General features: G+C 53.0%; 34 protein-coding genes across 34 annotated transcripts in view; 20 read left to right on the forward strand and 14 right to left on the reverse strand.

Moving 5' to 3' along the window:
• Nucleotides 1-2,266: 2,266 nt before the first annotated feature.
• E0L32_011057 (uncharacterized protein) lies at nt 2,267-3,646 on the forward strand (the record flags this gene model as incomplete). Its single annotated transcript, XM_031133744.1, has 1 exon — nt 2,267-3,646. The coding sequence occupies one exon, from the start codon at nt 2,267-2,269 to the stop codon at nt 3,644-3,646; it is 1,380 nt and encodes a 459-aa protein (XP_030988700.1).
• A 1,135-nt stretch (nt 3,647-4,781) lies between these two features.
• E0L32_011058 (uncharacterized protein) lies at nt 4,782-6,135 on the forward strand (the record flags this gene model as incomplete). Its single annotated transcript, XM_031133745.1, has 3 exons — nt 4,782-4,841; nt 5,107-5,766; nt 5,863-6,135. The coding sequence occupies 3 exons, from the start codon at nt 4,782-4,784 to the stop codon at nt 6,133-6,135; spliced, it is 993 nt and encodes a 330-aa protein (XP_030988701.1).
• Nucleotides 6,136-6,434: 299 nt separating this feature from the next.
• E0L32_011059 (uncharacterized protein) lies at nt 6,435-8,755 on the reverse strand (the record flags this gene model as incomplete). Its single annotated transcript, XM_031133746.1, has 4 exons — nt 6,435-7,949; nt 8,007-8,164; nt 8,238-8,570; nt 8,653-8,755. The coding sequence occupies 4 exons, from the start codon at nt 8,753-8,755 to the stop codon at nt 6,435-6,437; spliced, it is 2,109 nt and encodes a 702-aa protein (XP_030988702.1).
• A 637-nt stretch (nt 8,756-9,392) lies between these two features.
• E0L32_011060 (uncharacterized protein) lies at nt 9,393-10,770 on the reverse strand (the record flags this gene model as incomplete). Its single annotated transcript, XM_031133747.1, has 2 exons — nt 9,393-9,995; nt 10,063-10,770. The coding sequence occupies 2 exons, from the start codon at nt 10,768-10,770 to the stop codon at nt 9,393-9,395; spliced, it is 1,311 nt and encodes a 436-aa protein (XP_030988703.1).
• Nucleotides 10,771-12,316: 1,546 nt separating this feature from the next.
• On the forward strand, nt 12,317-13,712 carry E0L32_011061 (uncharacterized protein; the record flags this gene model as incomplete). The annotated part of the gene is made up of 3 exons (XM_031133748.1): nt 12,317-12,319; nt 12,379-12,474; nt 12,543-13,712. 3 exons carry the CDS (start codon nt 12,317-12,319, stop codon nt 13,710-13,712), a joined length of 1,269 nt encoding a protein of 422 aa, XP_030988704.1.
• A 911-nt stretch (nt 13,713-14,623) lies between these two features.
• E0L32_011062 (uncharacterized protein) lies at nt 14,624-15,793 on the forward strand (the record flags this gene model as incomplete). Its single annotated transcript, XM_031133749.1, has 1 exon — nt 14,624-15,793. One exon carries the CDS (start codon nt 14,624-14,626, stop codon nt 15,791-15,793), a length of 1,170 nt encoding a protein of 389 aa, XP_030988705.1.
• Nucleotides 15,794-15,919: 126 nt separating this feature from the next.
• E0L32_011063 (uncharacterized protein) lies at nt 15,920-18,165 on the reverse strand (the record flags this gene model as incomplete). The annotated part of the gene is made up of 2 exons (XM_031133751.1): nt 15,920-17,725; nt 17,791-18,165. The coding sequence occupies 2 exons, from the start codon at nt 18,163-18,165 to the stop codon at nt 15,920-15,922; spliced, it is 2,181 nt and encodes a 726-aa protein (XP_030988706.1).
• A 4,579-nt stretch (nt 18,166-22,744) lies between these two features.
• On the forward strand, nt 22,745-24,243 carry E0L32_011064 (uncharacterized protein; the record flags this gene model as incomplete). Its single annotated transcript, XM_031133752.1, has 4 exons — nt 22,745-23,197; nt 23,289-23,724; nt 23,809-23,972; nt 24,043-24,243. 4 exons carry the CDS (start codon nt 22,745-22,747, stop codon nt 24,241-24,243), a joined length of 1,254 nt encoding a protein of 417 aa, XP_030988707.1.
• A 2,667-nt stretch (nt 24,244-26,910) lies between these two features.
• E0L32_011065 (uncharacterized protein) lies at nt 26,911-30,318 on the forward strand (the record flags this gene model as incomplete). The annotated part of the gene is made up of 2 exons (XM_031133753.1): nt 26,911-27,371; nt 27,486-30,318. The coding sequence occupies 2 exons, from the start codon at nt 26,911-26,913 to the stop codon at nt 30,316-30,318; spliced, it is 3,294 nt and encodes a 1,097-aa protein (XP_030988708.1).
• Nucleotides 30,319-32,282: 1,964 nt separating this feature from the next.
• E0L32_011066 (uncharacterized protein) lies at nt 32,283-34,064 on the forward strand (the record flags this gene model as incomplete). Its single annotated transcript, XM_031133754.1, has 4 exons — nt 32,283-32,399; nt 32,466-32,530; nt 32,627-33,387; nt 33,481-34,064. The coding sequence occupies 4 exons, from the start codon at nt 32,283-32,285 to the stop codon at nt 34,062-34,064; spliced, it is 1,527 nt and encodes a 508-aa protein (XP_030988709.1).
• A 702-nt stretch (nt 34,065-34,766) lies between these two features.
• On the forward strand, nt 34,767-37,202 carry E0L32_011067 (uncharacterized protein; the record flags this gene model as incomplete). Its single annotated transcript, XM_031133755.1, has 1 exon — nt 34,767-37,202. One exon carries the CDS (start codon nt 34,767-34,769, stop codon nt 37,200-37,202), a length of 2,436 nt encoding a protein of 811 aa, XP_030988710.1.
• A 743-nt stretch (nt 37,203-37,945) lies between these two features.
• Nucleotides 37,946-39,362, forward strand: E0L32_011068 (uncharacterized protein; the record flags this gene model as incomplete). The annotated part of the gene is made up of 6 exons (XM_031133756.1): nt 37,946-38,028; nt 38,136-38,149; nt 38,220-38,239; nt 38,309-38,418; nt 38,494-38,825; nt 38,884-39,362. The coding sequence occupies 6 exons, from the start codon at nt 37,946-37,948 to the stop codon at nt 39,360-39,362; spliced, it is 1,038 nt and encodes a 345-aa protein (XP_030988711.1).
• A 1,044-nt stretch (nt 39,363-40,406) lies between these two features.
• E0L32_011069 (uncharacterized protein) lies at nt 40,407-42,130 on the reverse strand (the record flags this gene model as incomplete). The annotated part of the gene is made up of 2 exons (XM_031133757.1): nt 40,407-41,270; nt 41,354-42,130. 2 exons carry the CDS (start codon nt 42,128-42,130, stop codon nt 40,407-40,409), a joined length of 1,641 nt encoding a protein of 546 aa, XP_030988712.1.
• Nucleotides 42,131-43,094: 964 nt separating this feature from the next.
• E0L32_011070 (uncharacterized protein) lies at nt 43,095-44,849 on the forward strand (the record flags this gene model as incomplete). The annotated part of the gene is made up of 1 exon (XM_031133758.1): nt 43,095-44,849. One exon carries the CDS (start codon nt 43,095-43,097, stop codon nt 44,847-44,849), a length of 1,755 nt encoding a protein of 584 aa, XP_030988713.1.
• A 206-nt stretch (nt 44,850-45,055) lies between these two features.
• Nucleotides 45,056-45,984, reverse strand: E0L32_011071 (uncharacterized protein; the record flags this gene model as incomplete). The annotated part of the gene is made up of 2 exons (XM_031133759.1): nt 45,056-45,774; nt 45,954-45,984. 2 exons carry the CDS (start codon nt 45,982-45,984, stop codon nt 45,056-45,058), a joined length of 750 nt encoding a protein of 249 aa, XP_030988714.1.
• Nucleotides 45,985-46,810: 826 nt separating this feature from the next.
• On the reverse strand, nt 46,811-50,194 carry E0L32_011072 (uncharacterized protein; the record flags this gene model as incomplete). The annotated part of the gene is made up of 8 exons (XM_031133760.1): nt 46,811-47,781; nt 47,862-48,143; nt 48,197-48,305; nt 48,373-48,771; nt 48,824-49,254; nt 49,314-49,569; nt 49,630-49,987; nt 50,052-50,194. The coding sequence occupies 8 exons, from the start codon at nt 50,192-50,194 to the stop codon at nt 46,811-46,813; spliced, it is 2,949 nt and encodes a 982-aa protein (XP_030988715.1).
• Nucleotides 50,195-51,729: 1,535 nt separating this feature from the next.
• E0L32_011073 (uncharacterized protein) lies at nt 51,730-53,696 on the forward strand (the record flags this gene model as incomplete). Its single annotated transcript, XM_031133763.1, has 2 exons — nt 51,730-52,102; nt 52,177-53,696. The coding sequence occupies 2 exons, from the start codon at nt 51,730-51,732 to the stop codon at nt 53,694-53,696; spliced, it is 1,893 nt and encodes a 630-aa protein (XP_030988716.1).
• Nucleotides 53,697-54,901: 1,205 nt separating this feature from the next.
• On the reverse strand, nt 54,902-60,203 carry E0L32_011074 (uncharacterized protein; the record flags this gene model as incomplete). Its single annotated transcript, XM_031133764.1, has 5 exons — nt 54,902-55,301; nt 55,361-59,474; nt 59,542-59,626; nt 59,681-59,707; nt 59,772-60,203. The coding sequence occupies 5 exons, from the start codon at nt 60,201-60,203 to the stop codon at nt 54,902-54,904; spliced, it is 5,058 nt and encodes a 1,685-aa protein (XP_030988717.1).
• A 4,536-nt stretch (nt 60,204-64,739) lies between these two features.
• On the forward strand, nt 64,740-67,329 carry E0L32_011075 (uncharacterized protein; the record flags this gene model as incomplete). The annotated part of the gene is made up of 2 exons (XM_031133765.1): nt 64,740-66,022; nt 66,918-67,329. The coding sequence occupies 2 exons, from the start codon at nt 64,740-64,742 to the stop codon at nt 67,327-67,329; spliced, it is 1,695 nt and encodes a 564-aa protein (XP_030988718.1).
• Nucleotides 67,330-71,210: 3,881 nt separating this feature from the next.
• E0L32_011076 (uncharacterized protein) lies at nt 71,211-71,961 on the reverse strand (the record flags this gene model as incomplete). The annotated part of the gene is made up of 4 exons (XM_031133766.1): nt 71,211-71,387; nt 71,444-71,560; nt 71,666-71,753; nt 71,813-71,961. 4 exons carry the CDS (start codon nt 71,959-71,961, stop codon nt 71,211-71,213), a joined length of 531 nt encoding a protein of 176 aa, XP_030988719.1.
• A 3,309-nt stretch (nt 71,962-75,270) lies between these two features.
• E0L32_011077 (uncharacterized protein) lies at nt 75,271-77,548 on the forward strand (the record flags this gene model as incomplete). Its single annotated transcript, XM_031133767.1, has 6 exons — nt 75,271-75,290; nt 75,530-75,541; nt 75,655-76,013; nt 76,066-76,324; nt 76,383-77,454; nt 77,513-77,548. The coding sequence occupies 6 exons, from the start codon at nt 75,271-75,273 to the stop codon at nt 77,546-77,548; spliced, it is 1,758 nt and encodes a 585-aa protein (XP_030988720.1).
• Nucleotides 77,549-78,497: 949 nt separating this feature from the next.
• E0L32_011078 (uncharacterized protein) lies at nt 78,498-81,327 on the reverse strand (the record flags this gene model as incomplete). The annotated part of the gene is made up of 5 exons (XM_031133768.1): nt 78,498-79,649; nt 79,711-79,827; nt 79,891-80,923; nt 80,974-81,122; nt 81,181-81,327. The coding sequence occupies 5 exons, from the start codon at nt 81,325-81,327 to the stop codon at nt 78,498-78,500; spliced, it is 2,598 nt and encodes an 865-aa protein (XP_030988721.1).
• Nucleotides 81,328-90,931: 9,604 nt separating this feature from the next.
• E0L32_011079 (uncharacterized protein) lies at nt 90,932-92,848 on the forward strand (the record flags this gene model as incomplete). Its single annotated transcript, XM_031133769.1, has 1 exon — nt 90,932-92,848. The coding sequence occupies one exon, from the start codon at nt 90,932-90,934 to the stop codon at nt 92,846-92,848; it is 1,917 nt and encodes a 638-aa protein (XP_030988722.1).
• Nucleotides 92,849-93,096: 248 nt separating this feature from the next.
• E0L32_011080 (uncharacterized protein) lies at nt 93,097-96,081 on the reverse strand (the record flags this gene model as incomplete). Its single annotated transcript, XM_031133770.1, has 4 exons — nt 93,097-94,264; nt 94,326-95,041; nt 95,095-95,802; nt 95,854-96,081. The coding sequence occupies 4 exons, from the start codon at nt 96,079-96,081 to the stop codon at nt 93,097-93,099; spliced, it is 2,820 nt and encodes a 939-aa protein (XP_030988723.1).
• Nucleotides 96,082-97,456: 1,375 nt separating this feature from the next.
• On the forward strand, nt 97,457-101,575 carry E0L32_011081 (uncharacterized protein; the record flags this gene model as incomplete). The annotated part of the gene is made up of 2 exons (XM_031133771.1): nt 97,457-100,970; nt 101,028-101,575. 2 exons carry the CDS (start codon nt 97,457-97,459, stop codon nt 101,573-101,575), a joined length of 4,062 nt encoding a protein of 1,353 aa, XP_030988724.1.
• A 919-nt stretch (nt 101,576-102,494) lies between these two features.
• E0L32_011082 (uncharacterized protein) lies at nt 102,495-102,938 on the reverse strand (the record flags this gene model as incomplete). Its single annotated transcript, XM_031133772.1, has 2 exons — nt 102,495-102,554; nt 102,660-102,938. 2 exons carry the CDS (start codon nt 102,936-102,938, stop codon nt 102,495-102,497), a joined length of 339 nt encoding a protein of 112 aa, XP_030988725.1.
• Nucleotides 102,939-104,980: 2,042 nt separating this feature from the next.
• Nucleotides 104,981-105,791, forward strand: E0L32_011083 (uncharacterized protein; the record flags this gene model as incomplete). The annotated part of the gene is made up of 2 exons (XM_031133774.1): nt 104,981-105,008; nt 105,085-105,791. 2 exons carry the CDS (start codon nt 104,981-104,983, stop codon nt 105,789-105,791), a joined length of 735 nt encoding a protein of 244 aa, XP_030988726.1.
• A 2,204-nt stretch (nt 105,792-107,995) lies between these two features.
• On the forward strand, nt 107,996-110,605 carry E0L32_011084 (uncharacterized protein; the record flags this gene model as incomplete). The annotated part of the gene is made up of 5 exons (XM_031133775.1): nt 107,996-108,647; nt 108,715-108,954; nt 109,058-109,223; nt 109,665-109,731; nt 110,210-110,605. The coding sequence occupies 5 exons, from the start codon at nt 107,996-107,998 to the stop codon at nt 110,603-110,605; spliced, it is 1,521 nt and encodes a 506-aa protein (XP_030988727.1).
• Nucleotides 110,606-111,782: 1,177 nt separating this feature from the next.
• Nucleotides 111,783-112,262, reverse strand: E0L32_011085 (uncharacterized protein; the record flags this gene model as incomplete). The annotated part of the gene is made up of 1 exon (XM_031133776.1): nt 111,783-112,262. The coding sequence occupies one exon, from the start codon at nt 112,260-112,262 to the stop codon at nt 111,783-111,785; it is 480 nt and encodes a 159-aa protein (XP_030988728.1).
• A 1,281-nt stretch (nt 112,263-113,543) lies between these two features.
• E0L32_011086 (uncharacterized protein) lies at nt 113,544-114,230 on the forward strand (the record flags this gene model as incomplete). Its single annotated transcript, XM_031133777.1, has 4 exons — nt 113,544-113,792; nt 113,846-113,926; nt 113,990-114,159; nt 114,215-114,230. 4 exons carry the CDS (start codon nt 113,544-113,546, stop codon nt 114,228-114,230), a joined length of 516 nt encoding a protein of 171 aa, XP_030988729.1.
• Nucleotides 114,231-117,562: 3,332 nt separating this feature from the next.
• On the reverse strand, nt 117,563-119,318 carry E0L32_011087 (uncharacterized protein; the record flags this gene model as incomplete). The annotated part of the gene is made up of 6 exons (XM_031133778.1): nt 117,563-117,740; nt 117,796-117,843; nt 117,930-118,133; nt 118,188-118,650; nt 118,716-119,176; nt 119,257-119,318. The coding sequence occupies 6 exons, from the start codon at nt 119,316-119,318 to the stop codon at nt 117,563-117,565; spliced, it is 1,416 nt and encodes a 471-aa protein (XP_030988730.1).
• A 1,295-nt stretch (nt 119,319-120,613) lies between these two features.
• On the forward strand, nt 120,614-122,295 carry E0L32_011088 (uncharacterized protein; the record flags this gene model as incomplete). Its single annotated transcript, XM_031133779.1, has 5 exons — nt 120,614-120,847; nt 120,915-121,078; nt 121,131-121,318; nt 121,373-121,923; nt 121,987-122,295. 5 exons carry the CDS (start codon nt 120,614-120,616, stop codon nt 122,293-122,295), a joined length of 1,446 nt encoding a protein of 481 aa, XP_030988731.1.
• A 5,190-nt stretch (nt 122,296-127,485) lies between these two features.
• E0L32_011089 (uncharacterized protein) lies at nt 127,486-131,713 on the forward strand (the record flags this gene model as incomplete). Its single annotated transcript, XM_031133780.1, has 2 exons — nt 127,486-128,508; nt 130,250-131,713. The coding sequence occupies 2 exons, from the start codon at nt 127,486-127,488 to the stop codon at nt 131,711-131,713; spliced, it is 2,487 nt and encodes an 828-aa protein (XP_030988732.1).
• Nucleotides 131,714-134,139: 2,426 nt separating this feature from the next.
• E0L32_011090 (uncharacterized protein) overlaps nt 134,140-135,514 on the reverse strand; it is a gene marked incomplete at both ends in the record, with an annotated part of 4,611 nt that continues 3,236 nt past the window's right edge. Inside the window, 2 exons of the mRNA XM_031133781.1 lie at nt 134,140-134,848; nt 134,906-135,514. The exon at nt 134,906-135,514 is cut by the window's right edge and continues 3,236 nt beyond it. Of these exons, the coding sequence (XP_030988733.1) occupies nt 134,140-134,848; nt 134,906-135,514 (1,318 nt within the window). The remainder of the gene's footprint in view (nt 134,849-134,905) is intronic.

The following is a 135,514-nucleotide window of genomic DNA, read 5'->3' on the forward strand; positions in this document are numbered from 1 at the left end:
GATGTGTATAAGAGACAGGGGGGGGGGTGTGGATGGAGGTGATGTGATAGCTAGATGGCACCTAGCGCAGCAGTGTACAGGAGACGGACATGCCTTTCCAACGTCACTTGACGGATAGATCGGCCAGAGAATTGTTCGGGAAGCCTAGGTAGGTGCTGTAGGGGCAGGGACCCGCCGCGCCCCGGCCGAAGCGCCCGCGTCTTCTCCGGCAGTGGTAGGCAGTTACGTCGCGAGGGATTTCTTTTCGGGTGTGTGATTGGAAAGAAGCTTTTTTCCTTGGTTGCCAATGGAAGGGCAGCGATGTGTTATTACCCTCCTGTACCAGCAAACCTGCCTGCATTTCGCGGGGTGTAGCATCGAGCTCGGGCACAGGCCCTGATTGAAGCGGCCAGGTAGGACCCCGTGTAATACTTGTAGATTAATGCCCTCTTGCTATTGCTATTTGCGTTCTTTTTTTGTTGCTTCGACAAAACGCTACCAATGGAAGTGACCATTTGTTGACGGGGACTAGCCAGCGGGTTGGGTCGAATTAATTTGTACGGAGGGACCAACCCAGCGCGCGGGATGGCTCGGGATCCTGGCTCAGGGTGCCATCTGGACCCTTCGCTTCCGTGTAGGTATTTGTGGCCACTCTGACGGGCACCCCTTCGACATTGATGCCAGTGTGTGTGACGAGTGCATGTCGAGGCAACGGCTTTTCCTGTCTGACCGCCTCAAATCACGCGGGGGATGGAGAAATGTTTCCGGATGTGTTTGATGGGCTTCGGGGATGGACAGCTGAGCCACAATTGCGGCGAGAGATGCGGTGTGCTTGTACAATCTGTACGGAGCGAGCGGAGTACTCATATGCAGGATGCGTATACACTGGGGCTCGTTTTTTAATAGTGACGATTGACGACGAGTTGAGGCCCTCTTGCATCCCGTCAGGGCCAGGGAGAGCCAATTGTCAGTACAGAATTCCCCATCATCTTCCGTCAGTAGGCTTTAAGAGATGGATCCCTTGAGAGCCGGTCCCAGGGGTCCCAGGGGTCCCAAAGGTCCTCGAACCTAGCCTCACCAAAGCCACGATTCCCACGACTTTCTCCTCGTCCTCCTCCTCCACACCACCACACCTGCTGCCCACTTGGTACGCTCTTGGTACACTCTTGGTACACTGTTGGGGAAATCAATTGATACGTGCAAATCCACTTTGGGGGACCGCATTTCAGGAGAGGAGAGCCAGTGGTTGGGCCTCGAGCCTGTTGCGCGCGACGGTAGCTGACGATTATTGACGCAGTCCCAGACTGTCCAGTCTTCCCACGGCCACACTGGCCACACTGTAATGTAAATCAATGTACACACCATAGGTAACACCACCAGGCTCCGTAGACTGGCCGCCAACCAGAGACACTGCCTGCAGCCACTGTCTCGCCTGTCTCGCCTCTCTCCTGTCCCTCCTCCCGGGGGGCTCCTTTGTTACATATCTCTCGCTCTTGTCCTCGATCATTCCCCTCACCTCTTATTTTTATTTGCCTCTCCTGTTTCCCTTCTTGTGTGCCGATTTGCGCAAAGTCAAGTCTCAGTCAGCCGACCAGAGGACATTGAATACGGGACTTCAATTGCACACACACACACGCACAGGGGTCCGGAGGATCATCCGCGATTGGCGCACCTTTCATTCCACACCCCTCGACCCCGGTCCCAGGATACCTACATACCCCCCCGTTTTGAAACACCATCTGCTCCCTTGTCAACACGAACAACCCTCCCAAACTCGTCTTGCCAGGAGGAGAGGGCATATTTTTGGACCAAAGAGGACCTTTACGACTGACCTCAGTCAGTTCTCCCGAGAGGACCGAGAGGATTTGCCATTCCTGCTCCAAGTCAAATAAGGTTCGACTTTCGCACGACCGAAACCCCCCCCCAATGTTACCCCCACGGCCGTCGCTCTGAGAAACTCAACCGTCTTCCAATGTCTTGCTCGTCCGCTCAGGATCAATTACGTCGCATTCCTTTCCATTGAGCGCCCAATTGGCCATTCTACATATACCTACCGACCGACCGATCTCACGCACCCTACCGGCTCAGGGGACCTCATCAACAAATACCAACGCAAGTGCCCGTATACGCGCCCATGAATACGTAACATATCTTACCAGCATCCTAGTTCGAACCGATCGGACCAACAAGGGGGGTAACTGTCGCATGAGGGCCAGTTAACGAAAGAATGTCGTTCGGGGTGGCCGTGCAATCGGCCATCTTCTATTTTATGGCCTGTACGCCATGCATGGAAGCACGCAGTCACCACCGAGCCCGGCAACGGATCAAGAGGGAGCGAGAGGAGAAGGCGCGGCGCGAGGCAGAACAACCAGACTTGTATAGGCATCCAAGCCCTTACAATGTCAACCCATACTGGGAGGAGGAGATGAGGATGGGGCCCAGCCTACCCAAGAAGGGCAAGCCCAAGCCGGCCAGCCAGAGGAAGCTTACCAGTGCCGGGGAGAACAGCAGCTCTGCGACGAGGAGCAGCCTAGCTATCAACAACCATAGCCCGCCCGCTGCCAGCAGTACCAACCCACCAAATGCCGCAGCCAAGGAGAACACTCCACATACGCCGCCGGAGACGCACGGGAACAGCAGCCCGGTCATGATCCCCGAGGACGCTCGGAGTCTGAGCGTGATGGAGTCGGTGGGAGCGTCCAGTATCGACGGGTGGAACCACAAGAGATACCAGCGCGAAGACGAAGAGCTCTGGGGCCACGAGTTCTCTAGGACGGGCCACAAGTTGATGGATGCCATTGTCAAGGCGGGATCATCTGCCGGGAAGCTTCTCGAGTCGACCTTGGGCAAGGACAGGCCCATCACCGACGAGGAGCGGGCCAACTTCTACAGCGCGCCGATCCACCCGCCCGTCAACGAATACCACCCTCCGGTCGTGAGCAGCAAGCCGGCACACAAGGACGCCCTCCGGTGGATGCTCCAACCCCCGCCGCCCGCCAAGGTGATGGAAGGAAAGGTGCCCGTGACGAGGAGTGCCAGTCTTGCCAGCACGGTGAGCAGGAGGACGGCGCCCAACTCTGATCTGTCGCTGGGCAGGGTCATGAGCGAGCGCCTGGTCGAGGCTAAGCGCCGCAAGGGCGAGGTGCCTCCTGTGCCCGTCGACGGCGACAAGCTTTCGGTAGCGCTCGCGCCCGGACGCCCTACCTCGAGGAAGACCACGCAGTCGACCCGGTCGAGATCTACTAGGTCCCGGGGCCAGCGCAGCAACCGGAGCGCCACCCAGTCGACGACTGATTCCGAGGAAGAGTCTTCCGAAGGTGCACTGCAGCTCCGGCGGCGGCGGTCGGCGCGGCCGCCTGTCACCCCCGAGGTGGAATCCGACGAGGGCGACATCGACGAGGACGAGATGCCCGTCCCCAAGCCGCCGCCCGTTCCCGAGATCCGCTCGGCGCAGCGGCCCAAGCTCGAGACGATCTTGAGCTCTGACGGGACCGGCCGGAGTCTGACGACGAGACGCTCTCGGGCAGACGGCAAGGAGAACGTGCCGGTCCCGAGGACGCCGGATCAGAGCAGCAGCCGGAACGGACAGGTGCGATCCGATTCGACACCGGTCAAGGAGCGACCGTCAGGGGCATCTATCGACAGCGGGCTCGCGTTGTCTACATGATGATGGCTGCGTTTCTCTGCAACACCAAAAGAATCAAAATCCAATCTCCATAGGGCCTTTCGGGGGCCATGGGAGACATTCTACGCTTCTGTTATAACTATTTGCATTTGTGCATATGCATCACACAGGCAGCAGGGACATGCTGAAGTTTTTCTTATTCTCAAAGGGCGTTTTCATCACGATGGGGACGGATGGGAGGTCATTTCTTCAGGGGGGGAGGGTTTTCGAGCATTGGAGGGTATGACATGCAGGTTCAAAGTTGTTCCCCGTCCACCAAAAGCACCAGTCAATACAGCACAGCACAGCACAGCACAGCACTAGCCGGCGTTTTTTTTTGGGATGCACCTTTCATATTCATCATTCGGTTCCTTTGCATAGGACACACGAGTCGACAGCGCTCTGCTAATTCTTTTTCTTGTACCTATCATACCACACACAACGGCCCGATTAGCACACCAAATGGATGCGGCCCTCGCTTTTACATTGAATATTGGCGGTGAAGATGCGAAGATGCGAAGATGCTTGTGCTCAACGAGTAGGGGACGTGACCTCTCACTTACAGTACCTAATCGCCGTTGGCCATGCTGGCGTTGCGACCTACCTATACCTTTTGGAAGTCCCAGGACTGTGTACATCTCATAGTACTAGGTAAGGTAGGTTAGGTAGGTATGGATGTCTGCAAGGAAAGTGTCGGCTGCTAATAGCTATCAAATACCGACCCAAGTCGGCTTATTCTAGCGAGGGAGATAGCTAACAAAGGTACTGAGGCAATAACAGCTCAGCTGCCCCTCCCCCAGATTTTTACCGATCCCAACGCTTAGCTCATTGGGCTGGAGCGGGCCCTGGCGCATGATGTGACGACTTCCCAAGCACGACTCATTCTCCTGCTTCGATTCACTCTCCCTCCTCCTCCCCTTCCTCGGCGATTCTTTTCTCGTTGTAACCAATCTTTCTCCCACCTCGCTGTCTGCGACTTGTTTTGCTCCTGTGTTTACCAACCCTAGACCACACGATCTTTACTACTAATTGCTAATACGTACATATCCTCCCCGCTTTGTTCAAGCCGGTTTAGAGGGCACGAGGGGAGGACACCGGCAGAGATCCGAGATCGCATGTGATATTTGCTCTGGGCATCATGGGCTCTAGTGCGGCTTTCGACCAGGATGAGCTGACGGTGTTGATCACTGGGTTCGGGGTATGAAATCCCTTCTTTTCTCTCCAGCTCCAGTCACTCCCAGTCCGTTGATCGCAACGCTCTTACACACGAGAGCTGTACCCGTCCTTGGGGCACACGGTGATGAGCCATCACCCCCTCCCCCCTGCACTCTTTATACACGGCATCCAGCTTGCGATCAAAGCACCTCTCACTACACCTATCTCTTCTTCTTCAACTACCTTAGGTACCTTGAATCTTCGAAGGCTCACATCCCTCTCTCTCTCGTCTACCCCCCCTCCCGTAGCCCTTTAAGGAAAACTACCCACGCAACCCCTCGTGGGAGATCGTCTCGCGCCTGCCCGACTACATCCCGCCCCTGCGCGCCAAGCTCGCCTCCAACCCGACGACGCCGCACGCCACCATCGCCCGCGCCGCCGGCGAGCACATCCCGCCCGTCCGGCTGCTCGTCCACCCGGAGCCCGTGCGCGTCAGCTACGCCGTCGTCCGCCCGCTCGTGCCCCGCCTCTGGGCCGGCCAAGGCACGGCGCCCGAGCTGCTCTCCTCCCCGTCGTCCTCCCGGCTGCCCGACGCCGATGGCGGCGAGCACGATGGCGAAGAGGACCCCAACAGCAACAGCAACAACAACAACACCAATAAAAACGACGCCCACAACGACGGAGGCCGGGATCGCCGGCCTCCGCAGCAGCCGGCGAGGCGCATCGACCTCTGCGTGCACGTCGGCATGGCCGGCGCGCGCATGCAGTACAGCCTCGAGCGCCGGGGCCACCGCGACGGCTACAGGATGAAGGACGTCGACGGCGCGCTGCTCGACGACGAGCGCTTCCGGCACCCCAAGGAGGACGGCGGCGACGACCCGCGCTGGGAGTGGTTCGGCGTGCCCGAGGAGCTCGAGACGGACGTCGACGCCGACGACGTGCTCAAGCGGTGGAGGGCGCATGCGCCGGTAGGTTTTCTCGGACGGACGGACGGGACCAGGTTCATGGTATCTTGGTGTGGTAGTATGCGGTTTTCGCTAACATAACATTGGGGAAACCCGAAGCCGACGGCCGACGTGCGCATATCCGAGGACGCTGGGCACTACCTCTGCGACTTCATCTACTTCTCCAGCCTCGCCCATCTCTGGAAGGCGGGCGAGCACCGCCGCGTGGTCTTTCTGCACGTCCCCTCGGCGTGCTCGGACGATCTCATCGCCAGCGGCCGGGAGATTCTGCTGTCGCTCATCCGGTCCATCGTCGAGAGCGAGATCAGCAAGGACAGGGCGGTGGCCGAGACCGTGGGCCAGACCGTCGGGGCGCAGAGCGAGACACGATGACCAATCAATCACTGTTGGAGACAAAAGCCTTTTGGGGGGGCGGCCGCCAGGGAGGATGAGAAGACGATTTTGGGTTGCACCCTAGAGAGATTGTCTTTTGGGGAGAGAAAAGACTGGTTAATTCCATTAGAAAGTCCCATTGGGGGACAAGTATCAGTAAACTTTGCATAGACTAGCAAGCACCAGAGATCATTTGACAATAAGCACTGAGCCCTCATGAGGGGGAATAAATAGTGATACTTTGAACGATAAAGGTCTCTGGTAAATGTGCCCAGATATCATGTGCATTCTACCCCTTTTCACAAAGTGTTCCTCGAGCCGTTCGTCGTCGAAAGCCCCTGAGCCACAGGCAGTGCCTCTTCCCACGGGGGGTACACCACTCCGCTGAGCACCCGCTTCTGCTCCACAGACATTCGCCTGCTCAGAAAGTACCACGGGATCGGATCCGACTCCCTCATGTCCAGGAGGAGGTCGGGGGCATTGTTGTTCCGCAGCTTGGTCCGAATCGCCTTCTCGCGCTCCTCCGCCATGCAACAGTGCACTCTCCACGCCATGAATGTCGTACAGCTCATGTTCTGGACGTCTTCGCCCACACCCGCCGCGGCTGCGCCGTGCTTCTCATACTGTGTGTGATAGTCACTACAGGGCCGCCACTTGGGCGCGCCGAGGTGATACATGCGGTCCAGCGCGTTCCTCACAGCCTCGACGTCGGTTGCTCGAAGGAGGAAGAGGAGTCGTTCTTCGGGGAAAGCGGCTTCTTCCTGCTCGATAGATGCCTGGAGTGATTTGTCGAGAGCTTTCATGTCTTTGTCCGCACCAACACCCGCTCTCATGAGCATCTCGAAGTGGTAGTCTCCGAGCATGGCGTCTGCCTCAGACTCGTCTTTGTCACTTCGCAGCATCTCGATCGCATTGTAAATGTCTACACCAATATCCACGACATCGACAGCTCTCCCGAGGGGTCGGATATGCTGTTTAACTCGGTGAGAAACCGAAAGCTGGAGTGCGTACCGTAGCAGCTCGATTCGGCCATCCCAGATTGGGTGTGGTAGAAGCGTCAGGAGCTCTTCCGCCAAGTCTTTGGGCATCCCTCTCTTAACCTTCAGCCAGAAGTCTGGGTCCTGTACCGTGTGAGTTGCGTTGTCGACTCTGAGCCCGTACCGGAAGAGAACATGCGGGAGGCAACCGAAGAGCTTGACCATCGCTTTCCAAAGCTTCATCTCGGCTTCGAATTGTACTTCAATGTAGTCTCGAGACAAGATTGCTGGGGTTTTTCGCCGCTCGAGCTCGAACATCTGCTCGTCCGCATCCGTCCACACTTTCCCATACAGCCATTGGAAATGCGGGAACCTTGGCGAAGGTAACAAATGATGGATGTGTGCTGGACTGGGCAACAGATGCAGAGCGATGTGGCCAGTGTCGCCATTCCCAGGCGAGATCTTTATCGTGACTGGAGAGTGGTCCTGATTTGACGGTGCTGTTTTTGGCGCCTTCTTTGCATTGCTGAGGTCTGAATCATGATCTTCCTTGGAGGTGGGTGATTTCACGGTCTGGTCTCTTTCTCCAAAGGGCGAGCGAGTGTCGTCAGAGCGCTTGACAGCATCCTCTCTCTTTCCGGAAGACCTCTTAGAAGATCTCAGCGAATGAGGAGACTGATGAACTCCCTCTTGTGCACTTTGACTCTTGGCTCGCTTCGATGGATTCTTCCTCGAAACTGCAAGATCGGGAGTTGCCGTCCGCTTCCTCGTACGAGGCGGAACATAATCACTGTCATTGTTGTCCTCGAATACAACGATTGTGGGCTCCGTCATACCCTGATAGGATACAATGTCAATAACGTTGGCAAGCGTTTAGCGTTTCTGCTCTCTTACCTCCTGCTGAGACTCCTGCAGAGGCTCCTGCTTTGACATGTTGACTACTTGGATTTCGGCCTGAGAATCGTCTATTGTTGATTTCATGGATCCTACACTCTGTTTCCTCGGCTGCCCGCGGCTCATAGATGCGCGAGTCTCCCGTGATTCCCTGCTCACTGTGATGTATAGTGGTTCTGTCAATTTCGACTTCGTCGTGAAACTTTACACAACAAGCTGGGCGTCACTTACCAGAGGCAAAAGCGGCGGCCTGAAGGGGGTCAGTATCGCCAGAAGCTTCGGAGTAGCCGCCATAATCCGAATCCGACTGATCTGGGACATAGCAGGGAGGCGACGTGCTCTTGCTCAGTCGTTTAGCGCTTTTGCGCGGGATGTCGTGAGCAATGACCTTGGCTTCGACCTCGAACTCGTAGCCCTTCTGCACCGTCTTACGCTCCCGGGTCGGTCGTGCCCGAGCCACTTTTCTCAGGGTACGCATGTTGCCGCATTGTCTCTCGTCGGCTTGCTCATACGGGTTGTGCGTATGTTCAAGAATGTGAGACGCGGGCTGGAAGGGACGCTTCCCTAGCCTGTTGCTCTCAAACCTTGTCTGGTACCGAAGGAGGTGGAGGTGCGTCCCAGTGAAATAGCATCGACGGCACCTAACCTGCCTGCATAACAAATGAGAAGGTTTCCCACACAATGGATGGCTCGGTTCGGAAATCGAGAGCAAAGGAGAAAAGAAGGGCCAGTCTCGTATGGGGGATCATGTTGGAGCACTCTCGCTCGACTTTTAAAAAACTGAGCGCTGGTGTAAGTGCATGGCTCTTTCCTCATGGTCATTGAAACTCAATTCAAGAAGGAAATCGCCGGGAAGGAATGAAGAGATCACAGGCAACAGTCTGAAAGGAGCAACATCTTAATTTGTTGATGTCGCTCGATCCTGCCTCCATTGTAAGTCAGGGGTGACACTCAAAATCGAGCACCAATCGTGTGTCAAAGAGCACCATATCTGTAAGGCCGATTGAATGATATACCTAAGTAGGCAGCTTAGATGATTGAATGAAACCCAACCAACTAAACTGATAGCGAGCTTGATCTTTGTGCGTTCATCTCGCACCAAGCTTGGAACTCCAACACCTGCAAAAGAAGCCGGGATGGAAAAAGAACTTCGTGCAGACCCATTCATTTGCATCTAGATAGTGGGATGATCCATGTCTTACATGAGATCAATTGATGTCTATCAATGTACCTACCACTGAGAAGCCACAATAATATTGAATCTTGTCTAAAAAGGGATCCTAGGCTGCATAATGCAGCTGTCAGATGACCAAACATCCCCCATCCCCGTTCGGTGCTGACAGAAATCCCCGTCCTCCGCAGAGAAAACAGTTCTATAAAGCTGATTTAGATCTTGAAACTGCGCGGCCATTCCCCACGCTCATACTGCTTGGGCCAAGACACCTTGACGTTGAGCTGGCGTGCAGTCTTGAGAACGAATTCAGGCTCTCGCAACAGGTGCCTCGCAACCAGGACCAGGTCGGCCTGTGTCTTTTGTCCATGCTCCTCCTCAATCTCAACGGTGCCATTCTTTGCCGCCTCCTCGTTGAGCTTGTGACCTTCTTGCACAATCGATCGCGCCATCTCGGCGTTGGAAATCATGCCCACGGCGCCAATCAACAGTTTCTTGCCCTCGGCCTCGACAGCTTCTCGAACTTTTCCGGCGAGGCTGACCTGGTAGTAAGGATGGATGTCGAGCTTCTGTTGGGCATTGTTCCCGCCCGAACTGACGTCCAACAGGTCGACGCCGTGCTCGGGCAGCAGCTTGGCTAGACGAATGCTGTCCTCGAGGGTCCAGCTTTCCTGACCTGACCACTCCATCCACTCCGTGGCTGAGATGCGCAAGAAAAGCGGCATTGACTCAGGGATGGCGGCGCGGATGGCATCGACAACCTGGAACAAAAGCCGAGTTCGGTTTTCGAAGCTACCGCCATACTTGTCCGTTCGCCTCTGCGGACAATGTCAGCAATCTCAGACTTTATCACTCCTCTTACCCGTTCTTTGAAAGGCAACTTACGTTGGAAATTGGCGAGAGGAACTCAGAAATCAGATAGCCGTGCGCACCGTGAATCTCGATCACATCGATGCCCGCAACCACTGCCCTCTTCGCAGCATCCGCAAATCCCTGCACCACTTCCTCGATTTGCGCAATGGTCATCTCCTTGGGCATCGGCCAGCCTTCCTTGTCCCAGGGGATAGCGCTCGGGGCTACGCAGTTGTCGGGCCAGCCGCCGACGTCCTCCGTGGCCAGTTGCTTAGCCTCGACCTTGGCCTGCCAGAGGGGAACAGTGCTCGCCTTGCGGCCGGCGTGTGCGATCTGGATGCCGGCCTTCTGCCCCTGGGAGTGGATGAAGTCCACCACACGCCGAAGCGGCGCGATCTGGCTGTCTTGCCAGAGTCCCGAGTCCGCTGGGCTGATGCGCCCATTCGGCGCGACCGCGGTGGCCTCGATGATGGTCAAGGCAACGCCTCGCAACGCAAAGGCACCCAGGTGCACGAGGTGGAAGTCCGTGAGGTGTCCATCGTCGGCCGAGTACATGCACATCGGCGACACGGCAAAGCGGTTCTGAATCGTTACTCCACGAATCGTGAGCGGTTTGAAAAGGGTTGGAACCTCGGTTTCTTGGGAGGCGATTGCTGTGCCGACCGGCGGCTCTTGGATTGGAGTGTAAAATGGCACGCCTGGTGCGCCGGGCGTGACTCTCTTCTTGTTGTCCACCGTCATGATTGCGACCCGAAAATCGTTGAGGAGTCGAATGACAGAAGGAATGTCTAATTCGACCTGCGGCCTTTATAAGGGGAGTAGCTTGGAAGCAATGAATGCACTTGTGGGCTGTCGCAAATGGTGACGACCTCTATCCAGGCGCCTTCCTTCTTTTCTCCCTTTATAGCTATGGAAGCCACGATATCTACAGAGTCAAAGATGGGGAGAGTGGCACGGACAGCCCAAGAATTGACGGCCAAGACTTTTGATTTCCAATTGCTTGATTTCCAATCACCGCATGCACTACACACCACGAAAAAAGACACCATACTGGGTTACCAACGGTGCTGTGGTCGGCAATTAGAGGACCCGTGTGGGGGCCAGGTTATTCCCGATAAGTTGACGCAATTGGCATGATTCAAGAGAATGAACTCGGTCGCTTCCAAAAAATGTTGAACCTCTCGCCGATGGTTTAGCTCGTGCGGCCATATGAACGGTCCGGCTCGCGGTATGGGCCCGGGACAATTGGTCCGCATGACTTACGGGTTTGTTCATCTCACGTCTGACAGCCCGAAGGATTCATTCGTCCGGTCGGTGTGCCAAGGGCCGGCCGCCGATGATCTGAAGGGAGAGTGCGGTGCAGAGTCCCTCCGTGTGATTGTTGATCCACTAGATGACAAATGGAGAGACTCGTTGAATATGGACTGCATGGACAGTCTCAACATGTCATCGAATCTCTTTGGACAGTAGGGCAAGCCCATGAATAGAGTAAATCCCTGCACAAACGGCTAGGTGCTTTCCCCTTTTTCTTTCCGAGATAGAGGCTATAGATCTTGGTCATCGTAGTCTTGGAAACTTGGCAGCTCCGGTCCAACTCGCATCAACCGATGCTCAATCTGTCACCCGTAACAGTCCAGCCAAGACCCCACACCAGTTTACCCAGTCTCGGTCGGATACGGCCGTGACAAGAGGTTCTTGTTCCAAGCGAGCTGTCACAGTACCCGGGAGGGTTGCATTTGCAGACCTGAATCTCGAGTTGTGAGATGGAAGCGACTGTTACACTACCAATCACTAGTTCCCTGGGAATTCCTTCGATGGAACGCGAACTCGAACAGCGTCGCGACGTGTATCGAGCTAGGAATAGAAGCCCAGAGATCTCTTAACCGAACTCTGACTAGAACAGCTTACAGCATGCCCGTTGCGTCCTAGGGAGATCGGTCCGCCGTTTGCAAGAACCGTCGCCGGGGGTTTGGTGTGGATGCTGACAGGTCTGAAAAGGGGCAAGTTTGACAGACCTGAAGCAGCCGGGGTGTGCTCGCAGGGCCTGCACGGGCCCCAGGGTTAGGGTCTTGTATGGCCGGTACCCCTGAACTCTCCTCTGGCTTGAAACATGCGTACCCACGTACCTCCGAAACGAAACGTGATAATCCAGGGTGAAGCTGCCATACCCACCGCATTGTAACGTCTAGGGCTATCCTTCGGTAGCTTGCCGAAGGCCGTTCGGGTCACGATCGTGTACATATGCCCCTTTGCACCCCCGCCGCAATCGCGCGGCGTTCGTCCCATCATGGTACGATGATCAAGAGACTAGAAGCTGGGACCAAGACAGATCATAATCGATTTTTACAGCTTTCTCTGCGTTTCGAAGCCGAGTCGTGCCATATCAGACAGGATCTGATCCAAGATGAGGAAGTGGGCGGACCGGAGGAGGGCCGTGATGGGCTCGTAAGTACTGGCCTCGCACCAACCTTGATATCTCATCTCGGAACTAACTATCTTCTGCTAGACCCAAGCCTTTTGACGACGAGGCAGTCCTTGTTCTCGTTGGTCCGGAGAAGGCAGAGTTCACAGTACACAAGAAGCTTCTGTGCACCACGAGTAACTATTTCAGAGATGCCATAGACGCGATCCCCACGGCAGTGCTTCCCTCACCGCCGCCATCAAACCGGTGCAGTCCAGAACCTGACGGGCGCTCTGGCAACGACCCTGGATCTGCCACTACCACACACGAGAGTCTAGTCATGTGGCTATCAACAGAAAACTCCGACATGTTCGACCTGTTCATCCTGTGGCTGTATCACCACCAGGGCTACCAACAATCCCCCTCGCAGGCGGGTATCCCGCGCTCCGCCTTTATCGACGATGCCGCCATCGCAAGCGCGGGACAGGAGGCGGGGTCTCCCTCACCGACCAACTGCCATAAGTTCCGCGCGCTGCACTGGAGCCTGGTGCGGTTACATCTGTTCGCCGCACAGATCGACCTGCCCGCGCTGCAAGACACGGCCATGGACGCGCTGCAAGACCTTCACCTGCGGTGCGACTGGGACGTCGCGCCGAGGCTTCTCTCCCTGCTGTTCTCGGACACCAACCGCTTCAGCGACGGCGGCGACGAAGACGAGGACGCCTCCGTGACGCCGGCGACGACCTGCCGCCTGCGCAAGTGGGCGGTGGCGATGCTGGCCTTTGCGCTGAGCGGCTGCCTCGGCGGGTGCGGCAGCAAGAGCGCCGACGGCGTCGTGGCCGAAGGCCAGTTCCAGGGCCTGCTCGACAGCCTGCCGGACCTCCGGGACCAGTACGCGGGCCACCTGGCCAAGATGGCGGCGAGCAAGGCCGACGTGCGCATCAAGAACCCGCAGCTGCGGCTGCCCGAGAACCATCTGCGCAACGAGGAGCGGCACTTTGGCTTCCGGCAGTGCTCCTTCCACAGCCACCGCAAGGTCGTGGGCCAGGGGAGGTGCACGCACGCCAAGGCCTCGTTCCTGCAGCAGAGCGGGCGGCTGTCGCCGACGTGGGAGCTCACGACGTCGCACTGCGAGCCGCACTCCTCCTCGGACGGCCTGGAGACGGTCGGGAGGGGCCTGGCTGTGCTGACCGAGTGCGACTCGCCGTCGGGGGAGGAGGTGCCGCCGCTGGTGTCTCCGCTGCCTGCCAAGGGCTCGGTGTCGTTCTTGGACCTGGACTGAGGGTCCTGGACGGCGGGCTTTAATGATGTTCATGACTTTTCACGATGCACGAATTCCGCATTGCCGTTACCGTTACTGTTGCTTGTACTACACATTTCAGGAGGGTTATATCCCTGGGGGATGAGGTTTGGGGGGGTGCTTCTCAGCGTTTCTGTCTGGCTGAAGAAAGGTCGAGGGTTGTCCGCTGGTGTTTCTCCATCTGCGCGATGCATATTGGCGGTTCCTATGGGCCTTAATATCGATGTATTATTACAAAAGATCTTATGTAGAAGAGCCAAGTGCAAGTAGACTCAATGTCAAACAATGACGCATCAAGAGTTTCAGTCATCCGCCCGAACCCTCTTGCAAAGACTAGGTAGGTACTTAGTGTACACTTAGAGGCTTCATTCTAGTGGGCCCCAGGCGGTTGCTGCCGCTGTCCGGGGGCACGGGTGGCTGTGGGATTGACTAAACACGGGGTGCCTGGCTGGCCCATCATGTGGGGATTCCACTGGACGCCACGGACAGCTTCGCCCCTAAACAGCCTCAATCACGGTCAGATGCGAACAGGCATCCATCATTCGCATGTGATCACCACACACCTGGGCCTCATCCTGTCAGGCACAGGGATAGAACACCATGTGAGCGCTTCTATTATGAGGCCAGGCGATGCCTGTGCATAGTTCCACAGCGATATCCAGGCGCGAGGGTGTCTTGAGGCCATGGCGGCTCTGTTGACCAGTCACACGGACGAGTGCTGCGCACGAGGCCTCATATGTCTGTTGGTTCTCCGGTGACGCACAGCGCATAACCAACAGACATTCTAGATCAGAATATAACGGCATCAGGGGCTGGATACCTGCTCCTTGCCCTTGAATCCAACATGTTCTGTACATCCAACAGAGTTTCACTCCGGAGTAGAAGCATTCAAGATGGAAGACTCAAGATGTCTCACAGACACACACTCTCCTTTCGCCATCGACGTGTTTAGAGACCAACAATCATCTGAGTTCCACCATGGTACTCATGGTACTCCAGCAGATCCTACGATCGCCACGGTGTCTTCAGATTTAGAAGCTCTGCTGCCTGCGTCCTACCACACCGCCGACAACAAACAGCTCGAGATCCCGCACCTCTACTCGGCAGCGCACCTGCAGGCCGAGCTGGGCATGGCCCAGCTCGACGGCTTCTCGCACTGGTTCTGGCTGCTCAGCTCGCCAGACCTGCCCCGGCCTCTGCACGACTGCGCCTTTCTGGGCCGCCGCATCCGCGTCACGGAGAGCATGGACCGCCATCTCGGCCTCGACAAGACCAACCAGCTCTACCTCAAGCCCATCCCGCGCCTCATCCTCGACCCGCGCTTCTGGACAGACGTCCTCCCCACCGCCGTCCCCTGCTCCTGCCCTCTCTCATGCGAGCAGGAGGAAGACCCCAAGCATCCGACGCAGGCCTCTGCCCGACAGACGACTGGCACCGCCAACACCACCGCAGAGGACATCGAGCCCTGCGCCCGCCGCCGCCTGCGCTCCTGCGCCCTGGGCCTGCTCTACTCGTACGCCGCCCTCGTCTCGCACGAGTCCGACTTCCACCTCGCGCGCCGGCACGACCTGCTCCCCGCGGAGCTCTGCTGGCAGGCCTGGCGCGCCCTCGTCGCCCAGCTGCTCGCCGACGGCGGCATCCGCGACCGTGTCCACCGGCGCTTCCTCTACGGCGAGCTGCGCCTGCGCCGGCTGCGCGAGATGGGCCAGCTCTGGCGCGGCGGCGTGCTGCGCGTCGTCGTGGGCCGGCTCGACCGCTTCGCCGGCTTCTTCCAGGACAACGTGCGCTGGCTGGCGTCGCTGGTGGCCTTTATCGCCGTCGTGCTGTCGGCGCTGCAGGTCGGGCTCGAGGTCAAGGCGCTCGAGGACGACCCGGCCTTCCAGGCCTTCTCGTACGGCTTCACCGTCTTCTCGCTCGTGGGGCCCCTGGGCGTCATGCTGGGCTTCGGCATCTACTGGGGCCTGTACGTGCCGTACTACCTGGCGCTGAACCTGCTTGCTGTCAGGAGGGGGGAGAAGAGGGCGAGGAAATCACTGCGGGAGAAGGGGGCCGATGATGTGTAAATAGCACGGGGAGGGTTTTTGATGTCATTTTTTGTCTCTTGCGCGCCAAAGATACCCTTTGTTTCTAATGGTACATTGTATCCTTCTTCTTCTTCTTTTCTTCTTCTTTGTCTATGTATATGTCTCTCAAGCAAAAACGTCCCCGAGAAGCTCGTGGTCCAAAACCATCAGCCCCGCCGTCTGCGGCGTGTCCTGCTGCATGAGCGCCATGTTGTCGTCCGCCCAGATCATGTCGTGCTTGCCCACCAGGATGACCTGCTCGATGTCGTCCGCCGTCTCCAGCACCCTCGGCAGCAGCGGCTGCCCGGACTTTAGGCCCCGCAGGCAGCTGCACAGGATGGACAGCCCCGTGAACTCCTTGAAGTGGCAGACCGAGCGGCACGCCCGGTCGCGCACGACCGCCATGCCGAGCCGGAGCGCCGACAGGACGTCGTCGGCGGCGGTGCCCGGCAGGCCGCCGCCGCCGCCGCCCTTGGTCGCCACGGCCAGGGCGTCGAGGTCGTGCCGCCGCGCGCCGACGATGACGTGGATCATGGCCGCGGCGAAGTCGTCGTGGCACAGGTCGACGAGCCAGCCGTGCCGCCGCTGCTGCTGCTCGGCCTCGTGGTGCGGGCCGCCGATCATCGTCGGCGACGAGTGCACCGAGGGCGGCGCCGCGGCGGCGGCGGCGATCTGCGAGGTGCTGCTGCTGCCGCTCGTCTCGCTCGGGCAGGCCGAGTAGGGCGAGGACCAGGCGTGCTGGATGTCGAGGAGGGCCATGGCGCTCCTGAGCGACGCGGCGCGCGACCTCGCCTGCTGCTCGGCGGGGGTGTTGACGCTGCTGCTGCTGCTGTGGGCGTGGTGCAGGGCTAGCAGAGCGCGGTGCATCAGGACCTTGAGGAACTGGAGGCGGTAGTTTGCTTTGCTGCTTGAGCACTCGAAGTTGAGCTGGGATGGTGGTTCCGAGAGGATGGCTGCCTCTGCGTCCCTGAGCTCCTCTCGGATCCGGGCGTGCCATTCCAGGACGCGGCCGTAGTCCATGAACGGTCTGGTCGGGGAGTTGACTGTGTTGATGACCTCTGCGAGGAGGGGCACGATCTCCGCGACCTTTGTGTGGTAGGTCAGGTCCGTGGAGGTGTACGAGCCGGCCCAGGCCTCTTCTGTGGACCATGAGCATCCCGTGCCGTAATAGACCGCGGGCTCAACATTCACTGGCTGGTCCACATCCCCGTCCAGAAAGAGATGGGAGGTGCCAGCCCTCATCGCCACGTCCAGGTCTAGTAGCTGCAGTGTGAACCACACCCTCTTGCGCATCTCGGCCTCGACCTGAGATATCTCTGGGAAGAGGCTTGTCGATCGATGGAGCTGCAGTGAGATTGCCATTCTGGTCGTGAAGCCCATTGCACACGTCAGCTGGTTTGGGTCGCCTCCCCTGAGCTCGGTCATCTGGGCAATCACCATCATGCATAGGGTGCGAACGGTGGTGATGTCGGGCGCAGCCATGAACGGGGATCTGGAGAGAGATATCTGGGCCGACTCGAGGAAGAAGTCGGTCCATTGAGACTTGGACCGGCCGGCGCCGTCGAGAATGTAGTCTGGCATTGACTGCGCCCCCAGGGCCAGCATCATCAGCAGCTGGGCGAGCCAGCCATCGAGGACCCCATGTCGGTTCTTCCAGAAGTAATCTAGTTCGTTCTGGATGAGCAGGGGGTGGAGAAGACCGTGGGTGAGCTCTATGCTGTTCATGTAGCTCGAAACCAACGCCTCGACTATATGGCGAGGCGGCAGGCTGTCCACAATCTGCGTCTTGGTGGCAGCATAGGGGGAAGAATTGCCAAAGGGGTAGTTCATGCCGCTCAGGGCCGGGAAGAGAAACTTGAGGTTCTTGATCTGGCGATATCTTGGCTCCCAGTGAGTATCTGTACCAAATATGAAGGGTACGGCTTCTTCAAACTAAGTCGGACTATGGTTAACGCCTCTATCAAGATGCCCATAACTCCCGCTGGTCTATCACTCACCTCCGACGCGACTGTGGCCCAGTATGTGCTACCGTGACCCGGGAATCTGCTGGTAGCCGGAGAAACACGTGCTTTGATGTACTGCTTGGCGGCACTCCGAGGCGGCGTCATAGCCGGCGTTTCTCGCTCGGGAGTGGCATCTTGCTTGGGGCTTGAGGGGAAAGGTTGGTAGACGCAATCCTCGGCGTTGCCAGACGCAACACAGCGACTGCACGGTAGCCGTTTGTCACATTTCAGCTTCCGCTTGTGACATGGGATACAGACAAAGACTCTACGGTTGCGCTTTTGAGATCGTGGATGCCCCTCGGGAGATGTGTTGTTGGGGTCTAATATGGAGAAGGTGGAGAAGTACCCGGCGGGAGGTTCGGGAGACATAGTCATAGCTGGCCGAGTGTATCAGTTTGATGCCTACCCCAGATGTTGTCAAGTCAAGTCGTGTAAGTCGGGGATGCTGAAGGGAGTTGGACTGGTCGGGGTCAGACTTGCTTGAGGTTGAGTGCGAGCTAGACGAAGATGTTTAAATAACGAAGTCGAGTGCAGTCTACAAGCTTGTAAGTCGAGACGAGGACTATACAGTTGTGACCCCTCCCTCTCTGGACAAAAATAGTGGACATAATCAACAGAGGTGGCGTGGATTCAAGCAGGGGACGTGTAGCCTGCAGGCGAGCATCGTGGGTACCCCAGTACATGTAGATTGTATTCCACTCTAGGGCACCACCGAGCTCACCAAAGAAGCTGCGGTAGGATCGCCTCGACCATGGTAGGATCCATGAGAGGGGAGACCCAGACCTCTCGACGTCCCAAGGGGGGCCGCCCTACGAGGCAGGGCAAGCGGGAGGTGCGGGGGGGCCAGCAAGGGTAAGAAGGGTAGCTACCGGCCGCCATGCATCACAAACCTTGATGATGACCCAGGTCCAGCCTATCGGGATCGATCGATAATGGATGGGGACGAGACGATCAGCCCAGAGAAGAAGAAGTCCCATTCATCTTCCAGGAAAGACGGAATACTGCCATGGCGGCCGTTGGAGCCATCAGCCGGCCCATCCGCCAGGCATGTTGTGTATGACGACGATGATATCTGTAACCGCACCCAGTCTTTCTCCCGTCGAGGCTGGCTGTTGTCGAAGCGAAACTCGGCCCAGGTACCGAGGGGCTGAAGCATGACAATCATCTTACATACATGCATTGGGCTGCATCACGTGTAGAGTGCATGGAACTGGCGCTATCTCCGTGGCCGAGTGAATCTCTCTCCGCTTGGCCTTCCGCATCACATCACCACGGAGCAAAGAAATTCGGTGTCCAAGCTGAAAGATGGAGATCTCCAAGAAGGGCTCTCCCTGCCTCGTGAACACTACTCCAGTTCGATCGTCACCTTCCTGTTACCTTCTCGTTCGAGGGAAGGGTCTCACGGTGGTGAGCGTCACAAGAAGGATCAGTCAGGGCTGATGAATGGACCCCGGCCACCGACGGAGACGCGTCTTGGTTCCGTCGTTTAGTTCTGGCTGCGGCAGGGTGGAAAGAGCATATCCTCGCCCTCAGATGAGTAATTAAAAATCGGATTGGGCGCTTCGAGGCCCCAAAGAAACGTCATGAGGGCTGCCTCCTCCCGGGATCGATGGGAGAGATGGTGCTGAGGGGGGCAAAAACCAGCAGTTTTGCGGTAACATCCATCCCGCGACACAAGTCCCGCGCATGGGGAGTCAGGGATCACGGCATGCTTTGTCTCCGCCCTCGCCCCTAAATTCGCCAACAAGTCCGAGCCTAGAGATGCGAGGCGTGAGCTCTGCAGCCATAACTTGCTATTCCCGCACTACCTTGCCCGCCTGCTCTCGAGAAAAGGGCGGCCTCTGATACGCTGGCATACGCACCGCGCACCTTGAAGCTCCCGGGCGAAGAGCGGTGACAAACGGGCACAAGGCCGGTGCAGCGTTACTGGCGGTTAGCCCGCAGCACCACCGGCTCCGGACACCACGTCTGTTCCCGACACCCGCCCCCCTCCAGGCCTAACCCAATGGTACACGGCTTTGGGGGCCATATGCGAGTTTGCACATCAGCGAGCGCAGGTCCCTCCTCGAGGCGCGCAACCCCGTCTGTTGGCTCATTAAGGTTTTAGGCTTCTGGATTTTTCACTCCCTTCGCCGCACGCCAGAAACAAGTGTCAGATCCCCAGAGGCGCCGAGCAGGGGGGCGGGGATCAGTGGCAGTGACAAAGGAACTGGCTCCCGCAATTCCAGCACTCCCTGTTCCCTGCATCTTCATCCCGGGCGCACTGCGGAGCAGACCATCGCGAGTCCGAGCTGACACAGCCAATGAGAAGCTGCACCCATCTCCAATTCTGGCTCAGGTTTCCATATTGGGGCATTCAGATGCCCTCCGATATAGGTAACTACCTAGGTAGCTACACCTCACCTTAATTGAGTTACCTAGCACTGCCTCCCACCCACGGGAAGATGACCAGCCGAGCCCGACCCTCCCCCTTGTGATACCGCGCTTCTTTTCTTGAATTCTCGCAAGCTTTTCCGGCCTGCCGCACTCATGGTTCTCTTCTTATCCGCGTCTACACCTGCCGGAAGGCCTTTTAGCGCTCGTCCCGCGCTTCCGCCTCCGCCCTCTCGACGACATGCATGGGGGTCGATTCTCACGCATGAACTGGCAATTTTCTGAGTCAGCTTGTCACCTCCTTTCAGCGAGCCGTGACATCTACAAGAACCGTGCATATCGTTATTGAAACCCTTCGACACTCGTCGACCTAACCATGCCTTGTCTGATGTACTTTTCGCAGTCTGCCAGGCCAGGCTCATCTGATCATCCGTGCCATAGACGGTAGAAGAGCCGGGTCGAAACACCACCGGCGTATATGCTGATTCCGGATACCAAATGGCAAGGCAGAAAGAGATATTCTTGCCATGACACCCGTCGTTTTCTCGAGCAGAGAGGTGTGGTCGTTCAAAATAGTACCCTCCACCCGAGACTACCGCATCACGACACTACCCGGAAAGAAATGGTCCCATGTCATGAGCACAAATGAGATGATGCTTCTGACCACGCAATCGTCGCGAGTTGTAGTTTCCTTTTGATCTCCGACATGGACGGAGAAGTCATTCGGGAGCCAAGTTCATCTCATGTGGAACGCCAATGCTGACGAGATCCATCTCATCACCCTGACTGGACCAACAACTGCACCCATTGGCTCGCAACCCTTCCCCTCGAAAGTGTTAGCTTGTTGCTATGACGCTCGACATAATCTGACACTTTGTTGACAAGTCAAGTTGTCGGCCGCTGGCTGCTGCTGCGGAGGGGATTGGCCGTAATGCGGCCAGACAGGGCTTCCAGGAGACGTTGAAAGTGGCCAGTTAGGCTGGGTATGGATCTGAAGCTTACCAATCCAAGATAGAATCAATTCTTGATGGAGATACATTCAGAAACATGTAGCGACTGAACGAAATCACCAGAACTGCGGGCAGAGATAGATTAGATGCAAACGGATTGCCCTCCCCGTGTTCTCTCCATGTCCTATCGCTGTACTTTCTAACAAATCGGGATTTCGAGCTGGGAAATGTGAATATATAGGCACGTGGGGCTCTCGAGCGAAACTCGGCTTACCTGATAGAGCAGTTCAAAGGGCGAAATATCACGATGCTCTATGGGAGACGATCTCGTCGAGGATGTTCTTCTGCTCGCTAACTCGGCCCCATCAGCTCTGACAGATAGACGAAGTGGACACATCGTCAGAAGCTTGAGTTTCGACGCTCTATCTGGTTTGATACCATCCTTTTCCGGCCATCCCACTATACATCAGACTATATCGCCGCATCTATTGCCAGGACTCCATTCTCCGCCTCGCCCAAAGCCTTGGGATTGGGCCAGCGCCCAGTCAATTAGACCCTTTCACGGTGTAGATCGGGCTTAGACTCACAGTGGAAGGTTATTGATCTCCATAGATATCCATGGTAAGATTCCGATCAAATGACTATACACACCTACTCACCGAGTCCGAGGATCCACCCCGGACTTCCTGCTTCCTGTAGTACTTCCAACGTCTTTGGGGCTCAGCCACAGCAGAATTCCAACAGACATACTATAGCGTATTCTCTACCTTCTGATCTGTCAGAACGCTTTTCATCCCTGATATTACCCATCGAACAACTCCACGGTGCCGTCTACTACCTATCACTCAATGCAGAGAGCTTGCTGGGAAGCTGAATGCGGCGAGGCACGGGAATAAGTACGCCCGTCACATACAACAACTACTTCACCAAAAGCTCCGGGCAGCCTGTGTACCTAGAGGCCCGTATGGCTTTCTACGAGCGCTTGCACGGTGAATTCCGGATAAGCCTCACTTTCCGGGGGCCGAACGGCCGCGTTCCCCACTGGTGCCCGCCGTCAAGAAGCTGCCGGGCCGGGGCCGAGTAGAGGACCCACTTTCCTGATTGAGCGGCGGAGCCCGTTCCTCCGCCCTCCTCGACTCGGCGGCCCGGTTACAACGCAAGAGAGGCCGCAAAAGCACTGCTGTTCAGTCATTTTCTCCAAGGAAATATCTAAGAAGCCCTGTATCCCACCGAGGATCCAGCCAGAGCCCTTGGCTTCTTTGCTTTTCACTATTGCAAATGAGGCAGGCGAGCCCGCATGGCTCGACAATAGACAGGGCGGGGGCGTCGCCGTTGCCGGAAGAACTCTGCGAACCTCCCGTCTAGCGAGTGATATAAAGCGAATAGAAAGTCGGGCTAGCCTTCAAAATATTATCGTTTGTCTTTGCATATATCTGCTGGGTTCCATTGTTCTTATATTCAGTTGGCGCACATCGAGTTTGAGGTCGGCCAAAACTACTTCCTTTCCTAGATTGGATGCGCAAAGACACCGTTGGGCCTCCGTACACGGAACGTTGTTTATCTCGGGCACCATACTATTTCAGTAGCAGCGGCCGAGGTAACGGCTGCTCCTCTTGCATTGCACAATGAAGTGCCTGCAACTTCTCCTGGCGGCGAGCGTTTTGGCATCGGCTACACCACAAAAGCGTGCGAACTGCAAGGACATACGTGATGCTCCAATCACCCGGGATGGTCCCACACTCCTGTTGAATGGTAAACCGTGGAAGGCCGTAGGACCCAATGTCTACTGGCTAGGTCTGGACGAGAACGTCACGCCGCCACCCGGGGAGCCGTACTATGCGCCCCTCAAGGCAAGCTATCCCACAAAAGGCCGCATTACGGAAGCAATGGCCGTGGTCAAGGCCATGGGCGGCACAAGCATCCGCGCCCACACCCTCGGCGTCAGCACGGGCAATCCTCTCAGCGTGATGCCCGAGCTGGGCAAGGTCAACGAGAAGGCGTTCGAGACGATTGACTGGGCGGTGTACCAGGCCAGGGAATTTGGGCTGAGACTGATGGTCCCCCTGACTGATAACTATGTAAGCATCTCGCTCGACAATCATTCGAAATCTAGAGAGAGGAAGACTGTAACCTCAGACTGACAAGTATTCATACTTACTCTTCAAATAGGATTACTATCACGGGGGCAAGTACAACTTTTTGCGATGGGCAGGCTTCAACCTCACGCAGGCCAAGGATGCCAACAACCCCCAGATACAGCAGTTCTACACGGACCAGACTATCGTGGCGTCATTCAAGGACTACATAGAGAAGCTGGTCACACATGTAAATCCGTACACGAACCTGACCTACGCCGAGGACCCTACCATCTGGGCCTACGAGACCGGGAACGAGCTCCTAGGCCCCGTCTGGGGTGACATGAACTGCCCAGCGACCTGGGTTGCCGACGTTGGCAAGTTCGTCAAGACTGTGGCGCCGAACAAGCTGTTCGTGGACGGCACGTACGGGGTGAACAAGGAGCACCTGGGGATCCAGGAGGTGGATGTATTCTCGAACCACTACTATCCGGCGAGCCTGCAGAAGCTGCGATCTGATCTCGATCTAGGTACGTATCTCATCGTCTCTGTCGTGCGCCCGTGGCGGCATTGTCTAGGATTGTGTACTAAACACGGGAGGAAATTGGCACCAGTGGCTTCGGTGAACAAGCCTTACTTTGCCGGCGAGTACGACTGGAACCTACCTGCCGTCGGCGCCGACCCGCTGCCGGCCTGGTTCAAGGAGCTCGAGACGAGCAAGTACGTCGCGGGCGACGCGTTCTGGAGCCAGTTCGGGAGAAACATTCCGAACTGCAATGTAAGTCGTGCGAAATTCTCTCGGTGTAACCGGTAATATTTTCATTGTTTCTTACTGACTCGGTGTGCAGGAATTTGTCCAGCATGCCGACGGCTTCACGCTCCACTATGGCGACCCGGCAAATTCAGCCACTGTCGACAGCCGTGTCAAGCTGATCCGGAAGCACTTTATCAAGGAAAGCCAGGGCGTGGACATTGCTGCCGATGCTGAGCTTCCAGTGGTGCCGTGTCCAGTCCCGGCTCCGGGGGCTAAGGGGGAAGGACTGACATGAACACACCGTTTTGTTCCCTCATTGTCTGTGAGCTGTCCTGGTCGTTCGTGGTCAGATATTTGACATGTGCTGTATACACACTACGTACGGCAATACCTACACGCTCTTTGCAAGATCACCTACCTAGGTACGCTGGCATCCATGCTAAGGTGTCTTTGGAATGATGGAGCGCGCGGAATAAAATGGACTCTGCGGCTCGTGCCTCTCTCTGGTATGCAACATAACTGAAACCGTCACCGCCTTTGCCCCTTCTGGCGTGATGTGGTTTCAAATGCCGCGCTAGAAGGGTTAAGCTTAACTGGTATGGAAGCCCTCGGAGTGGTTCCGGAGATTGTGATACGTATTGCGTGTGTGATACTGGCTCAGAGAGTGAATGTGTTGAAAATATGTGTTCATATTCTGTACATTCGCTACGAGGTCCGGATCGGGGTAGAGGTGCTCGTGAGGATCTGGCCGACGATGGGTGGGAGCGGGAGGATGCACGCCAGCTATGAAACATCACCAGGAAGAAACCCGTTACACGACCTCTGGTTCGACAGAAGTCGACAATGAAGCGATGGAAATTCTAGATGGTGCCATGGACAGAACGGTAGCTGTATCAGAGTTCTTTTGATGGGCAGACAGAACCGGGCTTTGGGCCTTGCTTCCCGGATACACCGTGCACCGAGGGACCAGTTTCGTTTCGGCGATCAAACAACCCGGCTGGCTGGCGCCGAGTCCCGAACCTGACCCTTGATGCCACGGCCTGACAGAATTTCTCTGGCGAGTTCGATGTGATGATGCCTTGCCTGTTTCTAGCTATCCTCGCGAACTTGTACTCCGTAGGTAGGTACCTCTGAGTGCAAATCGTATTCAATGCGATAGACCCTGGCGCGCTTGTTCACATGGCGATCCGGGCCACTGACTGCGGCTCAGCGAAGCCCTGGATGGAAGGCGCCGTTTGCTGGCCCGTGCCAATAACCTGGGTGGATTAAGAAAAAGATCCGCGTGCATCAATGCCGCGCGTTCTTCACGATCTACTTGGACAGCCGATACAAGGTGGTCGATCTCAGCACTGTGCAGATGTCCCGAGAGTTCTGGAAAGGATTTAATTTTACCTCTCATCTCTACGAGTAGAAATAAAAGAAATCGAATTACCAAAAATGGACATGTAGAAATGATCAAGATTCCACAGGTTTCCCGACTGGGCGAGAGACAGTTAGTGTGCTTTGGTAAGTCTGGGAGCCTTTCCATGAAAAGAATAGTGGTGATTCGCAACGTGCTCGACGTGCATAACCCCATAGCAGTGGGAAATAGTCATTAATTTCCAGAAGCCACGAAGCATGGACAGCATGAGCGCAACTCATTTGCTGGCGAGAGCAAAGCCCATCCATCCCTCTGCTATGCCCGACATAGTCTCCTCCGTAGCGTCGAGGCGCGCTTTGCTCGCTTCCTCAGCGAGAGAATGAAGGAATGGGCCCTTGCTTTCTGTTCCTGGTTCCTGGCGCTAAGCTATTTTGGAGGTTCGCTACAAGTGGGTGGCTCCCTACTACCCCTGAAGCCACGCCCAGGCCTTTGAGCTCCACAACGGCCAATCACCAGCAGTCGCCCTCTACCGCTCTACCGCCATTGTTTCGAACTGGAGTTCACGGGGTCACTTTTGGCGGAAACATTGGGAAGCCAGGGGCCAATCGACATGAGAGACATGCCTCCATATGTGCGTCACAACTCCTTACATACGGAGTAGCACATTGTCGACATCTCGGGAACCCTCTACGGAGGTAGTGCAGCGGCGGCAGTCGAGAGGCAAATCCACCCCCCTACCCCATTCCCCAAGATGATGCGGAACAGGGCGTGCTGTCGATTGATCTCGAAATGGAGTCAACAGACAGGCGCAAAATTAGTCTCCATGCCGGCCAGCCAGTCCTATTTCCGCAGTGATTTTCCAGTGCTGCCCGTAATGTTGCAGTGCGTATCGCCAAAAGACCACAGTTAAATTACCTGTGGTCCATAAAATCGCCGCTGTCTGCATTCTGCAAGGAACGCGCCAGGAGGCTAAACTGCAAACTGAATGACGGGCCAGGCTCCCCTGCCAGGAACTGGCCGATGGAGGGATGTGATTCGGCTTGGGTGGTGGATCAAGGAGGCCCCTACTGGGCCCTGACGAACCCGCAGACCCCCACTGGAGGGCAGCGCCAGGCCCAAACCGTCCAACCACCCTCTGTCATCCTCTGCCCAAGCTTCTGCCCTCTCGCGCGCGTCGCTCAATCAGAGCCTCGTTCCTGACGCCCATCCCTGTGCTCACCCCAGCCGGGCCCGTTGGCACCTCCCTTGTCCGGAGGCGTGCATCCCTGAAAGCCAGTGTGGCCAGTCATCCCGTTTGGGCCACAGACAGGGCTCTTGGGAGCTCGCCTGTCTGCGATGGCACCTCGCCTCCCCTGTCTGCTCTCCTCCTCCACGCTCAATCCCTTTCTTTGCCGCCATGGCTCTGCAACCCCAGAGATTGCCTTCCCTCTTTACGAGCCAGTAGTCGGCCTGATTATTGGCTTCTAACGTTGCCGCCAAGCCATGGAGGTCTGATTGACCCTGTTGAATGTCTGTGTCTTTCTTCTCGAGAGACACCTTCTCCCACACTCGCTCGTCCAGAAGGGGAAGAAGATCCTCCAACGGAATTCGTTCATTAATATCATGGCTGCCCTCGAGCCTCGTCCCGCGAGGGGTCACCACCCCTCCGACTCTTTGATATCTGATACCTCCAATGCTTCATCTGAGCTCGTCCCTGGCTCGATACCCCATTCGTCCAGGCCACCACCACTCTCCTTGACCAGGAAACAAGACGACCACCCCGTCGGCTCCAGCCGTCCACTGCCCAGCCCACGGAGCGGTAGATCTCAGAGTCTTGCGGCACAGGCCAGCCCGACCTTCGCGCCTGCTCCCATCAAGCGGAAGCCTCTGTCTGCCACCGCCTCGCCATTGGCTGTCAGCTACACCACGGGCAGCCATCTCGACATCCTACGCGACCTTCCCGGCCCTGAGCAGCGCTTCTCTCGCTCCTTTTCAGTGGACAGCCCGACCCTCTACGAGTTCCCGGAGCGGACTGCCTCTTCGACCTCCGCGGCCAAGGAGCAACGACTGGTCGAGGCCACCTTGTATGTGTACCTCCCTTTGTCTGGGACAACCCTCATCTCGCCTGGGTAAAAAGCCTACGGCACACCCTCCAAATACATTGCCTTCAAGAAAACATGTTTTAATCTTTTGTCTAGCCTACGACCTTGCTCGCCCGACTCTGAGTACTCAGAATCAGAGGTGGACGCCTACGCGGGTGACAGAGAGTCACGAAACATTCCTGACGAGGACCCTGCAGCTCCTCAAACGGGCACGTCCGACACATCGTCCGAGCATGAGGACCTAATCGCAGCCTACGACGTCACTCCTACGCCCACTGAGGATCTGCCTACCGATCCTATCACCGCGGCAGACCTGGTGTTGCCCGCTCGCAATAATCGTAATACTAATTCTACCATGTCTCTCGTTTCCCGCAAGAACTCACCACCACACCTGAGTCTTGCACCAGTCGAATCGAGCACCGAAGAAACGGCAAATACTCGCTCTCCAGATAAAGGAGACATACACAAACCCCTCCCAAAGTCACCGGCCTCCTCGAAGCTTGGGACTTTCTTCGGCTGGGGAACATCGTCGCCATCCAACACCGAGTTTTCAGACAAAGGAATCTCCCCGCTCCCGTCACCCTTTTCCGGAAGGCAGACAACCGCTTACACAGATGACTCTACGGTATCTGGACGAGGACCCCTTTCTGCAAGAACCGATGTTACAGAGAGAAACCCACTCGACTACTGTGAAGCCTATCTACAGACACCGCCAGCAGTCACACCTACGCCGCCTGTTCAAATCGAAGAGATGGAGGACGAGTTGAAGGCCATCAGCGCCGAGCTGGCCGCATCCATTCGGCGCGAGATGGACCTAGAAGATCTCGTTGACAGGTTACAAGCCGAGGTCAACAACCCCCAAGCCCCGGGGAAAAGAAGCAGCGATTACTTCTCCGATTCGGGATATAGCTCTGCCAAATTCAGTGAATATGATGCCAGCAAGGAGGAAGTTGCCCAGATCCAGCGGAGATCTGAGCAAGAAAAGGCCCAGATCAGACTCGAGCTGACGGACAAACTGTCGGACGAGCGGGCTAGGAGGAAGTTGCTTGACCAGCAGATCAAGGAGCTCTCAGAGAAGGCGTCGCACCTCGACATGGCTCAAATGAGGAGTCAGGATGCCTCGGGAAGAATCAAGGATCTCGAAAACAGCTGCGAGGTCCTGCGCCGTAGACTGTCAGAGGAGAAGCAGGTCAAGGATAACTTCGAGGACCTGTTGTCTGCTCTGAGGGGCGAGCTGGAGAATGCGTCCAACGAGCGAGATAACCTGCGCGACGAGATCGTACCTCAGCTGCGCGCTCGCGTCGAGGGCCTCGAAGCGCAGTCTGCTGAGCACACCAAGTTGGCATATGAGTCAACCAAGATGCAGCAAGAGCTTCAGAATCTGAGGACCGAGAACACGACTCTCAAGAGCAGTCAACCAGAGCCCGACCGCCGTTCTCTGGGCCGCTCCAAGTCCAACTCGGTGACCGCACCGCCGCCTTTCAAGCTACAACAAGCTCCCCTGTCCCGGTCCAACACGGTCAAGGGCCAGACCGAGTCGAGAGAAGCGCTTGTTGAGCGTCTCAAGGACGTCGAGGCCCAGCGAGATGCCCTTCACAACGCTCTCAAGAATCTACTTGACCGGCAGGAGTTCCAAAACCGTGAGAATGACAAGAAAATCAAGGTTCTCGAGGTGGAGCGAGAACGTCTCCTGTCCGGCTCTCCCCGAAAGGCAGGTTACGAGAAAGAGGTCTCGAACCTGCGAGCCGAGATCAATGTTCTCCGCCGTAGAGCCGAGGAAGCCATCGAGCAAAAGTGGCAGGTCGAAAAGGGCCTTGGCGGGCTCAAGATGGACCTCGATCGTGCTGAGCAAGAGATCGCTGGTCTGCGGGCCCTGCTCAAGGAGAAGGATATTCTGATCCCGGCCGCACTGCCCCGCTCATCGGCCTCATCCCACGGCAGCGCCGATGGCTCCTCCGGCCCGGTCACGTCCAACTCGCTTACGCAGGCCTACGAGGATCTGCAAAAGGCGTATGCCGATGCGCTGGAGCGCATCAAGTCCCTTGAGCTCGGCTCAGGCGCCAGCGCTTCTCAGGATGAGAAGACTCAGCTTGCCATGGAACGTCTTGAGCAATCCCTGGCCGCGTCCGTCTCTGAGCGCGATCTTGCCCGCAGCGAGGCAAATGCCTACAGGGATCAGGTCGAGAGCTTGCAGACCTCGGAGAAGAGGCATCTCGAGACGGAGCAAGACCTCGCCTCGCAGCTCGAGGAGTCTGCCCGCCGTGTCGAGGAGCTGGCTCAGCAGGTCCGCAACCAGCTCGCCGCAAATGCCGATCTCCGCATGCGTCTCAACGAGACCGTTGCCCGCGGCGATGCCGCGCAGAAGACTAGCAAGGAGCGCATCGCGGCGATGCAGGTCCGCCTCAAGACGCTAGAGGACCAGCTCGTCGCCACGCAGACCGCTGCCGAGGAGCGCGTTGCTCGCCACGAGGACGAGCTGTCCACCCTCAAGGACGCCCACAGCGCGCAGCTGCAGAGGCTCCGCGACAGCTCCGGCGGCCTCCGCTCACCGCGCCAGTTCGCGCCCAAGTCGCCCCTGTCGCCGCTGTTCGCCAACGGGGCCAAGTCTCCTCGCCTGCTGAGCCCCAGGCCTAGCCCTCGCAGGTCCAACACCAGCCCCGTCGGCGAAGTCGCCGTGGAGGAGCTCGGCCAGGTCGAGAACCTGCGGGCCCGCGTCGCCGAGCTGGAGATGGCGCTCACTGGTGCCGACGCCGAGATGCAGGAGGTCGTCGGCCGCATGAACTCGGCCCAGATCGAGGTGATGCAACTGCAGGAGGAGCGCGAGGAGGCCGTGCGCGAGACGAAGAGGCTGCAGAGGCAGCTCGAGGAGGAGAAGGTCAGGGCCTTCGAGCAGCGTTTCAAGAGCTTGACCGGCAGCGTCGCCGTGTAACAAAGCGATACCAAAACAACACCACAAAACTCACCTACAAGACACTGAAGATTGTATGACCTGACGACGACCAAGTCTGTACTCGTCCCCTTCCCTTTTTCTTTTTCTTTTTCAACGGCATTTACACACGGGGTTTCCTACGGGAGAACAAACAAGACGAACGGCAGAACAAAAACGCCCTCGAACAAGATCGACTCGTCAACAAGCATTGGGACAGGCGCAATTGCACATTGGCTGGTAATTTCTACTACCGCGCAGCAAACCGGGTTGCAGAGCTTTTCAGATCTGTCAGCGCCGTTGCCATTTTTGCTTAATGTTTTCTTATTTATTATTTAACTTCTACATTTGTATAGTACGAAGCTGCAACAAGCTACTGCTCGGATTATTCTTGTATTATACACCTTTGGAGAGAGCCTCTCTCCGTAGATAGATAGCTTTTGAGATGAGGCTGGATTTCCAGATCATCTCGCCCAAATGTCAGGAGCAGGGTTGTCATCCGGACGGATGGTGATCCCTCAACATCACACACAACACTTTGAAAGCAAGCTACCCGTGCAAATCGAATCGTCATCACTGCTTGCTTGCTGCTTGACGGTTCACCAAGACCAACCAAGATTCATCGACGGGAAGGCCAGGAGAATGTGTTCTTCTCTTGTCTTTCTCGAAGCTGACCTGGAACCCCCACACCCTTTCCCCGTCATCCCGCATATTTTTGCTGAGGCCTGCTTTTCCGAGGTCAGGGGCCGCATATCGCCGTGGTGAGCTGGGACCAATCAGAAGGCCAGACTTCCTTATCTCTAACCACCCTTGTTCATGCGTGGGAGATCCTCGCACCCGCGTCGTCGCATTTAGCTACTTCCTATCTTTCCTTTTTTGTGCTTACGAGAGGCGCCTTTTCTTGTCTCTGTTTCGTTCTGTTATCACGCGGGCTCTGCCGCGAACCGGTACCTTTAGCTGCCGCACCTTACCTGGTTCTGTCTTCTTTTTCCTTGGAGACTCTTCTCTTCCCAAGGCGTTGCCGACGGCCACAGACCCAGCCCCAGGGATCAGGGGTTTCGGGGAAGCAAGCTTTGTTCTGCATCATGCTCATATAGCTCTAGTCATAATGTGACCCCCCCCTCCCAACACCTCGTTATCTCTTTGCTGTAGAGTTCCTCCCAGTAACTAAGCTTTATCGCGCAGGGCAGGCAGACTAGCTCCAACTCTCTCTCTCTGTGTTGGTGGCTTGATGATGGTGCTCTCGTTCGATTCTTGGCTTGTGACAGCCGTGCGGTCAACCTGGGGGATGGCCGTCCGTTCCGTTCCGTCATGGACCTGGAACTGATAAGCCTCCCCTGGTCAGTCCACACACACACACTCGCGCGCTCACATGATGAGTGGCCCCCCAGAAACGATAGCAATGTTGTAGGTAGGTATTCTTTGCTTTTTCTCCCCTCTTGTCTCGTGTGTGTACACGGATGGGATAGGATAGGGGTGCTTGGTCTCTTGTAACAAAGAGATTACTGGGGCACAAGTAACGTTAGCCCCCATCTGAGCTTGCTTGCCTCGGTGACGAGGGCAGGTCTTGTTCCTTTTTTCTTGTCCTCGAAACCTCACTCGCTCAGCCCCAAAGGGGAGGGGGGGCCACCGTTATCTACAGCCACTCGAAGCCGCCTGTCGGTCTGTGCTGCTGGAGAGAGAGAGACAGAGAGGCGGCGTCTGACATATAACGCTCTCCAATGCCTTGCATAAGCCATGCCTGAAATGTTTTTTCTTCCTATTGTTCTGCTCGAGATATCATCATCACCGTCACTGCCTTGCATAAGATGACCCATCGAGCTGTCGTTCTTGAGTATCTCGAGAACCGCCGTCCAATGTGAGAAGAAGAAGAGAAGGCCCTCTTTCTACGCCTGGCTGTAAACACTTGACCTTTTGATCCACCACCCAAGCCGGTCTCAACCGCCTCTTCGGCATAGCGGGACACAATGGTGGTCATTGACGGGATCGACCTCGACCAGTACTATGTGTTGAAGGTACCTTACAATGGCACGATCGCCACGGGAGGTGACTCTTTGAAGGATGACTTGAACATCTGGTACGAGGTGAGTAGCCGGCTGCTTTGACGTACGGAGCCAACCGGGTTAACCTGAAACTTTGATGCCCTCCAGACTGGCGACATCGCGTGGATGATCGTCGCCACGGCCCTCGTCCTGCTGATGATACCGGGAGTTGGGTAAGAACAGAAATGCCCCCCCCACCACCCCATCACCTACCGACTAGCCCTCTCTCATGTGTGTGTATGTACTGACACCGGAAACCCTGCACACAGCTTCTTCTACTCGGGCCTGGCCCGCCGCAAGTCGGCCCTCTCGCTCATCTGGCTCTCGGTCATGGCCACCGCCGTCACGACCTTCCAGTGGTTCTTCTGGGGCTACTCGCTGACTTTCTCCCACACGGCGGGCAAGTTCATCGGCGATCTCGCCAACTTCGGGTTCAGGGGGGTCCTGGCGCAGCCGTCGGTGGGGTCGGCGCGCATCCCGGACCTGCTCTTCGCCGTCTACCAGGGCATGTTCTCGGCCATCACCGTGGCGCTGGCGACGGGCGCCGTCGCCGAGCGCGGCCGCATGCTGCCCTGCGTGCTCTTCATGTTCATCTGGGCGACGGCCGTCTACGACCCCATCGCCTGCTGGACGTGGAACCCGAGCGGGTGGAGCAACCGGATGGGCGGGCTCGACTTCGCGGGCGGCACGCCCGTGCACATCGCGTCCGGGTCGGCGGCGCTGGCCTACTCGATGATGCTGGGCAAGCGCCGCGGGCACGGCACGCACGAGCTCAACTACCGCCCGCACAACGTCGCGCACATCGTCGTCGGCACCGTCTTCCTCTGGGTCGGCTGGTTCGGGTTCAACGCGGGCTCGGCCATGGCGGCCAACATGCGCGCCATCATGGCCGCGCAGGTGACCAACCTCGCGGCGTGCATGGGCGGCATCACCTGGTGCGTGCTCGACTACCGGCTGGAGAAGAAGTGGTCGACCGTCGGGTTCTGCTCGGGCGTCGTGGCCGGCCTTGTCGCCATCACCCCTGGATCAGGTAAGGAGAAAAGAAATCTCTATTGACCCCCGCTCCTCGTTGCTTGTATGCTTATTCGGAAGTTGCTGACGGTCGCTTTTCCACACGCAACAGGATTCGTGCCCGCCTGGGCGGCCGTGCCGTACGGCGTGCTCGGCGCCGCCTGCGCCAACTACGCGACCAAGCTCAAGTTCGTGCTGCGCGTCGACGACGCCCTCGACATCTTCGCCGTGCACGGCGTGGGCGGCCTCGTCGGCAACATCTGCACGGCCTTCTTCGCCGCCGACTACATCGCGCACCTCGACGGCGTGACCGTCATCGAGGGCGGCTGGCTCAACGGCCACTGGGTGCAGCTGGGCTACCAGCTCGCCGACTCCTTCTCGGGCGGCTGCTACTCGTTCGCCTGCACGACGCTGATCCTCTTCCTCATGAACATGGTGCCCGGCCTGCGGCTGCGGGCCCGCGAGGACGCCGAGGTCGCGGGCATGGACGACGCCGAGATCGGCGAGTTCGCGTACGACTACGTCGAGGTGACCCGGGAGGTGCTCAACGGGGAGGAGGAGGAGCAGCGGGCGTCGCCGATGGACAACCACTCGTTCGTCTCGAGGGACACGGCGCGGTACGGCGGCATGGCGGAGAAGGACAGCATCCCGCTGAGGGACGTGAGGATGTATGCCGGGCAGCCGTCGTCACACTAGTGCTAAAGGGGAAAAAAAAGGGCGGGGTTTGCTCGGGAGTAACACATAATGGTCGATTTGCTATTTGTACCAGTATTTGTTGTATATCGCATACATATATCTGTCAAGAGGACGCTCTGAGAGGATATTTGCTTCGGCTTGCTGGCTGGCATTCAGTGGCCAGTCATGTCAGGTTTGAGGAGAGCAAGACGAGGTCTTGGGAGGGAGGAAATAAAAGCCATCCAGTGCCATCACCTACACTTAATCAAGTACAGTATATAGTCTCCTTTATCTTCATCTGAACTGAGGCATTGTTCATGGCTTTGAATAGGTATGAATGGAGCCGAGAGTGAAGAGAAACCCACGGATGCGTTTGGTGCTGCCAAGAACTAAATTTAGGCACCGGAAGCTGCTCGACCAACTACGAATTAGGTAACTAGAGCTACCCCGCAAGGCACTGACGCCTGCAACTGTACCCACCGACTCTTTTGACGTGATTCACTAATGCACGCCATTCACTAACTATGAGATCGCGCTCAGATCTCTTTCATCCCAACTTCATGTCTCAACACTCTCATATTCACTCGACCTATCGCGTTGCTCCACCGCCGCTGCCTGCAGCAGCAGGTACAAAATGAGCTTCTTTTTGCAGAAAAATCTCGCTCGCCTTGTCAACCTCTCACACCCAACTTGCTCAACCTGGAGGTGACAACACCAGACAAGATGTCCTCCCCTCCCTTGCACGACAAGATCGCTTTCTTCCAGCAGTTGGACGCACTTCAAAATGTCGACGATGATGAAGAAGAGGAGCTTGAGCATTCGACAAAGGAGATGGAATATCGCAGCCAAAGCCGTGCTTTCTTCGCTGGGGTCAGATCCAAATCACGAACGTCACCAAGTCAACAGCAACCTCTAGCTGAGCGAGTCCCTGAGTCAGCTCCCCTGCCACAACAACGAAATGCTATCATCAAGAGCACCCCGGTAGCCCGGGAGAAAACACCATCCATGCCAGTTCCAGGGTCCACATTTGACTCTCCGCTGGTGATCGAGGACACACCTGTCGCAGACTCGGATAAGGTCTCCAATCATCCCCGCCGCAGCACAACACACCCCTTGCCAGCCACACTCAGCAAGCTTGTGCGGACAACGTCGATGGACTCATCTTCCTCAGTACCAACTGAGCGCAAGCGCAAGCGAAAGTCGATCGACAAGTCCATTCCAGAATCTGAACAGATTCTCAAAGGATTGTCCTTCTATTACATCCCAAATGATGATGTTGCGCCGACCAGGAAGCTGCGTATCGCCAAGGCGAAAGACTACGGTGCGCAGTGGGTGAGGGAGCTACCCCAGGCGACGCATGTCATTGTCGACAAGGGTTTGGCATGGAAGGATATCAAGTCACTGCTGTCGACCATCAAGGACAAGGAAGAGCAGCCCAAGGTGGTATGCGAAGAGTACCCGCTGGACTGCATCCAGTACCGTCACATCGTCAACGAGAAGCAACCGAAGTACCGTGTTCACGGTGCCCCAGCGCCACCTGCAGAGCTTCAGATCGCGCCAAAGAAGCCTTCCGTCGACGCTCCTCCCAGTTCTGACGAGTCGCTGCAGATCAAAGCTCGCCCGCAGAATGACCCTGCCAAGTGGGATTACGTGCCCCCGGCCGGAACACCTTCACATTCAGACAGCTCCTCAGGACAGGCTCGTACTCGGGTTACCAGGTCCGTGACAAGCGGTTCTCAGCAAAGCACGACCCCTAGACAACCCCTCGCCGAGATCGTGATCCCATCGTCTCAACTAGGAACCGACCATAATTCGCCTCCCATGCCATCAGATTCGAGAGACATAATCCGGTCCAGTCACATCCAAACTTCAGGCCCTCATGACGAACTCTCAGAATACATCCAGCTGATGCAACAGTATAAGGACGTTCCACTGGATGAGGATGAGGGGGAGGCATCGTCACCCAAGGGAAGCGATGCTGGAGACTCGGACTTGGAGGCAGGATCTGAGGACGAGAACCGGCGGAAGAGACGTTCGCTCGACAAGTCAGCACCTCGGCAACAGAAGTCCATTCGCTGGGAGGAAAAATTCGCTTGCAATCGTGGAGGCACGCTGGACAAGAGCGCAGACAAGCAGAACCCCAACTCTAGGACGATAGAGGTGCTGCAGAAGATGCTGGACTACTACACTCGCATCAACGACCATTGGCGCACCTATGCGTACCGGAAGGGCATCTCTGCCCTCCGCCAGCAGACCGAGAAGATCACGACGGCCCAGGAAGCATACCAGATCCCAGGCATTGGCGACCGCTTGGCCCAGAAAATCGAGGAAATCGTCACGACAAACCGCCTGAAGCGGCTCGAATACGCCGAAAAAGAGCCGATGGACCAGGTCCTCGAGGTGTTTATCAAGATCTACGGAGTTGGAAACACCCAGGCCACTAAATGGATTGCACAGGGCTTCACCACCCTCGACGACCTCCTACAGAATGCCAAGCTGACCGCCAATCAACGCATGGGCATCGAGCACTACGATGACCTCAACACACGCATCCCCCGTAGGGAGGTGGAGGCGATTGGTGAGCACGTCATCTCGACGGCGTCGAAGATCGATCCAGCGGTGGAGCTGCTCATCGGTGGGAGCTATCGTCGAGGTGCAGAGTCCTCGGGAGATGTGGACTTCATCATCACGAAGAAGGGCACCACGTCGGCAGGCGACTTGGCACCATTTCTCGAACAGCTCGTGTCTACCCTGAAGCAGGAGGGATTTCTGACTGCCGAGGTCGCCTCTTTCCACTCACATCGCCCTGGAAAAGAAGGATCTGGGAGCAAATGGCATGGATGCTGCGTGCTGCCTCCTGGCAAGAAGGGCAAGATGGGTGGCATCTGGCGCCGCATCGACCTGCTGCTGGTTCCCGAGACCGAGTACGGGGCCGCACTCATCTACTTTACCGGCAACGACATCTTCAACAGGAGTATGCGGCTGCTCGCGTCGAGGAAGAAGATGCGCCTGAACCAGAGAGGCCTGTACAAGGAGGTCATGCGCGGCCCGGGAAGGGTCAAGGTGACGGAGGGAGAGCTGTTGGAGGGACGGGACGAGAAGAGGATCTTTGAGTTGCTTGGAGTCAAGTGGAGGGAGCCTTGGGAGCGCTGGTGTTGAGGAGAAAGGAGGCGGGCTTTGTTTTGATTAGACAGTGATACCCCATGCATAGCGGAGGCGCTTGGAGTTGGTCTATGGATTGGGCCAACATTGCTTTTCTCTTGTAGTACAAATTGCATTCTCACCTTCACAGCTATGGTGTTGTGGCAGTTAAGGTTGTGTGACCCATTCCTAAGTGATATGTCGGCTAGGGGTTTCATGCTTGGTGATTCTTTGCTGCGTCAGCCACTGTGCAGGACGTAAATACATATGTCCTTTCGAATACCTAAGGTAGGTAGCTCCCACATCTTACATCTGTCTCATCTGTACCTATAGGTAGGTAGTAGAGTGACTCTGTTTCAATATCTGAACTCTAACTGTACGGTACCTAAGTCCAAGGCGGTGTGTGCTGGCAGGGGACGCTAATGGTGGGGCCGCGGCTGGGTCCGCTACTGGGTTGGGTCTCGAATAATTCGAATTGGCGCCTCCAGGGTCGCTTTTCTGCCGTTGCTGCCATCGCAGACCGCCTAAACTTGCGCTGGTGCCCCGCCCCTCCATCTGTTTTTTCTCTTCTTAGCGTCCCAAAAGGCAAAAAAGGACGGGCGTCTCGATCTTGTCGCAAAGCAAATCTGACTCGGGCAGCAGATTGTACCTGAGATATCGTTGGCAGATCTCCTGCATAGATTTTTTTTCTCAACCTCAAGCCCTCATCTCTTCTTATCTGTCAATATTCTCACCGAACTGCGCCAAGTGTTATATCCAACATGGCTGGCGAAAAGATGGACATAGAGACGGCTGAGCAGCAGCTCAAGTCGATGGAGCACTCGGAGCAGCACTACTTCAACAGGTTGGTATTCTTCACCCTTCTGAAACGCAGAGGCTTCTGTTCTGCTTCCTCTCTATGCGACAGACCTTCTCCATTGCACGACTGACAGCTGACGTTACTGTTTGTAGTTACAATCACCATGGTATGTCTTTGCGACTCGAGTGCCCCGCGCCTTGAACCCTGCTAACCCTGTCTTTTTTTTTCCTAATTAGGCATTCACGAGGAAATGCTGGTAAGTAACGCTTGTCACCATCTTTCCTCAACAGTCCATTTATCATATACTGACTTTTCTTTGCTACAGAAAGACGAGGTTCGCACGAGGTCGTACATGAATGCCATTGTTCAGAACAAGCACCTTTTCAAGGACAAGGTCGTCCTCGATGTCGGCTGCGGAACCGCCATCCTGTCAATGTATGCCACCGAGCCGAGAAACGACACCCCGATATAGACAATGCCGATTTACTGATCGCCGTGTCTTCTTTACAGGTTCGCCGTTAAGGCCGGCGCGAAGCACGTCATTGGCGTCGACATGTCCACAATCATCTTCAAGGCCCGCGAGATCGTCAAGGTCAACGGCATGGCGGACAAGATCACCCTGATCCAGGGCAAGATGGAGGAGATCGACATGCCCTTCCCCAAGGTCGACATCATCATCTCTGAGTGGATGGGCTATTTCTTGCTCTACGAGAGCATGCTCGACACTGTCCTCTACGCCAGAGACAGGTACCTGGCCAAGGACGGCCTCATCTTCCCCGACAAGGCTATCATCTATGTCGCCGGTATTGAGGATGGCGACTACAAGGACGAGAAGATTGGCTGTGAGTATCGAGCGTGGCCTTGACATGTTCACAATATGGCTGCTAACCCTGGGTCCAGTCTGGGACAACGTCTACGGCTTCAACTACAGCCCTCTCAAGGAGACGGCCCTCTCAGAGCCCCTCGTCGACACTGTCGAGATGAAGGCGGTTGTGACGGACCCTACTAGCGTCCTCACTCTCGACCTCTACAAGTGCCAGCCCGACGACCTGGCCTTCAGTATCCCCTTCGAGCTGTCCTGCCGCCGCGACGACTTCATCCACGCCCTGGTCGCCTGGTTCGACATCGAGTTCACGGCGTGCCACAAGCCCATCCGCTTCTCCACGGGCCCCCACACCAAGTACACACACTGGAAGCAGACCGTCTTCTACCTCAAGGACGTCCTGACCGTCCAGCAGGGCGAGGAGGTCCAGTGCTCCCTGCACAACCGCCCCAACGAGAAGAACCGCCGCGACCTCGACATCAAGGTCCAGTACCGGCTCGAGACGCAGGACCCGACACGCTCCGCCGAGGGCACGTGCTTGTACAAGATGTGCTAGATGCATTTGGGATGCGGCAGAATGGCAGAGGAGAAGTGTTGGGTGTGGTGGTACTGAAGTGGCTTTGGTGTATATTCAACGACAACCCCTTTCTTTGATGATGAGCTCACATGAGCGAGAAGGAATATTCTACAGGGAAAAATGGGGGCGATTCGAAAAGAGGCGTTTTCATGGCTCGGAACAAAACATTCCAGGAGCTGGGAGTTTTCTCAAAGCGAATAGACGGCAAAAAGGGGTTGTTGCTATTTTTCATACGCATGCATACTGTGCATAGAGAGGAAGAGGGCATCATCAGAGGCAAGGGAGTTGACTATAAGCATTTTTTTACTTGACTGTTTACGAGGAACGAGAAGTACACTGGCCTCTTCCCATGTGACATCTGTACGTTGCTCGCGATGCTGAGCACCACAATCTGCACTTGAACAGGGCGTCGTACTGAGCTTGCAAATGTAAATTCATCGATTTTGGGTTGTAAGTGCTTTCTAACTGCATAAAATAAAGAGTGCCGCCGCCGCCACCGCCGCCTTGCCAGCCCCCCGTTCGTTTTTCTTCGTTACTGATTCATTTGTTCAGAAGCTACATTTCCGTGTCTCCTGACATCCATCCCCATTCCAGGGACATAAATGCTGCTTTTTGTTTTGATTCGGTTCGAAAAGATGGAACATGAGATGAGAGAGAAGAGTTTCATCAGAACAGCTTCCAGACACGGTTGGATGAAAAAAAGAGGGGAAAAAAAGGCACTTTTGTTTATGAAGAAAAGAGAAGAAAACCAGTCTGCCTCTCTTCCCTGTATGTCGTCCACTCACAGTTTTCATCCCTGTGTTAGTACGTATTGGAGCGAGAACCTCGAGGGCCGAGCCACCTGTTCTTCCGCGGGAACCGGGAGCCCGACTGGCCGCTCTCGCTCACGAGGAACCCCCCGCCGTAGCGGACAATGGCGGCGGCCTCCCTGGTGCTGCTGCTGCTGCTGCCGTTGCTGCCGCCGCCGTCCCCGTGCCGCCGGTGACGCCACTCGTCGTCTTGCCTGGGCCTGCCGAGCCGTTCCTACACACCCGAGCCATGGTTCTTGACAATCTGCGCGACCTTGTTGGCCAGCTCGTCGGCCTCGACCCGCGTGGCCGCCTCGGCGTACACGCGGCAGGCGTTCTCGGTGCCCGACGCGCGCGCAAAGGCGCGCGCCGAGCTGTACTTCTTGACGCACTGGTCGATCTCGTCCTGGGCGCCGGGCGGGTGGCTCAGGCGGCGCTCGGCGTCGGTGGTGCGGAAGAGGTCCTTGTCGGCGACCTCGACGCGGACGAGGCGGTTGGGCAGGTCCGTGTAGGTGACGGCCCAGTCGCGCATCGTCCACGACTTGTGCGCCAGGATGACCTCGACCAGCAGCATGTCCGAGATGGCGTCGCCGACCGTCTGGTTGATGAGGTCCGCGACGGCGGCGAGCGTGTCGAGGGCGTCCTTTTGCGCCGGAGACTGGGGTTCCTTGGCGCCGAAGGTGCGGATGGCCTCGGCCGAGAAGAGCACCGTGCCGTGGCCGTTGGCCTCGAAGTAGACGCCGACGTCGAAGTTGCAGGCGGCGTGGTGCAGGTGCTTGACGCCGGTCGGCGTGCAGACGACGGGCAGGCGTAGGTGCTGCGTGATATACGAGGTCGAAGCGCCGTTGGCATACGCGGTCTGAACGACGCCGATACGGAGGTCCTCCTCGAGCCCTGCGGCACGGACGAGGTCTGCGATGAAGGAAGCGGCCAGGGACGAGATGCGGTCGCCATCCAGCATAAAGAAGCCCGTCTTCTCGTCAACCCAGTAGTATATCAAGCGGTCGGCATCACCGTCGAGGGAGCAGCATCGGGCACCAATCACGGGCTTGGGGCTCGGAGGAGCACGCTGCTTGGTCTTGACGAAATCGGCTCCGCACTGTATTTAGCAAGAAGGGAAAGTGAGCATCACATGCGCCCATTATGAATAGGGGGTGGGGAAAATGGACATGAGGGACTTACATCAAGGTTCAGGACTTCGGGTCGGAGAACATCATCGTTGACCACCTTGACATCAAATTTCACCTTGTCCTTGGGGACGTATTTGAGGAATTCACGCAGCTTGGGGCCACCGACACCATTGGCGCAGTCCACAGTGAGCGGGCCGTCGATCTTGCGGCCCTTGAGGGCTCGCACGAAAGCCTCGGCCATCTTCTCGTAGTATCCAACCTCGCTAACCTTGCCATACGAAGAGGGGGTGCCCTCGGTGTTGGTGCACCGGGTCAGGTAGTGCAATTGGGGAGTGGTGAGGATCTTGTAGTCGACGGCCTCGGTGTTGGTGGCGTCGAGGGCGTCGGCCAGAGCTCCGACGAGCTTATGGCCCGAGGGGCGGGTGTCGCGGCCGTAGATGACCTTGGCGGGCGTGCTGAGATCGATCTTGAGCTGCGTGGCAAGCTTGTTGTAGGTCTCGAGCAGGGCATCGTCGGTGGGAGCGTTGACGAGAAGGGTGGCATAGGCTTCCCAGTCCTGCTCGAGCATCTCGCCCATGGGATCCACGACCTTGACGCCATTGTCGATGGCGGGGTTGTGGCTGGCCGTGATCATGACGCCAATCGCCTGGCTGTTGAGCTTACGGCTGCGGAGGGCAGCGATGAGGCCGACCCGGAAGGTGACGCCCTCGAGGAGGTCGGCCTTCATGCGGAAGCCAGCGGTGCCATACTTGTAGGCCTGCCCCGCGGGCAGTGGCACGATGGGGTGCCGCTTCGAGGCACTGACGATCTTGGGAGCTTCAGTAGACATTGGCACGCTGGGCGGTTCACTATGCTGGGAGAGTATGGATTGCCAAAGGAGAAAGAATACGACGTCGTCAAAGAGGAAAGCAATAAATAAAAACAATCAAGAGCTTGCACGGAAACCAAGCTGTGATATAATTAGAACCAGGGCATGAGAGGCAGTGCCTTGTGTGGAGGGGCAACCAGCGTGCTGCCACACTAGAAGTACAAGTACTTGTACAGTACAGTGCCTGCTTTGCTCGTAATGGTGGGCGGGTTAGGCGGGAGATCCGTGGTGGTGGTGAGGGGCCGAGGCCGAATTGGGGGACTTGCTTCTACAAGTAGGCGGGTGGGTGGGCAGCAACTGAGCCCCGCAGGTTTGAGGGAGCCAAGAGGCAATCTGTAGACCTCTCAGCTGCTTCCGGACAAGACAGAATAATCCCTCTAGCGGGCCGCTTGTTCCTTTTTCATCTCAAAAGCCCCGCCTAGAGAAGAAATGAGACATTTGATGATGGATGGATGGATGGATGGATGGATGCTGTTTGCCCGTGTTTGCTGTCTTTTGGCTCGTGTTGGCTTGGGTTGCTAGGCTCGCTAGGGCCCGACTGACTTGCAGCTGTAGCTCAGCCCTGGAGATGCTGGGCAGATGCGTGCTTTTGCTAGAGAAGCTTTCCGAAACAGCCTAGAGAACCCCCCTAGACCATGAGTGACGTAGCGCCTTTTTTCTCACCGAGCTGCTCACCTCTGATCAGCTGACTTGGCGATGATCTTGAATTGAGATCCCTGTCACCTCGGACGCGCTTCAACGCGCGCCTTGGAATCGGTCTATGCAAGCACTCTGCTTCGCACCTCGCTTCTCGCAACGAACCCCGATTGCTCTAGAGGACTTGTCCAATCTATGCTGGCTATATAAAACCCAACTCCCGATTGCAATGGGAGCTTAGTCTTGCTTTCCTGCCCCAAAGTCACAGACGTCATCGACCTCAGCGGGTATGGCTGACGATGAGTGCGCCAACCCCTTGCTCCTGAGCTGGGTCAAGGAGTGGCTGGACACGGCCCGGGAGCGCAACTCCAAGGGCGTGACGACCTACAACCAGGCATACAAATCGCTGAAGGCATGCCCCATAGCCTTCACTCACCCTTCGGAGCTGAAGCAGCTCAGGGGCTTCGGCCCCAAGCTCTGCGATCGGCTGACCGACTTGCTCAAGAAGCACTGCGCTGAAAATGGCCTGCCCATGCCGGAGCATCCCGGCCTGTCCAAAAAGACGGGCACCGGTGGTGATGCACAGTCTGGCGAAGCGGCCGGCGGTGCGAAGACCACCAAAAAGGCCAAGCCAGCCAAGGCGTATGTGCCGACCTACCGCTCTGGAGCCTACGCCCTTGTCCTGGCACTGTCTACGATGGATCCGGAGGCTCCCATGGGCATGACCAAGGCAGAGCTCATCGAGACTGCCCAGCCGCACTGTGATGCTTCTTTCAGTGCACCGTCTGACCCGACCAAGTTCTACACTGCCTGGAATTCCATGAAGACGCTTGTGCAAAAGGAGCTCGTGTATGAAAGAGGCAGGCCCTTGAAACGATACGCCCTCACAGACGAAGGCTGGGATGTTGCCGGAAGGATCAGGCAAATCACCGAGGCACGCGATCCGCAGAGCCTACCAGCACATTCTGCCTCGAGAAGTGTTGCTGCCGCTCCTGCACCAACTGCCGTGCGGGCCGAGAGCCTGGCTCTGGAGTTCGAACCACCTCCGCCTAGCCAACAGAACATCTACGAAGATGTCGTTGCGAACGAGGGACACATTGCTTCCGATGGGTCCTTGCCTAGCTTTGCCCCTATACGGCTGCCACCCGGCTCCTTCACAGTGCATCTCGTGCTGGACGTACGAGAGGTGCGGGCCAAGACGGACAGAGACTACATGCAGGAGGAGCTCGCTAAGAAAGGGGTCAAGCCGATCATGAGGAGTCTGGAACTGGGTGACGTTCTGTGGGTAGCCAAGTGCAATGACCCGGGTTTGCTGGCTCGCTCGGGTGCCGAGGGCGACGAGGTGGTGCTGGACTGGATTGCTGAGCGGAAACGCCTGGATGACTTGATCGGCAGCATCAAGGATGGGAGATTCCACGAACAAAAGTTCCGGTTGCGCCGGTCTGGAGTCAGGAACGTCATATATCTGATCGAAGAGATTCACATGGACTCGAATCAGTACCTCAAGTATGAAGAAGCAGTCCAATCGGCCATCGCCTCAACGCAGGTGGTCAATGGCTTCTTCATAAAGAGGACCCAGAAGATGGACGACACGATTCGCTACCTGGCAAGGATGACTTCGCTGCTGAAGAAGCAGTATGAGAGCAAACCTCTGCATGTCATCCCTACCAAGGTCATCTCGGCGCAGAACTACCTACCGCTATTGAATCACCTGCGAGACAAGGAGCCTACGACAAGCTACCACGTCAGCTACCCGGCCTTCGCATCGCTCGTGTCCAAGACGGACATGATGACCCTGCGCGACCTGTACCTCAAGATGCTCATGTGCACAAAGGGCGTCACGGGAGAGAAGGCGCTCGAGATACAGAAGCGGTGGAAGACGCCTTATGACTTTGTCAAGGCGTTTGAGGCGTGCGGGTCCGACGAGCTGGGCAGGAAGCGGAAGAGGGAGCTGGTCTCCAACAAGATGAATCATCTCATCGGCAGGAAGAAGGTCGCAAAGGCGCTCAGCCAGAAGATTGCCGAGGTTTGGGGCGATGCATAAAAGGGTCGTCAATGAGGCCGCTGGAGTTTTTGGTCCTTATAGAGAGTTCTTTGTCGTCAGGCGCTGTTATTTACCACTGTGTGTCTCAATATACCCATAACATTTCAGCCATTTCTTCAATCGCTTTACGTCGTATACACGTTTCAGCTCTATTTAGACCATCTCTTTTGACTTGCACTTACACTCCCTTCCCCCTTCTCTGTCTCTCAGGGCTTCCCACCCAGCCCCTGCCTCACAATCTTGCCAATCATCTGCTCCAGCCCGCCCTCGCCCGTCAGGCTGCCCACGATGCCGCTCATGCTCTTCTCGGCGTACTTGGCCAGCACGTCGACCTCGACGTTGACCGTGTCGCCGACGGCCTTGTCCGCGAGCACGACCTTGCCCTGCGTGTACGAGATGAGCATGACCTCCCACCAGCCGCCCTCGCCCTCGCCGCCCTCGTCCCCGCCGTCGTCGTCGTCGTCGACGGCCGTGACCGTCAGGCTCGTCCCGTCGAGCGCGATGAAGCCCTTCTTGACGACGTACCGCAGCACGGCCCGGTCGCGCGGCCGGAAGCGCATCGTCAGCGCGTTGCCGTCGGGCTCCCGCCGCGTCACGACGCAGGTCGTGTCGACGTGGCCCTGCACAAAGTGCCCGCCCATGCGGGTGTCGGCGCGCACGGCGCGCTCGAGGTTGACGCGCGACGAGGCGCGCAGGTCGCCCAGGTCCGTGAGGCGCAGGGTCTCGGGGGCGATGCCCACCGTGAACCGGGACGGCGCACCCCCCGAGGCGTCGCTGTGGGAGAAGGTGACGACGGTGAGGCAGACGCCGTTGACGGCGATCGAGTCGCCCTCGTGGCAGTCGGAGAGGAGCTGCGAGCCGGCGGGCAGGGTCACGGTCAGGGATGTGCCGCCCGTCGAGTCGTTTTTGTTGAGCTCGGAGACGACTGAAGTATTGATGTATGTTAGAGTGTTTGCTTGTGTGTATATGTATGCGCTGCGTGTGATAAATATGGGAGGTAGAAAGTGGGAAGGGTGTATATCGTTGTGAGCAGAGCATCGTGAGATGAGATTATGAGCTCGATGAGTCAAGGTGCATGAGATGAGATAGACTGGGGCAGCTTACCTCCGATCTCCTCTACGATTCCGGTGAACATGGTGAGCGAGTCAATTGGTCGGTGGTTCAAGCTCCAAGGGAAGATGTCGTGAATACAGAAGAGTTATTGAAACTCGATGAAGGTGTTGCAAGAGCGAAATATGAGTTGATATCCTTGATAATGACGACAGGCTTCAGGGTCCTGCAGGTACTTTATCCCGACTATGCCCCGCGGAGGGAATGGATTGGCGCGCTGATTGCCGGAGCGGGGCACGCTGAAGCTTGAAAACCAGCCCGAGTCCGGCCGATTCGGAGCCAAGTACAACATCAATTTGATGATCATTTGCAATGCTTTGAAATAGAGTCCCAAGTCCTCGGTTCAGAATTCCATTCTATTCCACAGGCAGTCAAAACAGGCCACATGCGACTCCCTAATGAGACTATTCTCTACACTGCCCTTAATCTACATCGGTATTGATACACGATACGGTATCCTATCCGCCGAGTCTCCCAAAGAGTTTGACAAGGATTAATCAACGTCAATCATACAAAATTCAGTTAGGCCAAGCACCCCAACATGCTGGAGGGAGGCTAATGGCTCACGCGCAATCGTCGACTTCCGAATCTCCGTCACCAACCTCGGTGAGGCTGGTCTGTGTAGTAAGCGAAGAAGGGGTCGCAGTGTCCGACTTCCAATCATCATCGTCCTGGCACAAGCGACCATAAACAAGTGCATCGGTGGAAGTCCTCTCCAACCCGCCACGGTAGATCGGCAGCGGCTTGTTCAACTCTTCTGCCTCCCGGGCCTGTACCCTTTCAAGGTAGTCTAGGAAGAACGATGCCTCAAAAGCCGCGAGGCGGCCCTCCTCGCTCCCTGACATCGGCTCCTAGCCATACAGTGCTCCTCTCGGTAACAATCCCCAGTTGCCGCCGCAGCTACATTTCCTCTGCTGCGCCAGCACAAAGGTGAAGCCTGGCCGCATGGTGTTGGCATCTTCCATGATGGCGGCACACCTGACGCACCTCCTCCACTGCGGGCTGGCATTGACCTCGGACAGAGAGTTGACCGGGAGCCCCTTAGGAGCGTCCAGCTCCACGCGCCTGAAGACGTCGATATACTTGCCCTTTGACCGCTTTTGCAGCAAGCAAGTCTCGTCCTCGTCCACCTCCAGGATCGAATAGTCCGCGAAAAACAGCTCAGGTCTGTTGACCTGTGCCTGGAAAGTCTGGAGATCCTGGTTGAAGAACTTGCTGATGACTGGCAGGAACGTGATGGGTGGGTTGTTGGCCAGGAGCAGAGTCAGTTCGCAGTGGGCCTGCATTCGCTTCATCTGCTGCTCGACCGGGTTTTGGCCCTGCTGACCGCCCTTAGCGGCATTCCCCTGGGCATTCCTAAGGTTGGCGAGCGAGCTCTGATACGCATTCCGGATGTCGATGCTCAGTGTCGCCAGCAGCTCGTTGAACTTGGAGATTTTGACGATGCTGGCCGACGTGTAGCGCTGAATCTTGGAGTACGCCTGGAAAAGCGGAGTCTGGGATCGAGGCACACTCGCAGGGTCCTGCGCAGCCTTTGGAAAAGCAATATTCTCGTAGTACTGGATGGCCCTGTTTGACAGGGACTCCAAAAGATCAAGCCGCCGGCAGAGGGCAGCCAGTAAGCCCCGGGTCGAGGAGCAGAGCACCAGGTGCAGAGAGACCTCGTTCTTGCTCTGGAGATAAGCCACCAACTCGTTAAACCGGGCTGGAGTTAACAGAGCTTTGAACTCTCCATCGGCCATGAGGTTCAGAAGACTATCTGTAAGGTATGCTAGCAGGCTCAGTGCCCATCTGGTGCAGCCGGCCAAGGCATCGACCACTTCTATATAAGTGTGTATCATGGTCAGTCAATGGTCGTCTGAAAAGAGAAGGGTGATGATGAAAATGAGGGGGCTTGCTTACCCGGCTCGTCCAAGGGATTTAATTTCTCCTTGAGGTTGAGCGGAGTATTATTAGCAATAGTGATGAGAATCACAATGTTCCGCACACTAAGCGCCAACATAGCAAATTTGCTGGAAAAGGACCTCGGCCTGAACTCTCCGTTAAAACCAAGGTGGTTTAACAGACCCAGGCAAAGTTGTAATTGGTGGTTCCTCACGAGAGAATCGTGGTGTGCATCCTCAGAGTAATCGATATGCACTTTCAGCATGCGGATGATCTCGGTCATCCAGTCGTATGGAAAGCCTGACGACTGGTCAGTATGATAGCGGATGAGTAGGCGGAAACAAGCTGCTCACGTGGTTTATCTGCGAACCGCCTGGCGATGGCGAGCACATCATCGAAAGACATTTGTGAAGTCGCCGCAGTTGATGCTGTGACGGTCAAGCCCGCAATGGTAGCATAGTACTGGGCTGATATAGTCCGTTTGTTAGCAGATGAGTGGACGTATATCGACGAAAGCGGGCCAACGAACCATCCTGAGTTGTTGAGCCAACCTCCTGGGAAATACACTGTAGGCAGCTCCATTTGACCTTGTAGTCTTCGCATATTTGTACGAAGGAACAGTTGGTTGGCGAGAATGCCATCTGCAAGCCTGCGTGTTCTCTGCGTGAGTACGGCGAAGCTTTGCAAAGCCGAGGGGAAGGATCTTACATGGGTTTTCATCGGTGAAATGGAATCCTGCTTGGTTGAGGACGGTGATCTTGCTGGGATCAGCCTCGCCAAAGATCTCGTGCATCGTCACCCTATCCCGGTACTGAACGGTTCCATCGCTGAAGGCGAAGCATATAAACTTCGAGTGGTGAAGAGTGTGGACGGACACAATAACTTTGTTGACGATGATAGAATCGAGCTTCTTCAGACGAGAAGTGGACTAGTCCTTTGTAAGTGCCTGACCTAATGAGAATGAAACGTAAACAACGTACTGATGGCGCAGATACTGTGCCTTTGGAAGGAAGCTGTTGGAAGGAGGGATGTGTTGCGGGCTGCTGATCGGTGACGAGCTCCCAGCAGTTTACAATGCTCTGGGGCTCTTGCGCGAAGCCGGAACCGGCGGCGGGAATCTGAGAGCGTACGGCAAGTATGATGGGATGCGTGAAGGACTGTCCAGAGCTGTCAACAGTGGGTTGTATCACTTCGAGATGTGAGATCTGCGCTGTCATAGCATCTACTTGCGGGTCGTTGGGGTCAAACTGGAACCAGCGCGTGATGGCCAACCGTTTTTCCTTGAAGGACGGGTTGAGCGGCATGCTACCCGGCGGCACCTGTTTCTCCGTGGCAGGGAGCCCCCAATTGATATGTATCCGTACGGTCTCGAGCCGTTTCGAGCTCGTGGCCATAGCCACGATCAGGGATACTAGGAGGGGGCGTCAGCGTGCCGTTCAAAATATGTGTGCATAGATAGGTGTTACGCACCCTTGTCATAAGAGCATATTGAGGCGTGGGTAACAAGATCCTCGTTGGAGGACACACTCTCGAGCTCCAGCTGGGTTTCCTGAAACCTGTTGTTGTTCTGGGTAAAGAAGAGCTTGAGAGTGCCGTTGGCGGTGACACAGAGAAGAGCACTCTTGCTAGGGTTGGGGTGCCATGGTCCCAGTGCCGGCAGATAGGTATTCTCATAGCGATATGTGTTTCCCTCTTTGACGGCGGGTCCGTGAAGCACGTTGTACTGCTGAACGTATGAGAGGTTGAATTAGGTGAGTCCCGAAGCTGATCGAGACGGCGCACTTACCTGCTTGTTCTGAGGCATCAATGGCAGCCAGTAGCAGCCGACAACGGCATGGAGGTCGTCGATTGGGTCGGAATCCCACGGGCGCACCAGATAGGGCCTATTGATATTGGTGTTGAAATTCAAGACGCTGACACGGCCAGCGGCATCGATGACGGCCAGTTCGGCGCCCACGGCAGGTGACCATACCAGGTGGGTGATGGGACCTCCGTTGAAATTGCTGCCAAACTGGCTCCAGGACGTCGGCTCGCTGAGGCCCCAGGAACCGTCCTTGGGATGGACGCGAAGATAGCGGAGCTCGATGGACTTGCCATCGGCGCCGATTGAAGCCACAGTGCCTTGTTTTGACCATGCAATGCCCCTAGCAGCTGGATTAGTTTATGCACGAGCTGAGACGGCTGTCGTCGAAAAGGCCAAGAGCTTACTGGCAGCAGCCATGATCCCTCAGCTCATCGAGCCTCTGCTGAAGTTGCTTGCTGGGGGGCCTGATGGGCAAGCCGAGATCTACAGGGTCGCCGAACAGATCAACGTCGACGCCCTGCAGGTCGACATGCATCGAGTCGTTCATGGAGGGCGCGCGTGTGAGCTGTGAGCTCTGTCGCGATGCTTGGACTTGAAGCCTTCAGAGAGCCTTGAAGCAGCGCTGGAGAGCCGCACCTCACAGAAGTCACTGTGCTCTCAGCCAGTGCTTTGGTTTGGCTTTACTGGGGGCGCTGCTAACTTTGCTGAAAAGGGAAATGGCGTGCCAAGCAGATTCAATGGTGGAGACCAATCCATCTGGCACTAGCGCAGCCCCACGCTGTCGACATCGAAACCCACCCCTGCGACTGCCCGGACGGACCAGGACCGGACCTGGAACTGTGGCATCCACTGCATGTTTCCCGGCAACCGCCCTTCTGTAATTTCTGTACTTGTAATCACTCACTACGGAGTACCTAACAACCCGCTCACTCTCCACACCATATCCATGGATTGCGCTCACTTCCAGAATCAATCCAACCGGAAGGAAAAAGAAAGTGCTCGAACAGTCAGTAAGTATGAGGTACAGCTTGGTATGTGCGGGCTGATGTGATGCTTGCTGAGTAAGGTAAGTATGAAGTTGGTTGTAGGAAGTATCTACTAACCTATCAATTTTGCTTGCCCCTGGTTTGCGGGAACAATGCGGTCATTGTCGGCCAATCACACTGGGCTGATCATTTCTTTCCTCTAGGAGGGAGCATGAGCACGACGGAGTAGGCACTAGAGACTCCCAACTACCTAGGTACTTGTGTGTTTTGCCCATCAAGTTTTGCATGTTTGCTCACATGCCATTCAAGGTAGCTATCTCAAAGACTGTGATTAGCCAACTGGCTATTCTACACCAGAGAGGCAGCTAGAAAGACTGTTACTTCAGCACTTGTAGATAGATATATGCACACTTCTAACAAGAGCATGGAAATCTCTTCTCAGAGAACCAAAGAGGCGGCCCAACACTGTACTGAAACTTCTGGGGGCCGCCTCTGGTCGAAATGCGACCGGGCTGAATCAGTCGCCCCGTTGTATTGTTGTGTACTGTCTAAACAAAACACTGGTTCTTTGTTGTTGGCCCCCGCTAGTAATTACATACCGGGCCTGAGATCAAGCGGTACCGACTCTGCCAGCCTCCCCCGCCCGAAGAAATCTCACCGGGATTGCCGCTGGCTGCTCCCCATACAACTCGCTGACTACCCGCTACCCGCTTCTGCTGCGTCTAATTCACCCTCATTAACCCTCCCCGACCTGGGTGACTTCTTCAACTCTCACACCTGCCAAACCTGCAGTCGACCCAACACGCCGAGCCAAACACGGAGACGCCCCGACAGTAGACAACAACAAGCAGAGAAGCTCTATTGTCTCTATTGAACACCATTGTTCCTCCTACTTTACTTTCGGCGCTCTCTTTTGTAGCCATGGTGTAGCCGGAGAACTCTCTCTTCTCCTCTCTCACTCAAGGCCGCCCTCTCCTCCCTTCGCTCTTTCGCGACTGCCCCCCTGCAGCTTTCTTCCTCCTCTCGAAAGCAGGAAGATCGCCTTGTTTCTCTTTCTCAACTGCTCGGTCACTTCAAACTCAGATCTGCCTTCAAAATGAGTTCCGATCACTCGTCACCGCCGTCCTCTCCACTCTCGGTCCTTTCCAAGTCGCCGTCCCTTCCTTCCTCTCCCGCGTCTCTTGACCCTTCCAAGAGATATCCCTCGCCCACAGCCAGCTCGCAGTCTGGAGGAGCATCACCAATGAAACTTCAAGACGAGCCGGACGAGATTTGCGTCCGCACCGACGGGCCTCCTCCCTCGAAGAAGCGCCGAGTCAACCCGCGCAAGCCGCGCACTACCGAATATGTGCAGCTCGAGGAAGCCTCTGAGGACGACGAAGAAAAGCTGGAAGCGCTCCTCAAAGCGCTGCGGAAGAAGAAGAAGATTGTAGTTATTGCCGGTGCAGGTATTTCGGTCTCCGCTGGAAGTAAGTGTCCATCACATCACCCAGTTCACCTCACTTATAGCCGAGCAACCCTGTACTGATTTTCGAGTAAACAGTCCCCGACTTTCGCTCGTCAACTGGCCTATTCACATCATTACGGGGTCAACACGGACTCAAGAAGGGTTCTGGAAAACACCTGTTCGATGCCTCAGTCTACAAGCACGATGACGCAACCGAGTCTTTCCACTCCATGGTGCGCGAGTTGGCGCAAATGGCACAAAACGCCAAACCGACTCCCTTCCACCATCTGTTGGCCTCGCTCGCCCATGAAGGGCGTCTGATGCGACTGTACACACAGAATGTCGACTGTATCGACACCTCGATGCCCCCGTTGGCCACCAACATCCCTCTCAATCGGAAGGGGCCCTGGCCAGTCACGATCCAGTTGCACGGCGGCCTCTCAAAGATGGCTTGCAGCAAGTGTGGTGGCACCGAAGCATTCGACGCATCCCTGTTTGAGGGACCAGAGGCGCCCCTATGTGAGCCCTGTACCGTGGCAGATGCTGTTCGGACGGAATTTGCGGGCAAGAGAAGCCATGGCATCGGGCGTCTTCGACCCAGGATTGTGCTCTACAATGAGTTCAACCCAGACGAGGAGGCGATTGGCCAGGTCATGCAAGCAGATCTCAAGCGGGGACCAGACGCTGTCATTGTCGTTGGCACCACTTTGAAAATTCCCGGTGTTCGACGAATCGTCAAGGAGATGTGTCTTTCTACGCGGAGTAGGAATAACGGTTTCACTGCTTGGGTCAACATCGACCCCGAACCCCAAGGGGCCGAGTTCAAGGGATGCTGGGACCTGATTGTCAAGGGCAAGTCGGACGACGTGGCGGAGCTGGTCAACCTGCCGCACTGGGATGAGCAGGATATTGGCGACTCCTGGAAGGTCACGGGTATACCCGAAGCAGAGGAGCGCTGCAAGGAAGGCATCACACGGGAGCATATCGATATCGTCCTCGATGCCAAGCCGCCATCAGAAACCACGGAGCCCGCCGTCAAGGAGGAGACGCCCGAGCTGCCCGAACTCAAGTCGAAGCTGGTCGAGCAGGTACAAGGCATCCCCACGCCAAGCGCAAGCCCCAAGCTGCGGACAGCACTGCCTGACCACGCTGCTGCGAACAAATCCAAGCAGAAGCAGGGCAAGCTTCTGTTTGGTAGTCAGACCAAGCCGGAAGCAGCCGGGAAGCAGACCAAGGCTCGCAAGCCGCGGCAGCCCAAGAAGGCCAAGGAGGAAAAGCCACGCAGCAACCTCGTCAAGGCCTTCAAGGCGACAAAGAATGTCTTGCCCGGTGCTGGTTCCCACTCGGATATCAACAAACAGAAGAAGCACTCTCTGCCCTGGGAGCCAGAGTCATCCGACCTCTCGTCGCCGCCGCCGGCCAAGCGCGAGGAAGGGGAGACCTTTTCGGGTCTTCCGCCCCTGCGTGACAATTACTACAAGGAGAACCACCCGCCGTTCACGATCGAGGCAGCTCCCTCGACGCCGCCGCAGCAGCAGGGGCACTTCTCTCCCAGCGGCAGAGAGACCATCTCGCCGAGCTCCAAGCCGCGGTCGTTGAGCCACCTGATCGATTAGGAACCGGTGGGCCTGGCGCGATTTGAGCTCTCGCCCCGACGACTACGGAGCGGGAGGCGAATCTTAAGACAAAAATGTGATGAACATTGGCAGGAATGGGGGGGGAACCTCGTTGTTTAGCATGGCATCGGAGTTCAAGCACGGTCGGTTGTTTTTGCTCTAGGTGTACTGGCGTGGGTGGGGGGGGCCTGTCTATTGTCTCTACTGAGAGCTCTGCAGTTTGCTTTTCTTGTTCGTTCTTTTGCATGGGAGAAGGAAATGTTTCTGGGAGCGCGTTGGCCGCCTCGTTGCTGTAAAGACACTTCGAGGATGGGCCGCGAATTATAGATCGGCACTTTACTAGACTTGGGTGCGATATCTCTTGGAGTCTGGGTGGGAGCGTTGGTGTATTTGACCCAACTGGGCAATGCTTCCCCCATTGGCCATTGGGGCGAGACATGTACATTATACACCTCGCATTGTACGAATCAAAGTACTTGGTTTTCCTTCCTTTCTAATTTCAACAGTAGAGCTCATAAAGGTGCATCGTAGCAAATGTATTTTTGTCTGTCTCGTCCAACATCTAAGTAAGATAGCATTCGGCATACGTGCGCTCGGCCCCCCTGGTGGGCGGACAGTCCTCTATGGATTCTCTTGGGGACATGCCCCCAGAATTCCAGCGATCTCCTCATGAGCCGTGTATGAATCCTTGTATTCTTTCTCTCGCAGAAGTCTTTCTCTCCTCTCTCATTGTGAAATGCCAGCCAGATGCGGACTGCTAGTCAACAGGATGGGAGGCTGCTTCAGAGAACCTGCACACGTCCCCAGTCCAGACATTTTCACCGTCTCGTCTCCGTACGTCGCTTGTCTCGCCACGTGACATCAAAGGGACAGCGAGATATCAAGCCGAAAATGCTGACCGTTCCCAGATCGAGAGGCTCGAGTGAGTCGACGAGTCTGCCGTTGCTCTCTGTCTCTTTCCATGCGGTGTCAAGAAAAAGAAGAAAAAACAATCGAAACGCTACCCGGGTATGCGTACTGATTTTATAGTTCCACAAGAGGTTCAAAAAAGATCAAAAAAAATGGAGGCCAAAAGTAAAAAGACGCCATGATGCCATTATACAGCTTCCACCCTAGTACGCCATGGCCATAATAGATGCATAAATGTCCTACTGCGTTTCGTTCCGTCTCCTCAAGATGAGAGCAGGGCGCCCAAACAGAGCACCCTAGTAAGGGCTCTGGCGATTGTGCCAAGGCAGTCGTGCGCGATCACGGTCCCTAGCATCGTGGTCAAGACGCCGATCCTTACGGGCGAAGCTTAACCGGTCGCCATTCTCGTAGGCTCTCCTATCCTCGCGCCTCTCATCGCGCCAGGCCTCCCGGCGGGGATCCTCATACGGGCGAGAATGATCTCGGCGAGGCTCGGCGCGCCGAGTCTCTCGCTCGCTGTCGATTTCGCCATCCTCGAGGTCGTCACGAGGCGGCTTCTTCGTCTTCTCCGGCTTTTCTGGCTTTTCCTCGCCACCCTTGTCCTCATCCTTCTTCTTCAGCTGTTGGAACATCTTGGCAAGCTGCTTCCCAGACACAGCAAACTCATTGACGGGCCATATCGATGACAGGAAGTCCCTGGGGCAACGTTAGTCAACGAATTCAAGCAAACAATGCTGATAGCTCCATCCACTTACCAGAACCGCGGCATCAAGTCGTCGAGCTTGTCAGACGGAATAGCTTGGTTCTTCTTAAGATCCTCCAAGCAGTTGCCAATCTGGCGAAGCTCCTGACCCATGATGCGGGCACGATCCTTAGCGCCCTCGACCTTGTCCGCTGTCGTATACATGATGCGCTCAAAGTTGCCTCGTACAGGCTTGAGCAGGGACCACATGACTTGTTCGTCGTCCGAGTAATCAAGCTTGGCATCGTCCAGCTTCATGAGCTCGTGGAAGCGTTGAACGGCACGGTCGCGTTTTCTCTTGAGCGTCTCCAGTTCTGCAGGGTCCAGCCTCTTGCGCTTTTCCTTGTCTTTCTGGTGATCTTTATGGTGCTTGTCAGAGTGGTGAGATTCCCGGCGATCATGTTCCTCCAGACGCCGATATTTGCGGTCCCGGTCGTCATGGCTATGATCGTGCTTTCTCTTATCAGGTCTCGGAGTCCCTCGCTCACCTCCATTGCTGTGCGACCTGTGGTGGTCGCCAAGGCGCTCTCGTCGATCCTTAGTCTGGCTAGGTCGCTTTGACAGCTGTGGCGCTGGAGATGCCGATGCAGATCCGCCGACATCACTGCGACGATTCCCATTGATCAAATTCTTCTTGCTCCGGTGATGGTTCTCAACTGCTCTCTGAGCAGCGGCATCATCAGAATGCTTGGCAAGGAGTACCGAGAGAAGATACTCGGAGCGACGGACCAGGTGGACGGCACCGGGCGACTGAATGCTCTTGTCGTCGCCTTTCTTGCGCTCCTCCTTCTTCTCGACACGGTGCTCTTCGAGGAACAGCTTGTCTTGCATGTCGAGCTCAGGGTCATCTCGGATCTGTGTCCAAGCTCCAAAGCCGTACTTGTCGATACCAACAAGAAGCATGCCGTCTTCCCGCGCGCCCCATTCGCAGCTGTAGTGTGCTCCTTTGGTGGCCTCCGGAAGCTTGAAGGTCTTGAGGTCCCCATGCTCAGCCAGAACCTTGCGTAAGAGCCGTAGCTGTGGGGGGCGATCGATGACCGTCTCGGCGTTGACCTTCTTCACCTCCCCAAAGTCGACCAAGACTGCTTTCTTGTCCTTCTTGGCCAGAGACTTGCCAGCCTTCTCTTCTTCGTCACGCAGCCTCGCATTGTTGGCGTCGACGGCCTTGCTGCTGATAGCCACTAGGTCGTTGACGATGGAGCGAACGAAATCGCGGTCCCGCCCACTAAGCCGGGCATCATGAATGATCTCCTCCTCGCGGTCGTCAAGAGAGCCATAGCGAAAGAGGGCTCGGATGAGGTTTCGAGTCTCTTTCTCGTTCAATGGTCGGCGCGGATTGCGCATAGCCGCCCTTTGTTCCTCTCGCTCCTGTTGTTCTTGCTTCTCACGTTGCCTCTTCTTCGCCAGGCGCTCTGCTCTCTCATCTGCCTCCCTTCTTGCTCCCTTGAGAGCTGCCCTGCGAGGCGCATTCTCCTCCATAGCTCGCGCAAGATATTCCTCGTGCTTTCGCTTCTCCTCCTCGTCTTTAATGGCAGCGAGTTGCTCAGCAGGGATGATTTGGTCCCAGTCCATATTCAGGTCCTCCACCTTGACGTCGGTGACTTGCATCCAGTTGTCCCAATCAATACCGCCACTGCTCAAGTTGATCTTGTCGTCCACATTGGTCTTTGTGACCTCTGCATTTTCGAGAATGGAGTCGATATCGAGCTGCTCGAGCCTCTCTTGGTTGCCGGACTGCTCGAAGAGGTTCTGAGAGCGCATCTTGAGGATGTACTGAATATCTTCGGCGGTCTTGGCCTCGTCCATCATAAGGCCCTTCTCCTTGAACTGTTCGCGAAGGGCCTTGCCCTCATCAGTCACGCCGGCTTGGATTGTGAGATACTCCAAGAAGAGCTTGTTGCGGGCACGCTTGATGACTTCTTCTTCAATAGTCTGCTTTGCAACCAAGCGGTAGACGCTGACAGGACGCTTTTGACCGATACGATGGGCTCTGGCCATGGCCTGCAGATCCGCCTGAGGATTCCAATCAGAATCGTAGATGATGACTGTGTCAGCAGTCATAAGGTTGATACCAAGACCACCAGCGCGGGTAGAGAGGAGGAAGCAGAAGTCGTCACTGTCCTCTGCATTGAAGTGATTGATTGCCATGCGCCGAGGGCCAGCCGGAATGGTACCGTCCAGTCGCTGGAATTGATATCCTCGCACACGCAGGTAGTCACCTAGGATGTCAAGCATCTTCACCATCTGACTGAAGATAAGCACACGGTGGTTATCCTTCTTCAGTTTGGCCAGAAGCTGGTCGAGTAGCATCATTTTTCCACTGCTGGTTATGAGGCCTTTGATTTGGTCCTCCCTTCGTGTGCTGCCCGCCAGGACGCGATCTTCGACACCATGAAACATGTACGGATGGTTGCTGACCTTTTTGAGTTCCATCATGACGTTCAAAAGTGACTGTTTTTGACCGCCACTAGCGTCACTCAGGGCTGCATAATTCCTCGTCAAGATGTTCTTGTAGTATTCGAGCTGCACGTCGGACAACTCTACCCGAAGAATCTTCTCGGTTTTGGGCGGGAGGTCAGACTCGACGGTTTCCTTGGTACGTCTCAGAATGAAGGGGGCAATGGAGGCATGCAGAAGCGAGAGCTTGGCTTGGGTCTGCCGCCGCTTCTCCTCATCCTTCTCTTCGTCTTCTTCCTTGGCGGTCTCCTCCTGTCCGAGTTGTTCCAGCTCTTCATCTATCATGACCTTTCCGGGATTTAGAAAATCAAGTAGAGCTGAGAGCTCAGCCAGGTTGTTCTGGATGGGGGTGCCAGTAATCAGGATCCTGCAGGGCACGCCGAAGCTGACGAGCTTGGCATAGAGCTGAGACTCCCGGTTTTTGAGCCGGTGAGCTTCATCGACTGCGAGGACTTGCCACTTGATGGTACGGAGAAACTCCCAGTCTTGCAGAATGAAATCGTAGGACGTAACGAGAACGTTGAACTTGGGTTTCTTGGGATTACCATCGACGAGAAGCTCATAGTCGCGGATGGTATTGCGAGCAGCTTCGGGTCCGAGATAGACAACGTAATTCAGATCGGGAGACCAGTGCGAGAAGGTGTCACACCAGGCGGGAATGACACTGAGAGGCGCAACAACAAGGAAAGGGCCCTGCTGGTCTCGCTCGTTTCGCAGCCAGCTTAGGAAGGAGACGGTCTGGACCGTTTTACCAAGACCCATCTCGTCAGCGAGAATGACATTGTTGGCGCGAGTCCAGTTCAGGGCAAGGAAGTTCAAGCCCTTCATCTGGAATTCTCGGAGCTGTCCGCCCTGGATGTAATCCGGCTGCGATTCAAGCTTGGTCATTCTTGAGCGGCTGGCGGGATTCGCCTCGTACTTGTCTGATGTCCATGACCTTGCTGACCGGTCCAAGAACTGGTCGATCTTGTCTTGGGCATGAGAGCTGACAAGGGCCGCTGCCTCCCACGTACAGTCATCGTACTGAAGGCCTTTCCATTTGATGAAATATTCATCACCATCGTCACCACGACGAGAAGCAACCACTCGCTCAACCTTGGTATAGTCCTCGTGCGCTTCTTCCTCGCGCTCGCGGTCGAGGAGCCATTGTTCTCGTTGCTCAGGGCTTATGTCCTCGCCTCCAAATCGCATGTCGAGCTCGTACTCTACGAATTTTCGATAGTAATTCTCGAGACGGCGGAAGCCACGAAAGCCGGCGACGCTCTCAGTTGTCTCCCAGGTGTCGTGGAGATGTGATTTGCCTTGCCATTTGATATAGTATTCGAAGTCATGGCGGGTAGAATCGGGCGTCAATTCGACGCCTTCCTTCTCACGATGCCGAATGATCTTCTCGATGTACGGTGAGTCGTCTTCGACTTCGGCGCCGGCCCAGTAGTTGGGCGTCATGTCGTCCTCGTCATCATCATCTACGTCACTTTCTTGATATGCGCCAGCTGTGACTTGTGCGGCACGACGGCTTGACCAGCGCTTCTCGGCAAAGGCCAAGGCGGGTTGGGCTTCCTGCTGACGACGAGCTTTCTTTTGGAAACTGCGGGCGCGAGCACCTCCATAGGTATCGGAATCGGAATCATCGAGTGATGTGTGGCGTATGGGAGTATCTCGTTTCGAAGCTGCGATACGCAAAGGTTAGGCCTGGACATTATGACAGGGAGTCGCATGTGGTGGTTTGGAACCTACAGGGTTGGGAGCGCTCAACGCGTCGCTTCTTCCGTTTCGCGACAGCAACAACATCGGATTCGGATTCCTCATCATCAGAATCAACCTGGGAGTAATCGTTAGCAGACGCGACAAGTAAAAGCGAGAAGGTCTAACTTACAACTTTGCGACGTTGGGTCGGACGTGTCTGCCAGGACATCAATTAGGCGGCATGAACTTTGCAAAACGCGCGATTTAACGGCAGGACCTACACTACGCCTCAACCCATACAGTTCTGGGTTCTCCCTCATATAGTCGTCTTCTAATACCACGGCAGGCGCTTTGCGCTTCGGGGCTCTCTGCGAGTCGCTCGAGGACGCGGCCTCCTCGACGTCATCGTCTTCTTGTATGCTCTGGACAGACGCAGGACTGTCGGCCATGTCGAAATCGGCATCATCGGATGCATCATTATTGACAGACTCTGAGTCTTCATCCTCATCGGCGATGTCGGCATCGGCATCGGCATCGGCATCGCGATACCCGGAGGGGCTGGCCGGTCTGGGTGATACTACTACTTCGGCGGCAGCCTGGATATCGGAAAGGTCGCTCTCGTCTGGATGGCCGTTTGTTTGAACCGCTCCTATATCACCTCTTGGAGAAGACGCGATCCCGTTAGGAGGACTGAGCTCCGGGGAAGTTGACATCTTCCAGGATGGCTTCGGAACTCCCTGTGTTGAGGACGACGATGTCAGCCAAAGCTTCCTTGCAGAGTTTTCAATTCGAGCACGACCACAGAAAGCGATACGTGTCAGGCGACCGAAGAACAAGAAATACGAGGCACAGAAGACAGGTATTACGCCAGAAGATGTATTAGTCGCATCGGGCGCGTATAAGTGATGATGGTAAGGCTGGTTCGTGATGGGAGAGCATTGAGCCCGTCTGCCGTGCTACCAACCAGATTGGAAACTCTGCTGAGATTCGGGCCATCAAGAAGGCCCGGTTCCATCGAGTACGAGCTCTATAGTGCCCATATATGAGGTGTTCGAGTTGATGGACCAGGTAGCATGTGGCCAGGCCACAGGGCTGGCTTGACACAGGCGACAAGGTTGCGCTTTGAACAGGACGAAATGTAGCAAGCAAGACAAGGAGAAGCTTACCAGTCATGAGCAGATAGTGGACAGGAAGCAGAGATGAGTCCGTCTTCCCTGTCGCTATGCCTAACAACAGTGGTGGTGGATGGGAGGTGGGGTGGCAGACCGAGTCCAAGGTCTGGGGATGGTTTATGAAGAGAGGCGGAATATCACAATGCAGTGGTGGAGGATGGAAAGAACTGCATGGTCTGCCACACTTTTCCGGGCGGGTACGTACCTCAGACTTCGATTGCCCGCCTGGTGCCCTTTTTTTTCGGGGCTGAACGCGCACAGGCCACTCTCGCCCTACCGTAACGGTAACATGTGGTGGCCTCAGGCAGAATGAGTCCCTCGTCCACTTTGTTAGCGAAGTTAAGGCGCTATTCATCATACCTAGACTTTATAGACAAGATATTAAAGGTGTTCAGCATCAAGTAGAAGCTCTCCTTGGCAGGCCACTCCTAGACTGCTGGCCAAGCTGAGATCATAGATGAATACCTCAACCAACAACTACGCCTATTCATTGGCCATCTGCAGGATCAGTAGAGTAAGGCGATACCCGTGATGGATGCTGCTCAGGCGAGCCTTCCGCAAAAATCTACCGGGCTGTCCCCCCATAAGATCGAGCGTGGCTACCCTATAGCCATAGACATTGACTGGGAATGCAGAACTAAGGATGTCTAAGACCTACCACTAAGAGAGAGAGTCAATTAAGAGGAGGCCTAAGAGATCAGACATACTATTTATAGATACCTAACCTTAGTATAGGAGTCGCTAGAATAAGTCTAGAAGCATGTCTATAAGCAGGCAAACAAGCATCATCAGGAGCCAGATTTTGGTGTTAGAGATTTCGTTTTCATTATCAAGAATCACTAGTCGACAGATAGACCAGCAGATAAGCTCAACTACCCCTCAACCTAACAATACTATAGGATTAAGGGGATGAAGGGACACTCATTTAAGCTCGACCTACCAGACTCCTAGAGAGGGAGCTATATGTCCCATACAGATCGACTGCAGAAATATTCTAACAACCTATTGCCTAGACAAGCAGCAGAATATCTAGAGGCTGAATTGGTTAACAGAGAGGAGGAATAGCAGGTTGATCACGTCCTGTCATCACACTTACATTACTGGAAGTTGCAATACCAAGTCCATTAGAAGGGATGGGATCCGGATCCAACCTGGTACTACGCAGAGGACTTCCAAGAGGCGCCTCTAGCCTTGAAGCAATTCCATGATAACCACCCAGAAGAGGCAGGACCACCAATTCGACTGGAGGAATGGGTCAAGGCCGCAGAGGAGGACCGATTTGCGGAGCCCCATGAGGATGACAATAAGGCGGCGACAAATCGAACCAGGAAAATGAGGCGGCGCAACGCGGATTTATAAGGAGGATTAAACCTGAACCTTCCAACGCCGACCATGGTTTGTGTACGTTTGGTGTAGTGGGATATGAGGGCCCCACGAAACCAAATGGAAGCGAACCCGAGGGCATCCCTCCACTGCCTGGGAAGTGGTTCGGTTGGGCCCAAGTGCGCGACTTTTTTGGCGACCGGGGTTCGATTCACGGACGAATCTTTTTTTTTTTGGATGGGGGGTAATGTTACAGCAGTTGTTGGACCGCTAGGCTAAAAACATGTACTGCTTTTGTAGGCCTCTAGGTCCTCGTATCCGGTCTAACAGCAGTCACCTAGCGTGGCCTGGGTACAGAGGTGGGGCGCCAGCTACTATTCAGGTACATGGGGGAGGGACAGGTTGCCCCAAATGACACAAGCCAGATCATGACGGGAACAGAGCATCTGTACAGATCCTGTTCTCTTGTTTTTTTCTTCTTGGCGATGCAACTGTATCAGCATTAATTTTGAGCCCAGAGGCATGAGTACAAACCCTCACAGCGGCCTTGTTGTTACAGCACGTTGTAACGGCATTGTGACAGGGAACCGCCTGGCAGCTGATGGCAACTGTGGATACTGATAAGCCGATAAGCTGTGGCGCACTTGGCCCGTGCACCTCACCTCAAAACGCGCCACGCGTTTTGGTCCATTGCACCTATTCTCTTCTCCTCAACTTCTTCTACGTCAAATACAGTGGATTTCTGCCTAGCTTTGTCCCCTGACTTCCCTGTGCCGTGACACTTATCCTGGGAGTGGCGATGCGTGATCTGGGCATCCCTGTGCTCCGGTAAATGTAAATCGATAGATCAGGGGGCGCAGCACGTCATTGAGTATCACCAAGAAGTTGAAACCAGTCTACCGATACATCTAGGTACAAGGTGTACTAGTCCGTACTTTTTAGTTCGGGAGTTTCTGCTTAATATTACAACGGTTCTACTACGCGGACATCAGGAAAATAACGAAAAGAATACTCTGGTTACGGGTGGCAGAGGCCGACCCGAGAACTAAACCCTTATGGTATCCCTTGAAGAGCCGTAACTGCAGTCACATGATTCCAGGTTATCTCCAGCTAATGACAGTGGCACAGACAGGGATTGACAGGGATCTTGATTACTGAAGAGGGCAAGTAGTACACGTGAGTGCAGTTACGGCTCCTAAAGGGATAGATAGAATGGCACAACTCAGCTACCATCCCTTTTGCTGACCACGGACAGAAACCTGTCAAGCAGACAGTCTTATACTCAAAGTGCTGGGATAGCCATTGCATTGGAATGAGAGATCACCTTGCAAGGATCTACCGCGCACTCTCCCTGCCTAGGTGACTAAGCGAGCACAATTACAAGAGTCCTAACTGTGTCTCGCATTATATGCAAACAAATGGAGAGGAGCAGAGACAGAGCTTCGCTTCGGTTAATCTCATCTAGTATCGACTCTGATTGTAGAGCGTTCACTACCTAAGGAACAGCATTGTTGTCACAGAGACTTTGGGTACAATAGTATTAACGAAATGCTCGTCCCGTGTAGTTAGAATCCCCTCCCTATTCCATTTAGCTGTTTATGTACTCTTGAGAAAGATTGTACTCCTTGTGAGTAGCTAAGATATGCAGTTCAGCAGAACTTCGGTGGTCCTGGCATCCCGTATCTGATGCCGATATAGGGGACGTGTGGCACTAAGGTACATGACCAAGCAGTTCATTCAACATCACAATAGGATATTTAGAATGCATTTTATGTGCACAGGGTGCGAGGAAGTCAAGAATTATTGAAGATTTCACAACAGCTTGGGGCTCCTACCAAGGTTGCAGGCTTACTTTTCAGTCTTTCCGGAGGGTTGCATGTTGGAAACCGCGGATTCTTACACAACCCGGATGAGAATCTGGTAAGAATGCGAAACTGCATGTATCCCCTACCATCTCTGCAAATGCTTCTATGGCAGACAAATAGGCTCAGAGCCGATATCTTCTAGCATTGATGATGAGCTAGGTCAGCTAGTGGTACGAATGACTGAAGATACCAAAGGCAATCTCGAAGTAGCCCGTCAACATCTTCAGGCTGAAGAACTTGGGCGAACCCAAGGAGGTCTTCAACTGGAGACTACTGGTTCGCCGTTTTCTCTTTTGGCCTGCTGGGGGCAGCACGCGGTATCGACGAGGGATTGATATCCGGTGCTGTCAGCAGCAAAGATTTCCAGAAGAGATCCAACCATCTTGCACAATTGCAATCCGCCAATAATGCTTCCGCACTCTGCAGATATGGGCGCAAACTGGAGAGAAGACATTTCAGGGATGAGAGGATGGAGGACTGTCTCGCAATGGGAATCTCACTTAAGATGGGTGCACCGTGAATGTTGTCTTTCACGATCCATCGCCCGCCTTCTCCGTCCACAAGGGCCAAATGATCAAGTTATTCCACCTGGATGCAGCTGTGACGGTAGTGCTATGGTGGATCGATGCTGGCTGCGTGCCTTCCATGAGGTCCTCGCACCTCCCTGAATGCCTTGAGCATCGTCTAGCCTGGAAGTTGCACGATGAAGGAAGGAGCGTTGGGATGGCACACGCACAAAAAAATGTGAAGGAAAACCCTCACATCTTTTGATACCTGCTCTAACCCAATTCTTGATCATCAAGTACAACTTGTTTAAGTGATTGATTATCTGCCGTGAGCTATTACGCCTGAAATACACTGCCTTACCTGAGTTATACTATTCATCAAGATGAACACCTCCACCTCAATCTGGAACGAAGATCTGGGCGCCGATGAGAGCCTCTTCCTGTCTCAGGATGAGGTGCAGAAGGCGTTCCTGGAAGACTTGACCCGGGACATCGCATCGAGTTTCGACTTGATTGCTTTGTCCGGTGATGCAGAGAAGAGGAGATCGCTGGCGAGCGAGATCCTTGAATCCAATTCGAGTAAGTTCTTCGATGCACAACCCCAATCCCTGCACAACGAGGATTGTGAGGCCTTGGTCGACATTATCGACAAGGTGCTCGAGGAGATGCAGCAGGAAGCCGGCCAGGAGGCAACTCCGACGACGCTGGCTCCTGGGTCAGGGCCTCTTGCAGGCCTGCCGATGCATCGCCAGATCTTCGATCTGCTTATCCTGAAGACCGCACAACTCCCGTGTGGGAAGGATAAGGAGAAAGTGTACGAGGATTTCATTGCCCGTCATGATCCTGACACACTCTTCCGCTTGCTTGAGGTTTCGACCGACCAAGCTGTTTGGAAAGATTGTGTCGAAGGGCATCGGGCAACAGACCGCTCCTACTTTGCCGATTGGCAAGAGGACTTTGTCTACTTCCGTCGTGGATGGTATGTAGTCTACCTTTGGGACGAGCTCGCCCCAGATTGGTGGAAGATATATGTTGGTCAAGCAGAGACACTGTTTGACAGAGCCAATCAGCACCATGCCAGGAGTAGGAATACGAATTCCAATTCGTTTCTCTACTGGACATGGCGTGGTGATGGGGAAACAGCGAGCTTCTCGCTACGTAAAGGCAAGATCATGAAACTGGGACTCGACGAGAGTGGGTTCGAGGGCGATGACGCCCGGCTGTTTCTGAACCTAGGAGAGATGTGGTTTTCCCTCATCTTTCAGTCTTTACAGAAGCATGACCTGAAGGACTGGTTGCCAGAAGGTTGTGCTAAACCGGATCAGAGTCGGGGGTTGAACGTTGCATTACCTCTGCACCAAGGGTATTCAAGTTCGTCCTACCGGGGATTCGGAAAGTTGTTCAGATCGGAAGATCCTGCGGTACTGGCGTATGCTCGACGCTTGGCGCAGCCTATTTGGGAGAGCAACAAGGAGTACATGAGGAATTACTGGAAGGATCCCAGCAACCGTGCGCGCCGCGATGCAAATCGGGCAGCGCGAAGGGCCGCTGGGACGACGTTGAGGGGCGACCCGAAACTGTACGCCAAGTCCACGAAGACTCTGAGGGAAACGGGGTCGCGCGCGGAGTTTCTCCGTGACCCCGATCTGTCCCGGGGTGAGCCGAGGTCTGTGCAGGTACAATGCAAGGACTGTGGCCACCGGATGGCAGACGAGAGGCCCCGGTTTATCAAAGGGACCGGGGACTATCTCACCCGAACTCACGGCTGTCCGACTTGTCCATTGCGGCCGAACGACGTGAGATTAAAATGCGCCAAATCCAGAAGGGAATTTTTGTTAGTACCTGGGATACACGCTTTTGAAGAAGTGAGGGAGCGTGTCTTTTCTTCACGACTGAAGGATGACACCTGGAAGGCGACCTACCGTGGGTCGTCTTAGCTGGAATTCCTTCCCCGATCGCCCGCTCCGAAGGAGCGCCGCTTGCCTGATCTGCCTTCGCGGGTCCGGTTGAAGCAGCTCGTCAAGACCGAGCCTTATTTTGTCCAATTGAGCGTCTCGTCGCTAGGCTTCTTTTGTGGTCTGGTGTTGAGCGAGTCAGGATGGAATGTCCCTCCTCCTCATGGGAGAGGCAAGTGACAAGTTCGCTTGGGGAGCACTCCTACTCGATTATCGAGGGTAACTTTGTAGAGCGGACGCTGGTTTGTCAAAACGCCCCAAGGAAATGAATCACTGACAATCCCCACGACCTTCGGGTCATGGAGAGCCTACCTTCCTAGTGCTGGATCTTCCAGCAGTATTGCCTGCCTCGGCTTGGGGCAGAGCGGGTGGCAAGCGGCAACCTGACACAGCACCCACCGTCTTCGGCGTGATTACCTTCCTCAGTGTTTTGCTGCCTTCTTCAGCGCGTCGCGCTGGCCTTCTCCTCGGTCTCAGCTTCACGCTGCGATACCTTCAGGACTTGGGACCCCTCGGTGGTGCTTCAGACATCACCTGCCACACGCCTCACTTTCGAAAGCGACATCACAACTAATGCATGTTCTCACCAAACACCTGTTCTCGAAGGAGCACTTACTTCGATATCAACCTGTCTCCTCCAGGCCTTGCCTTAGAGATCGTCGCCCTCCATGTTCTTCCCCGCCAAAAGTCGCTTTGGAAAACCAAGATCATCCTCTACGCGACTCGATCACGCATTTCTTCCCACCACGTCCGCCGTTTCACTGCTTGGAAGTTTCCTGGAAAGGTTTGGCTGAAGGTATGTGGTCCTCCTGACCTGTTGTGGCTGGGTGCAGCCAAAGGCCTTACTGACAGTTTGATTCGCTCACAGGCTATGAACCTTGCCCCCTGTCGTGTCGATCCCACGAACCTTCGCCAAATCAAGAGCGGAGTAGGCAAGACGTACTTGCTGGGCATATTATTCTGCAATGCCACGGCAGTTCAAGAGGTGCAGGAGCCTACCTTCCGAGGCTCCCACTAGTCCTTCCCATCAACCTGGGCCCGGGAGAATAGAGAGCCTTTCGACTGGCTCCTGCGGGTCTCTCCGACACTCTCGGGTCTTCTGTGCCACGTCGGCGCCCGAGCAAGCTGCGGGCGTGCTGAGACCACCCTTTTCTTTTCGATGGCGGAGCTACATGCCGACACGGATTGTGCGATTGTGATTTGCATCGGGGGGGCCTCCTGTCAGTGCCTGTCCTGGACTCGACTTGACGTAGTTTATTGTGGACGAGACAGGGGCACAGGCACTCCCTTGCCTACCTACGGAGGTGTCAAGGGTAAGCTAGTCCTGGTAACCCTTGTACCTTTTCCTTTCGAAAAAGCTGGTTAATGTTTTCACCCCCTAGTCAGGTACACAAATTCGACATCTCGGATCACTGTCTATGAGGTCACGCTGGTGACAGGGGCCCTGGTCAAAATGAAAAATACCTGGCAGGGGAATGAAAACTATCACCTGCAACCTCCGTACGTACGGTTGCCAAGCATGTTCTGGTGGTCAGAGAGCCTACCTTCCTACTGGCTCCTGCTCCTGGGCTCTCTCAATTTTCAGACTGATGGTTGGAGAACCTGCCTTCCAACCGGGTCCCGCTAGTTCTTTCCATACAACGGCAGGAGAGTCTCCTGCTCGTCCTTCTCACATAACCTTGGAGCGGGCTGTCGAAGAGCCCACCTTCCAATCGTCCACTCGGCTCACTGGTTCTTCCCATACAACCTTGGTCCCGGTGTTCGGAGAGCCTACCCTCCGACCGGCTCCTGCTGCATCATCAAAGCTATTCGGATTTTTCCAGCCCAACTCTACCGTGGAGAAGTGAGTGATCTCACACGAGATTTTCCGGATGCCCATCGATTAGGGGCTGTCAGTGGCACTACCGTCGAGAACATGCACCCGTGGCAAGTACCTCAATTTACAACCATCTACTCACATCGTCCCTTTGGCTGCTACTTCTCTTCTCCACTCTGCAAACCCCACGTCTTATTTGCTGACTAGTCAAGATCACACGTGTAGCATCATTATCACGGCTTCGAAGCTTTGATCAAGTCACTCTCCACATTCTCTGAAAAGAGTTGCCATTCGTGAGAGAATTTCCCGGACCTCGACGTTTCTCTGTTCTCATGTCGACTGAAACGCAGTAGTTACCTCGTTCTTGCAGCTTGGTCCCGCGCCCGCTGGCTGAACCAACCACATCACTTCTCTCCTTCCAGCTAGCGGCAAGCTGTACTTTCTTCCTGCAGTTGACCGTCTGATTTACGGTCAGATACACTCAGGTTGCAAACATTACCAGGGCCGTAAAGCCTCAGAGTAATACTACCTACTTGCGCTTGGCACAGGTCAGCTCGACATTCCAGTACCATCTAGGTCTCGCGGCGGATTAGAGATCAGACCCCGGTCGACAAGTCTTGGAGCAGATCTTGAAGTGTTTGGTTCTGTCTTTCGAGCGTTGACATCGCTCTTACCGGAATCTCAGCGCTGAATATGATTTGTGATGGGTGAAGGAGCTGGATAAGATGGAGGGAGACAGAGGAGTTAGAGGACAATGGAGGAGTTGGAGGGAATCAGGAGATGAGAAGATGGAGGAAAGGTACAAGGTGGAGGAAATGAAGGAGGAGGAAGCCAGAGGGAAACGGACAGAATCGAGGGAAACAGAGAAGGAAACAGTGACTCCCGAGAAGCCACAAACAACTGCAGCATCGCCCAATAGCCCGAACTGAGCGACACCAGCATATCGCCATACAGCCAACTCAAGCCTGCCATGACGATTGGCACGCCAGTCATCTCAGCATGCCTTCTTCGAAACAGAGACAAAAACACCCTTCACAAAATAGGCAGACACCCCTTCCTCTTTTTTTTCGCCCAGGGCACACCGGCTAGGCCAGTAGCACATCGCATGACCAAGTCATCACCCTCGCCAGCAGCCCCACGGACGCCGCTGCTGTTCATCATCTCCGCCACCGCTACCAACAAGGGCACCAATGCGCCTAGCATCCCGTCTTTTCGGCCGGCTCGTCATGTGCCCATCAAGACTGACCTATTCATACCCGAAGCGAATCGCTCTGATTCGTGGTGCCCCAACCCGTGTCGTCCCTCACAACTGAACACGGGTATCGCTCCACCTGCTGTCGATGGCCCACCTCAAGACCATTCTACGACATAATCACAGTGTCATCGGCTGCCTTGAGGAGCTCATCCTGGCAGAAATTCTGTGTCATATTGTGCTAGATCCACAAAACAGTCTCCATCAACCAGCCAGTCCTCACAAAACATCCAATCTTCACAAAACATCCAATTTTCACAAAACATCCAATCTTCACAAAACATCCAATCTTCACAAAACATCCAATCTTCACAAACAGGCAGTCTTCACCAACGGGTATCCGATGAGAAGACTCTAGGGCCTCCGACTTGCCTACTCAGCTAGGCACAGTACCCTTACTCGACGCAAAGTCAGAAGCCTTATGGGAATCACTGCCAACTCCTCGGAGCACATTCACGATGCGACTCTATTTCAATCACTACCTCGACGCACAACACTATGGCAAGCCATGCAAGAAACATGATCCACCATGCATCAGAACTGGACCGTGATAACTACAGGGGAGCATACCGCTTGACCACCTCACATGATTGTCTCATATCATTTCCGACTCGGTCTGCCGAGAACATGGCTTTGGATCCTTCAGACAGACTCAATCTCACTCACTCTTGGCTTAAGGAAAATTTCAATATATGACTGAATGATAGGATAGATAGATACTTGGATAGATACTCCAAAAAAAAAAAAAAGTAAGATTCTGGCTAGTCTCTTTCTGACTGGTCCGCATTGCATATAATGGTAGTTGACCGGGTAGTAGGTAGACTCTGCTGCACTAATCTGTTGAGGTTCCATATTGCTGTTCTGAGAATAAATATTGCATGAAGCCAGACGAAGATGCTGAATATCATGAAGCTGTCAACGTCTGCCTCTGTTATCTCTAGACTCGTTAATGGCCCCGATTACGAGCCAATGCGAAATGCCGCAGTACGCCTCTGTCCAGCTTGTGCTTTATGTTGACGTATGTCACTTCTAGGTTCTCTGATGCATGCCACAGAGATGTAAACAAATACCAGTACTTCGTATGTTTCAAAGCTGTCATCCTGGTACATCAAAGCTTCCTCTAAAAGGAGTATCACACTACCTGACTATGAAACTCTACGTCTGTCTGCGTGGCCCCTAGCTTCTAGTGTCGATCCTCAATGCATTGCTTCCTCAAGGCTCGCCGTCCTGGGTTATGACTGAGCAGCAGAGAATGGTCAGAGCATGGTCCTCGGCATGTTCAACACAGCTGCCACTATTATTCATGGAGATCTCAGTTGGGAATTGTTTGGCTCAGTATCACAGTGAGATAGGGTCCCATTTGAGCGTCTCCTCCTTTCTGCCTCCCAGTCTCTGTTTCAATCAGTTCAATGGCATGGTTAAAGAAATCAGATGTGAGTTCGAAGAGAATTTGTGCCAGTAAGCAAGCTCGAAGCCAACGGGGGATAGTACCTGCAGCAATACTTGACGAATAGTATCTTGGGCATCAAATCAGGCTACCAGACCTCACACTCAAGTAAGTCGGTGATCATGCTCATATGTTTCTTCAGGTTGAGGGGTTCATGATGGTACACTTCGTTCATATGAGGAGAGGAAAGACTCATCGCGTGGCATAAGTATTCACGGGTCACCAAGCCTGCATATATGGTAAGTGTTTTGTGCCAGGGAGGCAACTGCATTGATTATTGTCGGCAGCTTTGCTAGGTCCACTTCTCGTCACGTAGAACGCAGCCAGCTTCCAAGCTTAGTTTCTGTAAACCCTTCCTGTATCGCCCAGCCACTTGAAAAGCGATCAACCAGAGGAGGACGTGGTGTCCATCACCACGTCCTCCCCCCCTTCCTGCTGCTGCTCCTGCTCCTGCTCCTGCTCCTTCTCCTTCTCCTTCTCCTTGGCCTCCTTCTCCTTGGCCTCCTTCTCGGCCTTGGCGGCGCGGCGGGCGGCGGCAAACACAGAGGTGCCCTGGCCCTGCTATTGGTCAGTCCAGTACTTATGTGATATCTAGGTAGACGCCTCAAAGTACGTACATGGGGCACCGGGGCCTTCTTCTTCTTCTTCTTGGGCTTCTTCTTCTTCTTCTTCTTGGCCTCCTCGTCGGCCTCGTCCTCGTCCTCGTCCTCGCCGTCCTCGGCGGCGGCGGCTGGCTACAGATATGTCAGTACTGGGCTCACTGATACCTTTATGAAAGACTCGCCCTCTTTTTGCCCTTCTTGGGGCCGGAGGAGGTGGAGGCGGCGGAGGAGTCGAACCGGAACAACTCCCGGTAGAGGGCCGTACGGGCCCTCCTGCCGGAGGGGACCGGCAAAACGATCTCCCGACCGTTTGTTCGTATTTTCACTAAGTACATGCATCTTTAGCTAACTGGTGACTCTAAAGAGCCCTTGGTAAGTACTTACCCTCTTGTGGAGGGGAGGGGGCGCGGGCCGGGGGGGCGGCGGTCTTCTTGCCCTTCTTGGGCGAGGGGGGCGGTGGCGGCGGCGGTGGAGGAGGAGGAGGAGGTGGTGGTGGTGGTGATGGTGGAGGAGGAGGGGGCGGCGTCGGTCATCTTGGTCTATTACATGTCAGTGGCAGGCTCATCAAGTCAATATTGGTCTGCTAGGAGGCGTACAGTATCTCTCGATCTATTTTCAGATTAGCGTACGCGCTCATAGCTTGCCTCCTGGGTTGGAAGGGGAAAGACTTACCTGAATATTCTATTTTTTTTTTAAAAAAAAACCCCTAACACCAGATGATTAGTATATGCTCTATATCACATCTTGAATGGAATACTGCGGAAGATGAATTGTAATGCAACGTGGAACAAAGGGGTGTTCTTGTGGACATTTCACGACGCAGCGTGGAGCGGAGCGGGGGACAGTTGCATCAAGAGGAGACAGTAGACCTCAAAAGTGGTTGAATGAAATAGTGTAAGATATCTCCTCTAATATAGAGAGAGAGCCAAGCCCCCTCAGCATCCTCGAGCCGAGGAGCATGCCAACAGGAGATGCGTGTAAACGGGAGAGTGCAAACAAGACTGTAGGTAATGGTGGAAGTAGAGGAGCAGATTCGCAAGAGACGAAGACGCCCAGGACAAGGATGCAAGAAGCAAGGGACGCAGCTGCACTGAAGCTGGGAATACTGATCGTTGGACATTTGACAATTGAAAGGCAAGAAGCTGGGGAAGGTGGAACGTGGTATTTGAGGCTGGATGCTAGGGGATCTTGACTTACTCAACAGATCGCGGCCGAAGAAAAGAAAAAGAGAGAAAGAAGAGGGAAAGAGGGCCACAAGCTTTACGATGTTTTAGCATGTGGTAGACGGCCACGTTGGCCCTAGGGTTCATCGTGACTTGCTTCAACTGGGAAGGTGCACCTCGGCCGCAACCTTCCAGTACGCTTTGAGACCTCACGGGAACCGCAACAAGAAGGTGCTGATAAGCGACCTACAGGTAACTAACCTTCTGAGAACCAGCAGTGGCACACTCCTGGTAGATCTTCTCTATGTGATGATTGGTATTATTGACCTCATGGTTCAATTACAATGCCTCTACTGTCGACATGCTTGATGTACAGTGACGTCGGTCCTACATATAATTTAGAATGAGACGCCTCGAAAATGATCCTAAGTATACCGTATATTGCCGTGAGATCAACGGGCTTGTGCTCGTTGCCTTCAACGCCTACCATGGGTGGCGTTCGAGGACGGCCACGCTTCCTGCCTCTTTGCTTCACCATTAGGAGATGAGACATCAATGTTATCTTCATATACTTGGCGTACATTATCTACAACTTGGATAACAATGAGATCTTGATAGGAGGGCAAGCTTTCCCATTCTAAGGCGCAGGTGTCCTCGGAGCTGGCACTGGCCTCAGCGCAGACACTGGTGTGGTCATGAACGCGGCCAGGTCGCAGCCAGGATGGCTTTTGGCAGAGAGGTTTTTCACTATCCTGGCTTATATTAATCTTCTCGATTCGCTCATTATGAAGGAATGAGTCCTCGGACGATGATGCAACTCGGGAGCGCCTTGTGTGGCCAGTCCTATAGCAACGGATCAACTCTCGTCTACAAGAAGAGGAGGCTAGGTACAGCGCAAGCAAAGGACATAAAGAAAGCAGGCAACAATAATGCCATAAAATTTAGTGAAAAGAAGTGGACAGAAGCGTCAAGGATGACAGCACCTGTCTACAGAAAGAGAACGCCGACCGTGGACTCGGTAGCAGAGAGAGTCTAATAGACCGGTATCAAGTCAGCATGGCCTATTAACTTAGCAAAAAGGGCGATGACGAAGGACGGGACAAAGTAAAAAGCGAAATTACCTTTTGCCTACCCATGTACCTGAGCTCAGCAATACTTCTAATCTTCCAAGGCTTCAGATCCTTGGAGCCAGGTCGTGTCTACCTAAAGAAACAAGGCTTGAATCAGCACATATAGGTAAAATGACTAGCCCCTAATTTCCAAGAACCAGGCAAGATGGCCGAGCGGTGTAAGTATACTGTCACTAGCCTTTCGTCCCAATAAAAATACTAATCTAGCCAACAATGCACAGCCAAGGCGCTAGCTTCAGGAGAAATCTTGTACACTGCTAGTCACATTGTGGCGTGGGTTCGAATCCCACTCTTGTCATATCTTTTTTTGCTTTTTTTTGCTTTTCTCTATGCCACCCTGGTGGTATAGGTTTGAATCCCACTCTTAACATATCTTTTTTTACTTTTCCTGCTTTTCCCTATACCATCCTAGAGATGGTTTTTATCTGCTGTTTGTTTTCTTTTATTAAAGATAGCTTCAGGAGAAATCTTGTACCCTGCTAGTCACATTGTGGCGTGGGTTCGAATCCCACTCTTGTCATATCTTTTTTTCTTTTCTCCATGTCTCCATGCCATCCTTGGGATGATTTTCACCTGCTGTTCGTTTTCTTTTTTGAAGATACGTTCAACCTAATAGTGCAGTAAGTGTTGCCACCGCCCACTTGGGGGAATGTAAACATTTCAGTTTGATACTGTTCCAGGGGTTTGATCGTGATACTGATGCATGCATGCTTGCGTCCCAACAGGCACATACAACCAATTGTGAGGTTGTAGTTGAATATCATCCTCTATGGCTGTTCCCTTCTTTTGTTGCCTGACAGGGGCCACTGGTTTATTGTTAATGGAATCACTACTAATACTAGAAGCAATGATACTCCATATGTACGCAGTCAAGTGATAGTCGGATTAGTTGACGGAACCTTGAATATGCCCAAACCCATCGCATTTAGATGGTCGGATAGTGATTCTCAGTTCCAGAGCAAGTATGGATATAGATATACATTGTCTTGAAGATTGCGATAGCTCCTGACGAACTCTGTCAACTCTTCTGACCCACGCTTGGCAATCAGCCATGTGCAAATCTCCTAGGTATGAGCGAGGGGTGTTGAGGTATTGTCCAATCCCCATGGGCCTCGACGCTGATGATGATGGTCGAGTCTAGGGCTCCCGCAGCCAAGTGACCTATCAGCCAGCACAGAATTTCGATGACTGGGGGCCACGGTAAAATAGTGGGCAATTGGCGGCGGGCTTTGGCGCATGCGACGGCAGCCCCTCCACTGATTTTTGCCCTGCCCCGCCACAAAACCTGACGTCGCGCTCTGCTGGCCCATAATCATCATCTGTGATTTTTTCCGGCCTCATTTCTCGCCCCTCTCCTGTTGACCACCGTTCTTTTTAGTCCTCCCTGGCTTCGGAGTCGCGCCTCTGATCTACTCTTTTGCGAGGTCTCCTAGCCGCTTTCTGCCTTTGTCGCCATCGTCAAACTCTCGCGACAAGGCCCAACTTTTTTCTCTTTCATCCTTCCACCCCTCCTCCCTCCTCCAAGTCGCATTGAACCGACACAGTCAAAATGAGTGACAAACTTACTCGGTATGCATTACTCACAGCCCACTGAATGAGGGCACAGGCTCTTGATATGTGCACATACACTAACATCGTTGTTCTACCTGCAAGTGTTGCTATTGTCAGCAGTGACAAGGTCCGTTCACCTTTCGAGACATGCCTCGCCCTCCTCGCAATTTCGACGATCTGCCATAGGTGGCGTTCTTGTGCATAGTGTAGTGGCCTCACCAAGGAATATTGCTGACTCTGAGTCTGGAATATTACAGTGCAAGCCGAAGGTATGTTGAAGTTATCCATCACAGGTACCTTCTCCCAAGTGGCGTATGGCTGATAGAGACGCACCGCAGAAATGTCGACAAGAATGCAAAAAGTCTTGCCCTGTCGTGCGTAGTGGCAAGCTCTGCATTGAAGTGACCCCCGATTCGAAGATTGCCTTCCTCTCCGAGAGCCTTTGTATTGGTTGCGGTATCTGCCCGAAGAAGTGCCCCTTTGGCGCAATCACCATCATCAACCTCCCGACCAACCTCGAGACCCAAGTTACACACCGATACTCCGCCAACAGCTTCAAGCTCCACAGACTGCCCATGCCGCGGCCTGGAAATGTCCTGGGTCTTGTCGGAACCAACGGTATTGGCAAGAGTACTGCGCTCAAAATTCTGAGTGGAAAACTCAAGCCCAATCTGGGCAGGTTCGAGAACCCCCCCGACTGGGAGGATGTGATCAAGCACTTCAGGGGCTCTGAGCTGCAGAGTAAGTGATAATGATCTATCAATAAGCTTTCCCAGTCACTTACACAGACTAGACTATTTCACCAAGCTCCTTGAGGATGACCTGAAGGCTGTTGTCAAGCCTCAGTATGTGGACCAGATCCCCAAGGCCATCCGTGGACCCCAGAAGAGCGTCAAGTTTCTTCTTGAGAGCCGTGCTGCCCTCGACAATCTTGACGAAGTCCTGAGCACTCTGGAGCTGAAGCACTTGTACGACCGTGACGTCACTCTCCTGTCCGGTGGAGAGCTGCAGCGTTTCGCTATTGGCACTGTCTGCGTCCAGAATGCCGATGTGTAAGTTGTGACCATCATCTTTGGTGCTTGTTTCCATTATCTAACCTTTGCAACGCAGCTACATGTTTGATGAGCCTTCTTCTTACCTGGATGTCAAGCAACGTCTGAGCGCTGCTCGTATCATTCGCTCCCTGCTTCGACCGGATGACTACGTTATCGTCGTCGAGCACGATTTGTCCGTGCTTGATTATCTTTCCGATTATGTCTGCGTCCTTTACGGACAGCCGGCCGTCTATGGTGTTGTCACTCTACCTCACTCTGTGCGTGAAGGTATCAACATCTTCCTTGATGGTCACATCCCTACGGAGAACTTGCGATTCCGTGAGGAGTCGCTGACCTTCAGGATCTCGGAGGGTACTGACGACTTCATCGCCGATCGCTCTCGCGCATTCCGATACCCCTCGATGGAAAAGGCTCTGGGCAACTTCCACCTCAGCATTGATGCTGGTGATTTTACCGACTCGGAGATCATCGTCATGATGGGCGAGAACGGTACCGGCAAGACCACTTTCTGCCGTCTGCTTGCGGGTGCTCTGAAGCCCGATGGAGCCAAGAAGGTGCCCGAGATGAAGATCAGCATGAAGCCGCAAACTATCACTCCCAAGTTCGAGGGCACTGTCCGCCAGCTGTTCTTCAAGAAGATCCGACCTGCCTTCCTGTCGCCCCAGTTCCAGACCGACGTTGTCAAGCCCCTGAAGCTCGATGACTTCATCGACCAGGAGGTCAAGAACTTGTCCGGTGGTGAATTGCAGCGTGTTGCTATTGTCCTGGCACTCGGTCTCCCTGCTGACATCTACCTGATCGATGAGCCTTCTGCCTACCTGGATTCCGAGCAGCGTATCATTGCTGCCCGTGTCATCAAGCGCTTCATCATGCACGCCAAGAAGACCGCCTTCATCGTTGAGCACGACTTTATCATGGCGACGTACCTTGCTGACCGTGTCATTGTCTTTGACGGCCAGCCCGGTATCAAGTCCCACGCCAATACCCCCGAGTCGCTGCTGACCGGCTGCAACACCTTCCTCAAGAACCTGGACGTCACCTTCCGTCGTGACCCTGTCAACTACCGCCCGCGTATCAACAAGCTGAACTCGCAGCTCGACCAAGAGCAGAAGCTCAGTGGCAACTACGTAAGTACTTTCGAATTCTTGTTGAAATATATAGAGCACGACTAACAGACATTCGCAGTTCTTCTTGGAGGAAGACAAATCAACATCATCTTGAAAAGGGTGTCCCAAAAGGCACCCCTAACTATCAGCATTTCCCTCCTCGTCATAATCACCACGATGCATCGGGTTTCGGAGTTGTAGGCGTTCAAAATGGAAAGGACCGCTCGGGAGGCTCCTCGGGGCATGAGCTTGGTTTAGAGGAGGGCGGCGCGAATGAGGACGATGATCCGGACGACTAACGACGGCGACGGCAGTCTATCCCCTGTTGTCTGGTCCTACGAAAGCTCTGGCCTCTCGAATTGTTTTGCTTTTTCGACGCCTCGGGGACTGAGTTTGGGTCTCAATATGATTCTAGCACTCATCCCTTTCTTTCCTTTGTGTTCTCTGACTGTTGTTGTCATGAGAGCCATCTTTTGTAGATTGAGGGACAACGGATCAAGCAGGATGACTGCCGTCAGGGTCTCCATGGTGAAGATGGGAATGATCATCCCTTGGAGACTTGGGTCGCCACCTGGGTGCACGTTATAGGGCAACTGAGCCAAGTGCACACATATCAAGTAGAAACAAGTACAAGTAGTCTAGAAATGAGACACTCGACCAATACACCAACTTTGTGTATTAACTACTATCTACTGGGCATTACATAACTACCAAGAAATGGGAAAGTGAGAGCTGCCTGCAAGTGAAAAGGGGCGAAAGAAGATACACACCACTAAAAGAAGATGTATCGCCCATCGGCCTGAACGAGGTTCGCAGACATCGCGGGCGTGAGTGTCGTCTGAGCCACGAGTGGCTTCCGTCCCTGTTGGAGAGTTGAGTTTCGTAAAAGAATAATCACTTATACGTACTCAAGAACGATGAAGCTCTCCCGTCCAGAGAAAAATCCAGCCCCAAACGCCAAGTTGGGTGAGGGGACCATTCGCCCACGCTGATTTTGAGAGTGGTGAACTGCAAGGCATGCGTTAAACAAACATTGCAATGGGGGAAATACAAAGTCTGGCCCTCTAATCCTCCTCGATTTCACCCTCCTCGCTGCCGCTGTGAACACCCGCAGGGTCATCCTCCGCGGGGGCGGCGGCGGCCGCCGCCTTGGGAGGGGGCTGCGGCGTGGCCGTCCTCTTGGAGCGTACACGCTGGTCACGGTCTCGCTGCGGCGTACGCTCGCGTGAGTCGCGCGGAGAGGATGGGCGGGGCGGGATGCCGCCGGCGGGCGGAGTGTACTCTCTGCGGAGCCGCTGGAGGAAGTTGTCAGCATGGCGTTGGCCAAACCAGGTGGTGTCTGTCAGTCTGACCTTGTGTTCCCGAGGGTCCCTCCTATCCGTATCGTCATCGTCGCCGCGGCGACGGCGGGAAGACGAAGAGGTCGATCCCGGCTTGTCATCACCGTAGTTGAGCTCGTCCGCATTACGGTCAGTAGTAGCGCGGCGCCGGTAAAGTCGCTCTCGCTCCTCCTCCCGGTCACGTCGCTCCCTATCATACGCGCCGGGCCCGTCATCACGTCGGGGACGAGGCGGACGATCGTCATCCCGATAGCGATCCCCACGGTCATCACGCCGGTCACGCTCCCGAAGCCTATCACGGTCGCGCTCCCGCTCGCGGTCACGGTCGCGCTCCCGATCACGCTCTCTATCTCTCTCCCGCTCCCGCTCGCGATCGCGGTCTCGATGAGAGTCGTAATGGGAATCATTAGATCTCCTGTCTGACAAGAGGCTTTCTGCCATGCTTGTCTTTCGGTAGTTGCGCTCGCGTTCGGCAATGGCTTTGCGTCGGTCTGCTTCATACGAGTCTTGCTCAGGGCTACGACTGCGGCCACGGCCGCCATGGCGATGAGATCGCTCACCTCTATCTCTCTCACGATAGGAGCGATCCTCTCGCTCACGCTCGCGCCGTCGGTGGCGATCGCGGTCTTCGTCTTCTTTCTCACGCAGACGGCGAAGGTACTTATCAAAGGCGGCTTGTCGGGCCTCCTCAGAGGAGACGGCTTGGAATTCCTCGGCCTTAAGGAGGCGGGGCTTGATCTTCTCATAAGTGTCATGCACCGTAATGGGAGGTTCCATACGCTTCATCAGAGACCGTAGGTCGTCCAAAGCCCGGCGCTGTTGGCGTTCGGCCTGGCGATCTTCATCGGATCGTCGCTCCTTCTTCTTCTCTTGCAGCTGTGGAACAGGGGTCAGCGATATAACGGCTCAGTAAAAGAAAGGGGCGGTTGGAACTCACGCGGTCGAATATTAAGTTCGAGATGTCTCGGTCAATGTTAGCAGTGCGACGATCATTCTTCAAAACCGAAAGGAAGTCATCGAATGTGGTCTTGGGTGTAACCTCAAAACGGGCGTCCTGATGTAGAGTCAGTCAAGCCGTCCTTTTACGTTTCCGAAGGTATTTTGAGAGTAGACTTACGTCAATGACATCTTCGACATCGTTACGTGTGCCCCGCAGAGCACGCTCTTCCTCCTCCACGAGATCCCAGAACAGCTCCTGAGGCGTGGAACCGCCCTGACCAAGCATAGCCTTGTAGCGATCATCATTCTCAATCAAAGGGTAGACCTGGCTCCATTTCGTACCGGCTTTGATCTTGTGGTCACGACGAAGCTCATTGAGCAGGGTCAAGAAGCTGTCGCGGGCTTGGCGCTCCTTGCGAAGCTTCCTCGTCTTCTCCTCTTGTCTTGAATCATTAAAGGCGCGCTCGAGAGCTTTCATGTGAGTCTGGAAGACAGTCAAGAGATCAAATCTGCTCAGAGTCTGGAACTTCTGGTCATTCTTGAATGGTGGCGTTGCTGTGATGATATCCTGCGCCTCAGACCAACGAGTGTACGGCTCAAGGTTCAGCTTGGGGAGAAGATCAATCAAACCGTCCATAGCACTCTTATGCAAGGCCGCTTGCTGTTCTCGGTGTGTTTTCTTCAGCTCGTGAACGTAGTCTTCAAAAAGCTGCCGACGCTCGTTCTCGTTGTTGGTTGACCGGAAAATGGTCTCACCCTCGATGATGGGTCGAGCTGTCTTCCAGTGAGTATAGTGTTTAATTTCTGGATGACTCTTGAGCATGGTCGCAAAATCGGCACGTAGCTTGGTCAGCCTCTCCTTGGCTCGTTCCTTGTCCTGCGCGATCATGTCATGGCAATACTTTTCGAAAGCAGCCTTCCGCTCACGAGGATCTTTGATGGCCCGATACTGAGGATCCTTGACAATGACACGGAGTGTTTGTTCCCAAGTCCAATCGGGCTGGACCTTGCTCTGACGGAGCAGCTTCACAAACGCCGCCTCGGCTTCCTCTGGACTGTCGTATTCAGGCTCGTTGCTTTCCGGCACGAAAGCTTGCGCGCGTGGGTCGCCAAAAGTCAACTGGCGCGATTCGGGCACAAAGTCTCGCTGATCGCGGCTGTCGTACCCAGAGCCGCCATAGCTACCTGCTGGGGGGCCAGCTGCCGGAGTGCTGTCGGGATATTAGTCTGAGGACTTCAAGCATCGTGGGGAGAAACATACGCTGGGGGGGTCTGAGTGCCCGTCTGACCAAGTGCCTTTTTGTAAGCCTCTGGCATTTCCCAAACACTCTGTTTCGTCTCCGTATGGTACCAGTATTTGCGTCCTCCCTCCGCGGTATACTCTTTCCACGGCTGATTCGCCAGGGCGCGCTATAAAGCGAGGAAGGTCAGCGTGATCTAGAAAAACGTGAGTAAACATGAAATATACCTCAGCTGGAGTCATCATCTCCTCCGGCTTCGTCCATTGCGTCGCTTTGGTGGCGGAGTTGTAGTAATAAACGCGACCGTCTGGGGTTCGAAACTCCTGCCATGTTGAAGGAGGTGCCTGGCCATAATGGCCGTTGGCGCCGTTCATGATCGAGCCTTGGTTTTCTCCTGCTCAGCAGTCGAGCTGATTGGCAGGGATAACGTGTTCAGGGAGCTTCTTTCTCAGCCGTGTCCGAGAAAAGTGATGGGGTTAGAGATGTCTACGTCGCGATGGCTTGGAAAGAGGCTGAAGAAATAACCTCTTTCCCTTTATTGGGGTCGCCACGCTAGTCTCCAATAGGCAAAGCGTGTCGCATGAGAAGCATGGTGCACAGACCTCCCCTAATTCCGAGCACCTACCTAGTGTGGTCAGCCCCACAACCGGCCACACCCCAATCCCGGACAGCAGTGCAAGGGGGCCAGAATCACCACCAATTTAATAAGAGAATTTTTATTTGCACCACCATGATCCGGAAAAATCGTGCAAAATTGCCAAATAGGTATATAGGTCCAGATAAAGCCATTTCCGCCGTGAGATTTACAATATCGATCATTTTTGTAGTGTTTTAGGCCTCCCAGCCATCTAGTCCTCCTTCTGGCCGCTGGCCTTCTTCTAGGCCTCCTGAATAGCCTTAATGTTAATGAATTTATTATTGGGGTCAGGAATAACTCTAGATTACTTATACAGCCTAAAGGCCTCTACCTCAACCTCTAGACGCTCAATCTTATTAGTGAGAGCGGCTATTTCAGTGTTCTTTTGATTGAGAGCTCCTGTAGCATTAGATAGTAGTAAGTGAACATCTAGTTGCTCTAGATCTAGTCTAATCTTAATCTGATAAACTGCCTTCTATAGCTCCTTGCTGTACTAGAATAGCCCTCTAGCCTCTTTAGCCTGGCTATTAGCCTTATCAGGGCTCTATAACGATCCTTAATCCTAAGAGGTACGACTACTTCATAGGACTGGAGGTGTGTGGGTTTATATAAGCAGTAGGTGATAGGTGCTGCTGAGCACTAGTGGTTGATTATAGCTAAGATAGCTTTACTCAAAGGTACTTTATTAAATGAGATACTTTAAATACTAGAGAGCTATCTAGGGTAGGTATCTAAGGGTAGATATATGTCTGTATATATAGACAATAGATTATAATAAATCACTATAATCTATAGTGACTAGATTACTTATGATTACTTACTCTATAATAATTATGTGGTCTATATACTTCTGTCTATCTTATTATATTGACCACCCTTAGGGTAGTACCCTATAGTAATAGCAGTTGATTCTATGATATGATGTCCTCCTTTTAGGTTGATATCCTAATAACCTAAGGCTGTTTTTAAGATCTATCTACCTAGAACTAAAACTTCTACTATAGGTGTTAAACTCTCCTCTTAATTCTTTTAGTATCCTTCTGATAATATATTCTTAGGTTGTATTAAGAAATAGAAACTTTCTAATTCTTCTGAGAAATATAAGGCTCTTACTTATATAATTAAAGACTATAGTTATAAAGTTATATCCTATTTCTAGTACTTTAATTATTCTCTGTCTTATTAGATAATAGAAGAGATAAAGAGGTGTACTAAGTATATTAGAAGAGGTTAGTTATATAATAATACTGGTATTCTAATAGGCTCTTATTAGTAACTACTTTCTCTATTATCTTTCTATTATATTAACTGACTTTTCTGTCTAGTATCTTAGGTTTTAGCTAAATAGAAAAGACTGAAATAATAAGAGGAAGTAGGTAAGGAAATAATTAAGTCTATCTTTAAGTATCAGTAAGCCCTTTAGAAAGAGTTTGACAAAGCCTTTACCTATCTTTCTTATATTTATAAATAAAAATATAATATCTATAAGTATTTATAAAAGATAGTAGCCTAAGGTTTATAAAATCTAGATAAATTAGAGGAAATAAAGTAAAAGAAGTCTAAAGTCACTATATAAAAGTCTTCTGTAGTCCTAGAGGTATAGGCTAATAATAGTTTTAATATAATTAACTAGAGTACTATTAGTTTAGGTAGTAGTTAGTTGCTAACTAATCTTAACTTTATTAGTAGAACTATTAAAGCTTCTATTAGTAATATATTAGGTTCTTAATAGGTTTCTAGATATTTTCTATAGTGTTATAGCCTTTCTATTTAATTAGATACTTTCTATCTAATATTCTCTGCTTAAGTATTTATTTAACTTTATACTCTTCTTCTTCTACTTCTACTTCTACTGGTTTCTTTAGTCATACTTCTAGAGAGGCTGGTTCTAGTAAGAAAATATAAAAAATTAGATAAATTTATATTATCTCTAGTAATAATAGTCTGTAGTTAGATATTAAGATTTTTTATATAATCTTAAATAGTCCTAGTTTCTTATAGTCTAATTTATTACTAGATTGTTTTATAGTAATATTTTTCTATAGTAGATAGACTATATCTCTCTTTAAGAAGGATAGTCTCTTTATCCTTTTTCTATTATAGTAATAGTAGACTTATTCTTAGATAAACTTAAGTTCTATTTTTAAGGATGTATATAGCTTCTTAAGATATTCTACCTTAAGAATAATAGATTCTATATTAATCTTATCTTATAGTTATTAGTATACTTCTAGGTTTTAGCTATAGTTAGTAAAGAATAGTAAAACCTTTATTATTTTAGTAGGGATATTATTATATATAAACTATATAAGTAGTAATAGCTCTATCTAATTATCTTAATTATAGTTAATATAGTTATATAGATATACTTTTAATACCTAATTTAAATATTCTATCTATCTATTAGTTTATAGATAATAGGCTATAGATAGTTTCTTATTAGCTTTAAGTTATCCTATTAAGAATATATAGAATTTTAATATATATATTAGTTCTTAATCTATAATAATCTTATATAGTATTCTATAGTTAGCTACTATTATTTATAGGAATATAAATATAAGTTGTTCTACTATATATAACTTATTAAATAGAAGGAAATATATATACTTAGTAAGTCACTCTAGTATTATTAAAATGCTATTATACTTTATTTTAGTAGTTAGGTCTTTAGACTTTAGTAGTTTAATAATAAAGTCTATAGCTACTAAATATTAGGGTTATTCTAGTATAGGGATAGGCTATAGTTCTCTATAAGATAGATATCTTAATATCTTATTGCTATTATATTTATAATATGATTTTTATATCTTTCTGACTATCCTATTAAGTCTAGAGAAGTTATATATTTCTTAGACTCTTACCTTAGTCTATATAATTTCTTTATACCTATAAGTTTTAGCCTTATATATTTCTTATATATATTTCTCTCTTAAGATTAAGGGTAAGTATAATTATCTATTATATCTAACTAGTAATCTCTTAGATAGTTTTTTCTTAATATAGAGATTGTTATCATATTACTAATAGATTTCTTATTCTCTTATTATGTCTAGTAGTATGATAAGTTTAATAAGTATGATTTATTAAGAAATACCTCCTATACTCCTATTAGTTTATATCTATAGAATGGCTTATGTTTCTATAGATATCTTCTATTTATAGTCTAGCTTTTAGATAAGTATATCTACTCTACTATTTTTAGATCCTTTATAATATATAATTTTAAAGTTAAATTCTAAGAGGAATTCAGCCTATTATATCTATCTCTTATTAAGTTCTTTTAATATAGTAAAGTATATTAGATTCTTATAGTCAGTAAATATTATAATTAGATGTTGTATACTACTTAGGTATAGTCTCTATTCTTTAAAATACTTAATAATCACTATAAGTTTCTTATTATAGATTTAATAGTTAAGTTTTAGTCTATATAGCTTTTTTAAAAAATATACTATTAGATAGAGTTTTCTATTATTATTATATTGTCTAAGTTATCCTCTAAGGGTGTAGTTAAATATGTCTGTTTCTAGCTTATATAGTTAATTAGGGTTGGCTATTTATATAACTAATTCCTTAAGTATATTCTTTTTAACTTAGTTAAATACTACCTAGTACTTAGATATCTATTTAAACTTAGTATCTTTCTTTATAAGGTTGGTTAAGAGGATTATCAATCCTCTATAACCTTTTAAATACCTCTAGTAGTAATTAGTAAATCTAAGAAAAGATTATACTTTCTTAATATTTATTAGTATAGGCTAGTTCTTAACTACCTCTAGTTTTACTAGGTCTATCTAGACTTATCTAGGTTTAATTAAGTATTTAAGATAAACCACCTCTTAGATATAGAACTAACTCTTATCTAGGTTAATTAATAGATTTATATTCTATAGGGCTTATAGTATCTAGTAGACATACTTCTAATACTGCTCTAGGGTTTTAGAGTAGATTAGGATATTATTAAGATAGATAATAATAAAGTTGTCTAGATACTTCTATAATATATTATTAATTATATTTTAAAATAAGGTAGGTATATTTATAAGGCTAAAGAGTATTATAAGATACTTATAATATCCTAGATAGGTATAAAAGGTTGTTTTCTACTTATCTTCCTCCTTAATATATATAAGGTTGTAGGCACCTAGTAGGTTTAATATAGTAAACTAGTTAGCACTATATAATCTATTATAGAGTTTAGTAATTAATAATAATAGATATCTATTCTTAATTATAATATTATTAAGTTGTTAATAGTTAATATATATTCTCTATTTACTATTCTTCTTAGGTATCTAGAGGATAGGATATCCTGCTAGTAATTATAATAGTTAAATATATCTCTTTTTAAGGTTCTTCTTAAGATACTTCTTTAGCTTACTTAGTTATAATTTATTTAGCCTATAGATCTTCTAGAATTTTAGCTATATCCTTAATTTAAGAGATATCTTATAGTTATAATATAAATATAGTAGTAATCCTATCTCTAGTTCTTTTTAGAACAGTTTATTATACTAGTGATATTCTTCTAGTATTATTATAATCCCTCTAGATATATTCTATTTTAGGTATAATAATGCTCTATAGATATATAACTTATATATATTCTGTTTCTAAGAAGCTATAGAGGCTAAGTTCTTCTCTAATTATTCCTAACTAGATCTTATTATCTAGATTAGCTGGTTAATAAACTAATTAATAGTAGGGTTATACTTCTATAGCTATAATAGTCCTAATATTATATTATATCCTACTATATTAGTAATATTTAAAGTAATTAGTATTTTCTTAAAGTTAACTATAATAGAGATTTATAACATCTTTTAGTTAATAATTCCTCTATTATATTAGACTAGTTTCCCTTCTACTATATATAATTTATAAGGGTCTTTCTTATAAGCCTATAGTATGTTAAGTTTATTTACTATCTATAATAATATAAAGTTTTTCTAAGCTCTACTATCTATTAGCATAGTAGTCTTATATCCTCTAAGCTATATTTTTATTATAAATAATAATAGGTTAAAGGTTGCTTATAGACCTTTTATCTTTCTACTATTTATTTAACTCTCTAATAATAGTACTTATTATTTTTTAGCACTAATTAACTAATAGCTTCTTTATAGAGTTATCTTACATACTCTATATATTATATTAGTTGTCCTATACTTAATTATTCTTTTAAGGTAAGTATAGTAGCTTTAAGCACTTAATTATAGTATCTTATCTATTATACTAGCGCTTTATACTATTGCTTATAGGCTAAATTAAGGCTGATCTATAGGTTTTAGTTAGCTTTCTTCTTAGCTTATTCTATTATAAGCTAGATTCTTTATACTCTCTTCTTTAAGACTTTAAGATCTAGAACAGGCTTATTCTCTAATAATTTATCTAAACTAGATGTTAGGATAGTAGAGGCATCCTCCCTTATCCTTTATATTCACTTCTATATTAGGCTATATTAAAGATATACTCTCTTCTTTCTGATTTCTTCCTATTCTTCTTATTATTAATACTATAACTCTAGTTTTTCTAAGCAATAGATCTTATATATCACTATAGTATAACTACTTATTAGTTATCTTAGGATATAGTTAATAGGGTAGTTGTCTCTTATTTATAGAGTGGTATACCCTTATACTATATCCTAATAATAGACCTTCTAATACTTTAAATCTTCCTCTAGGTAAGTATATAGTAGATGTTCTTTCTATTACTAGAGTATGAATTAATACTTTAACTTTTTTACTAGATGCCTTAAGTACTTATTAAATATATAGATAGCCTATAAGACCTTCTAATACTACTTATTTTAGTAGTATAGTTATAGGTCTTTCTATTCTTATATAGTTTTCTTTTTCTTCTCTATTACTACTTATTAAGAGGTTATTCTAAGAAGTATGATAACTATTTATCTTCCTATTAATACTAGTTACTATAGGATGATTATAAGTCGCTTATTTCTTTCTTCTTTACTCTTTAGAATTAGGGTAAATAGGTTTTCTTCTCTTTCTTCTTATACTTTAAACCATACTTATATTTACTTACTATTATCTTCTATAGTTATTAAATAGTTATTATAGCTTAGAAGGAATTTATTTCTACTGTCTAAGTTATCTCTTAAGCCTACTTATACTATTTCTAATAGAATAGGCTTTTACTTCTAAGTACTAAATATATACTATTCTCTAACTATAATAACCTTTAGCTATCTAGTGATCTTTAGAAACTATCCTAAGGTTTCTTTACCTTATAGGTATACTAGGTAGAAATTATTATAGTATATAGTCTAATACTTATTATTATATATATTTCTCTAAGCTATATTTACTTATTATATTAGCTTTAATATTCTTTTATACTTTCTCTATCAGTAGTTATAGGTAAAGTGCCTCTTCTTACTATAATTATAATATGTCTTATTATTATTATATTTTATAGTATTAAGTTCTATTAGTCTAGTATATTAGATATTCTTCTAAGTAGTAGTTCCTTTTTATTAATAGACCTTTCTTCCCTAATTTAGGGTATATACTATCCTTTATAGTAGTTATTAGTTTTTCTTTTTACTATATCTTTTCTAGAGCTAGTTATTAATTCTTATAGTAAGTACTATATAACTTATAAAGTCTTTAGATCTTTCTATCTTAATAAGTTTGTCTTTTATAACATCTTTTAGCCTGTTATAGAAGGCTGTTATAAGTAGTTCTACATCTTATTTTAGATGACTTATTACTTATTAGAACTTTATTAAATATTAGATTGCCAACCTAGTCTATTATAGGTTTTAAAGCTATCTTTCTACAGCTTATTCTTTATTAAGGTCTCTAAACACTTCTTTCAGTCTGGCTATAAACTTTCTAAACCCTCTATTAAATATAATAATAGTTTTTATATTATGATTCTTATTATTATACTTTAAATAGTCTTATAAGGTTAGTTTAAATTAGGTAAGTACTTCTCCTTCTAGATAATTTACTATAAAGAGCACTTTATCTACTATAAGCTTATAGTCATCTAAATAACACTTAAGGTAGGCCTTTATTTAGGTAAGCCATCCTTAGAGGTCCTCTTTCTTCCTGCTAAACTTTCTAGGTTTTTCATACTTTAGTCCTTCTTTTATAGCTTGGCTTCCTTAGAGGCTATTAACTTAGTTCCTAAGTTAAAGGATTTTATTATATGCCTACTCTATAGTAAAAGTAGGCCTAGTATTAGTAGAAGATACTTTTTCTGATATGATTTCTATAAATATTACTTAGAGTACAGTTTACTTACTAAATAAGAGTATTTAATATATAATAATTCTTAATCCTAAGAGATATAACTACTTTATAGGACTAGAGGTGTATAGATTTATATAAGTAGTAGATAATAGGTATTATTAAGCACTAATAGTTAATTATAGCTAAAATAGCTTTACTTAAAGGTACTTTATTAAATAAGATACTTTAAATACTAGAGAGCTATCTAGAGTAGGTATCTAAAGATAGATATATGTCTGTATATATAGATAATAGATTATAATAGATCACTATAATCTATAGTGACTGGATCACTTATAATCACTCACTTCACAGTGATTGTATGGTCTGTGCGCTCCTGCCTATCTTATCATGCTGACCGCTCTTAGGGCAGTGCCCTGTGGTAATAGCGGTTGATTCTGTGACAGGCCCTCTAGTAGCCTCTTAGCCTTATCTATAATATCTTTACTCTTTAGGACTCTTACTGGATTTAAAGGCTAGATCTCTATACCTCTAAATCTACTATAAATATTAGCTATAGTAAAAGCTCTCTCTAATACTGTAAAATAGGCTATAAGAAAGTGTCTCTTTTAAATAGAGGTTAAATAATCATAGCTATTAAGCCAGGCTGTCTCTTATATATAGTAGGTCTTTAGAGGTCTAAAAACAGCTATATTAAGTAGCTATATTAGATAGCTTAAATAGGCTGGTAGATAAATTAATTAGACCTATTAATTCTAAGCCTTCTATATAAAATCAGCGCCTATATAGGTGGTATAGTTATTAAGAATAAGGATCTATTAGTAAGCTAGATAATCTAGCTTAATCTCCTTTAAGAAGATCTTATCTAGCTAATTATAGGCTATTAAGATATTTATCCACCTATTTTTACTATAGGAATACTTCTAGTCTCTGATTTTAACTAGAAACTACTATTCTTAAAGAGCCTTACTAGTAAATATAACTATAGAGGTTAGGTACTAGCCCTTAGCTAAAATTATCTCTCTAATTATTATCTATTTATAGTTATTAAAGTGCTAGATATATATATATCTTATTAATATTATCTCTAATACTTTATCATCTCTAGCTAGTCTAATAGAAACTCTAGTCTTATTAAAGTTATAGATATCCTTTAGCTTAATCTTCTTCCTCTCTTAATAGTACCTAAAGTATTAGTAGAAGTCCTCTAACTACTCTTTTATAATAGATTTAACATAAATAAATTTAAGGTATTTACTATACTTCTTTCTAATATATTAATAACAGCTTAAAAAAGCATTAAGCTAGTAGTTACCTAGGGGGTTAGAATCACCTACAGTATTAAGGATCTTAGAGGCAAAATCTCAGGCCATTTTAAAGGTAGGAGCCCGGCCAGCTAATTCCTTATTTAAGATCTAGTTAGCTAGGAAGTCCTCCTAATCAGAAGTAAGGTGCTATAAGCCCTCTTTGGCCCAGACCTTTAACTAGGAGCTATAGAGTCAATCGCTTAAGATAGAACGGGGCACACTGTGACCTTCGGCAGATTTCTGTATTGAAAGTCCCCTATTTTCGACCGCATCAATCGCCTCCTGAATCGCCTCTTCTCAGCAATCAGAATGAACCATTTTGCGACGGAATGCGATGCTTTTTGGTGGTGCTGTGGGTGGGAATAGGCACAGGGGTTGGTCGGGTTTGGGTTGTGGATGGGTGTCTGGTTGAGGGGGGTGGCCGGTTGTGGGGCTGGCCACACTACCTACCTAGGTACGGAGTAGGGAGTACAGTGACTAACTGCACTGGAGCTTTCAGGGGTTCAGCGATAGCTGTTAGCTGTTACACGGTAGAAGTGGACCTTAAGCTGCACTCCACTGCCACTATGATGGATGGATTGAAGCAACGCGCCCTCGAGTCTGTCTCGCACTCCCATGTCCGATGCGCACACAGCAATAGCAACAATCCCACTGAACTATTCCGAGGAAACCCCGTACAGGCCGCAGTCTCTTGGGACCCTTGATCTCCAGGATTGTGCAAACCCACGAGCAGCAACTGTGCACCAGCCAAAGCATGGACAGCTGAGGAGCTTGTGCTGTGCTGAAACCCCTCCTCGGTGACTGCAACATGGCAGTCGCACAGCATGAAGATACTCAGGGCGGAGATCAGGACTTTTTACAGCAGAGCCATTTGTCGTACATTGTCCCCTACGCTACAGACTTTGATATTGAACAAGTCCTTCGGGAAGGCGAGGACTCACACAAAGCCCTCTTCGAATCTATCGAGCAACGCCCATGGCTCTTCTTCGGTATGCGCCAGCGTGTCGCCCCCATGCTTTCCCCTTGGTATATCACTGCTAACATATGGCAAACAGACGAGACCGTCGACATATATCTAATACTAAGGACCGTATACAAGAACGAAGCCGCGCTGCGGTCTTACCTCGCTCGTGTAGTGCTCACTCTCGAAGCACAGATCGTCAACAGCCATGCCGGAGACCGTGAGCATGCACCGGCGACAGAGGTCATACACAATGGCACGGTACCAGAAACGGAAGACCCATTGATCGTCGTCGACCAGGCAGATGGCTCGGAAGACGATGACGGAGAAGAACAGCATGTTCATGCAATCTGGAAGCTCCCTGTCTTTCTTGCTAGGCCCAGGTTGAGGCTCCAGGGACCGTCAGTAACATTCACAGCTTCTGCTGCCCTCAAGCCGGCGCAGGACGCGTCAGCGGCCGAGAAGGACGGCTACCTGGCGAGTAGGACTCCGTCAGGAATGAACCTGCTCGACGCTTTTGCCAGTGACCAAGCGTTGGGCGGTGTGAAACCCCGGCTCTCCGCGCAGCGCGTGTCAAAGGTCGCTCCGGTCACACAATCGAGGTCACAACATCGTCCCATCAAGGGCCTTCAACACATCACCCTGAAGATATACCCAGCTCTACACACCAGGGTCCGCTTTGCGAGACCAAATACCGTTCCCTCGAGCCCGACAATACTTGCCATGCTCGAGATCGACTTCACCCCCTTTTTCGACTGCGAGGCCCTCCTCTCCAAGATAGACCTCTTCCTTCCCTCCGGCGTGATCACAGACCTAAACCAAGAACCGGGTCTCGCTCTGCCCCTCTCGTGCGTCGCCCACGACCACATCACCTACCTCTACCGCCTCGCGCCCCAGGAGCGAGAGCTCGACCCGCTCCGCAACCCTACCCAGGACCTCGACATCAAGATCGAGGTCTCCGCCCTGGTCAAGCCGGGCCTCTGCACCCCAAAGCTGACCATGTCCTGGATTACGCCCATCGACTTCACCCCGCCCGTCAACCCGGGCTTCGGGACCCCCATCGCCAACCCTTCCGGGCTCCAGCGCGCCCACCGCCCCTCGCAGCTCTCCATCGACGGCTCCGCCTCCCTCACCGCCCCGGCAGTCAGCCGGCCCGACGCCCTCCCGGCCCTCGAGGCCGCCACCGCCCGCACCCCCGAGACCGCGGTCCCGGACTTCGGCATCACCATGACCTTCGCCGCTCCGCAGGGCCCCGTCTACGCCGGCGAGGAGTTCAGCTGGACCGTCTTCGTCGTCAACCGCACCTCGCCGAGCGCGACCGGCGCCGCCCCGGGCCCGGGACAGGCGGGCCCTATCGCCGCGCCGCCGGCCCCGCGCAAGCTCGCCCTGTTCGCCATCCCGCGCCGGCACCGCCGCAACGACGCCCACCGGACGGTGCGCCCGCCGTCGCGGAGCGGGCGCAGGGGCCCAGCGGGGTCCGCCGCCGAGCAGATCGCCGACGCGGTGCTCGACGAGAACGTCGTGCACGCCATGCAGCGGACGTCACTCGTCGACGCCGCCGAGGTGGTGTGCCTGAGCTCCGACACGCGCGTCGGCCCCCTAGCGCCCGGCGCGTGTCACGTCGTCGAGCTGCGGTTCCTGGCGCTCAAGGCGGGCGTGGTGGGCGTCGAGGCCATCAGGGTCGTCGACCTGGGCTCGCAGGAACACGTGGACGTGAGAGAGCTGCCCATCATGGTTGTGGAGGAGAGGGGGCAGGCGGCATGAAAATTGCTTTGTATCAAATGAGCAAGATTAGAATTCACACCGAAATAGAATGGCATGGCATTCAAATGACATATGCTGCGTATTCGTATTCATAGGCTAGCCCAGTGGTTGAGTTGTTCATATGGCAACTCGTCTGTCTATACATGCATTGTAAACAAAGACTCCATAAGCTATGCATCATAACCACAATTCCATGACCCTATCCTGAACCCTGAAGGTTTCCCAAACAACAGAGAGAAAGGTCATGATCATGCCAAGTCGTCCAAATCCTCATCATCCCAGCCTAAACGCTGGTAAATCGTCTGGTTCTTGCCCGCCGGTGTGGCGGGATCCATCTTTGCTGCTTGTTTCTGTGGCGAAGCTCCGATCACCATGTGAGCCTCGGTCGGTGCATTCCCAGCACTCGTCTGCGATGCAAAAGATCGTGGCATCGCGGGTTTTCTAGCCTGTAGGGGTGATGATGCTGGCACCATATCGTCCGCATGTGGGCTCCTGGACACTTGCAGCGTCGCTGATGTCCGGCGATATGCCACAGGCGAGTGTCGCACGATGGACGGCGATGAAGGTGGCACGACATCCTCCTGAGCAGACCTTGACTGCCTGCCTAACGCACTCGACGGCCGAACGGGCGTCGCTTGTACTTTTCTAGACGTAGGTGTGTCACCCACGTTTGGCGAATCGAAGAGACTCTTTCGCCTCGGCGGAGCCGTCGACGACGATGGCACCGAGTCAAAGAAGCCGGGTACTTGGGGACGCTCGCTTTTCCCGCTAAAGGATTCTCCGGCGAGTGCGTCCCTGAACCTGTTGTTGACCGGCGTGGCCTTCACAACACGGTCAGAAGAGGTACGAGATTGAGTCTTTTGCTTTTTCCGCGATCCAGCGCCACTCGCGAACAGCCTTCTCTCGGTTTCCTCGGCAATGGACTTCCCTGCAAGCTGCCTGTTAGGCTTCTTGAGGGCTGATATTGCATCTTGCAATTCGGCATCTACTAATGCGCGTTTTCTGGCTTTGAGATCATCGGCCCCTGTCAGACTCATGCTTCGTGCGAATAGATTCGGCGGTTTCTCCTTCAACTGGGCGGGCTCAAGATGGGGAATACCTCCCAGCATCCGGGGTTCACTCATCTCCCTCTTCAGTCCGGGGATCGGTGCGGCAGTGGCAGATCTCATGTGCGCAATGACATCCGTCGGTCCTCTGGATACACTTCTCCTCAATCTCTCGTTCGACAGAACTCGATCGAGGTTGCGCGTGGGCTTGCCCGGCGCTGGTCTCTTGGCTGCGCTGCCTGGCTTCGGTCGTGCCTTCTCGGCAGCCGACGAAGGCCTATGAACCTTTGGTTTCGGTGGAGAGACAATAACTGGTCCGCCGAGCTTGCGGTTCAGCATATCGCAAAGGTCGGGCAGACGAGCAGAAAAACTGGTGAACGTGTCAGTGATTGCACAGAAATGTCAAGCTTCAGTAGCACGGAGGTACTTACAATGGAAGAATGATGTCCACGCAAAAGTCTTTCAGAGGGTCAGAGCTGGGCTTGCTTCCCTTTTGCCCATCCAATCCCTTCATTTGGGATTCTGCGATAGCTTTGATCTCGTCCAGAGCAACAGACTGCGAAATGCACAGGCGGTCGGCATGGACTTCAACAAGGAATGGAAGGTTGTATTTGTTCCGCTTCTTGGCCATCGGCTCCGCTTTGCCTGCTGGTGTGGTAGACTCCATACCGGGCAGCTGGCTCTCTACAGCGTCCTCGGCAGGGCAGATGGCTTCCAGCGCCAGAATTTCAAGGATCAGGATCATCTGTAGCTGGGTCTCTCGGGTCCGCAAGCACGCAATATGGAATCTCGTCTCCGGGGGTGTAACGGAAACCTCATCGTCGCGCATCTCTGGTTTAGTGGCTGTCCACCACTTCTTGACATGAGCATCTTCACCAGCCCAGATACCATTCTTGCCGAGCTTCATTTTCTTTGCCCTTTTCTTCTTTGAGCTTGCCTCGTTGCCGGAACTGTCGACGGCGGTCTTCATCTGGGACAAAATCTCGGGTATGGACTCGGCATATTTCTTGTCTATTAGTACGGTCGTCATGACGAGGCTCTTGAGAAACTCAATCAGATCCCTCATCTCCAAGTTTGAGTCCGTGTTTAGATGGAAGTCCGCTCTTGCGCGAGATAACGGGCCTTTGGCAAAGTACGCAAGGGAGCCCTGCAAGGTTGTTCAGCCCAGTTGCTTTCGAAAAGAAAAGCAGTGCAACATACCATAGAATGATAGAGAACTTCAAAGTATTGGGCGCGAATGTTTTGAAATATGTCTTGAGCTGACTTTTGTTCAGTGCCAATGGCCTCTGTCCCCAAGGCTTGCTCTGGTTGGGTCAGGCTTTGTGAGTCGGTTTCGGGCTGTGGCCCTGGTGGCAACTCGGTCTGGCTTTCTGGAGTAGGGAGCTGGCTTGGCGAGGCTCCGACAGAGGCCGACTTTTGACTGTCAGTGATAGCTTGGGTCTCCGACCTGGGCCGCCTCCTGACCATGGACTGAATTTCTTCGATTGCAAGCCTTTTCCGTTTGTTCTCCTTGTACAGATGCGGCGTCGTAAGCGGGGGGCCAGAGTCCTTGGTGTTCGCCGATGTTGCATCGAATGGGCGTATACGCTGTTGACAAAAGACTGAAGACTGTTGACTGAGTTTGTCCAGCTCTACCCAGTTTCCGAGTTTACAGACGGTATACAGGCCATTGTCACTTCGCTCAATCGCATAAGCATCGCGGGATGAGTCGCACCGGGCGATCAGAATGCTCGAGCCAAGTCGCCCTTCCAGCTCCAGAATCCGAATCCGGGACTCGAAAAAGCGTGCAGGAGAGAGGGTGCCCGAAGGGCTCGATAGGTCCAGATGAGAGAGGGATACATGCTCCCTTCCAATCAACATGAGGGGGAGCAATATGGACGACTTTGCAAGGACATTCGGAGGATGTGGCTGCCAAGGTTTTAGCACATCTACATCTGGTGTTCACAAATCGAGACATACCCTGATAGAGATTGGCGGCTTCAAGAGTTCTTCCATGGGATGAGAGGAGGGCATGGACTCATGGCTACCCGTCGATACCAAAGTCGTGGCTCCTCTCTTGCGCTTTCTCGGCCCAGCAGAAGAGCCATCTTGGCTTGCTTTGCTCATAGGGTTTTCGGAGGCGGGCGTCAGGACACCAGGAGGTCCGAGACGCGACGCGTCCGGGCTGGTGAGAACTGCCGAGGCCATGGAAGGAAGTTATGAGTGGCCATCTACTGCAAGAGAATAACAATGCATGGAAAGTAAAGAAGGCGCTCCATATCGCAACTCCAAATTGACTCTCCGCTGTCCAGTGCACCTTGGCCAGGACGGTGATATAAGGAATACGATAACGAGGATACAAGTGAAGTCACGCGTCAAGACGCGACGACCGATAAGTGCTGTGCTTGGTTTAAGTGGGGTTGGTACAAAGAAAGGACCTAGACCTCCAAGTCAGTGCATTGTCCACACTGAGAGTTACATCCATCAGCGAACAGTCTTGGGCTGTTCAGACTGTGCCCCCACACTCCCACACTGTGGCCACAGAGGTGGCAGCGTGTCCCCTCGCGCGGATTCTACCGTCTAGCCCCAATCTTGCGCATTGCAAAACGGAGAAAATCTCCGTTGGCCATCACGTTTCTCCCAAAGCCACACTTACCATACACGACTCGAAGAAAGAGCTCCTCTAACTTGAACAGCAGATTGCAACGTTTTGCCAAGTTCCGCCGGGAGATATCTAGCATTATTGAGTGGCCTCGAAATGCATGATGCCTTTCTCTTCTCAAGTACTTGGCATTGGCACAGCTGCAGTGTTTGTTGACCAGGGCGTGACTCGAAGGCCGTGTGATCCTCCTGTGCAGTCGGTTTTGCTCGATCGCCCGTGTAAAGTGAGATCGCGACTTGCAGTGATATCAAAGGCCGCTAATTAAATTGCGCCCTGATAGCAGCGGCTTGACAGACGGGCTCACGGGTGCTTCGATGGTGCGCGCCAAATGCGGGTGCTTGGCCCGCTATTCTGGCCCTGTAAGACGTCGCCAAACAGCGGCCCAGCAGGGGCCATTGTCAACCATCCCGCCTGAGCGAACCATCCGAAGCAGCTAATGCGTTCTGATCCAGCTAGACCAAGCTTTGTGGTCCGTGCAGACCAGGGCGACTCGACGGTGCGAAACGCTAATGAGCCACACCAAAGCTCTGGAGCTGCCAGCGTTTGAGCTGTCCTCCCGCCCTTCGCCACAACCATCAAAAACCACCGACCTAGACTCTCGACCGGCCTCACTCGCCCACACGAGCCAGGGAACCCCATCCTCAACGCCGGCGGCGCTTTGCGACAAGCCTCCAAAATTCTTCCTCCCTCTAGCTACGTCTCACGTCTTTTGCACATACCGTCTCCTATGGATGCTCCCAGGCCTTTCTAGCACCCCTTTCCCGCGACCGGTGGTATAGGAAGTAGTTGTGCCTACCTCCCACTCTTCTCTGGTTCCCGGCACCACCTGCGACCTACGCCTATTTGGTCAAGCCGCCGCGCCGGAGTCTCCCACATCAAAGCACTTGCCGACGGTCTCTCTTGGGCTTGTGCATATACAGGATGATGACAAGTGAAACCTCTCCTCGCACCGTCCGATTCTCACAAGGCGAAGAGGACCACTCGCGTCCCGATAAACTCAAGAACCATCGTCCCCAGCCCATCACCCTCGATTCCGACAACTCGGCCTCATCTGGCGATTCACAAGGCGACCCGCATGCTCTCGAGAGTCAAGATGCGCTAGGATCACTCGGCAGATACACCGAGACTTCGAGTCATTCGGGATCCATGTCGTCACTTGTACCTAACTCACTGGCAAACGGCATGGGCGGCCGCCGCGATGGAGGTGTGGTGTACACCAATGGAAACACCGGCCGGCCTCAGCGGCCAACGGCGCCGGCGAGGACTCCTTCCAACACCTATCAGCCGCAACGACGACCAGCCCAGCCGCCTTCATACATCCATACCGGCTCCGATCATCGATCCGCCTCGAAGCCCCGTTTAGCAGGTAGCTCTACCTTCCGAGCCCAGGAGCGAGAGTACGTACGCCGGCTCCGGCAGCAGGACTATGCGAACGACTACTTTGACCCCTATTCGAACGCGGATGGCTATCCCGATTCCGATTCTGAGGGGGAGACCCCCTCGTCGGAAGGTCCTTTCGACGACCGTTACAACCAAGAAATTATCATGTTCTACAACAATGATGATATGCACCCAACAGATGATGATCTGCGGGATCCGACGAGCCGGGAAAGATTGGAGTGGCATGGCATGCTAGCAGCGGTGCTCACAGGAGATGTAGTTCGTCAAGAGAAGAAGCGCTTGATTGGATCCTCGGAGGAGCAGACCGGGAAAACGGCGCAGAAGGCGGAGATGTGGATGGGCATCCGGGCCAGAATCTGCGGCAGATATCTGCCCATGCAGAGAAGGATGATCGAGGATGCGCGTGGCACCCTTGATCGGCTGATTGATGAGATTATCAGCTTCCAGATTGCGGGGGAGAGCGAAGCAGGAAAGCCTCCAATTGATCAGGTTCGCGATGTCGTGGACAAGATTGAGAAGGTGGAAAGCCAGTACCCTTCAAGGTCCGCGCTCCTCGCCGCACACAAAACGGCGCACTCGCCCCTATACGAGGAAGCTTGTGATGCCGTGATATCATGGTACAACACAAGCGAGTTGATCAACACCGAATTGTCGATTTTGAAGAAGTGGGTTGGCAACGACGAGCTTGACTTTGCGAGGACGCGCGAAAAGTCGCCTAGCGGGAACGGCCTAAGCGACGAGTCTTCATTTCTCGACAGACTCATGAAGGAGGACGGCCTCAAGTCTCTCCACGAACACTATGAGGAAGAGGGGCGAAGCAAACGGAGGAGTATGTTGGAGGGCATCTCAACCACCATTATGAAAGCGAAGGAGACGCTCATCCATAACTCGGAGGCTTTCCGGAAACGACACCTGCCACCATATATCGAGGATTTGCTTACTCTTATCAGCTTTCCCTCGCGCCTCATCGAAGAGATTGTTAAGGTCCGTCTCGCCTATGCGAAGAAAATGAAGGAGTCGGCGCAGCAAAACCCTATGATGCAGGATCAGATGATTTCTCAGTTTCAGGTGCTGCTGAAATTGGCCATCAAGATCAAACAGGAATATGTCGCCATCTCGCAGCCAGAGCCTGGCTGGGAGCTTCCGCCCTGCATCGACGAGGCCTTCGACCAGGTCGTTCTCGATGCGTTGAAGTATTATTTTAAGATGCTGAATTGGAAACTCAGCGGGAACAAGAACACCTTCAAGGAGGCAGAGTTGCTCTTCCAGGAGTGGGAGTTTGCAAATGAGATCGGTAGGCATCTCGACCACGGCGATATCGAGGTTGCCGAGCAATTCAGCTCCCTCACGTTCAAGGCTCTCAATAGGCTGAGTGCAACGTTCGAGAGAGAACTGCAACGCAAACCAAAAGAAACAGGGTCAGAGATGAGCAAGCGATACAAACAGCTGCTCGATTCCGTTCGTGTACGCCAGCGTATGTTGCAACGTTTCTCCAGAATGTTGAGCGACAACTACGAAAACGCGTCCGATCTCAGCATTGCAATGGATCCTGATAGGCTCAACCATTTCTACGACCGGTTGGCGAGCTCTGGCCACTTCCAGGTGTTTACCGGCAGTATCGAGCACGAAGGAATCGTACTCATCGCGTCTCCAAGCCTCCATGGACGACCCGAGGAGATCCAATCGCTCATGGGAACTACATCCTATGAGCAGGTGACAGAGGATCCTTCGGACCCGTACATCCTCATCATGCGTCCGGAAACGCCTCCTCTTTGGTACGGCTCGAAGATATCTCTGACAGTCAGAGAGGAGCCGATTGATCTGAAGGTCGGCAATATCAGACTGATTGCTGGCGGCTCCCAGGCACGTCTTGCCAATGCGCGCAAGGCCTTTCTCGAGGATGTCGACATGCACCTCGACTTGGTTGTGGAACAACGTTCGAATCTTAAGAAAGTCAATCTGAAACTCATGGAGATCCGCCGGACGGCTTTCAAGCTCTCAAACACATTCATGGACAGTGTCGAGAAGATTCGAGAACAGACCAAGGGACTTGATTGCCAAGAACTCATCCAGAGCTGCTTCGTCTTTGCCACGGAGTTTGGACAGCGCTCTCTCCTGTTGATGGACACCAACAGGCGGCAAATGAACAATCTGAAACTCACCAAACTGGCGCTCGACTGGGTGAGTTTCATCTGTGATGACTGCGTGTCTTCTGATCGAAAGACGTTCCGCTGGGCTGTACTGGCCCTGGAGTTCGCCATGGGCATGACCCGTGGGAGACATATCTTGGCACTCGGGGAGGATGAATATGCCAGGCTGCGAGGCAAAGTGGCCGGCTGCATGTCACTCCTGATTTCCCACTTTGATATCATGGGAGCAAGGTCAAGCGTTGCAGCCCAAGCAGAAAGACAACGCATGGAGCAAATCGCCAGTTCCAAGCGTCTTGACAAGAACAAGTTCTTGAATGACGAGGAGGCTTCCACGCTTGTCGTCAACTCTCGCCTCGAGGAATTGGAGAAGATAGATGAGTTCAGAAAGCAGATCCAGTCAGATCGCTCTGCCCTGGGTCGCGTTCTGGAGGCCTCAAACGAGGTCGATCGGTCCCTGGCCTACCTGTCCTCGACAGCTACAAACTTCACGATGAGATGGCAACTGGGTCATTTTGTCGGCGGTGGCACATTTGGCAACGTCTATGCTGCCATGAACCTGGACACCGGCCATCTCATGGCCGTCAAGGAGATCCGTCTGCAAGATCCAAAGCTCATCCCCACCATTGCGACTCAGATCAAGGACGAAATGCGCGTCCTGGAATCCGTGGACCATCCCAACGTGGTCTCGTACTATGGAATCGAAGTTCACCGAGACCGCGTGTATATTTTTATGGAGTTCTGCTCTGGCGGATCTCTTGCCAATCTGCTTGAGCATGGCCGCATCGAGGATGAGCAAGTGATCATGGTCTATGCCCTGCAGCTTCTCGAAGGTCTCATGTATCTTCACGACGCCAAGATCGCCCATCGCGATATCAAACCTGAGAGTAAGTTTAGCTGAGTTGTGTGATAGATCTGAGTTCGAAGCTAACTGAAAATCGCAGATATCCTGCTCGATCACAACGGTATAATAAAGTACGTTGATTTCGGAGCGGCTAAGGTTATCGCGCGTCAAGGTCGGACTCTCGTTCAAGACCTCACGAGCACCAAGCCCAACAAGTCCATGACGGGCACGCCCATGTACATGTCTCCAGAAGTCATCAAGGGCGAGAACCCAGGCCACTTCGGTGCCGTCGACGTCTGGTCATTGGGCTGCGTCATCCTTGAAATGGCCACGGGACGGCGTCCCTGGACCAATCTCGACAACGAATGGGCCATCATGTACAATATTGCACAAGGCAATCCGCCCCAGCTGCCGACGACAGACCAGCTGAGCCAGCAGGGGATCGACTTCCTGAAGTGCTGCTTCACCAGGGACTCGACAAAGCGGGCGACGGCGGTAGAGCTGCTTCAGCACGAGTGGATCATGACTATTCGCAATAGAGTTGTCGAGCCAGCCACGCCTAGTGATACCAGCTCATCGGCACAGTCTACTCCCAACATCGCCACGTCAAGCGGGAGGGGTAGTGCAGGGGTCGATGGATTTTATTAGAAGTAGTCAAGACAGAGATCCTGTTGTTTTCTGGCTCCTCTCTTCCTTCCTCGCCCACCTCCTCGGTCTCATCGAGTGGCTTTGAGCTACACTACACATGGGCACCTTTTCCTATTTTCAAACGACACAACCTTATTCGCAACACCGCCTCAACCGTACACCTTAGGAGGCACTTTCTCTCATCATCTTGCTGTCTGTGGAGTAATGGCTATAGGGGAGCAACACAACGCACACACAGACATAACACATTGCATCAGCGACGAGTTTGGAGTTTTCTTTTCTTCTGCTGTTTCGGGGGCATTGCATGGTTTTCTTTTTCTGTTCCATGGACTCCTCAGTGGTAGCAACGTGGGAAGGGCAGGAAATTAGGCAGTCTGTCAGGGTCGGGAGGATACTAAACGAACATGAGAGAAAACACGGCCTTCGATAGCAGGAACACGGGACGCATCGATGTGTATACATAAGCAATATCTAATACGTAAATAACTACATCCAGTACATTGATCAAGGGTTCGCGGTGTTGTGATACCAGCGTCCACTCACGAAAATCGTCAAGTCACTGGTTGCAACAATGAGACTGGACGTGGCATATTTGTAAAAGAGTTCCCCGGGGAAGGTATATTTTAGTCTACAAAGACTGTAGTAGTGGTGGTGTTCATATTTCCACAACAGACATTAAATGAGTGTCCATTACTTCATAACGCCAATCTCTCCGAGCCAGACCATGCCTATCCGTACCGTGCCGTGCCTCCCAATGCCCAATGTCTAAGTCGTGTGCTCAATGATCCAAAAGAACTCATTGCCCGTATTCTTGTTTGCCGAGGCCTCCGAAGTGGCCTGTCCTTCAGTAGAAGGGCTCTTTTTGAGAAGGGCAAGGAATATTCAACAAGAAAGGGGGTAAAAGCCGCCGAAGCGATGCTTAGTGGTAGAAGCAGCGGGCCGAAGTCTGAACCTGGGGAGGGCCAATGGGGACGTCCTTCTACATTGATGGGAAGAAATGAGGTCAGCTTACAAGCACGACGACAGCTTCTTCACAAAAAGCCGGTCTAGTGAAAGGGCCCGGGGGGGAGGGAGTCAAACTTACGGCAGGGCCGACGAGCCAGGTCTTGCTGCCGTCGATGCCGGAGGCAACGCAGGTGACGCTGGAGGGGGCGTCGCTGCTGATGCGGGTGAAGCTGAGGCCGTTGTTGATGGCGTGGTCCTGGCCGTCGATGGGGATGGCCTGGACGTAGGTGTTCTCGGCGGCGGCCCAGAAGGTCAGGTCGGCCACGGCGGGCCCGCCGGCGCGGCGCTCCTGGGTGTTGGGGCGGGCGGCGGCCAGGCCGGCGAGGAGGACGGTGGTGGCGACGGTGAAGAACTGCATTTTGAATATGGTGAAAAGGTTGAGGAAGAAGAGAGTGGTTTTCCTTGAAGAGTGTGTTGAGAGTGTCTGAGTGAAGATGCTTGAGGCTGGTGATGAGATGATAGAACGACAGACCAGACGGATGGGAGAGGATCTGGCGTCTTATATAGACTTTCCATGAGCACTTGAAGCTTCCAGCTGGAGGATTAAGTGCCTCGAGTAGGCCTCGTTACGTACACAACTTTCGAGGATCGTATCGATCCGTAAGGCGTCCTGTCCCTGATTTGCCCATTGTCTCGCCGCACCTCTTCAAGAGCCCAGAGACGGACCGAAGTAATACCTAGGCAATGAAGCCGTGATACCCATCAGACTGCACTGAAGGTATCCCCAGCTCTTGGCAAGCCGGGCAGCGGCACACATGGTGTGCTCAGCCTTGAGAGTGGAGCTGCCACGTCTGTGGAACAATTCGATGGAAGCTCGCAGGACCCTTTCGGCATCGCCATTATGATCGACGCCGTCCGTGAACAGTATCCAAAACAGGAAAGAAACTGTAACAGAGTGACACGAGAGGCTACTAGGAGAAGAACACAACGTTGCGGCCGCCTGCGTGGAGATGAGCTAAATTAAGAAACAAAGTGCTCTTCTCTGCGTGGTGTTGCGCGCGAGCACGAGGCTCGGGGACGATCATATCGTATGGCAGGTTCCCACGTGGTGGCCAAACGGTCAACAAGTCGAAGGAAAGACCCTGGAGGATCATTAACAGGAATCCTTCTATTATCAACCGCAGCAGTACTGTGGCGCAAACATAGAGTTATGCAAAGAGATAGCCTACCTATGTAGGTAGTTTGGTACTTGTAGACTAGCATAATGTTCGATATCTTGTAGGGATTCCAGTTCTTTGATACAACATACCCTGTCAGGTCCTCGATCCTGTCAACAAGTGGGCTATCCAAGTACCGAGATTCGAAAGGAAAGTTCCGGGTGAGATAGTGTTCCATGCTCGAGTAATATCAACAGATATGGGGCTTCAAGTGTCTACTGGCTAGCTTCGATAGAGCGGCCCATCCGGGCTCAATTACGAACCCTTCAATCTGGTCACGAGTAGGCTATGCCTTGGCTCAATTAGGCTCCTGGGTGAACCAGACAAGTCCACTCAAGTCGATACGAGAAGCCGTGGCGTCGTCGAGGCTGAACTCCGAACTAGAAGAGGCGTGCTCGAACTAGAAAGAGGTTCACGAATGACGATCAGAGTTCGGGCTACTTTGACGTGGATCCTCTGGGACCGACTAGACGGATCTGACAGGTCGATCAACGAACAGAGTGGCTGGTTGACCAATCGTCTCATTCGCCGAGCCTTCCTTTCACGCTTCTGCGGTAAGATGGCTTACATCTTCAGCTTGCCTCCAAGCCCGACATTGTGAGAGGTTTCTAGTGGTCTGTCATTTGTAATGGATTCAAGCCGGCCAAGGTAGTTGGGCTGGACCATCCAGCAATGGTCATGGCACAGCATGCAGCTCAAGTGAAGCCACGACACTGTGGGATTGGACCAAGGAAGAGAAACCTGGTAGAATCGCGTGATGCGGCCATTTTTGGAACAAATCTGGGGAAGTTGCCAATCAGACGGGTTCGGTGTACAGCGAGTTCCTCCAACGTTCAGCTAAGGCCGTGGCTATGCCTGGACCTCCGTACTTGGACCCTGATTTGCTAGTCTGCCGAGGGACCACCTGGGCAATGGAGGTCAGCATCGCCCACGCCTCGTCCTCAATCCTCCTCCGGCACTGTAAATGAGCTCAATCAACACCCCGCAGTGACGGCATGCAGGCAGCCTGAACCGTTGTTGGACTGACCTTCTTAGCTACAGCAGATGACCGGGTTTTGCTGCCGTTGCACTGCAGGTCGCAGCTGAAGCAGCCATCATTGGTCGTCCATCCCCATCCTTGCTCTGACGAACCAAGGCCGCGAGTCCCGCGAGCAAAGTACAGGCGTCTTAGCATGACCGTCTCACTCAGACGCAGACGCAATCCTTTTCATTCGGAGGCAGCCTTAAGAGGACCGATATCATCATGGACAAGAAACATTTTGCTGTTCTAGGTAATTATCCGTGCATGGTCTTTGTCCGACATGGCATACCGGAACAAGAATTAACCCACGCGCACCACCGCCACAGAAAACCATCCTGGTGTGATGACCACCTTGGCTGACCGTCTCGGTCTGTCGGGTGAACTGGCCTTCTATGATGTATGGTCATTGGACGATGCATCTCTACTGGCACATATCCCCCGTCCTGCCTTGGCCCTCCTCGTCATCATCCCGCTGACTCCAGCCTGGGAAGCCACACGTCGGGCAGAGGATTCAGCCTCGGGCCCATACCGAGGACAAGGTGACTCCGGGCCCGTCATATGGTTCAAGCAGACCATTGGCCACGCCTGCGGTTCCATAGGCCTTCTACACTGCGCTGTCAATGGTCCCGCTGCGAGATTCATCCGTCCGGGCAGCGACTTGGACACGATTCGTCGTAAAGCCATACCGTTGGGCGTGGCCGAAAGGGCCGAGATGCTGTATAACAATGAGGAATTCGAAAAGGCTCACCAGTCCGCAGCCACTCTGGGAGATACAGCGCCGCCTTCGCTCAACGCGGCAGACAGGATGGGTCAGCACTTTGTGGCCTTTGTCAAGGCCGACGATGGCCACCTCTGGGAACTTGAAGGCTCACGTCAGGGGCCTCTGGACCGCGGCAAGCTTGGCGAAGATGAGGATGTTCTCAGCCAACGTGCTCTGGACCTTGGCATGGGCAGAATTATTCGGCATGAACAGGAGGCTGGCGGGACAGACTTGCGCTTCAGTTGCATTGCCCTTGCCCGTCGAACGACGTAGAGGGCTGGCATTGAACCACATCCGACCCTCGGAATGAGCGAGGCAATGCTTCGGACCTTTCTGCCCTGGATGTCAGATCGTCTGTTGTGTCATTTTTCCGTGTCATATTTTTTGGTTGACGAATTATCAAGTCGAGAAACCGTTGGCATCGGCCTCCGAAGTTTATCAACATGTTGCATCGCGATCTGGAGGAACTGTCGACTCCTCTTCACAAGGAAAGTCCATGCGAGAGACCTGATCATGCAGTCCTCCCCTGAGTATTTTGTCGCGGAAGATGCCGAGTCACTCCATGCATGTCCTGCCTCCGGAGCATCTTGACCCCAACCTTCTTGCCTCGCCCTTGTCAAGGACCATCTGACCAGGCGGCCATCCAGGAATCTGAAACGTCTCCATCATAATCCTGTTAGTCATATGTATTTGGGATCATTTCAGATGAGGAACTGTTTCGATCGATCGCCCAAGACGCCTTGCCACATCGCGGTCGAGACTTCCGCCTCCACGAGCCGGCTGTTTCAAATGACCTTCTGCTTCGTCGCCCTGGGTAAACACTTCAGGTATGTGTTGTCGTCCAATCCGGGTCTGATCAACATACATGGCCAGTTTGGAGCGGTAGGCCATGCCTGGATGAAGCTGGCGATGGCCCAGAGCCGCTCTCGGGTATCACAAGCAGGTAGCACAAGATGACGGCCGGTCACCGGTTGTTATTCCCTTGAACCGCACGGTAATATTCCGAGGGTGGAGCAAGCTACTCAGGATTGCGGGATAGTTGCGGACGGCTGGAGCCGTAATTATATGGACGACTATGAAACCGCTGTTCTTCGAAACTGCCAGCACGCCATTGTGTCATCCATGCCATGGAGTGCTCCCTTTCTCTCGTCCCTTGGTGGAGTGTGGACGTCGCACAAGAGTTGCAGATGAAGTCATCCAAGCTTTTGCCCATGCTGTTACACAAAGACAGGAGACCTGAAGTTACAGAACTCTCCAGCATATGTCAAATTTCGCTTCATATCCACATACTTGGCCATCGAAAGTCTATTTCATCGCTGACGGGAGTGAAGGACAACCTGGTCCGGTCCAGTCAGATGCCGCGATATGGGCAGGGTGCGAAGCTCAACATTTCAGTCCCACCGACACATGAGTTTCATTGTCAACAAAGCATTATTTGATCGTTTCTTTAGGCGGTAACATGGACCTGCGAAGTCAGATCGACATCTCAGAGTCCGGCTGCCGTTTGAAAAGCCTGCTATATCGTCATGGTGTTGGTCAAGTGCCACATTCCAGGCTGATATTGCCAAGTGCGAAGGAGGCTCCGGCACCTTGAGCTAGGCTCCAGTCCTCCCATGTGATCGGCAAGGGGAAGTCGACACTTCCAGATGGCCCCTGAATATCGCGGTGCCCATGAGACGTCCGCAAATCAACGCGAGTCTTTGGCAGCACGGGGGGCCTCTCACTCACGGCCGCTCAATGCCTCAGATGTCCAAAATAGGATCGATATGACTTTGTCTGGTGGGATGGTGTCTTAGGGATTCTCATTCCAAACATGGCCGTTACACACGTAACATAACGGTCCTTGGCATCGTGAAATCCCTTCCTAACCTCCCGCTGTCCTGATCGAGCAACAGCAATCTCAAAATACTCCAACCCGTCTGGAGTTATTTGCTGGAATGCGCGGGATCCGCGAACCGGGCTGTCGAGCTTTGAGGCATGGATCGACCTACCCTAAGCGTCAACGCCAACGGCCTCATCGTGACTCCACGGGCGAGCCGCACTACGCAATGGTGCGAAACAGTGTCGAGGGAGACCTTTGAGGTCTCATGATGTCTCTCATTCCTCTGTCAAGGCATCGAGATGCGTCGTCACTTGAACTTGCTACCCTCAGCGGGCTGGGGAATGACCAACGTCTACAGCAGATGCGAGATGGGCTGGGGACGTCGGCAAGCCGTTGAAGACGCCAGCCTTCACCATATTCGACACTTCCTTTTACTACGCCTTCGCTAAAGGAGGATTTGTCTATAAAAGAATCGTCGCTCTCTCCTTGAAGAGTGAAATTCTTCCTGATCATCAATCCTTTCCACAGCAACAACGCTCCAACAACCAGCTACATTTCCGGCCTTGGGTCACACACAGCACGCTCCTTCGCAAGCTCCCGAATTCTCTTCTGAAACCACAGATCATTTTGAACGCCCTCAACGAAGTCAGTCAAGATGAAGACCTCCACTTTCATCAAGGTCTCCGCCCTCGTCGCCGGCGCCGCTGCCGTCCCGGCTGATATCCCCATTCCCCCGGTCACTGTCGGCGTCGGAGGCGGCGTCCAAGGCACGGTTGGGGCTTCAGTTGGAGGCGCTATCCCGACACCTCCCCTCCCTGTCCCTATTCCTCCTGTTCCTGTCCCTCCGGTCCCCGTCCCTCCTGTCTCTGTCCCTTCAGTTCCTGGGGTTCCTCCCGTTCCTATCCCTCCTGTTCCCATCCCCCCTGTCTCTATCCCTGTCCCTCCTGTTCCTGTTCCTCCGGTCCCCGTCCCCCCTGTCTCTGTTCCTGGAGTTCCTGGAGTTCCTGGAGTTCCTGGAGTTCCTGGAGTTCCCGGGCTCCCTGGTGTTCCTGGAGTTCCTGTGCCTCCTGTTCCTGTTCCCCCAATCCCGACTCCCCCCTCGCTGAACACCATCTGCCTGACCCTGCCTCTGCCCGCCCCCACCATCGGCGTGCCCCCGCTTCCGGTTCCGGTTCCCCCGGTTCCCGTCGTCAAGGCCCGCGCGGGCCAGGCTGCCCAGGCTGCCCAGATGGACCAGAAGGCACAGGCTGGCATTGACATCCTGAGGAGCACGATCTCCCAGGCTCTCACTATCATCGCCACCATCCGTAAGTGATTTACCAAGTGTTACCCACATGGCCTGTGCGAATTCAAATGTTGACATGCTGCCAACAGAGAGCAAGGCGGGTGCCGTGACCCCCAACGACCCCACGGGTATCGCCAATGCTCTCCCCGACATCCAGGACCAGCTTACGCTGCTCACGAACCTCCTCAAGGGAGTCACTGGCAGCCCTGGCAGTCTCGGTATTCCCGGCCTTCCCCCACTGGGCCTTCCCGGCTTCGCCGAGGCCATCGGCCTGATCGGTCAGCTCATGGGTGCCATTTCCAACGTCATTTCTCTGCTCACTGGGCGTGGTAAGTCTCATTATCAGCCGCTTCTCTCCTTTTGGTCTCATTTCATATCATTCAACCCGGCCCATTCATCAAACATTGCTGACGTATCTCCCAAAAAACAAAGGTTTCCTGAATGGTCTCGGTGGCGCCAGCAACCCCCTCACTGGTATGATCAGCACCATCACCCAACTCGCCATGGGCCTTGCTGGTCCCGTCTCTGGTCTCCTGCTCGGTAGTCTTACTGGTGGTCTCCCCGGTGGTGGTCTTCCCGGCGGGCTCCCTATCCCCCTGTAAGCGGCTGCAACCTGAAAGAGCCCACATCTCCACGAGCCATGGGATCGTTGCAGACTCTCTAGGGGGGTTTTGCCTTGTGGATAAGAGCTGGCTCGAAACAGTATCGGATGTGTTTGTTGAATAGGTGATGGAAAGGCGCGCTGGTCGGTCGATGAGGTCCCGGGACAAGGATATCCAAGCTTGCAGTGTTTGTTTGTTTGTTTTGCTCTTTATCATGATGCTTACGAGTCTCTCTCTAAGTTTTGACAGAAAAATTGACACTGTGGATTTCTATGTAACTTACAATGTTCTCTAACTTGTTGTGACTCTTGTTTTGATGAGACTCTAGTTCGGGCAGTAAGTCTACTAGTTTTGGGATTCTGAAAGAAGAAAACGCCACAGGACTATATAGTCTTGACACAGACGATAGGCAGACAAAGACATACTATGAGGTCTAGCACCAACAGCAAAGCCTTTGTTTACAAGGGAATTGTTAAACACGTTGATTTCGCTATACAAGGGTCTGTGAGTATAAAAGCCGTCATGTCACGTTTAATGATGACTTAATATTACCTCGTATATGATCTTTACAGCTGTGTCAACAAACACTCTCGAAAGTCTTTTCACAACTTAGTAGTAAGGGAATCCCTTTTTCTCTTTTTAAAGTTGAGTATGAGGAGACAATGTGTAGCCAATGTACTTACAACTACACCTCATGCAACCACACCCGCACCTCCAAGATCAAGCCCTGCGCTCGCATCACCCGCCTCCAGCAGCCGGCCCGAGCCTCCTGCCTGTCGGCCATATTCAACATCTTCCAGTCGCGGCCGCCGAAGCACTGCAGGGATATCCAGAAGAACACCATGTCCATCCCCTACCCCTGCAGGAAGTGCCGGACCAGCGAGCCCGTCGTACCCCCGCGGGCCCCGCCCTTCTATCTCCTCCCCATCATCACCCCCGACCAGCCGCCCAGCGCCGACCCTAGTGCTACACCGGGCTACAGGTTCCAGGAGTCCTGCCCGACGGCGGAGGAGAGACCCACCCGCCGCCACCAGAAGCACGCGTCCGCCTCACAGCCTGCAGGTCGGAAGGAGCGCGATGGCGCCCAGCTCACAAAGGAGGAGGAGAGGGCGCAGCTGCACCAGCACAGGCTCGAGCAGTGCCAAAAGTGGGTGGACTGGCACGCCGCCACCACGCAGGTCCAGTGCAGCGTGGTCTCGCCCGCGCCCGCGCCCGGCAGCTTGGCGGCGCCCAGGACTCCGCCGGTGCGGGTGCTGACCCGGAAGCCCAGGCGCGCTCGCCTGCTAGTGCCGGACCAGCCCGAGGTGGGTCCCCCGCCGCCCGAAGTGCCGGCCCGGCGCCGACCCACTACTGCGACATACCGCGGCCGCGACTTTGACTCGCGGACCTTGGTATCGGAGACATTGGTGTCGCATACCAAAGACCGGAGGACGAGTGCGGAGCGGCGGGTCAGTCGTTCCCTTCGCTATTCGTTGTCCCAAGAAGCGGCAAGTCGCGAGATTCGCCGGGCCTCGGCCCAGAAAAGTACGTTCCGGCTCTGCTCCGGGGTTCCGGCAGGGTTTTCGAGCAGGTATGTACATTCCCAGCAGCAGAAAAAGGGGTTGCATACGCCAAAGACATCTGAAGGTGGTCGGCGTCCGCCGCCGCCTCCCATAGACACGTCGCTCCCGCCGACAAAGTGGGCGAATGCAGTAGCAGACTACATCATGATGAAGGAGCACCAGGCTAGGATGGAAAAGTGCCAGGGGCCAGGGCGAGAGATGAGTCCACGGCCGTGGCGTTTAGGAGGAGTGGACTACGGCCAAGTACCGCAACTGAAGAGGCAAACCCTACCATCAAGACAAAGGCCACCTGTACTTGCTGACGAGACACCAGTATCTGCTGGCCGATACGAAGAACAGAAAAGGCCTCGGAATCTACTGCGAAAGGCGAAAACGGCATCTTTCCGCATAAGCAAGGGAAGTGACAGCGAGTACGTAGGTTGTATAAGTCGCTTTTCCGGCCGTCTCAAAAGGACATTTACACAGCAGAACTTGAGCGACGAATCATTCGCGTGTGTTACCGCACGTAAAATAGAACAAGGAGGTCTAGGTAGATGACAATCTCATTGTCTGAAATTAGTTTCTGTTTTCATCTGAATAACAAAGGCTGCAGTGAAAGCTCGAGATCATGACGGCCAATAAACCGCCGTGACCACTGAAATGTGCGGCATAGCAACACGTTGAAACGATACGATACTTGACCTGCAAATCAATTTGACACCAGTAACAGTGTTGTCTTCAAGTACAAGCTGCCTAGACAGCGCCGAACTCCTTGCTATGCCGGGTTTTGCTCTAAATCAGGCTTGGGAATCTTCGTTGAATCTGTCGAGTTCGGGATCGTTCAACTGACTCTCTGTGAGTATTTCTGCAATCGAACGAGTTTTGACCGTTTTGACCTCGGGTCATAAACGGTCGACATATCCATTTCCTCCACCAGCCTCCTCCACTGTGAGATGCCACTTCGCTCGTGGCTTCTGCTCCTGTGGCTGACTGGTGCTATCTCATATGTAGCAATCACTCAGCCTTGCCATTCTTGGCCGCAGCCTTGGCTTTCGATTGCCTATACTTTGCAATCTCCTGCTGGACATCCTTCTCCACCCGGGCCTGCAGCTCCGGACGGTACCCAAGCATAAAGAGTAGTTCCAACCACACAAAGAGCGGTGCAAGGAATATTGCCTGGAACAAGTTGTCCAGCAAAGCTGGAGCCCGGCCCTCAAACTTGCCGTGGCCAATGAACTGCAGGATCCAGCAGACCACATGGACACCGATGGCGATCTTAGTGACGAAGGCTGCGTCGTACTGCTCGAGCGCGTAGTTGCCACCAGCAGCACCACCCAAGCATAGCAGAGCCAGAGCTGTGCCTGCAACAGGTTCCAACAGAACGTATAATCCTCCCCATACGAGGGCAGCCAGAGTCCCACCATTTAGCGGAAGATATGGAATTGTGAGCCAGCTAGGCATAGGGATAAGGGTCGGGGAGTTCGAGGCCTGCATTGTAGATGAGTCAGTCACAGTAAAAAGAGGGAAGTGGGCTGGGGCCTGCTGATGCATACCATCCAAAAGCCGGACACAAGAATTAGAGGCACACATGTCATATGTATGACGATATTCACTGGGTTATGATGGTAGGCCCCGTACTGGCAGAATTGTAAGCCGTGCGATCGATATACCTGCACAAGCACGCCAGGGCTCTGACTCACAAATACAAGGTGTTTCTCTAGGTTCAAAGACATCTTGCTATCATGTAACACGGCGGCAAGCAGTTGTGGAGATCTGGTGATGCGAGGACAACGGCCGCGGCCTTTCTTTCTTTGGGCGTGGGGTGCTCGGAACCTTGAAAATTCGCGACACCAGAGCAGGCAATCTCAGGTCTAGGTCGGTAAAGAAAGGGGCCGAATCAGTGGCTTCTATATAGGCCAAAGGCACCAAGGGAAATATGAAATGTAGTGCAGCAGCATAGGGTGCGAAGAGATGATGGGTGTGTGCTTGCAAAGAAAAAAGGATAAGGGTCAGACGATTTACGCGACATTGAATTATCCTTGCGCTGACTGGAGACACTTTTGAGCCTTGGAGTGGGGGTTTTTCACCCGCCAAGCTGGAGAGATATGGGGCATCCTTCAGGAACCTTCCAGGTCTCCCGGGCACTACGAGTGCGTAGATGCCACCGCCTACCGCCTGGAAGAGAGCAACGTCTGTAGCGCTAAACCTCACATGCTTGCTGGGCCAAATGCAAGGCGGCTGAAGCTGGACTTGCTAGCGTCGCGTGTGCACGGACCACAGCCTCGCGAAATTTCCAAGCTGCCTTTAAGTCAAATCACCACCAAAGCGGCGCATCACCAGTCTGCTCACTCTTTGCTGGTCGCTTTGTCTCCCTTTGTTCCTCCACCGCGACCGAACCGAGCCGCTCCTTTGCGCGCACAACAAACGGAGCTCCGCGAAGCGACAAAGACGCCACTAGTCAAGTTCGTCCGGGCCGTCTCATTTCAATTCTGGAGCTGTCATCTTTGCGCTGCGCTTGGCCTTAGGCCTCTTCTCTTCAAACCGCGATCGCAAGCAGAGCGAGCGGAATTCCTCATCCGTCTCCATCCGGGAGTACAAGCTGCAGCATCGGAGCCTTCATACTTTACGAGATACATCGAGTTCCGGTCCGAGAGGGTGACGGTCGTGGCTCGCCGCATTTGATTGCAGGCTGAGCCGAGCGTGGACAGAGGGGCAGGAAAGCGAAAGTAGTCGGATTCACCAACAAACGATAAGCGCTGGGTTTCATCCACCATCATGTTCTTCCTCTACAACCTCGAGCGGAGGGTTACCCTTCATCCTTCGTACTTCGGCAAGAACATGCAGGAGCTGGTCACTACGAAGCTGCTCAAGGATGTGGAGGGCACATGCGCTGGCAACTACTACATCATTTCCATCATGGATACCTTTGACATCTCCCCAGGAAAGATCCTGCCTGGAAATGGTCTGGCTGAGTTCACGGTTGGCTATCGCGCCGTAGTCTGGCGTCCTTTCAAGGGCGAGACGGTACTTGCGGCTGCTTCCTTGATCTCTTGGCTCCCTTACTGAACAAGGAACAGGTCGATGCCGTTGTCTACTCTGTCAATGCTCATGGCTTCTTCGCTCAGGCAGGTCCACTACGGCTGTTCGTCTCGTCGCATGTAGGTTGTCACCATGGCCAGCGACATTTGATGCTCTTGACGGCTTACCCTGCGGTTGTGTAGATGATTCCCGCTCAGGTCAAGTATGACCCGAACGCGACCCCGCCTCAGTTCACCGATAATGAAGATTATCGTGTCGAGCCGGGCACTCATATTCGAGTCAAGATTATGGGTACCCGAAGCGAGGTTGGAGAGATGTGGGCCATTGGCACGATCAATGAGGATTACCTTGGGTACTCTTACCTCCTTGTCGACTGTGCAGACTGCTTGATGCTGACTGGATTCTAGACCACTCGGTCCCTAAAGCCCACTGGGTTGTTCCTTTCTCATCACTTGCTCAGTGCTGAAGGATGGAAAGATGGATTTGAGAGCGGCAGTGGACACCCTCCTCGTTGCCGATACTCGGAGGCTTTATAAATGTCAGGGATGGAGCGCCTGACGAAATTCCCTCAGGTAAACAGAATGGTCATTCCAGTCCACATCGCTTGTTTCAGCGATGCGGCCACGACCGTGGGGACTTGGGAGCGTATGCATTTTCTGTCCTTGCACAGTTCGAGCGAGTTTCTTGACGAAATCTACGCTACGCGCGCATGGATGTATACCAGATCTGAGGCTGGTTGAAAGCAAGGCTTCTTGCCTACAGCGTGTTGTTCTTGATGATGACCGCAATTATTGCGGATCCAGCCACAATGATGAGATGTCAAAAAGTCGAAAAGAGGCGACAGCCAAGCTGCCAAATCGGTATGCTAATAAATAAAGTTCTGGCACTTGGGCTTCATGTGCGCACCAGCGTCGGAGGTGCACATGTGAACCAAACATTGATAACCTATCAAGTGTCATATCGTCGACTGAATGATACTAACAAGCTCCCTGCCACCCCGGGCAACATTGCGTTCCATGGTTTTACAGACCTTGGGTTGCGATAACCTTTCACATCAACATATTCTCTCCCACCCGGTCAGTGTGCTATTCGTAGGCATGGAGACGGTGTGTGAGGTTCGACCCTGGGTTGTCCTAGATGTTGAGGATCGCCGCCCAGTTTTGCCATCTCGATCCAGCATGCCTTTGAAATAGCGACAAGCACATACGGATACACCACGACAGCAAAACCAGACCCTGTGCAGTTACTCAGAATAATAATGGCAGCATTGAATGGGCTCTATCCCGAGGATGTATCCATCATCATCGACAAGGGAGGCTGTCAAGGCTTTCCATCTACCAGACTCGCCATTCCTCGAGCCACTATCCCACGTCAACTCAAGCTCGGCTCGAAATCATGCCGTCATACTATTGCTAAGGCAGCAAAGGATCTTGCACGAGCAATACATCTCCCAAAGTTATGGCTGGCTCAGCCTTCCCGAATCCTGTCAACGCCTTATGGCTACTACCAAACCCAAAGGGCCTCGAGGGCTACAGCTCAGTTGACCACCCTCGATGGCATCAATATCATGAATGTCTGTTTACAACCCGCCCGAGTTCCCAAGTTCCCAGGAAGGCATTTGCCGCGCCCCAAGAACGCCTACCAAGCAAGAGCGAGAGGGAAGAGAAGAAAGCCGCGAAAGATGCGGAAGCCCACCTGGCACCTCATTCGTCGACCGAACCCTTACGACATGACGAAGTGCCCTGCCGTCATAGTAACAAGCTCTGAGGGGGTCAGGAGGTTCGTCAGGCCGTTCTCAGGCAGGTTTCTGGACGTGGACAATACAGACACGGAGAGGTATCGTGAGAAAGGTCGCTTTCAGGCACAGACCTGCAGCTGGCGGCTCACGGAAGAGTGGGATCCGTCGTACGATCCATCCCTTCCCCTGATCACTGTCACTACACCGGAGGGGAAAGAGTACTTCCTTGAAGATCGAACACACTGGCCGCCGCTGCCGGCGAGGGGAAAGAGGTGCCATTGGATGGGCATATGAGCCTTGCTGTCACTGGTCTGTTCAACCGAGGGTCATCCCGTATGGGATCAGACACATCTGAGCTTTTCCTTATCTCTTTGAAACTGGGTAATGACACACGGGACTATTTCTGGGAATTGGGGGACTTAATTGTGATGCCGTCAGCTCAATCTTGGTATCTTTGGTCTTTCCTTTGTATCTCGACTTATCTCTCTGGAGCGGAATGCACAGATGGGTGTACAAAATCCATACCTATCTCGCCTTGCTTCGAGGAACATGTAGCTCAAAACAAGATGCTGACATACGTATCCATCGAGCGTATAGGGTTGGTTCCCGCTGTTCCGTGTCTCCTCCAACACCGGGCATCATCGGCTGATTGAACGTACATCCCACTGATCCCTGCTCATCGGACCAATCTACGGCCGGCGCGGATCTGACGCCCGGCATTGGCCCACTTCCCCCGGCCTTCTCCTCTGGGAATCTTGCATGCTCTTAGCGCGATTGAGACCGGTGAAGAATTTTGCAATTGGCACGGGCTGAGCTCGATGACACCGTCCGGGGACTTTTGGACCACGCAAGCTTTGCTCGCCGATGAAGACGAAACTGGACATTGCTGAGGGGTTGCCTGACGGTTGACGGCTCGGCATGTAAGGACATGTCGTGCCTCTATGCTTCTTCACGAGCAAAGACAGGGATACGCACACATCACTGTTAGATCGAAATATCTTGCCGATGGGAACTTCGATTCTCACACGGGAAGATTTGCCGATCAAACAACGTCACAGTCGATCGACCAAGGCGCATCATCATGGGTATCGTTAATGTGCACAAGACCCTCGTTGGACTGGTGACGAACACGGCCAACGGTTCGATCCGAGTTCAGGAGGGCTGTTCTCCTTCTCACGCCAGCGCTGCCCTCCTCGGTCGGAGCTGCCACTCAAGTGCCAGCTGCAAGAACCCGTCATAATGCCACGACTTAGATGCTAGTGGAGCTGGGACTATCTCTCGTTACCGGGCTGCTGGGACACTCTACGCTACGAGGGATAAAAGGTCACCAGAGAGGTTCGGTCTGCCTAGGGGCACATGCAGAAGAGCTATGGCTGATCTGCAGTAGAGAAAGCAAGTCCAGCACAACATGGACAGTCGTCTCTCCTGAAGAACCATTGGCTACGGTCCGATAACTAGTGACAAGAGCTGTGCATGGTCACTTTATGAGAAGGCTCAATGAAACGGTTATGCACCCGTTATTGGCTTGTAGCTCTGACCAGATATTGACCGAACGCCGCCCAGAAGATTAATCAAACAACTTCACCCTCAATGACACGTCAGAAGGACATAGAAAAAATTGCGGTGTAGATGTAACACTCGGTCTGAAGCCGCATGGTCCAGTGAATCGTCTAGATTGGGTCAGGGGAATTGACCGGTAGGCCTCAAAAACCTGTTCCCCAGAGGCCGATCCATGCAACTACTGATACGATGTCCATACGGCTGCCGGTCGTACAATGCTGACCGGGTCCTGTTATCTGCACAAGATCATCTCTTCCGGATAGGAGGCCTTTGGGACATCCAGACTTGGGATGCAGTGACGCTGATCCGCATCGGTTGTCCTGATGTCGCTGCCGAAATCCCGCCATGTCCTCGCCGCATCAATTTCATGCACGATTAGACGAGGATCTCGTGCTACCACAGCGGAACAACAGCCCCGCGGAAGCATGCAGCAGACTGTCTTGGGACTGCTATGCGCTCAAACCTTGGCCAGCCACAGCCATCTGCGATGCAGGCATACCCACCTTACACAGCAGCAGGCAGTGAGCGCGAGAAGCAGCAGGATGCCCTGGAATGCAACACTCAGCTTTGGCCCAGCACCTTTCAGACCTCCCTTCTCCAGGATAGCCTGGTTGATCGGGTTGCCAATGAGAGAACTTGGGGTCACAGTGTTAGTCACTTGGACCGGTCCAGAACGAGGTGTCAACTGACCCAACACTTGCAGCTGCGTAGCTAGAGCCAAACCACTTGCCATAGCCCCTGTCATTGCATAGCTGGCTAAGGCAGGATGCTAACGGATTCATTCTCGTCAGTCAAGAGGGTACATCGGAGCTCGGAGTGCATACGAACCAGCAAGTGGGACGAATGACCCTGTCCCTACACCCATACCAAAGGCAACGACGTAAAGGGCAGGAGCATTATGATCTCCGAACGGGATCCAGACGGCACATATGACAGAAAGCGTGAAGATCGTCATGAAAGATACAACATTAACCGGACCCCATCTGACTGCTAGCCAGGTCGGCGCCGTACGCCCCAGGGTTGCTCCACTTCACCTTTGTCAGTAACCGCGGTATCCATGTCGAGAGACGGCTGAGACATACATGTTGTATGCCACCTGTAGGTAGAATACATCTCCAATACCTATGAGTGAAGCAAAGACGGGAAGTGACCCCCATTGTGTGTAGAGGACTAGCTCAAACACTTGACGCCCACCTGTGTCAGCCGAGCATGATGCACATGAGGGGAGTAACACATTACCAAAATTAGCAAAGGTGAAGAGAAGAAAGTCTGGGCCGCGGAGATGCCCAAAGTCCCAAAAGATTGGGTTGTACTCGGTTGGTTTGCTCTTGACCAGGAGCGAGCCCACGAGGACGAGCAAAGCAACCATAGACGAGAAGCAATACGCGGAAGTCTTCCACTCGAAGCGGGTGAAGAGGCTCCTGAAGACGAGGGAGAAGAGGATTCCTCCTATCGGCGCCCCTGTGGTGACGATACCCATGGCGAAGGCTCTATGGCGGCTGAACCAATGATCAATCACGCAGAAAGCCACAGTCGTGGGCACGGCTGCAAGTATTGTTAGAAATGCGAGACAAGTGTTGTGCTGTGTGGGGTTACCACTGTGTACATACCACCACTTATCCCAGCAATAATGAAGCAAGCCATGAAATGACCGTACGTGGTACACCACGCCAGCGAGAGGAGGGATAGCCAGTACACAACAGATGCAGCCGGGAGGACAAATCTAGATCCCCATCGATCAAAGACTAGCCCAAAAGGGAGGCCCAGAAGACAATCCAGAAAAGCAAAGACAGAGCCGATCCATGATATCTCGGTCGGCGACAGATGTGATAATTGATGTTCCTGCCAGTACACTTGGCACAATCCCATTGCAGACATCAGCCCGTAAGTAGCAACAGTCAAGCAGAATGAACCAACGACTACAAGCACCGCTGACACGGTAGCCTTCCTTCCCGCCGCATTGAACTGGCCTGCAGCGGCTGGATCTTCCCGGCGTTCAATATCTCCCCCACTGCCTGCCGTGGAGGCCAATGGACGAGAGTCAACCAATGGCGACGGGATAGTAGATAACCTGAATCAATACCGTTACATCAACTATCTGGACCTCTTCGGGACGATGTTCAAACAGCAGACATGGGTAGGCCGGCTTACTCCGTGTTTGGGTCGCTCGGGTCTGCAAAGTGATCCATGCCTCCTGCATCTGCAGAGCCCATTGCGGCAGCCATACCTCAAATTGAGAAACCAAGAAGACTCCGCAGGGCTGTGGGTGGAGCTATGAGCAGTCTTTGTGACCAAGAAAGGGTGGACAGCGTCGAATGCAGCACTCTCAAGGTCCAGATCCGAAGCCGACTGGGTATATATATGATATCTGCCTACGCCAGGACCCAGACACTTGCCTTGCCTGATCGTGTTGGTTCCCCCCTATATATCTGTTGGAATCACCTCTACTAATTGGATATCCTTCATCTTTTACAGATCACCAACGGACTTTAGGCTTGACGCCAACGGACTTCATCTTTCTCCCCTCCTTCGTTAACAGGGATCTGACCTGATACGCAACCTCACAAGTCATCATATAAGCCGAGGACACTCCTACAGGAGCTGACATAAATTGACGATCATCATACTATACTCTTTCCAGCGGCCGACAGTACGTTGTGGCTGGGAGCAAGACACGCGACCTTGCCACTTCACCTTGCTTTTCTCACCATCTGAAGAACTGTTCGGGTTCCCTACACCAACATCACTCGAGTGACGATCCTTTCAGACGAATGGGATAGCGACTTTGGAACCAACAGCTGATCAATCACAATTCCAGGTCGGCGACTTCAGGGTACAGGCTTCGAGTCCACAACAAGACTGCATCGTGGAGGGCCAATCAGGTAGTCAATCACCAACAGAGTACCCGACACCCGGTACCGAGTAGCCAGGAAACCGGCCAAGGAGCTCTGAACAACACGTGAAGGGCTTGCATGTGAGTTGGCTGCAGTTGAAGTAAGGGTGTCACCGGTCCACTGCGAATCGCGATCGAGGATCATCGGCGACGTCTGCGCCCGGACAAAGGAAGTGCGTGAAGGGGCTCGTGAGAGAGAACCTTTCCAGTGCTGCAGGACTCGGGATCACCATCATTCACTGCTTCACTGCAAGAGAGGGAGCAGCCGCCAAGATCATTCGGTAGGTGACTGCTCCCCACGCCCTCCATCCCACTCCTACATCCCCTACATGTATAAATGCCTTACACGCCGCGCAACCAGCAATACCCCTTGAAAGAGCATTTCCTGCGTTGACTCTTCGCACAAGCATCAAAGGCAGGAGGCCTTCAAGTGCTCCCTTAGCTCTGTCTTGTTTGCCTTATATGCAAAGAAGCAAACAACCCTAGCTCGGCTCTCGGTTCCAGAATAACCGCCCAAACCTCCAAATTGGAACAGTCCCTCCTGCTCACGGTGCTCTTCAAAGTCTCGGGCAGAAGCCAGAAGTGACTCAGTTGCAGTGAGACAGAATATCAACGATGTTTGCCCTCATACGTCGGGGAGTGGCCCTGCGAGCTTCGACCTGTCTCCCTGTCCCTGTTCCCATCCTTCGCGGGCAGATATCGCAGCTACATAACCACGCAGAGGCCGTGGCTGAGATGCCGGAGGTTCCTCCCATTACTGGCCCTCCTCCCACGGAAGAACCATTCTGGCGCAAGATACCTTGGTGGAGCAATGTCTCGGAGTCAGATTTTCTTTCCTACCGCTGGGGTGTGAGTTACACCTTCAACGACCAGTCTCAAATCGAACGTTGCGAAGTACTTACCGGCATCTATATAGATCGCCAATACAATCCAGCCCCATAAGCTCAGGAATTTCCTAGGGTCAGTCTTACCTGATGAGGTCCCTGATGACCAGCATGAGGGCAAGATGCAGACCCGAGACGACCTGATCAGCGATGTTTTCAAGGGCATTTCGCACGCTTCCATGTCAACCCGCATCACGTAAGTCAAGTCGCCGAATAATAAGCATCCTTCATGACTGAGCCGGTAACAGCCCGTATATAATGAGCCGCATAGACTGGAACGACCCTCGACATGATCCTCTCTTCCGCCAATTCATCCCCCTGCGGTCGAGGATGCTCCCAGACCACCCGGAGCTGACCATGGACTCTCTTGGAGAGCGTAAGGACTCGCCAGTTCCTGGCCTTGTGCACCGCTACCCTGACAAAGCCCTGTTTCTTCGTGAGGAACCCGTAGCCTCTTTCCGGGAGAGCTGAAAGCTAAACCACTTCACAGCCGTCTCTGTCTGCCCAACGTACTGCATGTTCTGCACACGATCCTACGCCATTGGCGGCGACACCAGCACCGTTCACAAGGAGTCCTTCAAGCCCACGCGCCGCCGTTGGGAGAAATGTTTCTCCTACATCGAGGGCCAGCCCGGCTTGCATGACATCGTGGTCTCGGGGGGCGACTCATACTACCTGGAACCCGACCAACTGCACGAGATCGGCGAGCGCCTCATTAGCATGCCCAACATCCGCCGCTTCCGTTTCGCGTCCAAGGGGCTGGCCGTGGCTCCCGGACGCTTTCTGGACGATGGTGACGGCTGGTTCGCGGCGCTGGTCGACATATCGAATGCTGCGAAGCGCGCCGGCAAGAGTGTCGCTCTGCACACGCACATCAACCATCCAAACGAGATCAGCTGGATTACCGAGCTCGCGAGCCAGCGCCTGCTGAAGGAGGGCGTCACTGTGCGCAACCAGACTGTCCTGCTGCGCGGCGTCAACGACGACGTCGAGACGATGAGCACGCTCATTCGTAAGCTCGCGGACAACAACATCTCTCCAGTAAGTTGAGATCTAAGATAAATCTGCAAGAATTTCATAAGCACTGACAGACATATCTTGCAGTACTACGTCTACCAATGCGACATGGTCGAGAGCATCGAACATCTGCGGACGCCCTTGCAGACCATTCTGGACCTGGAGTCTCGCATCCGGGGCACGATCGCGGGCTTCGCCATGCCGCAGTTCGTCGTCGATCTTCCTCAGGGAGGTGGCAAGCGTCTTGCATGCTCTCACCTCTCGTATGACCGCGAGACCGGCGTTTCGCGGTATATGGCTCCTGCACTCACCCGCGGTAACAAGGAGAACAAGGTCTACGAGTACTTTGACCCTATCGATTGCCTTCCCGTCCGCCCTGCAGAGCCCTGTGACTGAAATTGCGGTCCTGGCCCTGTTCAGTGGGTGTGGATATGACGTAGCTTCGTCATGATGGCTTTTTTTTTTTTGGTTGCGTTTATGATTTCCTGGTACTGTTTGCTCTGGGACCCGCAATGTTGCATTCGGGTTGTTTGCTTCCATGCAAGACACACACTATCTTAGAGTGACAAGAGCTATTTCCTAAGCTACATGGACACTTGTGATATTGGCTGTTGATGGATAGTGATCTGTATCGTGATGTTGTATGGCTGTTCTCTGTCACGATCCCTGTGACCAACGACCCTACCCTAACCAAGCCCCCTCCAACCAGAAGGCTCCAGCAAGTGAAATCTCGTATCACCATCCCTTTTGCAGTCAGCCGTGAGGAATCAAGATCCTGAGGATTTCTCGGTGAGCTTGGCGAGCAGCAGCTTCCTTGCAAAAGTAGGGGCTGTGTTTGAGATGTTTGCTTCGTTCGAGTGACACAGCATTAGGGAGGTTGGGGGTCCGCTGGGCACCAACGACATTACAGATGCAGGATAAGGCAAACATGCTTCTCCGAAGAGGGGGAGGGAGTAAGCGAACATGTTACTGAAAACCCCGTACGGGGTTTTGTTTGTGAGCTGTCAGAAATCCAGTCGTGAGAATAACCTCCTGTCAAGAAGACAAGAGTTTCATGATTGTACACTTGCGTTGCTCGCGATCCATATGCATGGGTTTGGAGGATGAATGCAAGTCTAGGGTCACCCATGTGCCTGTCCTTGCCAGTGCATCACGGGCCCCCAAATCGTTGTTCCGGAGCTGACGTGGGCCTGGCCCCGGACACTGGCGGTGACATTGGACGACTTTTCGGGTCCGAGGCCGGCTTACAGGAGCATTCGCTAACAGTGCTTGAAACATCGATACCTCAGGCCTGGCCCATGACTGAGCGCTGGGCAAGCCTGTCTTGGATCCGTATCCGTATTTGGTAATTTCTCCAAAGACACTGCCTGAATCCCTAGATAGGGGCCGCCACGACTGGACCATTGTGCACTGGGGGTCAACGTAGCATACGGGCCGTTATCTTCACCACTGTGATTGGGCTTTCTCGACTGCAGTTCATCCCAATAGCATACCGGATGCCGACATGAAATAGCGGTCTCGTGGCATTGGGACGAGTTTAAATTGTGACCTGAAACACGCTATCTGCTGTGCCTTATTGATAGGATCTCTTTTGAACAGAGAGCCCTGCAACCACAGGGGGACCATGCTGCCAAACTCCAGGGTTCTCCAGCACACCATGCGAAGGGGGACCTGCCGACCAGGCTGTTCGGAATGTTTTCTAGAAGCGTTGAGGAAGGATGTCTATCCCGGTCCGAACTTCAGTTTGTCACAAGTTCGTCCTTTCTCACGAGTCAAGTACGGCCCTTGAAACGAATGGCCCATGATATTGGGAAACAGTGCTCTTCCATGTCCACTGCCTGTCAGGAGAGCACCATTTCCCTCCACACTTTCGAGTGCCGAAAAGAATTATTCGTTTTGACTACTTCATCCAAAACCCGTTCTGGAGTACTAGACAGGGAAGAGATATTCTGGCAAAACCCGGTTCGCTGGGATTGGGCGGAGCACGACATCGTGCCTCTCCCCGATGATCAGAACGGCACAACGGAAAGAACAGGCCAGTCCACGCCGATCAACTTCCAACTCTATCGGCGGTGGAGATGTGACGGAACCTCTGGGTCTTCTGGAGAAGCGCCCTGAGCTTGACGATCCCCAGCGATCCGTACGTCAAATGTTCAATCCCTGTGGGACGCCACGTTGCGTGACAAGACGGCATTGTTCAGGCCCGGACGCCTAGACAATCTGATGAAACAGTAGCTCAGCGGGTGAGAGGGAGCCTTTCGGCATTGGCAAGAGAACATGACTGTACTCCGTAGAAACGTGCTCTGCGAGTAATAAACAGATGGGTGCTGTGAGGCGACGATCTCTTTACCGGGGGTCGGGAGGACGACGATCCTTCCTGCCCGCAAATTGTGGGAACGCGGACAACACGGCACGCACACTTGTGGATGTATCATGGTCGCGATTCGTGGGACACGGAACCACTGAATCATCGACGGCGGTTCTGGCCTGGATGTTGGAGATCTGTGGTCTTGCTGACAACCGCCATCCCAGAATATTCCGCCTAAAGAAGACGAGGTGACAATGCAGCGTCTGAGCGTTCCAGAGCGGCACATAAAAACGCCGGCTTTTGATCGTAGCCAGTCGCGATCGTCGGACGGTTAGTTCGAACAAACCCTTGAGAGCCTCACGTTGCAGTCGAACTACTGCAAGCCATCCTGCGTTTGCTGCAGAAACGTGGTCGGCCTAGAGAGCCATGAAACAATTCCGTGCCGTCTGGGCCAGGTGGTCTCTATTTTTGCCTTTGGGATCACTTTGGCCTCCCGCCACGGGCCGACTGAATTATCATATTCTTGCTTGATATCGATACTGGTGATTGGCACGCCCGTACAATGGCGCCATTTGAAGAGCAATGCTTTACTGATTTTGGATCGCGGCGCTGATCTTTCTGTCCTTCTGTCGGGAACGAAATTTTGCCAATTTGAGATCATGGACTACAATGTGTACAAGTAGACTCTAGTGCAGGAGCTCCTGCTGGGCTTCGGGCAACTAGTTATGTGCTCTGGCCTCTGCTTAGGTGGATAGGATGGGACAGGACGCGAGTGAGCCTCCACAGAGCCAAGAAGCTCAAGGACCAGGGCTCTATGTCTGGTCCGGTATCTGATCCGCGATTCGGGAGTTGATCTCGAGAGTACTTCGTACTTTGCATGGTCCTTTCGGTTGTGCAGGTGTTGAGCTGGCCAATAGCTGTCCAATGGACAACTCTGGAGATCGGAAAACAGCAGGATGACTGTTCATAGGAGAACTTCCGAAACAGCCTATCACCTCCAGATCTCGGGTTACAATGGTGCTGAACGATGTCTATTTTGGCGCTGGGGTGGGTGTGGCTTTGGGGATGTTGGTCAGCTCCTGGGTTGCGTCGAGCGGCTTCTGCCAATGACCTGGACGCGGAGCTACATTCGAGGCGTGCTCATCGACCCAATGTCTATTCGAGACGAGCCAGATCAGAAGTAGCATGTACGAATGTGTTGGCCATCCTCTAGCCTTGAAGCTGTTATTGCGTTGGAGGTAAAACAGCACCAGGTCAGCATGCGCCCCTTGCATATGCATCGAAGCACTGCTACACGACCACTAGTTTGAAGAAGAGAGACAGGTTTGAGATGGAACTGCTGTCTTGGGCAGCGTTACATGGCAGGATCTTGGCCCGAGCTACAGACTTTCTTTTCTTTTCCTTTTCGTTCTTCTCTTCTCTCTGGCCGTCACCACCGCGAGCCAACAGCGAACCAACAACAGCAAGGGTATCTAATCAAGCCCCCCATAAGTGAGGCTGATAGGCGAGAGCCGGTTGAAAGAAGACGAGAACAGTTTGTGAGCGTGGCCTCTCGAACCACCTAGAGGTGGTTCGAGCTGGTGGTGCTGCCTCCACTGGGCCGCAACGTCCCGCCTGTGGCTTGCGATAGTGCCCAGTAGCGCTGGGACGACCTTCCCAGGCTCCATTTGGTCATTCTCCGTTGTCATTCGTGTTGAGATGAGGTTGGAACTAATTCGGGGGAGAAGCAAACGGCTCTTTGTACTCCCTCTGAGACGCTTCGCGCTGCCCGTCTTAGGGGTCTACGGCTAAGGTGACGGCAATAGAGGCTATTAAATCAGAGGGTAAAAGAACTACCTAACTAGCTGGTGCCGTAACCTGGAGGTAAAAGCGCTCAGTGACGCCAGATCCATGATCGACCATGACAGGCCGTGGTTGATGTCAGACATAGATGGATTGACGTGTGTGAGAGCAGCTAGGATGAGACAGCATTAGGTACTGCAAACATCCGTAGGCAGTTGGTAGTGTGTGTACCTGGATGGGAAGGTTTTAGCCATGTGTTGGCTGTAGCCTGTACGGAGTACTCAAAGCGAAAACACAGCCTGTGATTCTTTGCTTTTTTCCCGTTCTGATCCTTGCAGCTATCGTGGTCGGTTGAGCAACCGAAAAAAAAAAAAACGAACCTGCATCATCTCCACTACGTCCCAAGGAGTGCTCTGTGAAGGGCGAGAATCCGAAGGCATGCTCCGTGTCGTGCGAGCTGAGGTCTCCCTTCCGACCACGACCCAGCAATTGCTCTGTCTCATCATACTCGTACATTGCTACACAAAGCTTTCGAGACACGGCAGGCAAGCTGGGCAGGCTCGCACTGGTCATGCCGATCCTGGCCACGGATGTTCTGCTCTGTGTCCGCACGCACCTCTTTTGACCTAACTAGGTACTGCATCCCTGGGTCGTCAGCAGCTCCGGGACTTTAAGAGTCTGATCAATGCCTTGTTCTACCCAAAGATCCACGGTTTTCTTTCGATCTTCACTTGTACAAGTAGAACGGCGTTTTCCCTAATCGATTCTTGCTCGCTCTTTGCTAAGAAAAAGGGGCCTGTCTCGTTGTGGCCTTTGAAGACCCATGCCAACGACAAGCCCTTAATAACGAACCTTGGAGGATCCTGCCCCCCGGGAGTGATCGGCTCTTATTATTGCCTCTTCAGACCTAAACACCGGATCCAGGACACAACAAGCGGCATCCACTGCTGGGGAGCAAGAAGCAACAAGAAGCTCTGCGCCGGGGAGCTTTACGGAGTACGCCTCCATGCTTCCGTCCACCTTCTCCATCCAACGGTTTCCTGAAGTCAAGAGCCGACCTGGAGCTCCAGAAGGAGGGTTTGATTCCAAACCGCCCCCCAATCCAACCGAGGCGCATCTCGTCTGCTCAGTGGACAGCGATGGCCGTGTGATTCATGCATGTGCGTCCATGCATGCATACCGATTCAGCACCGTTCATAACAGCACACGCCATCCATATCTTCGTCACATCCCTACCAATTGGGGAGATCGACCGAGAGAGAGCCCAGCTTGACGGCTCTGTGATGAGGGAGCTGGGCTAGCCAGCGGACAGGGATCTCTATTTGCTGGGCTCAGAGCTCCCCCGGTTATTTTTTTCGCCTTCGACACGGGCAGCGGGGGCCCGCTGTCAGACACGGTACCCCTGAGCAGCCCTGACCCTTGCGTGCGTCTGTTGGTGTGCATCCTTGGATGGCCAGGTACCACGCAACCCCTGCGGTAGCGACCAAGCTAGCGAGATGGAATGCTTGGAGCATGAAGATGCCCTCCCTGCGCGTCGTCCCAATCGTGCCAGTCAGCGCCGTGGCGGCGACAATGGGACCATCCCTACCAACGGGTCCCTGGCAGAGTTTGATGACATGTCTTCAGGCGTGGGCACAGCAAGGGTATCAGCGCGCCTCTTCGACTCCTCGCTATTCTCTTTTGAGGAGCCCTGGGCCTGCTCGATACCCAGAGATCCGTGTATGAGCCGAGAGAGCACAAGTGCAAGCATCAGCTCCAGATCCAATACCAGCTCCAACTCCAGCCGCAGCCACCCGGCCTGTCTCCCTTTCTTTCTCAATAATCCGACGATCTTGTCCCCAGATCGACTCGACTTGTTCTCTTGCTACTACGAGGACGAAGATACCAGGACCGAAGATTCCGACACACTATCTTTCTGCGAGCTTGACAAAGACGCCGGCACTAATACCATTCTCCTATATCCCTATCCCAAGCGACCTTGCAACACCTCTACGTCCTGGCCCTCTGCCAACGGGACTTTTTTCCTTCCGGCCTCATCGGCCTCGAGCATCGCATCGGATTATCGAGAGCTATCGAAACTTGAAGACATCAGCAACCATAGTTCGCCGAGCTGGCCAGCGCAAAGCACAATGCCGTCCAAGACGCTAGCCGAGAGCCTCGATCAGAGCGACGTTTTCGTCAGCAACACGTATACCGCCGGCCACGTCGCAGCCAACGTGAGCAACAGCAGCAACCACTGGCGGCCCAAGTCGGCGCGCAGTGCTCGGAGTAGTGGCAGGTCACCCAGCCCGTTGATATTCGGTCGGCTCGCAGGACGTGGGAAACTGCAGAAAGCGGGCGCCACGACGTCGCTGTCGACCGAAAGCTGCGCCCCTACCGACGCCAACACTGATAGCATGGTGACGGACGACCAGAGCAGCTTCGAGAACAACAAGAGGCGGTCGCAGTCTGGTGCCTCACCGGCGCCGACGCTGACCAGGGAGGAGTTCGAGGCGCTGCCTGTGGCCATCCAGAGGAAGGTACGTGACATCCGTTCGTCACTTCTCAAAGCATATTTTTTTTTAGCGTCCATCGTCATTTCTTTTTCTTTGCGCCCACCTATGGCATTGCCCCGAATTTCTTGCTGCGTTTCTTCCCATCGGCTCTCCCCCACGCGTTTGTTCCCTTCGTCATTTTCATTTGACATCTACGGCCTCTGGGTTCTATTGCTCAACAAAAGGTCCCCACGGTTCTACCGCAATGATTGGTGAAGCCTGACTAGTGGAGGGCAGCCAGGCGTTCAACGGCTGCAGCCAATGAGGGTTTGCAATGAACCGTTTACAGGCACAGGCACACGCAGCATCCACATCACAAGAGTTCCCGCACGGCAGCATCCACTCACACAGGTCTGGACCGTGCCGCTGAGAAACGCCACGGGCAAGCGTCCGCTCTGAGACATGCCAGAGCCTCGGGGACTGGGCTAACTTCAGCCCATCACCCGGACTGGGCTCCGCATGCGTCCGCACAGACGCAGTCTCTCTTGCTGGGGATAAACGAGCTACAGGCCCTACTCATGCATCTAGTGATGCAGGCGACAGGTCAGGGTGCAAGCCACTATCACCAGTGCCCAAGAGCGACGTAATCACCAAATCATCTGAATGGAATTCTAAACCGAGTTTTAATCCTCATATCTGGGTCTTGATCGTCTGCCTGCCCTCATGGCACATTCATGGGCTCATGCGAGGGAAGTTTTCCCATCGCTTCGAGCTTTTGCTTGCGAGGCAAGGCATGACGATAGACTAGTGCTTTGACCGCTGTCAATCTGGCGGGAGTTGCGCGATCATCCTGCTCAAGGAGCATTATCCTCTGCATCATGAGGCAGTTGCACGGCCCTTTGACCTACCTAAGCTTAATTGCTTGCCCGTGCAACTGGCAAAGTCGATCGCCACTGGCCAGTCGCGCGTCCATAATGTCTTATTCATCCAAGATATCCTCTTGACTGAGCTCCGGCATGAGCTCAAAAGGCCGTGGATGACTTGGATGAATGTTTTTTTTTCCTTGCTCACGCTGTCGCTGGGAGATCTGCGATTCGCTTCTGCTGCTGGCGTTGAAAAAAACGCAAGCCCCTGCATATGTTCTCGCATATCACCAACCCTTGTGATCTCAGACCATACCCCATTTTCTCACTGCTGCTGTTGCTGCTTTAGCGGTGAGCTAAGACCCCATACTTTCCTACGCTTGCGCACCTCTGGCGACCTGCACGCCGTTGATTGGCACACCTTAGCGGTTTCGGCCGAGTGGGCTCTTCGTTCTTCTCTTTCCTACCTGGTGATGGCGGCTTCTGTAGGCTCTCCGCCATGATCCGTCACTATGGCCTTGGCTGGAGGAGCTTTGCCAGGCATAGTCAAGTGCAGCCCAGGCCTTTGGCACTGCGTTCTGCAGGTCCCACGCCCATCTGCGAGTGCTGGGTTCCTGATTAGCCCAAAGGAGCTCCAGTGGCCGCTTTGGCGTTTAGGGTGGAATCCCTTATTCGTGGTTCCTGCATGCTCTTTCACATTCATTCAGTCAAGCCCCCACCTAAAGGACCGCAGAAAGAGAGAGCATGACTTTACTGAAAAGGAAGCATCCATCTTCTGTTCCCATCCCCCTCATCCTCGCATGCATGCTCGCTTCTTGATGACCTTCCTCCTGTCTCTCTCTGCCTTGGCGCCTGTTTCTTGTTTCTTCTCGACTGTCCTTCCAGGCCGGATCATGGCATCCTAACAGCGTTTGCCCTTTTAGTACTTCTCCACGCTTGAACGCCTTCGGTTTGCTCAGAGCTCTGGCATGGTGGAGGGTATATATCACCACTACGACGACATCTCTCACCAGAACGTGAAGCGCCGCAGGCCTCGCCAAGACAGGAGCTCTTCGGAATACTTGGCCGGCCGGATCAGGAGACGATCTTTGCGTGGGCCCCGGTCGCCCGTCGCCGATGCTCAGTGGCACTCAAACTTGTCAGATAAGAGCAGAAAGCGGCAGTTCACTCGCGAAGAGCAAGTCCTGCTGGCGAAAAACCTTCGTGCCAGTGTCATCCTGGATGCTGCTGACGAGGCTATTTATAAGATTGGTCGACGAGCTTGCAAGACCTCAGCCACAGACCTTCACCTCCAAGCCCCGGCCCTGTCCACCCAACCCAGCATGGAATCTATGAAGAGCGGCAAGCAGCATGCCGAGAAGTCCAACCGGGAGAGCTCGGTCCCCGACTCATTTTATGACAGCTTCCGTTGGCTTGATGAGGAAGATGACTTGGACCTGCGTCTGTTCCTCGACGATTATCATGCCAACCTCAGGCAAGATCTGCCAGAGCCTACTCAAGAGATGCGGCCATCCTTCCGCCGCCATCTTTCCATCTCCAAGATCCCCTTTGGACGCGCTTCGGTATCATCTAGTCGACCGGCAACAAAAGACGCGAGCGCTCCTGCCTCCCCTGCCGTCAACTCGGCATCACCCGTGGCCGGTGTGCACGGGCGACGCAGGTCCCGAGCCCTATCACTAATCTCACCCAAGCACGCCCCGTCGGCGTCTCTCTCCTCGATCGATCCTTACGCTGCACATTACCAGGACCCCGAGGCACGGCTCAAGTTGCGCGTCTATCTCGCCTCGCCGCAGAAGTTTGACGAGGCTATCGAGTTTGGCTTCCCCTCGACCGAGGCAATCTCCCCCGCGCCTCAGGTCAAGGATGGCATGAGGTCGCCTGGAAACTACAGATCTCGGCACAAGTCCGTGGGCTCGGAGCACATGCGGACCTTTCTGGCCGACGAAGATGAGGATGACAGGATCGATGACGATGAGGCATCTGCGCCAGATCCCGAATCCCCCAAGACGCCGCAGCAGGCGGACAAGCCTACCATTCGCCCCGTCCCGCAACCCATCGACACTGTGTTCACGCACAAGCCTTCGGAGAGCTACGCTCAGGCACCAGCAAACTCGCGAGAGATGACCCTGCGCATGACTCTGACCCGCCCTGACTTGCGTGCAGATGAAGACCAGATCTATGGGTGGCAACAGCAGCTTCAGGCGCGCCGCCGATCACAGACCTCTCCGTTCCAGGAGGATGGTCCACCGCCGCCTGCTTCCTATATCGGCGAAGAACGGTCCAAGGAGAGCATAGAGAGGATGCTGGCTGGCATCGACCACTGGGGACCCGAGCCTTCCGACCGAGGCGTCATGAAGCGCTTCTGGAATCGCGTTCGCCGGTCTTAGAGACGTCTCAACAGCCGTTCTATGGTTACGGACACAAGCCGCAAGGCTAATGGCGGTCATTAGTACGGACACCTTGACTGCTCAACTAGCGAGTAGTCAGTGTATTCTGAGATTACGAGTTTTCCTTTCAGCATATTTTCAAACGACGATGCATTATCTAATTGTCACGCACATTCCTTTGCTTTTCTTTCCTCTTCGTTCAATCTGTCATCTCTCTCTTTCATACTCACTACAAGCGCAAGCGAGGGAGTTCAGGTATTGGGTCTTGTTGGGCTTGAACGTTTTATCATCATACAATACAGCACGGAAAAGATTGTTTTTGGGAAGGCCCGATTGTGGCCCTTCTGCATGGAGTTTAGGTTCTAGTTTGAAGTTGAGCCACTGTTGTCTATTGAAACGATTAGGTACCCAGACCATCTCTCTAGACGTTGTTTTGATAGTGATGGGCTGAGACGCTCAGAAAGTAGTTTGGCTCATTGAAAATCGAAAGAAAGCGCATGATTAGGTTTGGATGTACAAGGTCATGTTGTATCAGTGTGTGATCAGAGTAGTGCTTGCTGGATCATCTAGACAGGCGAGACTTGAATGTCTGAGACCACAGATCGGGCCAGCTTGAGCTTGACTAGTTTTGAGGAGATGTTTCGGGGCTTAATCCGCCAAAGTGCTGTTTCTGTGCTGTGACGATCAATAGCCCGTGAGCCATCGAACGACAACCGGATACGGCAGTTGAAGCGACTGGTTACCAGCCGGGTTCCTCAACCCGGGGAGGCCTGAACTCTGATCCTGCGCCTGCGTGGGGGCAGTCTGAGCCCTTCATCCAAGAATATCACACAAACGGAGCCTGCATTGAAACCTGGTTGCGATTGTCTTCGACCGTAACCCTATCTATGTCTCTTCTATGTTTTTCTCGGAACCCAGGTTTTTAAGCGAGAGTCATGCAGGAGGGGTCTGGAACACATGAATTAGCTTCTCTGTCTTTTTGCTATCGCCGTCTGATATGTGTGTGTGATGGTCTACTAATGCACTTGGTGGACGTCACAGCTTATCACACGCACTACGTACACACACGTACGAGCGTCCGAGCGGCGACCCGGCGGAGCTCATACAAGTCGGAGTAAAGACGTAGACGTGCAAGGATGATCAGGACAAAAGCAGCCTTCAAAACCCCCCCAGCTAACAAGGCCCCAGAAGTCGAAATGCGCCAGTAAGGGGAATATATAGCGAGAGGGTATTATAATACTCCGTGATCCATCGTCTTAAAATGCCCTCCTCCTCCCCCCCCCCCCGGCAAGCGCCCTCGGCATAGTTATTCGGACAAATTCGCGGTCTTCTGCTTGGACAGCTTGTGCTAAGCGAGTGCCGGCAAACGGGGGTTTTCCATAATCCTGTTCTTTTTCTTCCCAAGGAGAGATGCTTTCATGCCTATTAACAGCAGCCGTCCCAAGAAAAAAACCATTGCGTCCATTCTCGAGGCGACTTGAAGGGAGAGACCTTCCTGAAGGAATGGTCCCCCTGTGTGCAAGAATACCGCATACGTGCACGTGAAACACCCACCACCACCCCCCTGCCCTCGTCGCTAAAATGTGAACAGGAAGAGGGAAAAAAGGGAGATTTCCACCCTGGTCTGGCTGGGCTTATTACGAAGTAGAGAGGCTTTGCGTACAATATGCCATAAGTCGGGCGAGATATAGCACAAGGGGACAAAAAGACCAGGCTTGGGAGCCGAGATGGCGCACGCACGCACACACCCGACCCCTTGGCTCTCTCAGCTTATGAGGGCCAGGGTTCCTGCGTACTTGTACAAGTAGTTACTGACTAACCCACAGCATCATGTCTAGGTCGCAAACCTGGGCAAGGGGCAGCAAGCAAGGCGGAGGTCATAGCTCGCGGTAGCTCCCCGGCCGGGTCTAGAGACCAGCTGGCTGTATTGTAACTCTTGATCCCTCCAACGAGCTGTCTTCTTGCCTTGGACCACAAGTCAAGACTTGGGGCAAACTATTTGATTGGAGAGGGCCATGACGTTGGTCACGACATACAAACCCCAAGTTGCAGTCTCAAAGAAGGTGTGAGCATCAAAGAAAAAGCCAGCACCTTCTCTCCTAGACAGCTTGACACACCTTGCACCCAAGTGATAGCCTCTTCGAACTAGATTCTATTGCCCTATCGTAAATCTACTCCCATGTTCCATCAAGCTTCCCTTCCTATCTTCACACAATATATACAAACACGCTCACTCTGTCGCGTGTTAAGACTCAATCTTCCCCCGCCAGGCTGCAGCCGAATCTGTGTGACAAAGTAACGGAGAAAAAAATGCTCTCATATGTCGAAAGTTGTATCTCCATCTCTCTCTCTCTCTGACTCCCACTCTAACCTTTTCGCCCCTTCCCTTCCCTTCCCTTCCCTTCCCTCCCCTCCCCCATAATCTCTCACACCTCCTCGTCGCTCTCATCGCCCAGCAGCTCGCCCTCGTCGTCGTCCGCGACCGCAGCATAGTCCCCTCTCCCCCTGGCGAAGCTGTCCCGGGTCGTGAACCTCCTGGACCCGCCCCACCCGCCGCCGCCGCCGCCGCCGCTCCCGCCAAGCCGGCTGAAGCGGCCCCTGCCACCGCCGCCGCCGAGCAGGCCCTGCACCGCCGACGTGCCCGCGCGCCAGACGGCCGAGGCCACGAGCGGCACGGCGCCCACGACGGCGACCACGGCCGACAGCGCGATGACGGGGTACTTGATCCACGGCGCGTCGCTGTCGAGCCCGGCCCCGCCGCCGAAGCCGCCGCCGGCGCCGCCCTCGCCCAGCCGGATGGCGCCAAACTTGCCGTGCCAGTTGCGGTAGACCCACCAGCCCGCCGCCGCCGCGATGCCCACGGGGATCACGACGGCGAAGAAGATGGCCACGCCCGAGGGCCCGCGGTGGACGCGCCTGAACTCGTCCTCCATGCCGACGCAGGGCTGCGGCTCCGACTGCTTGTCGAACTCCTGCCCGCCGGTGCACGTGGTCAGCGGGATGCGGCGGTAGCCCGACGGCGCGTAGTAGGTCTCCACGCCGGGGTTCTCCTTGCACCACTGCTCGCGAGACTTGGGCTCCAGGCCCTTCACGAGCGAACAGGCGCCGTGGTTGTCGAGCTCGAAATTGTAGTCACTATGGGACCAGTCAGTAGTGGTTCCTGAGGATGGTTGAAACGAAATTACAACTTACCATTCGAAGTCACGCCGGGTACAGCTGCAGTTCTGCACATTGTACGAGTGCTCGATTTTGAAACCGTTGTAGCAGTCACGGTCCGTCTTCTTGCGCCGGTACTGCGAGACGTGGCCGAAGAGGCAGTCATTCTCCATCATCGGGTGCTTGGGAGACCATGTATAGTAGTCTGAATCGCCTTCCAACGAGCACGCCCGTCCAGTGAGACCGGTAAAGTCGACGTTGATGGATATCAGCTCGGAGCCTTTCTTGCCCCAGATGATGAAGTTCCTGGAGGCGCCCGACCGAAGAGTGGTGACATCGGCGATCTCCACATCATCTTCAGTGAATTGGTAGTCCTGCCAGGTCTGACCCTCGTCGGCAGTGTACGAAACAGTCTTGGTCTTGGTGTGGCGCTGGGCCAGAACAATGATCGATCCTTGGTCGCCGAACTGCCAGGTCCAAGCACCCTTTTTGACGTTCTTCCAGGTGATGCCAGCATCCGTAGTCATGAAGGTGTCAGCGTCCTTGATGTCACCGAGACTGTCGCCCACGTTGCCAATGCCAAACATCAGGCCGACAGCACCTGCAGATGAGTATGTCTTCCGGTGATCTTCACGCTCAGTGTAG

Source organism: Thyridium curvatum (assembly GCF_004353045.1).
Source record: "Thyridium curvatum strain D216 chromosome Unknown NODE_97_length_144783_cov_81.221394, whole genome shotgun sequence".
NCBI classification, from domain to species: domain Eukaryota; kingdom Fungi; phylum Ascomycota; class Sordariomycetes; order Thyridiales; family Thyridiaceae; genus Thyridium; species Thyridium curvatum.